This window comes from Arvicanthis niloticus, chromosome 23 (genome assembly GCF_011762505.2).
Source record: "Arvicanthis niloticus isolate mArvNil1 chromosome 23, mArvNil1.pat.X, whole genome shotgun sequence".
NCBI lineage: Eukaryota > Metazoa > Chordata > Mammalia > Rodentia > Muridae > Arvicanthis > Arvicanthis niloticus.
The window spans coordinates 9,161,429-9,293,978 of NC_133430.1; the positions used below are offsets into that span (position 1 = coordinate 9,161,429).

The window sequence follows — 132,550 nt, forward strand, 5'->3', positions numbered from 1 at the left end:
TGGAAGGTCAGAGAACCTTGCCATTGGGGGAAGGGAGGCACAAAGTATCAAGAGGACCAAGGGAACCACGGGATAAGGCTGATGTGCAAAGTCCCTGTTCAGAAAGCATTAGAGGACATGTCACTGCAATCTCTCGCCCTTGCTTTGGGAACTTCTTTCTCTAGGGGCAGAAAGGGCATCTATGGTCTTCAGATCTGCAGTGCTGAGCTAAGCACAGGGCACGCAGGCCACAGTGTAAGAAAAAAGGAAAAGCCAACTCCAAATGATGAAGCCAGACTCGTGAGAGTATCCTTGTTCTCCCAGACAGAGTGCCTCTCGCTTTCAGAGCGCCCAGAGAGTTAAGCATTCCATTTGTCTGCCTACAGCCCTAGACCCTGTAGCCAGCTTGATTCTGAACATCTCCGTCCAGTCTGGCTTTTCTCATCTCCTCAGGTCAGTGTCTCCTCTGCCTCTTTTTCTGGTCTTCTAGTGAGCCTTCTCTTCCCCCCAGGTATCCTCCTACCTTAAGAATCCACTCCTACCCATGGTCACTGGCTTGAGCTGTCCTTGTATGCAGATTCTTACCCTCTTTCGAGTCAACATGTGAATACACATGCCTAACTTAGGCCAAAGTGGCTGTCCCTGTGCTCTCATCTTTCAGCATACAATGGAGATGGATAAGAAATGGGAAAGATGGCATTCCCCATAGGACAAAAAAAATTAAAAATAAATACATAAAATCAGGAAGCATGCAAAGGCAGCACAGGATCTAGAAACGGGAAAGAGGCCCAGCCCCCACAGTAGGGCCAAGCCCATTCATGTCTCCCCAAAAGCAGGTCAGAGGGGTGAAGAAAGGCAAGTGGAGAAGCAGGGAGAGTCCCCAGAGGACCCCATCACTGAGAGAGATGATAGGGGGGTAGTGGATTACTAATCATTCCACACAGGAACCAGTCAGACTGACTACATTTTAAATCTAAGGGCAGGTATGCTTTTGAAGATGTCGAACTATAAGCCGACATAGACGCTGGAAGTTGGCTGAATGCTTTCCAAATCAGCAGAGAAAGGAAAATAAAAATGTGGTTCTGGCAGTATAATAATAAAAAAAAAAAAAAAAAAAAAACAGCAGAGGGAAATCGGGCAACAGGAACGAAGCATAATTAAAAAAAGAAAAAACAAACAAACCACCCTCGAACATGACAATCAAGGAAAAAAATGTAAATGGGTTATACACCCGCAAAGAGAAAGGATTTTTCAATTTGGGTCAAAAGCCTCAAATCCAAACTATATGTTGTCAATTTAAGATAGATTATAAATAAACTTTAAAGATTGCAAAGCCAAGAGATGGCCCAGAAAAACAGAAAATGCCTCAATTTTCCTGCATTCAGCTTTGAGGCAGCCCACACAGCATGCATCCCAAACACCACGCAATTTAGACAGCAGTTGACAGCCAGAAGCCACTCTCTTCCAAGGATGCCTTGGCTTGCCATACACAGCAATGGGTTCAATTTGCTTGTGCACTTGATAAAATACCTAATCACGGAGCTTTTCCAAAAAGGTTGAGGGATTAACTCCCATTACACTGAGAAGAGTGCCCAGTACCCAGCCCTCAGGGATGTGCCCACCTCCAACCAAAACACGGTAGCTTTAACTTGTGTCTTTTTCAGTTATTAAGCTGCTGGAATAACATCTGGTCCAAATAAGGAGTTTAGCAGCTCTTGTAAACTGTTACGTAATCATATTTTGCTTCTTGTTTTAATAAATAAGTAGGGATGGAAAAATAAACTGGTTGACAACTGCTGAGAACACCAGTCTTGTAATTTATATGAAATAGATGAGTACAGAGGTCATTGGGTGGATTCAAAGCCGGTCTTTCATTTGAGACAGTCAATTGTGTGTTTGAAGAAGATAATAAGGAAGCATCATGGACACCAGAAAGTGTGTTTTGGGGTTTGGGGAGAGCAAATCCCCAGTTCAAATAACAGGTGGGCTGCATTAGATGCTTCCAGAAGCAATTACAGAAAAAAGGTCATCTGACTTGGAGATGAAAAAGCCAAGTAAATGTGCTTCCACAATTCCATGTCAGGTGGAGACATGGTAAGGAGGACACCTGTGAAAGATGGAGGGGGAATCCGTGAGGGGAACATAGTATTTACGAACATCGCGCAAGGAAACATAAGACATCAAAACACGGAGAACGAAACAATAGGAACGGCGAGTTCATAGCTTCTCAGCATCAAATACGCAAAAAAAAAAAAAAAAAAAAGAACAAAAAGACCAAACAAATGGTAAACAGACCTCAAATCTAGAGTCAACGTCATATTTAACAGAAACTGAGAAATAGTGTTCATTTCATGAGTATTGGGTTTTCTGAATGCAAGCGCTACACAATATAGTAGAATATAGCAAACTCCTGAATTAAGACTAAAATGCTGGTCATTTATAAACTTTAAATATATTGTAAGAAAACCCAAAAGGAACAAATGAAAACTAAGAGATTTGATTTCTTTACACCAGAACCCGGGTCCTATATAAAGAAGTAGACATCTCACTGTAAAGGACCGCGATACAGTTACAAAATTGATTATATTATACTTTAGAAACTCATCGACAAATTCCCTGCCCCCAGAGAAGAATTTATGTGCACATTCTCTAGCCACAGTAAAATATAATTCCATTTGAACAGACGGCATCGAGGACAACAAACAACACAAATAAAGCAGAAGCTAGATTGAAAGTGAGTAATAATTTTCACATTTCATTGAGATAACCGTCTAAGAACAACAGCAGCAGCAACAAAAATCATAATTACAAACGTTCGCAATTACCAAGAAGACTACATATTGAATCATAGGATGTAAAGTCAAAGTTGCAACGAGAGGCAAATTCATACCATGACATACTTCAATCATGAAAGAAGAACAACAACAATTGGTGATACATAGACAGACTGAGCAAACGGGAGGGAGGCAGAAGGCAGGAACCATAAGGATAAAGTCAGGCATCAGTGAGCATGCTCACACAAAATGTTGAGTTGAGAAATTATTCCAAGAACTGAATTTTTGAAGGAAAAAAATGTACAGACTTTAGATCATGTATTAAAGAGATAAAGTATGCATATATAAAATAAAGAGAAGGTGATGTAATCACGGGAATATAACATTACTTATAAGTCTATACCAATAGTATTTTAAATCCCAGGCTGAAATATCCCTGAGGATTAGTAACACCAAAAGGGAATTAATGGGAAGTTACTGAGTTGGACACAGGATGATATACTTTATCTCTTTATCTTCTCAGTGGACCTTCATAGGTTCCCATTTTAACCACTAGGCAAATGAAGAAACTAAGCATAGGAAAGAGACAGTGTTTCCAAGAGTCCCATGAGAAAGGATTTAAGCTCAGTATATCTAAAGATTTAACTACTATGATATATTAGAAAAAGAGGCAGAATGTTTAAAGATACAGAAAATTAAAAGATTCCGATAAATACAAAAGACACAGAAGCATTGTGAAAGACTTCCCAGAAGGTAAATGTTAGCAACTTCAAGTTTTCTTGGAACTTTCCATTCAAATGCTATATATGGTACAGAATACAGAAAAAGATGAAATGATACCTAATTCAATTTTACAAAGCCAACATAACTTTGACACTGAAAGCTGACAACAAACACATTTGAAAAATCCTGAGTTAAACACTTGGAAAGCAAATCTTATTAAAGGACAACATACCACATCAAATAGAACTTGACCGCAAAACAATTCAAAGTTATGAAGCATTATTAGGATTCATTGTGCTGACAGAAACAACACAGATATCTCGCAGACATCAGAAAACTCTAAATCCATTCCTGAGCCATAAGTACTAGAAGTCCTATAATCTTATTAAAAATAATTTGTGAACAACAGTGAAACAGAAGGCAGATTTCTATTACTAACAATATGTTTTAGAATTTGTAGCCAATACAATAAGATAGGAAAAAGCAACTAGCAAGACAACATGAAAGAGATAAAACTTAGGGATATGAGAGACTATACCCAGAGATTCTAAATTATTCAATGAAAATCTTGAAGTATAAACAAATTCAATGAGACAGATTGACACGAGAAATATATAAAAGTTCTTCATACACCACACACATGGAGTTCAAAAAGGGGGGGGGCAGATTCACAACAGAGGTAACACTTAATTCTTGGGAATAATCTTAGTGACAAATTAAATATACCAAATTTGACAAGTAATTTATACATAAATTTATAACTGCAAAATAGCATGTAACAAGTCTTCTAGTTTTGTTGCTGTTCTTGTTTGTTTGTTTTGTTTGTGAGACAGTGTTTCCCTATGTTGCCAGTCTGGCCTTGAGCGCATAATCCTTCTGCCTCAGCCTCCCAAGTGCTGGGATTACAGGCATGCACCACCATGCCTGGCTTTGACTGATAACTTTATAAAAGCCCACAGACAATCTAGAAAGTTTTATCATTAAAAAAGTAGTATCATTAAAATCCACCTGAAAGAATAAACAATTCAGACAAAAACGGAAAACAAAATTAAAGAAAAAATAAAGGAAGACTATTGCCACTAAACAATGATTCAATGTAACATATTACATGAAAACGAAGTACAGCTGCCCTAAAAATTTAGTAAGCCAATAGAACAGAGGAAAGTCAACAGGAATCAAAATAGTATAGGTATATATGGGGGACTGGAGACATGGCTCGGTACTTAAGAGCATTAGCTGGTCTTGGTTACCACATGGTGGTTCACAGGCACCAGTAACTCTACTTTCATGGGGACTAATACCTCTTCAGTCACCATCAACATTGCACACACATAGTGCACAGACACACGCAGCCAAAACACTCCCATACATTTTAAAAAATGATACGTAATGCAATAAAGGTAGAAATTAGATATTTTATAATGAATTAATGGATTAAATATTAAAATGAGACATAAAAGTATAGAAGTCAAAAAATGACAATGAGATATTTAGGGAAATATATTTTCCTCCAACCAAAAAAAAAAAATGCACATGAAGAAATTATAAGGAAAAAGTGAATAATCTATTTCTGTAACCTGACAATTTTTAACTTTAAGAGATATTCTGATATTTACATGTGTGTGCGTGTGTGTGTAGGGGGGGAAAGGTGTTTGTGTGTATGTGTTCATGCACATACATGCACACACACATGCATGCATGAAGGTACAACCAAGTCCAGAAAACACCAACAGATCTCCTGTAGCTCAAGATAAAAGTGGTTGTAAGCCACCTAACATGTGTACTGGGAGCCAAACCCTGGTCCTCTTTAAGAGCAGTCCAAGACCTTTACTGGTAATTCATCTCACAACACTACAATTTTTGAGTAAAAGCCTCCAGGGAAAATAATTAATTGTGAAGTACAGAAAGAAAGAAAGAAAGAAAGAAAGAAAGAAAGAAAGAAAGAAAGAAAGAAAGAAAGAAAGAAAGAGAGAGAAAGAATAAAGAAGGAAAGGAAGAGAGAACACTGAGTAACACTATACAACCAGTCAAAGTGATCCCATATCCAATTGAGGTGCTGAGGGGAGGAAAGAAATCAAGTGAGAAATTAGCTTCAAGAATGGAAAGAGAAAGTTTCAGATCAAAAGAGAGAAAATGGATGAGCATATATCCAAATCAACACAGAAGCAATGAAATTCTCATACAATAAGAGAAAACAGGAAATCTACACATTCCCACAAGATGGAAGAAGGACAAGAGGTTACAGCTTTTTCCAAGAGTTTCTAACCAGTTTTTTTCCAAGTCTATGTATCTTTGAAAATCTGAGGAAAAAAACGCTGTAACTTTGAATTTTATACCTAGCTGATTTATCAATGTTGATGTGGACATTTTCCTATTCAAAGGATTACGATCTCCAAAATTTTACCATCTATCAACTTTTTCTCTTGAAATTATAGCAAAACAGGAATCCCCCCACCCCCACCAAAGGAATAACATCTAGGGGAAAGAAAACCAAAGGAACCTATCCTCAGGAAGAGATGGGAAGATCAAGATGGTGACAGCCTAAAAATGAGCTGGTGCATGAGTTGATTAGAAGCTGACTCCAGAAAGAAATTGCTTCAACATGGTATACATATGTCTTAAACACCTCTTTGTCTTTGTATATGTGGGAAGTCTGTGAGTTAGCCTGAGCTGCACAAAACAAAAGTGAACAACAACAACAACAACAACAACAACACACACACACACACACACACACACTTCAGAAGAAAAAAAATACTAGAGAGAAGATAAATACTCAAATACTGAGGTCCATGTTGTGATACTCAATGAGGGGTGTAACCTCTTAAGTATTGATCGAGCCAGCATCTCAAAATAATCTACCGGGAGGATAGTACAGGGGTTTGTGTGTGCGGGGTGAAGACAGGGGCACATGTAAAAGAGAGTTAAATGCTTGTCTTCAACAATAGAGCAATCAAAATGATGCCAAAGCTTTAAAAAAAAAAAAAAAGTATCACACACAAAGAAAGAAAATCAGGGAGCAGAAAAACAAGACTGTTACTTAGTGTTAGGATGTAAATGTCAAGAGAATCAGTTAAGGCAGTTACAGGTAACTGCATAATATTCGGGTGGGGCAGCCCCTCCATAATAGAGGGTGGAGGGGCTGACGCTTCCCTGACAATCTTGTAGAAGGATCTGGCTCTAAAATGATGTGTATGCATGAGTTTGACAAAAAAAAAAAAAAAAAAAAAAAAAAAGGAAAAGAAAAGAAAAAATAAAAAAAAAAAAAAAAAAAAAACGAAATAATGAAAAGTGCAAGGAGCCTGAGCTAGTGATTGAGATACAAATACCCCACAAAGAAGGTGCCTCCCTCCGAGATAAAAGCTGTGGGGAATGGAAATGGTGAAATGTCATGTCTTGACAAATAGGCAAAGGTTAAAAACTCTGATAATTCTCAGAGCAGCAGGCACATTCTCAAACTAATTCTGAAAATGTAATGGGCAAAAAAAGTTTTCAGAGTGAAAATTTGGCCTTGTGCTCCTGCCTCCTGACAGAGCCACACATGCTTATAAAAAGAACAGCAAGACACTAGACCAAATTGCAGAGGGGAGCATGCAGAAGGCCCTTAACAAATGCCACCCAGCTTTTGCACCTGTCTGCAGAAGGATACGCACAGACCAATTGTTAATTATAGACACTGGCTATACTCTTTTGTGACCATTTAAAAAAAAACAAAGATGATAAATTACTGAATGGCATGGGGTAGAGTTTAGGATACACAGGCAGATGAGAAAAAAATAGCAATGATAAGCTCAATTAAACACACACACACACACACACACAGACACACATACACACGTGCCCGCGCAATAGTACACTTTATAGAAATAAGCCAGAAACCAAAATTTATTAGCCCAACATTGGCAGTGGTCATCTTTGAGTGGTGTGACTACACTTCTCATGCTTTCCCATAGAACAGGAACTTCTCTTATGAATAAGGAAGCATTTTTTTTTTAAAGAATCACATGACAGGTGTGACTTTTGAACTTAGTATATTTTAGAGGACAGGGCTCCTGACCATTTGTAGTTTAAAAAAAAAAAAAATGCAACTGCCTGAAGACCAGGCTAGCTGACAACTTGCAATTCTCCTGCTTCAATCTCTCCAGTGATGGGGATCACAGGTACATACCATGACACCTGGCTTATTTGCATCACTTATACAAATACCACAAGCAGGGGAACAGAGGTTATCCCAAGCCCCAGCTCAGGCTGCCAGGAAGGATCCTGAATATCTGTGAATGATCCAAGATGTGGAAATGGGAGACTTGTCTGGCCATTCGTGCCCTCCACTCAGAAAAGCCACTGCCAGAGTAGCTAATGCTTCTCGCCAGAAGCCAGTGCCCCTGACCTCCCCACAGGCTGCACACACAGACACTACAGCTCAGTAGGAAAGTATATCTTTCAGTGCTTACAATCTAAGCATCCACCCGACTGTGTCTGCTCTTGTCCCAGACACAGCATTGAGAGTAACAGAAAAACAAAGAACTTACCCAGTAAGGCTGGCAATGTACCACTGCTATTTTCTTCATGGGAAGCCGCATCAGGTAACCAAGTCTCCGAAGGTTCTGTGTCACGGGACCTTCCAAAACAAAATGGACAAGTCACAAAACAAAATCCAGGAGAGCATGTTCCCAAACCTGCCTGCTCAGTAGACCCAGAGGAACCTTGCATATTGTAAGAAAAGGGACTTTAAGAATGGGGAGTTGGGTCAGGCCCAGGTCCAATCCTCTAGCAGTGTAAAAGAGGGCTTCAAGGTTAACTCAGGAAGAGAACACAGGAGCTACAAATGGGAATTCTGAGGCTTCCTGTGCTAAGGGATTGGAGCACAACCTGGTACCTGTCCCCACATAGCCAAGTTCTCAAGAAGAGGATGAAAGGAAGAAGAGACACAAGAGAAGCCAGAAAACCAGGTCTGAAAGGGCATCTAAGCAAGGGTTACAGGTGGGCCTGGGTGTTTGGGAAGGAAGACAGTATGCACCTTAATCATGGGCCAGGGGAAACAAATCTTATCCCGTCTAACACAAAAATGATGATGGAGAACACACGTTACCATGGTGACCCTTTCACATATGGAAAACTGAGGCTAGCCTAGGCAATTGCAAGCTTTAGATCAGGTATCAGATGGAGGTAAGAAAGAAATGCCCCGTTTATTAAGATCAAAGAAATAATTGGGAGGCAGATGGATGGAGGTGGACTAGAAAATTCAGCCTGTTACCCTCCATCTGGAGGTAGAGACTTCTTATATTGCCTTGAAGGCAAGTACCATGTCTATCTGGGAAAATGGGGGACTTACGTCTGCCTCCAGCAAGCCACCAGGCAGAGTATGCCCATGCAGAACAAGAAAAACCAATTTCTATCTTAGAGATGAGTTCTAGTGCTTTTCCAAGGACACACAAAGGGGACAAGGCTGAGGAAAGAAAACACTACCATATCTCCTGATCATTCCCACTTGTGGAACAGTGAGGCTATGTGGGGCACAGTTCACACTGCTCTCACCAGACACCCCACCCAGCCTGGGGCAGAACTCCATACCCACACATGCTCAAGCACTGCTCAGCGATTTCAAGACCGAACTCCTACTGGCCTGGGGAGGATTGAAGTTTTTTTGCCAAGATCTTGAAAACAGAACTAAGGGAGGAGACCAAACTCTTTCCAGTACCATCAGAAAAGCAAAACTAAACCACAAGGTCGGCCTTGTGAGTTGTCTATGGGCTCGGTGACAGGAGGACTTGTTTCCAGCCTTTCTCCATCTTCCTTGGGAGGGGATCACAGCACATACACTCTTAGCTCTGGATGGCGACCATGAGTTTCAAATTTTGAAAGAGAACTTCTGCAAAATAATTGGTTCCCAGCCCTGGTCTAATTGCCCACATCCTGTCCAAACTTCATAGGGAAGGAGATTTATTTAAGTAGGGAATAAAACTCATGCCAGGCAATTTCAAGGATTAGGGTTACACATCTCCTAATGAGGTACAGGCAAAAACAGGGTAGAGCTGGAAGAGGAGGGTAGGTCACCGCAGTGAATAGGAACCATCTCTTCTTGGGGGATAAAGGACCTGAGCCAGACACAAGCTCTGAACTTAGGATGGACATATGACTATGTGAGTTGGCACTTATTAATCTTTACCTTTCCCCAGAAATTTCCATGCTCAAATATCATACCAACTTCTGTCCTGAGCAGCAGAAATCAAGGGTCATAAAGTACAAGCATCCCATCCCTGGATCCCATCCATCCAGGGGCTGCATGGAATAATATAGGTCATGCAATCTCTGAAGGTGTGTCAAACTCAAGGCCAAGTAAAAACAAGAATATGGTTAATGCATCTTAGGACAAAAGGAGGGAAAGTCATGCTGCTCTTGACAGTGACCAGGTTAATGATGGCGGTGATATTATTTGCTGGTGATATTATTATGATATTATTTTTGCTGGTGACCATGTTTTGCTGCTATTGGTGGTGATGGTTGTGATTATGGCAGCCGGGATGATCGTGACGGCTGTATGGGTTGTCGCTGTTGACGGCGATCATGGTGGTAGGGGTAGTTGTATTAATGATGGTATTAACAGTGCTACCTAAGAGTGATGGCACTGATGGCCGTGAAGTTGGTGGTGACAATCATGCCCATGGAGGTGACTGTGGTAGTGATAATGGTGTTGGTGATGATGGTGGCAGTGGTGATAATGACAGAGTAGCAATGCCAGAGAAACTATGGCTTTGATGATGTTGAGTGCTATAAGAATGATTGCTTTGCATAGCAGAAAATTCTGGACAATGAGGGGGGACTTAACTCTCATCTCCTCTATGTATGTACCACCCTTAAAGCAAAGCTTTAGAGTCTCGCCAGCAGGTCTTGGTGCTTACCAAGTCTGAACACTCAAGAGCCACTGCCACGAACACAGTCTGAGCTCTTTTCCTACAGGTCTACATAGAGCATGCTCAGGCGGTGAACAATCAAATGCGACAAATCCAAACTTGAGAGTCAGGAAAGGGAGAAATTACCTGAGTTGGTATAAAGAGGGTGGACGGTGGGAACTGAGATGAATCCTCGGGGCTGAACCGTATCCTATATCATCACTCAGTCGGAAGGGAGTATGGAGAACAAGGAATGAGGGCTAGAGTCTGTGGTGAGGAACCACCGTGGAAAAGAAGGAAGAATACAACGTGTCAGCCATACCGTGCTGCTAGACATGTACGCCATGCGTAGGAGGGAGGAAGTGAAGACGGAAGAAAAAAAACATAGATGGTGGATCTCAGGCAAGTACCCCTCATAGAGCAAAGTGCTGGCAATGGACTCTCCTAGAAGGGCATGTTGTGCTTTTTCTGGATAGGCTCACCTCATGTGCTACCCTCTTAGAACTTGGTTGACCTTTCCAGTCGTCTAGGTATAACCATAGTTTCAGTAAAACACAACAGAAATGGCCAACTAAATATAACCATGTTGGGTGGGGAGGGGAAGAGAAGAGCTCATCTTAACATTTTTAAAGGTAGAGCCTCTCCCAGGTGTGATACACACAAGAAAACCACGAATATCCTACAATAAGCTCCTGCAGAACACGCAAAGCCTTCGGGAAGGTAGCATTGTCCTGTAGCCGAGGCATACTGCGGGCCAGTTCTTCTCATTAAACTCAAAGTCCCACAGTTAGAAGTGAGAGGAATTTGGTTTGCTTGGAAAGGCAAGGCATGCGCCCACTCAGCAGAGACATAAAAAAAAGCCTCGGTTATTTTTGATCTCCCATTTTGGCAGAAGCTAGGATAGCTTTCGGGAAGACCCAGGGCTTCCATTCCACCATGCCAAGCCAGAGTTACCCAAGGATGGGCCAGTGTCCCGAGCAGTAAGAACTGCCAGTATCCTGTCTCATTATCTGGCACAGGGAGCCTGGCCCTGGCAAGAAGCTGGTCCTGTAGGGAGGATGCCATGGACCATCTGACACATAGCACACTCCTCCAAAAAACAGCTACCAGGCCATACTGGTTCCACAAAAGCACATGTATTTTTAGTCATTTGCTCATTCATTCAGCAATAATTTACTGGGCGCCTACCAGGCTCAAGGCTGGGCTGGGCCTAGGGATAGAGAGAAGAATTTGACCCAGTTCCTGGCCCTCGGGGCTCTTTAGTTTAGTGCTGACATGTAAACAAACGCCCATGATACAGAAAGTAGGGAGTGTTGGCTCAAGTAGTTACAACTGGTGTGGAACTGGGCGTGGCCACTCTCCTTGGAACGGAGGAGTAGTTGTGAGTTCATTCACTCCCTCACGCCCAGACAGCTGAGTCACTCATTCATGCATCAACTCGTTCACTAGCTCAGCCATTCATTTGCCAGAACACAACTTACTCTTTAATTGCATACTTGCTGATGGATTTGCTACCTAATCAATGCTTTTATTCATTAATTATGCTATGCTTACTCATCTATCCCTTGGCCTTTGATTAACGTATTTACTTATCATTTCTTTCAGTTACATGTTTATTATGCAGTTGGGATAGTGATTTTCTTCCTCCAATTGATTCATTCATCCTTGAGTAGGTCATTCATTCATTCATTCATTTATTCATGCTTTTATTCATTTGGGCCAACAGTGACTCTTCTCATTAACAGACCCAAATGCTGACTCACTACTTCCTTCAATCCTTCATTAGAAATGAAGACCTACTTACCCGTCCATTCATAAACCCATTCAGGAATTCACAGAATGACCAATGCACTCGAGAGTGCACATTCACTTCTCCTAGGCTGACCCACTGGTTCGTTCATTCATTCATTCATTCATTCATTCAAAGCTTCATCTTTCATTGCTCACTTCTGCTGTGCAGGCCTGATAATTCATGTGTCCACTCAAAACTTTCCCTCCATTCATTTGCTTTGTAACTTAGTCACTGGTTAGTGCATTATTGACCTGTGCTTGGTATAGACCTCCATGTTTTCATGACTTCATTCCTTTATTTTTTTTTTTTCCTTCCTCAAGGGATCTTTAGTTTAGGCACTGTTCTATTTATTCCTTCTTTTAGTCATCGTTCATCCCCTGACTCACTCAACAAACATCACATGTGCTTCTGGCATTAAGTTGAAGTTGTGAAAGATCACACAGCACAGTAATGCCACCCCTCACGAAGCATCTAAAAAGTTAAGCAGAGAACGCCAACTCTTCTGGGCCACACATAAACTTGTCCTGTCACATTGTTGGTAATTGGTATTATCTAAAGCCATAGAGTTAAAGGGTCAGGCTCCTATGTGGACTCCATATTTGACACAAGGTCAGACAAGGATGAAATGCAATAGCTATTAACAAAAGTGGACACTCTTATATAACATATTTTACCATTCTCATACTGAATACAAGAAAATAAAACTCAGAGAATTGAGAATTTGAGCCTACTAATCAACCTGCAAACAAGTAAGAATTTGTGTTAGATATAGACTGAGAGGATATAAATACACTTTATTAGCACACAGAAAGAGGCCAGGAGCACCTGTTCTGTAAAAACAAAGACAGGGAGAACTAAGTCCCTTCCATAGACTTGAGTGGCTAAGATCTATAATCATACTACGTATTGCAAAACATTTAAGTTATCAAGATTGCTCTATTTCCAATTTACTTTTTAAAACATTTGTTTACTAAATAATAATAGCATCAATTTCATGAACTCATCAAAATACAAAATAATTTAAAGAGAATTTAATACGATTTTGCGGCCAGTTCCTTATACACAAACGCAACAGATTAAATCTTTTTGGTTAAATGGGTTATGAGGGAAAAAAAAAAGAGTCGATCATAAATCTTAATTTTCATGGCCAGTGTTCTCATGGGGATACTCTCCATTATTTCAAATTTCTGGGCATGGATTTTTTTTCCTGATTAATTTAGTCACTCATTTTCAAAAAAAATTAAATCAACAGAAAAGATTCTACAGCCAAATAGAACAGGGGGAATTGGTTTTCTACATTTTTCTATAGAGCCCTTTAGTGGAGCATGCTACATGACCCTATTTAAAACAAATCATCCTTTTATGGAACAATTCCAGGACGGGTGCAGTGTGGACCTTTTTTTTCTATTTCCCTTTCATAACAACAACATAGCCTTTTCCTTTTGCATGATCTCAATTCTAGAGTGTAGTCCAAACCTACTGTGAATAGGTCACATTTATGCAAACAGACAGACTGTGGCTTCCCAGGACCCCCTAAGAACTAGTCTATGTGGAGTTGTCTTTGACTGTATGTCACATAATGTCAATTTCATATAGACAGTGATCACCATAACAAAAAGAAGAAACAGGAAACTTACTCACTGAGATCTATACTGGCAGGCTATACAGTCAGTGTTGTGATCTTCATACTGAAGCATCCATGATGAGAGGAGCGGTGTGTATCCACGCTATTGAGTACAAAGTTATACAAAGAGAGACAAGTCAGCCTCAGCACCAATTCACATGCTGCACTCATTTGTTTGCTTAACCCTCACTGGTTTGCTTAACATTTTTCCATAATGAATTAAATACAAAGGAAGCCTTAGCATTTCTCCCGAAATAGACCAAGACATTTCAGAACTGAATTAATACTTCTTGCTTTAAAATTGGTTCATATACTGGGCTCATTTTCCTTCCTCACAAATATCTTTATTGACTGAGACATTTATTCAGTCTCTGAGCAAAATCAATATGCATGAGCTCTCATGAACTCCACAGGTAGTTTTTTTTTTTTTTTTTAAACTTTCCTGAAGTCACTGTCACCATTTATGCTCATTGTTTCTTTCATGCGACCTGTGACGGGCTTCAGTTGTTTAAAGTGATCATGGATTCCCTCCTCAGGTGCATTCTACTCTCATCATCACCCCATAGGCTTTTTGGTCCATGCCTTCACCATGAACAAGCACGGAGTCTGAATGCATGGCCACAAGCCTAACTCCCTAAGCAGCGTCTGTCACGGGTGTTCGATTGAATTGGTGAAACTTAAGGAAAAAATTGTGTTGTTCTTGTACTTCATTTGTATTAAATTGAATTAATTTGGGTTCAGAGACTATTAGCATCAACACAGACAATAGGGCTTGCTGATACCCAGTTATCTTCTGTGATGACCCAAAAGAAACCCTGAGCTAATGGCTCATACTGGAAACTTTATGCTTACATTCCATGATATTCTCGCTTTCCAGAGGGCAAAGGCTTTCATGATTAGTTCTGTTTGGGTGTGGTAAAGCTTCCTGCAGAAAAAAAAAGGAGGGGGGCATTTGCATATGGTAATGCCTAGGTATAGGGACAGATTGATGTAAATACAGTATAGATATATGAAAATAAAAATTTACGATGTACTGTTATCAGAAAATTTATTTTTAACTAAAAATTTAAGCTAGAATTTTAAACTAGAAGTTTAAAATGGAAAATGGATAAACCGTAACTTATTTAAAGAAATGCTATTACCTAGCCATATTTTTTTCTCATTAGTACTTATTTTTATCCTTTTTCATTAATTCTTTACCACAATAAACTCACTATTTTTAGAATGTAAGACACTGGCAAAGAAAATATAGCCATAGGCACATTGCTCATTGCCAAGGTGACAGAGACTCTGTCCCTTTGTGATGGTGTCTACTGAGCACTTAGGGGTCATTCACGATAATGATGGGGTATTTGCCATAGGATAAAATGAGTTCTGAACTCAAGACGAACCCAGAGTAATACTTCCACCGAGCCATCAGTAGCTATTGACCCCTTGAAACAGAGCAAAGCTTCTTGGTCCATTTATCATTCCTTTCACACGCTATCAGTGTTCTTCCAGTGAATCACTCAGAGATGGAGTGTGGCTTCCTCTGTCATATTTATCTCTTTCAATCTATGCATCGATTCTCAAGAACCCATTGCTAGTCAACACAAACACAGGATATATGGATAGTTCTCATGACCCTTCTACAGATTTTCTCCTCTGAAAGAGCAACTAGATTCCTATTGTGTTGGGAGTCCATGTTTCAGACACGATTTCTAGTCTGCAGCTCCAACATTACCAGCGCCACCATCGTGAGCGCAGGCTGATCCCTGTGTTCTTCATTCATTAATTCTTCATGGTTTTACGGACCATGTACCTGTTCTGATCATCTACAATAAACATCACATAAGAATCACAAAAACTTGTGGTCCTTGGATAGCTCTAATATCCTGTTCCATAATTACTTTCAGAATAACACCTTTCCTCTGAATTAACCTCAGTGTTCTATGCATGCACAGATCAATCTAATAATGGTTTATATTAGGCACATTTTTGCAGGTAGGTCACAGAGTCTTCTAAATGATGCTAAGTCGCACTTTAAAAATTAATTTTGTGCGAATGACTGCTAAAATCAACATCAAGACCACAATCTTAACTAACACTATTCAGAGGCCTCTCCAGACTTATAGTACACAGATCCACCCACAGATCTGACCAAAAAGAAATGGGTGAGAACGACTCTGTTCTTTGAGGAATACAAAGCAAAGCAGATCATTACCAAGAGTGAGACCTCATTTGCATTGGTCTCTCTCTGTATTTGATCTTTCATTAGTCAGTCATTTAAGCAATTTGGGATGTCTTTTATTTGATTTCTCTTGTATAAACAAACAGTATCAGTTGTACCACAGATACAGACTCTGTCACTGGTCCTCTACCTCATGCACAGCAGTGGTTTCAGTGCATAGAAATTTCTTCTTGCCCTGCAAAAATCCTTATAGTTGAATAAGGTTTGTTTCTATCCAGTAATAACTTTATATTTGGTTACTGGTTCTTTCCTCGAAATGATTGCAGTGTTAGCGTCAAAATGCATTTTAACAAAACAAAAGTGAAACCCTCTATCTTTCTGAACCCTGTCTACAAAATGACTTTATGGATGGTGGTGGTCCATTTTGTCTATGGTGGACCTAAGCTCCAGATGCATACAAATTCATTTTGAGGAACCCAGGATGAGCACTGGTCTCTTTTCATTACTATCCTGTTTTTAACTTTATAATTTACCGCAGTCAACTTTTAAATAGTATGGCTCACAGAAACCCAGCAGGAACCTTGGGTCTTTCATTGATAATTGCCTTTTCTCTTGCAATAATTGTGCCTCACCATCACGGGGCTCATCTTTCCATATATGTGCCTGCACATATATCAATATGAATGTTTCATGTCCATCACACGTTACAAACCAGCCTGCACATGGTCTTCTGCCATTACATAATGACATGGAATAATATCATGACATATTTGAATAAAGCTTTTAAAAACTACACAAATAAAGATAAGCAAATATTACTTACCTTGGCCTGCAGGTGTGAGTAAGGAACTCTCTCCTCCCTTTAGTCTACTCTAAGGGGCAAAGAAGAGAATGCATGACAAAGAACCCGCTCTTTTTCTTCTCCACTGGGTACTGCATGCACCTTTGATTAACAATCATTAATTGAGAAAGTACTTAACTCATATTTTATTAAAAGAAAAATGAAAACTTTGAAACTCCCTCGTAGCACAGGAGTAGAAAAGTTCAATAATTTGTACAGTGATAATTCAAAACCACACAAGTATCAATACATACTCATTTTAATATCTACTGATGGTATTTTTACTTTATCAAGAATTTTAATTTTGACATGGCCTAATTTATGTTTTTTTGTTTATTTGTTTACTACTTCTCACAATGGGCCAACTATAACAGTATAATAAAATGCATAAAACAAATTCTAAAATGTAATGTGTTTCAATCCCTGACCTTTATCAAGCGGGTCATATGAAACAAAGAATGCACTGGAATCATTGGAGTTGGATCACATGTGCATTCATTTGTGACCCCTACACCACCAGAGTCATCATTGATCAAAGTCTAGTGTGTATTTCTTTATTCATCTGTCTGTTGAGTAAGTTATCATCCACATTCCAATGTCAGCTCCACGAACTGCAAGAGACCTTATGCAGACTCTTAATTTGCATACAGAGCTGCTAGAGAATTGTTTTGTCTATCAATTATCTTGGATTTTTTTATGTATGCCTTATTAATAGACCACTTTGTATCACCTGCTTAACAGCCACTGGCAGAATGCTGCCCATTTGTTTGGCATATTACACATTTTGTAATGGTATAGTAATTCTCCTACGCAAACCCCACAAACCAAGATAAGAATATTGGCTTTAACTCACATCCAATATGGACTTCTTCTTCTTGGGAAAGTGCAGAGCCCTTGACCATGGCAGATTCTTCAGTCACATTGTTCCTTCACTCGGAGACAAACATCACCCAGAATATGAGAAAAGTATGACAAGCTCATGATTCATTTTACCTTTGCAACTTTTTGGCTCAGGAAATCACTAGTTGGAGTCTTTTATTTTATAAGATAAAAAAATTTCAAACTAGCTACTATAACAATTTGAACACCCTCTTAATAATATTGTCTATACATGATTAGCCACAGTGGTAAGAGGAGTGACTTTCTCTTTAGATTTTACTTTCACTGTAAATTTGAAATTCTCTTATCTCCTCATACACTTTTATAAAAGGACAATGCCTAACACTAGTCAATTGTTTTTGTTTATATGTTTATTTATTCTTACATTTACCAATCATGGAAATATATGAATATAAAACCAAAAAAAAAAGAGAGAGAGAGAGAGAGAGAGAGAGAGAGAACTATATTGTTCTTTTTGTACTACATTTCTGGTATCTGGGTATGTGATCATTTCAAACACCAACGATGGGCTACGCAATGCATGTAACGGACCACAGAGTATGTAAATATATCCATTGTACATACTCATATTCTATCAGCAATGGTCATTGATCCAAAGTTGACCGTGTATTTCACTGATTTATACGTTGGCTACTCAGAGGCACTGATATGGTAAAAATAAGTGTAAAGTCTTTTGATTTTACACAGAACACAGTTGATATTCCTAATTTATATTGAGATAGTTCTTATAGTGATTGTAATTGATTCAGATTTTCATAAATGTATAATCAATATCCATCTATGATTAATCAATGGGATACACTTTGTCCTCATTAATCATATACTTTATTTAAAAGCATTGAATATTCTGTTTTTCTGCTTTGACTTTTGTTTTTCAAAACAGGGTGTCTCTGTGTAGCTCTGGCTGTCATGGAATTTGTTTTGTAGCTCAGACTGCCCTTGAACTCACAGAACTCCCTCTAGAGGTCTCTTCCTGTATAAGGCTGCGACTATAGGCGTGTACCATGTGTCAGCATAGGGCACTGAGTATTCGTAAGCAAATCATTCAAAACAGAAATTTAAATCATTCTTTGAACTTCAACAAAACAATTCAAAACTGATTCAGAATCAGTGCAGCAGAAACAGAGGACACTGATCATGAACAATGCACCCATCACATAGTGTGTCCATTCTAGGGACTACTGAGCAGAAAAGTTAACAAAATAAACTTTCCCTGTAATGGCCTTCACCTTTCAACTACCACTGGCCATTGGGCCAACCATTTTTGGAGTGTATTTAATGTTCTTATTTCTTAAAGAGATGAAATTTTCAAATTTTCTCAGAATGTAGACATTGTAATTTACATTGTTAATGTCATCACTGGCAAAAAGAAGTTTTTGAGGTGGCAAAGGATTCTGTACATACTAATCTATGTCTGAGCACTCTTCATCTTTTTGACAATTGGACAATGCTTTACCCATTCCATTTTCACTGATTGCTTGATTCTCACACTGATACAATTATAAGAACTGAATAGAATTTATAACAGGGGAAAATGAACATTTTATATGGTCCTGTATTCTTTCTACCGGAAAACTATAAAGAAGAGAATGGATTATATTACTTCTTTAGTAGATCTCAAAGTTCCAGACATGTACTCATGTGTCGCCAGTGATCATTATCCATTATGTCTGTTTCTTTGTTTTTCCAATCACTCTTCATCTATTATTGATAATTAGCTCAATAATCAGCTAATAATAATTTGAGAACCTACTATTCAAACAACCCTGATCTGTGTGGAATTGTTATAGCCTTAATTAATCATTCTCAGTGTTTTACAAATAATTTGACAACTTGAATTCGTGTCTGTGGCTCTCAGTGTATGGAGCATTCATCCTTAATGCCATATTATATTTTTCTGTCACCCATTGAGTTCCGCAAAATAAACCACTATAACTTAAGAAAAGGTGCAAAGCATTACTCACAGTGGTCTCGCCATCACCACTTAGGACACCAGCAGAACTCCTAGCCAAGGAGTTATCCTCAAGTCAGCAAAGACCTAAGGAACACAAAGCAGAAACCATAAAGGCAAAATTAACACAACGCTATTGACCTCTGATGACGGTCTTCAGTTACGCAGCCCTAGGTAATCCTTTATACACAGAGAGTGTCTATTTAATTAGCTCTTAAATAAATAGTGGCCAGCTTAGCAATGATTCAGACATTCAAACAGCAATGCTTTATGGTGTGACTTAAGTCACTGGCTGAAGAGCAGATATGTATAATCCTATTTGACCTAAAAATTATTTCTTGTTCATCATGTATTTTTATAATTGGACCATTCTTAATCTTATATATCTTTGTAGATTTGTTGTTTCCTGACCTCATACAACTATAAACAGCAGGAAATGTGCACATACATATATACATACATACATCATGTCAGAGTCAACTCCCCCCTCTATCGTTGATACCTAGACTTTATGATGGACCAGAGTGAGTTAGTTACTATTTGTAGATCACATTCACCACTAATGGCCATCATAAATCAAAGAGTGGCCTTATTTTTCTCCACTCATTTCTATATTGTATATCCTTCAATCACTACCCTCCTTTTAACACATGAGCATAATCTAATAATTTTATACTAAGTACATATATGTATCTCCATATATATAATCTGTTACCCTTTGACCTATTGTGAATATATTTCACTTCTTATTAACACAGGGACTAACCTTCTACAAACCATCAAAACTATGAGAAGAAGTGTGGGCAGATCTCACATCCTCACAAGCAACTGATGGTCTGGAAGCCATTGAAGGTGAATAGATGCCATGGAAAAGTTTATTCTAAGAAACACAGAGCAAAACAGAGGACAAAACAATGACACCGTTGCTGTCAATCTACATGGAGCCATTTCTAGTGTCTGTTAATCTTGGTGTTTCAGACGTGTAGTCATCATGTATGAGTCAATTGCCACCGGTGGTCATCATGAACCAAGATCAGATCTCATCTTCTGTAATTAGATTTACTTTCCCCATTAGTTACGTAATTATGAACACTACGATTACAAACCCCCACCCCCACAAAGATTAAATCAAAGAGTCTAATAATTCCTAATCTGCACATGGCATTTTTATAATACGTTCATCATGGATCAGTTCACACTACTTCAGATAGTTGAACTGCAAAGACACAATTCATATAGTAGTCCCGTTCTCTATCACTGTTATCCAAAATGGTCATCACTAACTACACTATACACTAGTTAAACACTATATTAAAACTCTCAAACCAACACAAGGAGAATCCTGGAACTCACACTGGTCTTGTTCGCCTCCTTGACATGGTGCAAACGGAGCCCTTGACCCTTAGAGGATCTTCTACTCACAATGTTTACCTTGAGTACAGAGAAGAGAGAGAGGAAGAAAAGAGAGGAGAAAAAAAGAAGGGGAAGGGAGGGTAGAAGAGGGGATGGAAGGGAAAAGAAGAGAGAAGAAGATAATGAAATATTTTTAGAGAAGGCAGCAAAGGAGAGAGCATTGGAATTCATTTGTGCCAGGCTCTACACAGATGGATAAACACATCAGTACACATGAGAGCATCAGCTCAGAGGAAAGCGTATAAACAAAATTTTGCTTGACAAAAATTGCTTGCTTTCTCTTTGGTGATTATTTGTCATCTGAGTCATTCATGCAAAGTATCATAATTTAAAAATATTTATACTATTGTCTTCTAAAATGAATGTCTTCAAACTTCGTACAAAGCAAAACAATAGTATTTGATATTGATACTATTTCCTCCATATTCTCAGTGTACTAAGGGGATGGTTTTTTTTTTTTTTTTTTTTGCCTTGATACTCATGTTCATAAGTGAATAGAGATTTAGTCAATTATATTTATTGTTTTCTATATTTAGTGGCTACTTAAGAAATTAAAAGACTAGTATAAAATTGGTGAAGCCAGAGGGCAGATCGGCTGCAGGAGGGACTCAGAGACAGGAATATGGATACCGTCCAGGATTCATACAAACTACCTGTGCTCGTCATCAAGCCACCCTGGCTCTAATCACATTTATGTTGCCTCTTGATTGAATCATTAGTTCCTTAATAAATCATTAATTCCCTAATAAAAATAGAAAGTCTATTTATTCTCCCAGGCACTGAAAGAGACTCAAAACCAGTTTACCTTAACCTGTCAGCTTCAGTGAGGAGCCTGTGTTTATCAAACATGGCCAACTCAATTTCAAGTTAAGTCTGTAGCTGTCATTGGTTCTATTTGGCTATGGTAACCATAGTTAGAACTTATTTTCATTGAATGTATTCATTTGTGTTTATAAGCGTGCATGCCAAGGGTATGCGAATGAAGACAAAGACTTAATATATAGGAATCTGTTCCCCTATTCTGCTTCACCACCTCTCCATTAGGTACTTTTCAATAAGGAAGGAACCAACTTTTAACAGACCACATAAAAAAGCAGGGATAGTAACTAGTACTCACACTGCCCAAGGCTCAATGCAGACAAGTAACTGTTCCACTGGTGACCACGAATAAAGCAGAAATCACCCCACGAGCACACATTCTGAGGAGTAGAGAACAGAGTACAAAAGAAAAAAAAAATGCCATTTCCATTCAAAAATCTTTGCTAGGTCCAACCTATCTTTTGGGTTGGACCTCTGAGCTTCAGACACAAGTGTTATTCGTCATCTCTTTCATACCTTGGTAACTATCATCATTGGTCCAGAAATGGGTTGACCTTTCCTCATTCTCATAGACACTGTTTACTGCCTAAGCCAGTAATTCACTAGGAATGCTTGTGTTGCAAAGATTCAACAGAAGCGCAGCTTTCTGATGAAGTCAGATTGGTGCTCACAGCGATGTGAACACGTGTGGTATTGTTAACCATTCTCAGACATCGTGCTTATTCGGTACACAAGCCCATCTTCACCCCAGCTGACAATGTGGGAGTGAACCGATAGAATTCTAGTTCATGCTTTGCAAAAACAGAGCAATGCTAATCGAAATATGGACAAAATGTATGGCTTTTACCCATATTTACCTTGATGCAGTCATTAAACACAGGGAATTCTGTAATCAGCTCTCAGAGGTCCTGTGTGTGGAGCAAGGAACAAAACAGTTGATAAGTGACTTTGAAAAGCAGGTAAAATAGCAATGGTTTTCAACTTTGACTTACAGAGTGATATATATCTAATTCTTAACCAAATAATATGAGATATCTAATTCTTAACCAAATAATATGAGTAATTCCTTACTCTCCAGAACTGTACCCTAACATGAGTGCAGTAACGTGCAACTGTGGCTTGAAATTTAGAAGAACCTAATGGTTATTAATAGGAATTAGAATGTTAATACAAAATATAATATGCATATAAGTAGTGATATGCTAAACATGATTTTAACATAGATGACATAAATTTACTGGGCAAAAAAAAAGGAACCAAACATGGAGATGATAAGCTTAATTTGAAATAGAAGAGGAAATGGAACGCTGTGTGAAGGCTGGACTCTGCTTGGTTTTTAATTTTGAAGTGAAAGCTATTGCTATATTATTAATCTTACACACGCTACTGAGGAAGAACTAAGTTTTACCATCGTCCGCCTGAACCATGAAACTAAAGTGAACACCAGTTGTAGTGGTGCTGAAGTGACATCAGAGGAAGTCTTTATGACAGAAAACTTCTGTGATGACATCAGTCAATCAGCCACTGTAGAAAAGCAGGAAAAAAAAAAAAAAAAAAAAAAAAAAAAAAAAAAAAAAGGAAAGACATAATGAGAACTCACAAGCAGACTTTCAATCTGTGGAACGGGGTATACTGTGCCCTTGTAAAGAACTTAGTGCAAATGCTACACTCACTCTTATCAGTAACAGTCCATGTGCTGAAATATACTTTACTGATTTGGTTGCACCATGGATGTGTAAAATTTACACTTACTAACAAATTCCTGTCAAGACCTTGAACCAGGTTCCACACAAGACGGAGATGGTGACTTGGGACATGCAGGGAGCGGGTGGTGGTTCTCCATCGACCAGATCAGCCTTTCTGATGAATACAGGGCAGAGAAGAGAGAGACACTCTTGAGACCATGCTATGCTCATGTGAGGTAACCTAGACTCATGGGCTTGCCTAGGCTGCACCTGTACCTTTTCCTCCCAAAAGGGACTAATTTATTGCTATTTATAGGGAAAATAGCAGGACCCTGTCTACACTGTGGCACAATGCATGGGGGCAGCATCTCGGGACACCCATCTCTCAACATGACCGCCCCTTGGGGTTTCCAAGCTATGAGTTCCCCATGCAAGGTTGTGGTTCTACACGATTTAACCCAACTTCATCTAGATGCCAGCCATGTTTCCTTGCTAATGGAGATAGCAATGGAGAACAGCCCCGCTGAAGTTGCTCTGTATCTGACTTTAAATTTCTGTTCACATGGCTGTTATTAAGAACCACTCAGACGCCACCAGATCTCATTCTTCTGGGTTAATCTCTCTCGGGATTGGCTCGTTCCTTGGCAAGTGTGGCAACAAGATAGCACTCAAGATAACACTAAGTCAACTCTCTCTCTCTGTACTCTGCTTAACCACACACGCTTTGATTAGACCCTCCATACCTACAATCAGGTACCCACAGGAGGATCAGCGCTGGAGCTGTCAAGTCATCATGGGCTCTGTAATGTTGCCATCGCATTTCAGGAACTGTCCAGCACTACAAACTAGAGCCGCCTTCCTGGAGGGCAGAAAGGAGAGAAAAGAAAAGACATCTTGAGATTTAGTGCCTGGGATGGCCTAGGATTTCTGTATTTCAAGGGTGCTGTCTCATAGCTTATCTAAGAAAGAAAATGTGGACTTCCTTCATATTAAGGTAGATTTTCAAGCCCAGTCTAACCCAAGCAAGGGAAGACCTCAAGCTGCCCAAGCCTGTATTCTCAGTAACATGATCAAAGAGCACTCAAGCCCTCACCTCGCACCACAGGTCCACAAGGGACAGGCATATGCCTATGGGCCTCCATCCACAGCTTAGCTCTTAGCAAGGCATCGGGATTGACCTCAGATTTCTGGATGCTTGGCGTTCACAGAGTATCACTCAAACGCCACCAGATCTCATCATCGGTCCTGGATGGGGCCCCCTCTCTCCCTAGCCAACTGCACAGCTTGGTTTCTTACTGGGTGCTGAGGGCAGAGCTCTGATCACAGGATACTAAAATATTCTGTGTGGAGCCCCCTACAGAGCAGCCACTAGAAGAACCCAGAAATCAGGACTAACTATTGCAATACTGCTCTAACACTCTTGCTACTGCACTAATGCAGAAACACTCTCCTGCAACTACACGTACCTGTAAGCTGGTAGCGAAGGAAGATCAAGATGTCACCTCTCAAGTCAGCAGAGCTCTGGGATGTCACAGAGAGGACACAAGGTTGGTTCTAGATCTCAGCATGCTGGTATCATCAGTCAAGTCAGCTTTTCTGAAGGGTACATGGCAGAAAAGGGAAAGACAACTGTTCAAACCCTGAGGGTCAACACTCCATGTCCTCTAGAGTTACAGAGCCAATGGTCATAAGTTTTGCCAACTTTGCACCTGAAACTTATCTTCCCAGGACAGACTAATTACTTGCCAATGGCCAGGAAAAAGTGTTGGACAAAGACAAGGCTATGGTGTCATGGGTGGGGTCAGCACCTCATTTCCCCCACCTGCCTCTTAGGGAACAGCTAAGCTTAGAGGCTCCAACAAGACCTAGGTCATGGTCCTACCCGCTTACCCCAACTTTCCCTCTCTGGAAACTTATCAGGTTTAGAAGCAAATTTGACAAAAATAATTCTGCTTTTCCTGTTCTCAGGCCATTAGCTAGCACCACAAGGCTACCCAGCGGACGTAGCTCTGTGCCTGATCTCAGATATCTGTTCTCAGGGCTGTCATCGAGAAACAGTGAGATGCCACCAGATCTCATCATTGGTCCTGGGTTGGGCTGCTCTCTCTTAGCCCTCTGGGAATGGCTCACTCCTTGGCTACTGTGGTATACTCCGGAGATCACATGGTAGGAGACTACTCTCTGCTGTGCTGGGGCATCACACTGCTGGATCATTAAGGTAGCACTAAGTGAATTCCATAGTCTGCTTAACCCCCCCAGTTTATGATTAGACCCTCCATACCTATAAGCAGGCGCCCATAAGAGGCTCAGGAGCTGTCAAGCCATCGTGAACTCTGGACTTTTGCTATGGCATCCCAGGAACTGTCCAGCACTGTAAACCTCGGCAATCACTTGGCTCACCTCTCTGTATGATAGAAGGCAGAGAAAAGAATAGAAATATTGAAACTTGCTCCCAAGATTGGTCCAAGATTCCTACATTTCAAAGGTGCTGTCCTGTAAGCTTTCTGTCTAAGGAAGTGGGTGTGGCCTTCCCTCAAATATAAGTAGATTTTCAAGCCCAGTCTGACACAAGCAAGGGAAGACTTCAAGCTGCCCAAGCCTGTATTCTCAGTAACATGATCAAAGAGCACTCAAGCCCTCACCTCGCACCACAGGTCCACAAGGGACAGGCATATGCCTATGGGCCTCCATCCACAGCTTAGCTCTTAGCAAGGCATCGGGATTGACCTCAGATTTCTGGATGCTTGGCGTTCACAGAGTATCACTCAAACGCCACCAGATCTCATCATCGGTCCTGGATGGGGCCCCCTCTCTCCCTAGCCAACTGCACAGCTTGGTTTCTTACTGGGTGCTGAGGGCAGAGCTCTGATCACAGGATACTAGAATATTCTGTGTGGAGCCCCCTACAGAGCAGCCACTAGAAGAACCCAGAAATCAGGACTAACTATTGCAATACTGCTCTAACACTCTTGCTACTGCATTAATGCAGAAACACTCTCCTGCAACTACACGTACCTGTAAGCTGGTAGCGAAGGAAGATCAAGATGTCACCTCTCAAGTCAGCAGAGCTCTGGGATGACACAGGGAAGACTGAAGAAGGTTGTGGATCTGAGCACATTTGTACCATCAGTCAAGTCAGCTTTTCTGAGGAGTACAGGGTAGAGAAGGGAGAGATACCTTTGAGTCCCTGTGGGGTACCATTCCGTGCCCTCCACAGTTACAGAACCTAGGCTGATAAGCTGTGCCTGGGCTATAATTGTATCTTCTCTTCCCAGGGGAGACTAATTTCTTGCCATTTCCTTGAAAAAAATAGGCTTGCCTCTGTCTACAATACATCATCCTGCAATGGGGCCAGCACCTCATTGCTCCCATCACTCAACACACACCCTGGAGGATTTAAGGTGTTCCACTGTGCCTGCAAGCATAGGCCATAGTGCCCCCTCCCCTTATACCCTAACTTTGCCTATCTGTCAGCCATGTTTTCTTGCCTACTGAAAATAGGTCGCCATCAGGGCAATATTCAAAAGTATGTTACTTTTCTTATGCCATAGCCAAGCACAAAAATGTAGCACAGTTCTATTTGCTCTGTGTCTGACCTCAGATATCTGTTCTCATGGCTGTCATCGAGAAACACTCAGACGCCACCAGATCTCATCATAGGTCCTGGGTTGGGCTCCTTTCTTAAGCCTTCGGGAATGGCTCACTCCATGGCTAGTCTGGTACACTCGGGAGACCAAACTGTAGAAGACGACCCTGTGCTGGGGATACCTCACTGCCTAGTCTTCGAGCTAACACTGGATTAACTCTTTTTCTTCATGCTCTGCTTAACCACCCAAGTTTGGTGTTTTGATTAGACTCTCCATACCTATCAAGAGGTGTCAGCTGAAGGTTCAAAGCAGAAGCGGTCAAGTCACCATGAACTCTGAATTGTTGCCATGGCACCCGGGAACTGTCCTTCACTGCAAACCTTTGGGTCTTCTCTAGGGATGGTATAAGACAGAGAAGGAAATAGAAATATTGAGACTTGCTCTCAAGGCTGGCCCACAATTTCTACATTTGAAGGGGGCTAGACGATAGGTTGTCTCTCTAAGGGAGTGTGGTGTCTTCCTTCCTACTCAAGTAGATTATCAAGTATTCTAGGGCGACCCTATTTCAAGCCAGACTGTCTGCACTAGCCTTTATTGTGAATAGTATAATTACCAAAGGTCTTCACTAGCATTTGCTGCCATTCTTGATTACTTTTGGAACTTCATGTAGCTACCTAACTTCAATTCCGCCAACTCACACCTCTCAGTCCTCCTTGAGAACTTTATGTAAACTCACGTCGATGAACCAAAGATTCACAAGGTATAGCCTTGGGTTGTATCTACAACTTGGCAGTAAAGTCTTCAATGTCCTTGACCTCCATCATCTGTTTTTCTCATATTTGCCAATCATCACTCAAATGATATCATATAATTATATCATCTCTTTCTTTTTGGCACTTCTGTCTGTCATCTACATTCAGACTTTAATTATTCATGTGGTGAACTCATAGATCACCAATATATTAAAATGTATGTTAATTACCCTCCAATTTCCATATATATTTCATGAATCACAGATTCCAGGTCTTCACTATTGTAAGCATTTGCTTTTGACAATCATGTTTTACAACATGAACTACTTCAACCTAACCAAGAATAGAGACATTATCTATAATTTACAGTCTCTCATCTTCACACAAAATTATAAGATTCACATGGGCCCTGTTTCCCTGGGAGGATCCATCCCTCTTTTAAATATTTCTTTATTCTTTGATTGATATTCAGGGAATTCAAATATGAAACAGGTGACGATGGAGTGCAGTCCTGCTGCTGGGTGAACTTCTGAGAAAGGGAATGTGTGTCCTCTTGGACATGCAGCCCCTGTTCCCGATAGATCTGGTATGGCTCTGGTTCCCTGCAATCACTTTTCTACTGACTGATCATTGACTCACTTATTCACTGATAACAATGGAAATCTCTTATCATTTTTCCCAAACACTAAAATAAGCCAGAAGCTCCTCTGATTCAAAGAAAAAGGTCATGCAAATTCTCCTTCAGTGATGGATCTTGGTTTTATAGGCATGCCCAAGTCAATGGTCTGATTTAATTTGTTTCATTGGTCACATTTGGCCCAATACAATCGTATTTCACATTCATTTTCATGTTGCTTATTTCTCTGTGTTAAGGGAGGAAGTCACAGAAGCAATAAGACAACTTTAGGGAACTTTGTTTTTCCTGTGGTTCTAAGTATCGAACTAGGGTAATCAGGCCTCCCCTGTGAAGCCATCTGTCTGCCCCTTACTTCTCTCTGCTAAATAATGCAAAACACCTAATCACATCAACACTATCCGCGAGGACTCACACTGCCTCCAAGCTGGTAAGTAAGCTGGTGGCCATGCAAGATAGCTTGATTGTAGGAATGCCTGTTCTAGGGAGTGTGACAAAGCAGCGAGGCTGAAACATGAGATTGAAACATGACACACCCTTTCCTAACTCTGATTATCTACTTCTCTTTTGTGCTGGCCCTCCAGGTTTCAGACACCCGTTCCTTTCATTAGATCTGCACATGCAGTTAGCTGTCATCAGCCATTACAGGTAGAGTTGATGTCACTTATTTCAATTGATCTGATTGTTTTGTACTAGAGGAACGTAAGATTTTTTAATTTTGCATTAATTGATATTTAACTGGGAATTTATAAGTTGTCCAATGCAGGTTAAACACAGGCATATGAGGTATTGTAATGACAACATCATTCTAGATAGCCAGATTGTTTTGGCCAGAGCGTTTTGTGACATTTGTGGCTACCATGAAAGAAGTTCCTGGATTACTATAGTTTATTTGCTCCATATCTCTAACCAAGTGAGATTCATTGGCTCATGTGTGTGCTCCTCATTCATCTAAATAAGATATCAAAAGTCCCTGTGAACTAGTCATCATTAACATATTAGTGCTCTAAAATCTAGATTCAAATAATGCCATCATGAGTACAGCTGTGATATACACCCACAAGCACCACTAACACATATCTGCTAGAAACTACATTTCTCAATGACTTTCCTCAGTGCCGTGTATATGGAACAATTACTAATGTGCTTCCAACAAGTTGACATTAAAATCGGCAAGGTGGCAAGTGTGACTCTATATGCTACTTAATATGGGTTGTAGATATAACTAGTGGCTAGATTTTACACTATTTGCTAATGTAAAGAATAATCTTCACTTGCGATCAATACCATGAAAAATTTAGCTACTATTTATATTTGTCCCAAGATCAAGACATACATAATCCAGAGGTAACACTGATGAACTAGTAACTGTGAAATATGTAGACATCCCACTCCCTAGGAGTAGCAATTCTGGAGAGTAGAGAACAAAGCAGGGAATAAGAAATGACCCCCCTCCCCTTTCAGAGGTACTTGCTTCCACATTTATCTTTTCTGTTGGACCTCAGAGTTTCAGATAAATGTTATTTATTATCCGAGTTTCATATGCTGACAGTTCTGATCACTTATCCTGGGACAGTAAATCTCTCTTCATTCTTATTTACAGTGTTTGGTTACTAATCTATTAATCCACGAGTAATACTTTGGAAGGTAAAGATTGATTATATATATTAATGATAAATTATGTGCCTTGTAATGCATATTGTATCTATAATTTTGATAGTCTTGTTAAATAGATAAATAGATAGGATAGATATTGTAGCAAGTATGTAATATTTGGGATACAACCTTTAATTATACCAATTACTCAGTTAAAATAGTCATCATAGTCCCAAGATGAGTGCCCAAGAACTTCTATCACTGCATATTTTTAAAACAGACTTAAATTGTCTGAAAAAAACAAAACAAGATCTGTGCCTCGTACTTACACAGGTTCCAGTGAGAGGTGCACCACTCAGCCCCAAACACAGAGAATTCCAGCCCAGGCTCAGGTGGGAGAGCATTGGGAAGAGTACAGAAGAGAGCAGGTGAACACAAAGATAAAAATTGGGGAGTCTTTCTGCAAAACTTTGGTTCTCTATTGACTTATTCACTCATTAATTTAATAGTGGAAACTCTCAACTTAACAAAAGATATTGAAATGATTTAAATTAGAAACATAGCCCACACCCAGTTGATAAGGAAGGCTCCAATACCTGCTACCTATGGTAGCTGAAGATAAATGTATTGGACTTATGACCATTGCTCACTGTGCCTAATAACATATCAATGCACCCTGCTATATGTCATGTGTGTATTTGATTAATATAGCACTAATTGGTTGAATTATACTTCCAATGCTTAATTCTAATGACAGAATTAACATATATCAACACAGGTACCAGCCTCAAGGTCCATGGATATTCCTAAATATGTCTAGCACAGTGGTTCTCAAGTTTCCTGAAGCTGCAACACTATACACAATACAGTTCTTCGTATTGCGGTGACCCCCAACCATAATATTTTTGTTACAAATTCATAACTATAATTTTCCTACTGTTGGAAATATCTGATATGTGATTCCAGGAAAAGGGTCAAAGGTACACGAGCCTCATGTTGAGAACTGCGGGTCTTGATGATGCTTTCCACCAAGAAAATGAACAATAGTGTACTTTGATGGCTGTTAGAGTCCAGATAACTATTGAGCAATGCCTGAGACTCAACTGCCATTATCACTGGTCCAGGTTTTAGTCTCTTGCTTTTAAATCTGAATTTACTTTATTCTAAGTTACTAATTAACCAATAAAATAGTTCAGTTCACAAAACTCTGAAGAACGTGATGCTTGACAGGTTAACATCTGGCTGTAGAATCTTATTCCTCTTGAGACTTTATCTTTGCTTAATTGGCCTCAGTGTGGCAGTGATCCATCAGGAAGCACAACTGAAATCAATCTCTCATTAGGCTACAGTTAACGTTTATTTGGATGAGCAGTGTCCCAGGCATGCATGTATCTACCACACACGCTACCTCATAGCTACTCAATTCTGTCCAATCTCAGCCCCTTTAGATAGCACTGCAGAGAACAGAGAAGGGTAGATAGACATTTGAGACAAAGGCACCACCATTTTCTATACATGCAGGCCTACTAGAGGGTTGGTTGGATTATTATTAGACAATTCTGTTTGTTGAGGGCTTTATTTTGAGGACCCTCAATGCTGTCTTCTATAATGTTATATTAATTTATACTCCCATCAACAAAGGAAACTGATATCTACCCCACTGCTAGAAATTGCTACCACTAGTCTTTCTTGAAAACAGTCTTCCTTATTGGAGTGAGGGAGGGGTTATCTTGCTGTGATTTGGCTTTCCATTTTTCACACTGGTTATCTGTATGCTTCTTTTTATGAGACATGCATATTTATGTTGATTGGGCATAATTTGCTGTTTTAGGTTTGGGGTATTGAGTTTTGGGCTCCCTGGTTAGTCTAGATTGGTTCAGTGACTCACTACCTGTATGTTGTGACCCCCTTTGGGGGATCACATGACTCCCTCACAGGGGTCATCTAACAGTATCAGCAAACAGATATTAACATTATGATTTATCACAGTAGCAAAATTATGGTTTGTGAAGTGGCAATGAAAGTAATTTTCTGGCTGGGAGTTCACCACAATACAGGAAACTGTAGAAAAGAATAGCAGTATTAGGAAGGTTAAGAAAAACTGCTTCAGATAGAAGAAACATGTGAGGTGCTTTCAGCCATGAAGCAGAATGGTATTCTATAAGTTTTAGTGATCTGATGGCACTGGAGATGATCATATCGAAGGAAATAGGGCAAGCACAGAAAGACAAACACAATATGGTCTCACTCATGTGGGACACAAAAGAGTTCATTTACTGGGAGTTGACAGTGGAGTGATAGTTACCAGATGGTATAGTGAGAAGAGAGAAATGGGAGAAAAGTTGCTAAGTTACAGTTCAATGACCTTATTTTATGTATTGTACAGCAACTCTAGGTGATAGTTGCTTAATATCTTAAAGGACTAGGAAAGAGGATAGTGGAGTTTCAGGATAATGAGGAAATAATGAGGGAATAGACATGCTTAACTTGGCTGGAAACTCACACAAAGTAAGCATGTAACAAGACACGTGCAGGTATCACTGTGCTCAAGATCAATTCTGTTTGGTGTGAGGCAGAATGAGGGGAAGAAAAGATGGTACTTTCAAGTTGCTTCATGATGATTCTGCTCCCTAGCCCAACCCCACTGTTAAAGCTAACAGTATATGGTTTTAAAACATAATTAACACCAGGGACACCTTTAATCAATTAAACAAGGAAAATAAGATTGTTGGCTGTTACTCACAGTGCAAACACACAGCATGGCAGGGAGTATCGATCAAGGGAGCTTCCTGCTCGACTCAGCCCCTCCATCTAGGAGTACAAAGAGTAAGTTGGACATATTCTTTCTAGCGACTTCTGTTACTATGATGCCTTACAGTCACCTTATACACTTTCACTGCAAAAATATCTGTTCATCTTCTTAATGAGCTTCAAATTTATAATTGATATAGTTTAATGATTTACAATGACTTGTCTTTAGTCCAGAACAATTACTGTTGTAACATCCTTGGTGATGAATGAATAAAATTCCAGCACTTAACCAGCCTACACAGCAAGGCTGAGAATTTGAGGCCAGCCTGGACTATATAAGGAGACCTCATTAGAAAAAAACCCTGGGCTGGAGAGATGGCTCAGCGGTTAAGAGCACTGACTGCCCTTGCAGAGGCCCTGAGTTCAATTCCCAGCAACCACATGGTGGCTCACAGCCATCTGTAATGGGATCTTCTGGTGTGTCTCACACACATAAAGTAAATCTTTAAAAAAAATAAAATAAAGACATATACAAATATGTCCCTCTCAAACTTTAAAAAGAAAAAACCCTAATAACTATATCCTACTGATATATTTTAATAATGAATAAATTTGTACCTTTGTCACCTCTATATGTTTATTCAGATCACATTGATTTTTTATAATAATATTTAAACTAATAAATACAAAGATATTAAGTGAGATCCTTGAAATGGATACTTGAACTTAGGACCCAAGTTTAACTAAGGACCTGACCATTTCTTTTAGATCTAAGAATTCAAGAGATATGATGTTCAATATGTGTGTGTCACATGCCACAGACATCAGGGGGCATCAGATCCTGGATGGATCTCTGTTCACAATACATCCTAGTCTTGTGGGTTGTTTCATTAACAGAGAAAAATATATAAACTACTTAATAGAAGCCTATGACTGGAAAAACCCAACAAGAACATGGCTGATTGTAATCCAGAATGATTACTGGGTAAATATGTCTCCAGTTAATTATCTTTAGCTCTTCATACATAATAGTAATCAATGTAATTATTCATTTTCATTTTTCACATATTCTAAAATGTAAAAATGGCTTCAGTTTGTCTTACATGATTACACCATAAAAATTAAAAAAATATGGCGCATTCTCTCTGAAGAAACCACCCAAAGCAAATTGGGAATTAGAAATATTGCTTACATCATCCTGCAGGCTCCCAGATAGAGACAGACCGTAGCAAATTCTGCTGTGGAGAATTCAATCAGCTCACATAGGACCAGGGGGAAGCGGAGGAGAAAGAACACATGATTTAAAAAGTTTGTCTTTAACTTTATCTGCAGTTTAGGCAGTGGTTTCCTAATGCTGGGACCCTTTAATTCAGTTCCTCATGTTCTCGTGAACCCCCCCATCCCCCCACACACACCATAAAATTATTTTGTTGCTATTACTGTTAGGAATTGTAACTTAAACATCTGCTGTGCAACCTCTGTGTTAAGGCCATTCGATCCCTCCTTAAAGGGGTCGCAAGACACAGATAGAGAATCACTGACTTAAGTGACTCTTTTCTACATTCATTAAGTTAATAGTATACTGATTTATTTTCTCACGACAGTAAAGAGAATTTTACATTTTTCATATACTGAGAACATTGAAGTTACCATATAAAGTCTGTAGCATCTTTAGCCACAAAATGGAGAGTAATAAAAACAGCGGAAGTGGACCGCACTGGTTCCCTAACACATTCTAATGTTCCTGTCCATGTATTCTTGAAGTTAGACAATATTTTATTAATTGAATGATTGATATTCTCACTCATAGAATTTTGACATAAAGGCCAGGACCAAGATCTTTGGATATTGCCAAATCTTTCTTGAAGATACCTTCTCAGGAGGCAATGAACTGAATTTCTTTTGCATTTGACTCCAGAGCCCAGGCATATTTTATTCAAATTGACAGCAGCCACCATCACTGGTTCATGTTTGCCTTTTTAATTACAGCATTTCTATTTCTATTCTAGGCTATTAATTAAAGTATATCAATAAACATGATTCATAAGCTCAGGATGAGGCTTGCCACATCTGACCTCGCAGGCGTCCGAAGGGGCCCAGAGGCCACTTCGCATTCTAAATCAAAGTATTGCTTCTGTTTCTGATGAGTGGTGCATGAGTCTATTCCCACTGAAACTGATCTCAGGCAAGATGAGAGCTGAATGGTGGTTGCCAGGGAGACGCGAGGTGGGAGAGAGGGAGGCATAGGTGGTAAAGGTGGATCCATGGGTACTGAGTCACAGTTAGGTGGCTTAAGTGTAGTATACTTAATAAAGGGACAAAGAGTGGCCATCTTTCTCTACTGCACATTAGTTTGTTGCTTATTTCATAGTTCAAAAAAAATCATATATAAATATAATAAAAAGTAGACTCTTGAACAGCCACAAGGATGTTTCTATATAATTGCGTCCAGAGAGTCCAGATGTATTATATAACCCGAGCTCAGTGGTTCATGCAAAGGATTCAGTGCAATATATAATTCAAGTCTAATGTTTACCATAGGCACATTTCAGTCTCCTTAGTTAATTTTAATGCTTTTTCAAAGTTGAAACAGTCACAGTGGTTATTATTATGAAGCATTTCATGCTTCTGACACATGCACGTAACCATGGAGCTCAAGACCAAGGAAAGATGCGTCCCCTGGCATAGAGCATCTGGGTCCAGGACATCAAAGCAGAGCAGCTCATTAAAAGATGGGCTAATCTATTTTAGTTTTGCTTGTCATCCTTCCTTCGGTTGGCCATGTAAAAAGTCATTATTTCAAGGTCCTTTGTTGCTTTTGTCCATGACCCAGACATTGACTATTATCTATTAATTATACTGTCTACCTCATCTCTAACCAAAGAAGATATGAAAGTACAAAAGTTATTTCTATCCAGAGATCAATGCTTTCAAACTAACAGGATGGAAATAAATGAACTAAAAACAAATACATTCCATTTAACTGACAGAATCATTTCAAACATAAAAAACAGGGCGAGAAGCTGGACAAAGAGTACTAACGTTGCCTTATATGGCAACACTGATCATCAATGGCCCACAATTGAGTCCTCTTTGCTATAACATTTTTTTACTTTTCATATTGATCAACTAATTATAATTATAAGCCTAATGATCCCAAGTGGTGGGGGCTAATGATATTATAACTATTATGGCTAATCTGTTCATGGACTCTCTTGCTAACACTGACCTACCATTGTGTTAATTCGTGACAGTTTTCATATTTTTATTACGTGCCACTGGTATTCAGTTGGCCATCATTAGCTACCTTACAGACACGTGGCCAATGATATCCCAAGTCACCAAGATGAAACAAGAAGTCTTTAGTTCAAATGGGTATCACTGTCTGCCACATGGTGCAGAATTCCTGACCTCGGAGGATCCTCCACTCACACAGTATGGCTATTCTTGAGCATGGAGAGGACATTAGATAAGGAAGCTGGGACTTTCCTACCATGTATCCTCTCTTTTCAGCTTTCCCATATTATCATTTGGAGAACATTTCGCTCACTTTTATTAATATGAACAACTTTAAACTTTAGACTGGTATAGAATATTGTCTATCTACATGTGTGTGACATATGGGCCATCATTAACCATGTGGTCAAAAACTCATTCCATCAATCTCCCTTTGGATTAGCTCATTTTCAGTATGTATCAATATAATTTCAACGAATACATTGGACTTGAGGAAATCTCGCCCATTTTATCTACCTGATTTTTTCCGATTTGTCCTATGGTGAAAAAAGAATAAAAAAATTAGTATGCAACACTAAAGTAGTCCATGTTACAGGAGTCCTTCTACAGAAACACTTTAAAATGGAGGAAATAGAGCAGGTTTCCCCTTGTGGATCTCGGCTTCAGACAAGCATGCAGGATAGGCCAGCACTGATGATCATGGATCTAGAACTGGTCCTTTTAGTTTTAGAATGCTTCTATACTGTTTATTCATTGAGACACTAACTTGTTGATGCTAACCTCAAATTCATGAATCTAAAAAAAAAAAAAAGGGTTGCAATTCTCATTATGTTTCAAGAATCATCTCCCATCAATGTTTATGCTTAATTATCTTGTGCACACCCACCTAGGAACCTAATAACCCATTCTTTTCACTTAACTACAAATGGTAGCTCTCACCTCTGTGCTGAGACTGTGCAAGGCTATATTGAACGCCAGTCTCTTTGGCCATTGAATTTTTTTTTTTTTTTTTTTGGTAATAACAATCAAAATTCATGAAGCACAAAACTCCAAAGAACATGAGATTTGGGATAGCTGATGTCTCCACACGATTAGTCCCAACAAAGCTAGTACAACCCATCTCTCTCGGAACTAAACCAGATTTTCTGACATGAATTATTCATTACTCCTGGTACTCAGTCATAGTCATCGTTCTGAGTCAGGATTTCATCCCTTCCTCTCCTCTTTTATCTGTTACTTTTCCAAATGGTAAACACTAATAAATAGCTGCCACTAAATACAGGGGAAAATTTGCCTTATTGCTGATTTTCATCTCTGTCGGCACAGCACCTTGGTTTCAGGGCCCAACTTCAGTTAGCTTGGTGCATTTATTCTGAAGTACATGTAAAAGGATGCTAACAACATATTGAGAGACATCCAGTGTACTGGCCCTTACTTGCAGCACCCAGGTGGCAGAGGTAGGTGGATCTCTGTGAGGTCAAGACCAACTTCTTCGTCTGCATACTGAGTTAGTTCAGGGCCACCAGAACCACATGGGGAGACCCTCTCTGAAAGAAACAACAAGAAGTAAAACAAAGCAAGCAAGCAAGCAAGCAAGCAAATCCACCGTTTATTGAGAATCATTCCATTAAAACATGCCTTTCAAATGTCATTTTTGTTAGTCATTTCAGTATTTATTACCTTGCGATATGGTTTTGAACTCTTTATGGACCCTTACTATTCCATGTCAGTTATCAAGTCCCTTAGCCATACCCCAAATGGCAGCCCACCCCTCTTCACTGCATGCTTATTGAAAGCACATTAATAGTAACCCTCACTTCACAGTAGACTGCCAAGCTTGCCCAGACCTTGTGCCCTTCATTTTATACACTGGCTCATTTCTTTCATTTGATTTTTAATAACAAAATCAAACCTATGATGCAACAGAGACTGAGAAGATGAGCCTCGCATATTATCAAAATCTGTGTATTCATCCCCACAGAGACAAACATGCAAATCCCTGCTTGCCAGGAACCTCAGGTGGTCATGGAAACCTTGGTCATGAACACAGTTGGGTCCCTTGCCCTTCCCTGTGTGATCTGTGTTTTTCCTATTAACAGCAGGATGCAGCATATTTACAAGACATGTCAAATTTTTACACACAAGCACAAGCATGTGCACTCAAGACATGTAAATAAAGGGGGAAGTGAGTGGAAGAAGGCAGGCTTTGGGGGGGGGGATAAGAAATGGAATTGGGGCACAAATGTGGTCTATTGTTCAGACAAACTTGGTTTCCGGACATTGGCTCTATGTACAGTCGGTTGGAGATTTGAACTCATGCAGGAATGTACATGAAAACTAGGATGGAGTGTTGACTGTTCCCCTACCTCATCCAAGATCCATTCACTGTGCACAATATTGAAAGAAAAAAGTTTCAAAGATATTATAAAAATATATTCTATCCAGTATATTAGGCTTTTCTCCTATGAATAATTATTTAATGTCTTCTTTTTCATAATAAAACCAACAGCTTGAAATTCAGAACTGACACAGGATAAAGGACAGATTTCCTGATTATACCAGTGAGTTTTGCCCAAGATGAAGGCAGGGACCTTACAGGTCTGTGCGATGGTTTGTGTTATCCTTGGAACTAACTGGGACAACTTCTATCACATTGCCCACAGGGACTATTGAACAGAAGGTAAAATGCAAACATAACCACCTCATTGCTACCCACTATCACTGTTTAATTTGCTCTAGACACTGGTCTCTAACCATCACACTGTGCTTAGTTATGTGTCTATTATAAACTTTAAGTATCTGGGCCACAGACATGGAATAAATGTAGCAATTTAAACTGAAACAATGGACAGCAACAAAAATGAATGAGGAACCTTGATCTCTTTTTAACTTGGACTCTGCTGTAACGCATGGTATTAAATGTACTCACACTGGGTACATAGCTAGGTAAATTTCCTTTCTTTAATTTTTTTTTTTAAATGTGGATATTTACGTAACTTTCTCTAACTCACTAAAGGTCAAAAATCATATAAATTCACAAGTACCTTGGACAGAGACACAGAGTACTTCAGCAACTGTGTATAAGCTGGCTGCTGACGTCGGTCACAGGCTTCTATTTTTATCCACAGAGAGCAGTGGTAGAGACACAAAATAACAAACCCTGCTCCAGTAAACAAGCTCTTAACGAGGCTGCACTTTAGTCGGCTCATCTATCCTGATTCACAGCACTTGTGTTTATTGATTTGCTTATGACACATTAGTACTCAGCAACAAGCTATCAGGGCCCAAAACAAGTCTACCGAAGGCTCTTGTTATCTGACAATAGGTTCATTTCCAATAAAGGAAATAGAAAACGTTATATTGAGATTGTACATTCTATTATCATATATTAATAAACCAGAATAAAAACAATCCACGGAAAGTAAAGGAATTAGATTTTTATATACTTGATCATTTGCAAATGATCCCAGCAAGTATTTGCTGTTTCAAAAAACCCCACAGGTCTAGAAACACATAGTCAGACATCCTGTGTGACCTCTGATACCACCAATTGTAATCACTGGGCCAAGACATTGGGATGTCCTTTTTCTTTAAATAAAAATCTATAGTTGCTTACTAATTCATTTTTCACTTCTTTAACCTAACACAATAGCCTCTGAATCCTAAGTCTCAAGAGAGGCAAAGATCTATAGATATCCATAAAATTTTCTACAGGTTTTATTATGTTGTGCATCTCTGTTACCAGTCATTTTCTTTATAAAACCAATTAATCAACCTAATCATGTCATCAATACAATGTTTCATAACTGTCGATAATTTCATTGGCCACCGGTGACCTTCTTTGATTACAGTTGCTACTTACAAAACAGCAGTCATTGGTGGTCTTAAACAGAGGCACCCAAACAGCATTGCCTCTGTTCCTCACAAGGGTCCCACATATGGGAGATTGTAGCTTCTCATAGCAGTGAAAGGGTAGTCTTGTGAAGCACATAGCAGAGAGGCGAAATGAACGTGGAGAGGACCTATATGGACCTCATTGTTACGATTCAGACTGAACCAACAGTCACTATTGATCCATCTTTAAGAGTCTGCATTACATTTACTATTGCACTGCAATTGAACAAATGATTTGCTCACAGATCCGACTAAAATAAATACATGATTCATAAATCCCAAGGATAAAACATGCAAATCCCTCGTATTCGGTGATCCCAGCTCTGTTTTTTATCACGCTTCACAACATTTCAAATTCTACTGCTCTCTGGCCATAGGACTCTTCATATCATCAAGGTATTAGAAAAAGTATCCCAAATCAAACCAAAACCTTAGGTACTCACAGGAGTCTGTCATATGATCTCGGTATCAACCGATGGTTCAGTGATCGGTATATCCATTGAGAAGAGGGCAAAGTAGAGAAGAAAAAGAAAAAAAATAGTTTTTTATTTATCTTTTTTTCAGTCATAAACATGTAGGTATCTATTAACATGCAATATACTCATTTTTCTACCAACATGATTAATAAGCGTGCGCCTGACACAAATCATTAACTGAGACTGGTAACTAACTTCTAAAAACAAATTTGGTATTCATTAGAAGCGAGAATAACGTTCTTGTATGTCCCTGAAAGCTGTCATGCCTTATCATGCCTTACAGTCCCACACATGAATTATTCACCTTTACTGACTCACATGTGACCACTTTAAGAATGGTCCTATGGAATGCCTTCTCCTTCATGTGATCACTATTCAATTTACTAATTCATTAATGGCAATAAAACCAGCACAATGCTTAGAAAGAGAGGCAAGATACCTCAATGTGCTTATTATTTATATAGACAACACATGTTGTCCTCAATTCCTCTTTGACTACTCATCATGCTACATATAGGAAACAATTAATACTAAATGATGGGAGCCATCAAGTGGCCTCACACTTCCCTAGCATGGCCATTCCTTGTGAGGTGGGGAAACACAGGCTAATCATCTGCAATAAAAACCCAGCATAACTGAATTGTCTCGTGTGCCCTACTTAAAGAAAGGCAACCCTTGGATTATATATTTTTTCTAGTAAAATTCACGGTTTAATGTATATAAATGCACTTCAGCGTGTCAGACATAATACTCTTCACATCTCATTAGCCGTATGCTGCCCATATTGGTCCTGGCTGGGACTGCTTCCCTTCACACTCATTTACATGTGTTTATTAAACAAGTAATTTATTCAGCGGTCCTAATTTTAAAAACAATGGATCATGAAACCTAAGAGCAATGAATAATCTTCATGCCTTAAGCATCATCTATGATACTCATATCATGTTCCACAATTACCATCAATGAATTTATAAATAAAATGTTTCAGGCTAATTCCATATTCATCATTTTTCCCAGTCGGCCTTGTGGAGACAATGTTACACTTATGATAATTTAAGAAAAACTTGCAAGGACATAAACATTAATTTTACTCACCTTTGGCTCCGTGGCCTCCACCCATGAAGCAAACAGCATGGCAGGGTCCTCCCAAAGACGGGAGGACCTCCATCAATCCTCAAAGAAAAGACAAAGAAAGTTAGAAAGACCCTCACAAAACAGTCTTCTTTCCAACACTTCAGTCATTGTTCATTCGGATATTAAAAGTTTCATGTCATAAACACCTATATCAAAATGATCATGTCTCTGTGTGTCTGCATTTCTGGCTCTAACATAGGTTCCCAACATTAAGCATGATTTTTCAGTACACTGCATGTATTATTGGATCTTTGGCTCACATTTGGTGTAAACACACATAAGTATTCACAGTTTACATTAACGTTTCATGCTTCTTTGGATATATTCATGGTAGGGCAATGCTTTGGTTTATTTGCTACATTTGTATTGGTCTATGAATAACTTACACTGATAAAATTAAATATGTGCACACAAATAAAACAGGGTCCTGGGTGGCCTTAGTACAATCTCTGGGAACCAGATGCTGGAAGGAGAGAATGGGCTCCCAGAAGCTGTCCTCTGAACGCCCAAGCATATGCTATGGGGCAAAATGTCACACCACTTACAAGCCAAATAAGTAAATCTAATAAAACAAGATCATTTTATATTCTTAACCTTCCTCCACAGGATCAATAACAGAACAGGAATTGAGAAAAGTTCTGTCTAAGCCTCAGTCATCCAGAGCCACATTATGGATAACAAAAAAGCCCTATGACACTGAGACACTATCGCTGGTTGGGGTGTGGGACTATCTTCATTCTCATCCAACATTTTTATTGATTGGTTCATTGATTTACTAATAATAAATGAATTAATCACAAAAGCTCTACACTCCTGCCATTTGTCTTTGGAATTAGTCTCTAATTGAATAAGCCCCTCCCCATCAATGATCTTCATTGTTACCACTAACAGTGAATGGAGTTATTACATAAAAAACCTATTTATACCTTGGACCATGGTTTGTTTTTAAAAAATTCTATCTATGATTATTTTAAATGCTACAATGAGTAAACTTTTTAAAAATTTAAACTGTTTTACATTAGACAACTCGTTCCTACCATTAGGACCAGTGGTGGGGGCCAGAAACTAGCAGGACGCAGAAGGCAGATCACATGTTCATCCTAGGAAATGAAAAGCAAAACAGAGTTAAAAGGAGATTAAGGCACAGTCCATGTTCATTCATAAAGTTACTTACATGTGTATGAATTTGAAGAAATGTATTGTCGTGCCTTTCTGACTGCCCCACATGTTAAAGGCTTCACACATTTTCTGTATTTTTCTGTCTACTGTAGTAGTCACATTTATCTAATTAGATTACAAGATTATAGCTGCATTCCTAGCACCCATAGGTAAGAGCCTTCAAGTAGAAATGATACATTCTAACATGTCTTTACTAGACCTGACAACTTCATACAGTGTGCACACTGTGGGATTAATATGCCAACATCAGCAGCACTGGGTTGGGTACACTTCTGCTTATCCTCATCTAGTATGTAAATCAATTAGGTGATAAATCTCTAATAAGAATAACAATAACTATATATATATATATATATATATATATATATATATATATATGTTAAAAATTCAGTTAAAAAAACTGATGCCCTTTTCCATAGGCTTCTTGTCATTTGTCTAGTTTGAGCGCAAATTCATGTTAATTGTTCTTAATGCTGCACTCTATACATTAAGAATGGGCACAGACACAGTCCTTATTATTGTGTACATTGTCAGAAACTCATACAGCCCTGTGCAGCCTCAACCTTACCACACACTGGAGCAAACACTGAGACAATTGAGACATTTCATGGTTTGCCCCTGGAATCATTGTGTAATTTGGATGTATCTAATTTAGCTTAATGTATATTTCATAGTCTATTAAGAATAACAAGACAACATTGAACTTCCATTAACTAAATGCAAGAGTACCAGCCATCACTGTTAGCCACAAGAAACATTTGAACGTTTATCCCTAAACTAATTAACACTATTTATTAGCATTAACAGTGTTAATAATTAGTGTTCTCTCATTTTATTATCATTAGATGACATTATGTTCCCTTATCTCTACAAACTTATAATTGTACATGGACTCTTTATATTTTCAAATGACTCAGGAGAAAAGAAAAAAACATACCTCTTTAATGTGTCCAACAAAGTATTTTGATTGTACATTCTCTTATTGATTTCCTGACTGCAAAATAATCAAAACCTGTGAAAAGCAAACTGAGACAAGATCCTTACAAAATGCCAAGTCTATCTATCACATTTATTCTGGAGTGGGCGAAAGTAATAATTGTTTTTATCTGAGGCCTTCAGTGCTCCAGACCACCTGTGACTCACACCAGCAGCTGTATCGATCCAGAGTTCAGGGAAATTCATTTCTTATTATCCAGCCTTGTTTACCAATTAACTCACTAGCTCCCTGTGAATAATCCAAAGTCTACAGACTTAAAACAGGAATGAACCTTGGCTAGTTTTTCATGTCTAGGCCTTATCTGTTGCAAAATTGGTGTCACACTTATGACCCATAAGGTTTCGAAAATATTCACCATGGCTACTTTTCTTCAATTATATTTATTGATATTGATATGGTCATTGAAAGATATTATACTGTAAGTACTGGGGCTGGAAGCAGGGCCTTTGGATACACAGCAAGTGCTGCAGTGCATACCAAGCTTCATCTGCATGCGGCTAGAAACAAACCAAAAGCTAAAAGATATAACACTTGAACTATTTTCTTTATTTTGATAGTAAAACAATTAGTGCTACATTTCTTTGCAAATTGGTTATTAAACATTCACACATGCACATAACGTGTTTGGGTCAAATCCACCCCATCCCACGCTGTCTTCTCTATTCTCAATATCTTTTATCTCACAAGCACCCACTCACCCACCTATTGATTTATATTTTCCATTGATCCTTCCGCTCTCTTTCAATAATTCTACTTCACAATTTTTTTGGTCATAGAGGAAATACTTTTTTATTCAAATGTATTTTATACAATATATTTACATTATAGATTTCCCTCCCAACACCTCCCATGCTCCCCATTTCCCCACCCACCCAAATCCACACCAATTCACTCATTCTTACATGAGAGTAAAAACAGACATCTAAAATAAGGAGGAGGAGAAGGAGATACAAACAAGGAAAGTTGACAGGAGCCTGATATAGCTTTTTCTGTGAGGCCTGACTAATACAGAGAGGATGCTCCAAGTCAATCAAAGGACTGAAAACAGGAAACACGATGGAGGAGTTCTTGAAAGGACTGAAGGAGCTGAAGGGGTTTCCAACCCCATAGGATGAACAAGGGTTTACCCTCCCCCAACCCAGAGACCCCAAAGACTAAACTATCAAACAAAGAGTATACATGGAGAAAACCATGGCTCTAGCCGCATATGTAGCAGAGGACTGCCCTGTCAGGCATCAATGGGAGGAGAGGCCCTTGGTCCTGTGAAGGCTCGATGCCCCCATCTAGGGGAAAACTAGGGCAGTGGGGCAGGAGTGGGTTGGTGGGTGGGTGAGCACCATTAGAGAGAGAATCAGGGGTAAAGAGAATTGGATAGGGGGTTTCTGGAGGGTAAACTTGGGAAAGGGCATAACATTTGAAATGTAAATAAATAAAATAACCAATTAAGAAAAAACAAGCAAAGCAGAATAGGAAAAAAATATAGCTAAAGAAAAATTACATACAGATACTGAGACATATATTTAGACGTGGAGAAAATTTAAAAAATACAATCAGAAACCATAATATATAGTGTAAAAAAAAAGTACCCAGACAATGCATCGTGAGTCACAAAACCCTCCAAAAATGCCATTGAGTTCATCATGTGTTGGCCATCTGGGCCATGGAGCCCCTGTTCTTAAGGGTGGTTTATATGTCCAGCGAGACTCCATTGGAGAAAACTGGTTTTTCCTTTGACAGAGTTTATCAACTGGAGAAAGCTTCTGGGTTATGAATATAGAATTGTGTCCAGTTCTCCTCTCAGTGCTGTCAGCCCATGTGGCTTAGACCTGTGCAGGTCCTGTGCCTGCTGCCTCAGTCTCTGTGAGTTCATATGTACATCGGTCCTCTTGTGTCCAGAAGGCCTAGTTTCCTCCATGTCTTCCATTGCAATTGGCTGTCTTACACTGCTTCCACCTCCTCTTCCATAGGGTTCCCTGAGCCCTGAAGGGAGGGATTTGATGGAGACATCTCAGTTAGGTCTGAGTGTTCCAAGGTTACAGGGAATACTCTTAGAAATTGGCTATTCAGGCAAATGAGTCAGTTACTAATCTAATTAGTTTCAAGGTGCCAAACATAGAAGCAGCCACCACCATCTTTGGCATTGATAAGAGACCAAAGAGAAAAGGAGGTTTGAAAATATGATATAGCACTCTCACCGGTCTCACCTCAACTTTCTCCATTGTTCAGGTGTATATTAGGTTTCCAAACCAAAATAAACACTGTATCTCTGCTGATAGTGATTGAATAACCAAATATTCATATATTGGTATTCATAATCAGTAATTCAAGTACTACCTTTTTAAATCACTAGCCAAAAAACTAGCATTCGTAGATACTACTTTATTTCTTTAACTTTGTGTTATGGAGGATAGAAACCAGGGCCTCACACATCCAAGTCAAGGGCTTTTCCACTGAATTATCAACTGCTCTTGTCCAAGTTACTCTGAATTGGTTTCAATATTTTTAATTTTTCTTGATAGGTTGTCTTCCTTTGTAACATTTACATAATTGAATAACGATTAACTGTTGATATTTACATTTGTTCATTGACTCTAATTTTAATATATAGACTTGTAACAATAAAAGCAAAGCCTGTCAAGACCAAACTCAATGTCACAAATGCTTGTATCTTATCACCAATTCGGTACAGGACTATCACGAACAGAGGCAGTCATTCAAGTTCCCTTTGCTTTGGATATCCAAGACATCTGGTATTTATTGTGTATAAATTATAGGTAGTGGTAACTAGGTTAGTGCCAACAGTGTTATCCTGAGCACATCAAATCTGTACGTGGAATAGCCTCAAAAATTTATACTGTAATTATTACTCACGGTTGTAGCTGTGACGCAAGCAACCTTAGAGCTTAGGATGGGACAGGATCCCCCATTGACATTAAGTTGGTCTTTCTGAAAGGGACAGAAGAGACAAGAAAAAAATGAGATGCTGTTCACTGCTCCTTTTACCTACAAATTATTTAGTCATATTTACTTTCTCTTCAGAAAGAGAATAGCACTGAATTTTTTACTAAGTCAAGATAAAATCATTGATCATTAAGTCCATAGGCCATGTCATCAGACAAAGGGAAAATATTGGAACTACAATATTTCCAATGTGTAGCAGTAATTTCCTCCGTACTTATTCTATACTTTTAATAGCAGCATAATTCTTCATTATTTATGTGGGGGTTTTTTTGTGAATATATTAACATTAACCACAAGGATATGATGTGGCTTCTGTTCTCACATCTGTGTGGAGGACCACTTCTATGGGACAGGGTGGACTTCAGATGTCCAGAACTGTAAACATGCTGGTTTGCATTGATACAAGACAGTCTATTTCCATTCGTTTCTACATTTGTTGATTAATTAATCTGCCATTTTCCTAATGACATTTAGGTAACTATGAATCACAGAGTTAAGAAAGAGGTCTTTAAGTGATCCACAGCACCTTTCACTACTTAGGTAAAATCTCTGGTTTTTTTTTTTTTTCTTTGTTGTTCTAATTTTGCAAGCATTAATTAGTGAGAATAATGATGGATGGTCATGGTTATTTCTCAGTCAGCCATAGTTGGTTTTGATCGATTCTATGTGATACTTTTACCAATTGATTAAGCCTTTAAAACCTCCCAAATTAAGTCAAGGGATTTGACTATACTCACATCAGTCTCTGTGTTCTCAGGAACCAGAATATGAATATCTCCAGGAAAGCATCTATGCTGACAGTACAAAGAAGAAAAATTATATTACAGCCATTTATTCTTTCATTCCCCCTTCTATTTTATTACTTACTTGGCCAGGAACTAAATTCTCTTAGTTTAGTTTATTTGAGAAAACAATAATAAATACTCAAGCCCTGAACAAGCAAGGACTGGTCCTTACTTTCAATAACTGCATTATCTTTAGCTAGTAATACCATTGAGGAATTCATTTCTCTTGTTGTTATTGTTTGTTTAATATTATTGTATATTTTTTGCCTATTTATTTGTAAACACACAGGCTTATTACCATCTCTCAATTCTCATGCTGAACTTTGCTGACCTACTGTATCTTGATTTATATATTTGTATAACGATGCTTCCACTGACTGATTCACAAGGCAAAATTGAAAATTCAAAAACTTGAAACGTAACATACTTGAGCACACCTCAGAGGAATGTCTAGAATCAGAGCTTGCACACTAGAAGCCTTGAAGGTATGGAACTCAGACTTCCAGACCTGTTGTCATGATCCACGGCTCACACCCAACGAGATGTCATCACTGATCCAACCTCGGCCTCTAGTTTCTCTGATGAACTTTTATTATTATTTATTAGCTGATTATTCATTCACTAATGAAAATTACATAATTATGAATCATGAAAATCATATCCTTTGCCTGAGGTTATGATGTCTGCCTAAATTAATCTTAATTTTAATAATGTTAATTAGCCAACGAAGCATTTCATGGCCACATGACACTTCTCACTGAACTTTGGATCATATGCAATGCCTTTATAAAACAGAGGAAAGTAGTAAAACTAAGAACTTTGACTCACGTTGGTGACTATATGCTCCTGACACATACGAGGGACCATGAACCTGATGACCAGTGAGGAAGGCATCTGTTCTGAGAGTACAAAACAGCACAGGTTATGAAGAGGTGCTAATAGGACCTCTCATTTTATTAGTCATTCAAGAAAGGCCAACTCCCTAAGAGCTCAGTGGTAAATTTGGAAGCGTTAGCCTCATGCTATGTCTGGACATTTTCTTTAACATTATTTGTGTATTACACACACACACACACACACACACACACACATTATGATTTCTAATTTTCTGTTTTATGGGTTTTCTGTATCTGTATTTGTATCTCTGTATGGATGTGCTTCGGGTACTTAATATTTCTTTTTCTGTGTGTGTTCATTTTGTTCTATTTTAGTTTGTTTTGTTGTTGTTTGCTTCTTAGTTTTCTAAAGAGACAGAGAAAGAAGGGATGACATTAGGTGAGTGTGAAGGACGGGAGGATCTGAGAGATGAAGGAGGAGAAACCTTGATCAGGCTATATTGTATGAATACGGTATAATTGCAATTTTAAAAAGAAAGGATCCAAGGTCAAAGGTAAAAATAGAAAAGGTAACTGGTTTGTGATCTGAATGTATTACACCACTATGGATTCTTTTTTTTCCCCCAGAAAAAGCCAGGTCATGAATACAATTCTACTAAGAACACTGAATATAATTTTAATTTAGTGGAGGCATTCTCACATCTCATGTTGGGAGGTCTATTGTGTTGGCGATATATATAATATATAATATATATATATATATTATATATATCACCATATATATATATCACTCTTTCTGTATATTATGATCATAAAACTCCCTCCAATATATATTTATTGTTATTTTATCAAATTGTAGAAGTTGACTACTCTTAGCAACTGCTTCCTCAATTTCTTGATGTGTACTAATCAGCTGTGATACTGAAATAATTATGAATCACAAAAATACAAAATAAGATTTTTAGTTTAATTTGGGGAACTACACGTCATTAGCCCTGTGGTAAATTTCATTCCTTACACCATATTAAAACAAAAATTTCTTAAAAATTTTCCTGCACCCAGATGCCATGATCGGGGAAAGAAAGCTGTTTCAGATGACAAGAAAACTCTCCACAATACTATAAACAAGCAAGGCAGACAAAACAAAACAAGAACAACAACAACAAAACAAGACTATACTCACTCCGTGCTCACCCGAAGAATACAGAATGGGGAAAATCCATTCTGAGAGTTAAATGTGGAAGAGAATATTGGCATTCTGTTAATTTATCCATATATTTTCAGGCTTAAAATTACCCCTCTTCTCATCACTCAGCTAAGTATATAATAACCTAGGCTGAGTCTTTTTTTCAGAAAGCAAATAGTGAAGGCTCCAACCTTACCAAAAACATTGCCTGCAATTTGAGCTCATGTGTCATGGCATCCAGAGTCATCAAGTGTGAAGGTGCTACGGCTTGGGAGGTATTTTTAGTATGTAGTATGTCTTGATTAGATAAAGACTTACAAATTTATTGATTGATATTTTATCTAATTGTAAAAGTAGAGTGCTCTTAGCATTTGCCACTAAGAGGGTGGGCACATTCAAGATATTTTAAGATGTGGACCTCAGACTTCCGGATGTGATCATGATTCAAGACTCAGACAGCATCAGATGTCATCATAGATCCAACATCAGCCCACCTCTTCTCTATTAATTTCTGCATCTGTATTGAGCATTGGTCACTACTACTATTGAAACAATTAAGAGTCACAGAAATGTAATAAGGATATTGCCATGTTGGTTACCTATTTTGTTATTAACTCTGAATTTGACAAAATACTATTAAACACTATTTGGCAGTGACTGCTCATCTTAAATGATAAGCCGTCTTTATCAACACAGGACCAGCATGTTTATTTGTTTGTTTGTTTGTTTGTTTGTTTTTTGAGACAGGGTTTCTCTTTGTAGTCCTGGCTGCCATGGAACTCACTCTGTAGACCAGGCTGGCCTCGAACTCAGAAATCCGCCTGCCTCTGCCTCCCAAGTGCTGGGATTAAAGGCGTGCGCCACCACTGCCCGGCAGGACCAGCATTTTTGAGCACCCCAAATCAACACAAGGACACTGACTATACTCACACTGTGTATACATAATAAGCCTGAAGTGCTGGTGACAGCACAGGAGCAATGGAGAGTGTGCAAATCCCATAGAGGGCATCCATCCTGAGAGTACAAAGCAGACGAGATTATAAGGGTTGGAATTATGTTTACTCATCAATAAGTTCTGTCTACTTCTCTAGATTCTTTCTTCCTAGCCCTCAACTAAGTCTGTTTGATACTTCTACATGTTCTTGGCGAAAATTATGGCCATGCTTCTGATACACAAAGAACATTATAGCTTATAAGACATGCTGAATAATGCTATCAGAATACATTTGACTTTCGTTTGGTATATATTAGCATTACTCTTTCTATGAAGTTAGTCCTTAATTAATAAAAGCTTTGCCAAATTCACTTTTATTTATATTTTTATTAAATTGTAGAAGGAGACTATAATACATGTCTGCTGTCTGGGTCATGAGTATAAGCTACATATTATGTGGCAAACTCAGACTTCTACCAATAGTAGTCATAATAAATAAAAAATCAGACCTCTCCCTCTCTATTAATTACTAAATATTTATTGAGGAATAGATTTCCAGTACTATTTAAATAATTAAGATTAATCAAAAAATGCATGAATAGAATTCTTAGATTAGTTCAGACCTTTACATAATCTTCTGCCTTTTTTTAGTATTTCTTTAATTATAGGTTTTTAATTTGGCTAAATGCTGTTAAATAGTTTATTTCACCCAAATGCCGTATTTACTCTTTGGACAAAGTTGATCTTCCAGATTAAAAAGCCAGGTTTTATTAATAAGATAAAAGGTCCTTAGAAGTAACCCAAAACGATATTGGCTTGGATATTGGCTATATTAAGAAGATGTCTATCTTAGTCAGAAAACTCCCAACCAACAACGCATGAATTGGGTTGGGAGTACATTCTAGGAGAACAAATCAGAAGAGGCCACAAAAGATGGACGTGCTTTCTCCCTGTTTACCTTTTCTTATCTATCACTCATCTAAGTATACGATACACTATTATGCCTCATCTTTGAGAAAATAAATGGCCATTCTCAAACCATGACAAGACTGTCACCATTGATTTTAGTTGATGTGCCATCCAATGTCAGCGAGTACGAATGTGACACTCTGTTTGGTCTGTATTAGTATGACTGTTGCTGTAGAAGGATGTCTTGATTGGAAAGCAACTTAACTATTTACTTTGTTAATATTTTATCTTTTTGTAAAACTAGACTGTTCCTAACATCTGTCACTAAGGTCATGAGGATATTAGATCTTTTATGATGTGAATCTCAGACTTCCAGACATGTACTCATGATCCACGACTCATACGCCACCCATTGTCATCACAGATCCAACATCAGACCTCTTTGTCTCTATTACTATCTTTATATTGTTATGAAGTGAACGATCAAACATACTATTAACATGATCATGAATCACGAAAATATCTAAGGAAAATATAACTGACTATATGACCAAGAGCTATAGCATCTTTTATCCTGCAGTATTTACTTATATGTTGCATATATGGCAAAAATGTTGTTAGACATTCTATTTCACACAGATGCTTTACTTACCACTCGGATAAGGTGGTACTTCAACAGTAGTGTGTGTAGTCTTTCAAAGTACCCACAACCAAGGTGTGAACACTGACTACACAACTACGTCTATCTTAGGACTACAACGACCAGAGCTGGAATCTCGCAACCAAGGAAGAGAATATATACATCAGCTTAGGGGTATCCGTTCTAAGTACAAACAAAAGAGAACATAAATATTCACTTTGTAAATTACCTCTCTCCTTAATACTTCTCTCTGGATACAATACTCTACTCTTCACTGACCCAAATTCATCTCTATCCTTCTCTATTGAATTATGAATGCTTGCTGATCTCACTAGTGTCTCTACAATGATACTGAATGGCAAGACCTAAGGACACGGTCCTTGAGTGTACTCTGAAGGCCGTTGGGATCATTTGCCAGGATGGGAATATCTGCGCTCTACGTGCCTGGTCTGGGAAATATTGCTAAACACTGGGTTTCATCCAACTGCTATATTAATCCTTGGAGCATGGTTGCTCTTCTCAGATACTAAGTGGACTTTATTTTATATGCACAGACATTAAAAAAAAAAAACAACATGAAGCAACAAAATAATATTGGATACACTCACCTGCTATCTACAAAGAATCTAGAGTTGACCATGACAATTATGACCAAGAGAGAATTTCTAAATCAACTTGGAGGGAATCCATCCTGAGAGTGTAAAGCAGAAGAGATAATAAAAAGATTTTTACTCTGATCACTCACTCATCCATGACTTCTAACTGCCTGTCTTGAAACATACTAATATGGGTTCATTTTGAGAAAACAAATAAATACCCCTAGCTCTGAGCATAAACATTGTTCTTAACTAGGGTTCATCTGGCACCCTCAGTCATACTTTGGTGTATATCTTAATGCCTTTCCTATGAAGTACTATTGTAATTAAAGTATATGCTACAAATTCATATTTGGGTTTTAAACTAATTATAAAAATAGACTAGCATTCCTGACTGCTACTACGGTTTGAGGTATTATGCTAACTATTAAGATGTGGAACTCAGACTCCCAGGACTATAGTCATGATCCATGAATCATACGGCTACCACTGGTCATCATTGATCCAACATCAGCCCTCCTCTTTTCTATAAATTTCTATGTGTTTTTTTTTTTTTGAGTAATTACACACACTACTGAGATGATTACGAAACACAAAACTCTTAACAGCAAGATCTTTGCGTGTAATTTAGATCTCTAAAGTGTCTTTCATCCCACTGCGTATTTCTTATTTATATACACTTAGTTTGGCAAAAGTAACTTGTTAAATATTGTAGTTAAAATACTGGCCACATTTACCATTTTGCCAAGATTGCTCTACCATATTATAGTGACATAAAACAAGGCACAAACACTGATAATACTCACACAGTGTCTATGCACGAACACAAAGGCTAGATCACGAGGTTGATTTTCAGGTGAGACTTTATGAAGTCAGCTTGCAGGATGGCCATTCTTAAAGTAGAGACAAAAGAGGTTACATTCTGATATCTCCTCCATGCATTCTACCTTCTTTTCTTCATTTCATCTTATCGATTACCTACATGGCCAACATTTTGTCACGTTTTCTTCTTGAGAAAACAAGTGGCCATTGCTACTATAATGTTTATCATATGTATATGTATATGCATATGCATATGTATAGTCTTCTTGTGGACTACATTTTGCTTGGAAAATGACTTACTGATACATTTTTTTTTACATTTATCTAATTACAAAAGTAGACTATTCCTTATATATGTCACTAAGATCATAGTATTCACTAGATATTTTATGATGTGGACCTCAGACTCAGATTTCTCGTCACCGTCCATGACTCAAAAACCATTCCTTGTTTAGTCATCATGAATCCAACATCATCTCTCCTCTTCTCTACTAATTTATGTAAATTTATTGAGTAATTGATCACTTTTACTTTTACTTTTACTAACAACTGAGATCCTTGAGTGTATGTTAAAAGTCTACAGGATCTTTTGCAGTGAGGACTATCTCTCATTGTACGCTCTTAATTTGGTAAAATTTAATTAAACATTGTTTAATATACCTGCTATATTAACCCTTGGGCTACATCTGCTCTTGCAAAAAAAAATCAATCAATAAATAAAAATCTAACAAAAAACACAAAACTATTACTCACACTATGCCAATCCTGCAGACACAAACAGGGAATCTCAAACTTCAAGACTAAGGAAGAATATGTCAATCAGCTTGGAGTATACATTCTGAGAGTAAAAAGCAAAAAAAAAAAAAATATATGAAAAGATAAAGATTCTGTTTACTTGTCGATGCATTCTGCCTGCCTCTCTGGCTCATTCTTCGTCTTCTTCCTAACTTAGCCGTCATTACTCTATGACCTGCTCTTCATTACAGATAAAATGGCCATGGCTCTCATGTGAGCAAGAACATTCCTCACTCATGGGGAATCCTCAGTCATCATATCTGAATGAAATACTAATTAGTATATATGTTTAACATCATTTATATGGAATTATGTCTTATTAGAATTTATCTGTATTTTATCTACGTGTGATAGTATGCACTACATATATTACGATATATTACGATGTGAACCTCAGACTCCCAGACTTGTAGTCATAATCCATGACTCATACAGCACCCACAGTCATCATTGATCCAACATCAGCCCTCTTCTTGTCTACATTTTTTTGTGCAACTGATGCTAAGTACTACTGAGATAACTGTGACTCACACACAAAAGAAAACTAAGGACAAGATACTTCAATATGCTTCAGAGTTCCTCAGTTTCTTTTTCAATTATAAAGCCTTTGCAATATTTATCCTTAATTTGACACAATTTTACGGTGGTTCAAAGACATGTCACACACAGCATTTGCATGGCTGCTCTTCCTGCTCTTCCTGTTGTTCCTGCCTGCATCAATATAGTAAATGTCAACACGAAGCAACAACAGAAGATGGCCTGTACTTACACTGTGTCTATATTACAATCTGAAACAGTTTATTATGGGGCTCATGATCAAACGATAGCGTGAACATCATCTTGGTGGCAGAATGCATTCTGAGAATATAAAAGCAGAAGAGAAAAGAAAATGAACACTTTCTGCCTTTATTCACACACTCTGTGTGCTTGCCTCACTATCTCTTTTTATCAAATATCTATGTGCATATGACACTATTAAAAGTTCTAATAAAAATAAAAACACAGGGTTAGGGGAAAAATAAAAACACTAGACACAGTTCTGATGATACACAGAAGGTTCTTAAAATTTTACTTCATGTGGACTCCTCGGGAATCTTATCTTCATGAACTACTGTGTTTTTTAATATATTGATAGTAATTACTGGGGAGTTCTTTTCTCAAACATTTACTTTATTTTGATTTCACCTGTTTGAGTATTGGTATCTGCATGTATGTATTGTGACATTGTTATGTGGTTCCTTCAAAGAACAGATGGTGGTTACAGGCAACAGTAAGCTGCCATATTGACAAACCTTAGGTAGTTACCCACCTTGGGTCTTACACAAGAACAGAATGTTCTTCTATTTACTGTGCTATATCTCTAGCCTCTGGAATTATTTAGTTAGAAAGTACCTTACCAATTTACTTCTGTTAATGTTTTTGTTTAATTATAGATTAGATATTTTATACCATGGACCTTAGATATGCAGACCATAACTCACATGCCACCCATTGTAAACACTGATCAAATATCAGCTCTCATCTACTCTATTAATTTCAACATATATACATATATTTTGGAATGTATCAATGACATAAAAATTAATCTTTATGTTCTGGACACATAGAACTTGAAACCATAAAATCACGCAAACAACCTTTTGGAAATGTCCCTTTGTAGATATATTGTGGAATATTTGGATATATTTTGGAGTGCATCTAGGAGATAAGTGCTTGCTAGGATCTGGTGTGTGTTCAGAGTTCTTAGAAGAAGTTAAAGGGCTAGAGAGATGGATCAGCAGATAAGAGCACTGTCTGCTCTTCCAGAGGTCCTGAGTTCAATTCCCAGCAACCACATGGTGGCTCATAGCCATCTGTAATGGGATCAGATGGCCTCTTCTGGTGTGTCTGAAGACAGCAACAGTATACTCATGAACATAAAATGAATATATAAATATTTTTTTTAAAAAAAGCTAAGAAAATTATGAAGAACAAGCAGGGTTCTTCCAAGGTCTCTGCTTCAGTAGCTACCTCCAGGTTTATCAGTTGAATTATCAGTTTATTGGTTGAATTGTTCCCTGACTTTATTTAATGATGGATAGGCTATAAGATTTGAAATAGTTGTTTTTCTAAACTAGCAGTTGGACATGATACCAATCAAAGCAATAAATACTCTACGTATTTTGTGCATATATGTAGAAGTTGTCATATATTTATTTTCCTGTCAACAAATAAGAACACTGAACTTACTTTGGGGTCATTTGTGCAATGACTCCTTCAGGTACAAAAATATAGTACAATAGATTAACACAAACATTTATCTAGCACCTGTAGCTAGAACCCCAAGCACAAACCCAAGGCTTTAAGACATAAACCTCATAAGAACACACCTTGACTCATATGCAACAGAAATTATCTATCCATCATAAGCCCTACAAATTTAACTTAATCTTTATATTTATTTATTGAAGTTCTTATTATTTTGTACTAATTAGAAAAACATGATTTTTTTATAAAAGCATATAACTGCTACTCTTAAATAGGCTTTAGAGCTATCTAAAGCCTATTTATGAGTATTTAAATACTCATAAATATTTAAATATGAGTATTTGCTCATTCCATGTACCATCATATCCATCCTAATTTTACAAATATTAATAAAATCTGTCACATGCTACACCTGCCATTAAACGCGGGTGTCATTTTTGAGTTATGTGGAATTCATTTGACAATAAGGAGAAGTGTTCATAGTAAGACAAGCACATGTACTGTATTTATACAGCCTACTGTGGTCTCAAGAAAGGAGGCTAGTCATGTATCACATGACTAGGAAATAAAGGTAACTCAGCTTGAGAATAACACATACAGAAGACAAACATTAGGCACATAATTATATTCTTTTCAATGACAATTATATTGTCCTTTTGTATGTTTTTCAATCTCATTTATGTGAAAGCATGGTACTTTCCTCTGTGGAAAATAAATACGAGAACTGGACTGCCAATGTAAGAATTTGATGACCATTTTTAAACTACACACAGATCTGGTCTACTTATTTAAAATGGACTTCTAAATTTTGATGTGTGTATTGTTAATATATGCCATGAAATTATTTTTGCAAGTTGAGATTGCTATGCCCTATTTTATTTCTTGTAATTTAGCCTAGTTATAAAAACAAAATGAAATATGAAGCTCAAGATAACATAATAGGCCACTGCTGATCTCTAGCCCACAGCTGCAGACTACAGGTGTTCTGGTGTGGACATAAGTCTCCCAAACTTATAGTCATGATCAATGAATCATACAACATCACTAGTTATCACTGACACAACACTGTTCCTCTCCTCCCATAATTTCTGTATTTGTCTTGTACAACTTGGAATAGTTACATAAATCTTCATCACAAAATCCTAATTATTGAAGGTATCCAACAGATCTCATGCCATCCTGCCTCTCTTTCTTTCTTAATTTTGAAAATCCAGAAGAGTGTTCCTGGTCATGTTGATTGACCACATGGTCTCAATAGGTCTGATAGGAGCCTATGCATGACTTTATAAATACAGGAGTGTCTTATCAAAGCTACTCAAAACAAGAGCATATATTTGGCTTTCACTTACATCACTTGTTGAGCTCCATCCACGTGGTGACAGGTCAACCATGGACCTCCCAGGCAGGAAATCATGTGTCAGCACTCATCCAGGGAGTACAAAACAGCAGAGATAATAAAAAGATTGATACCTGTCCATTTATTGTTTACATTTCACCTTTCACTGTTTAAGAGTCAAATTGTTGTGATAGATTTCTTAAGAAATCAAGTTAAAAAAAAAAAAAAGAAAGAAAAGAAATTTGATAATTTTGAAAATCAAGGCCTTGACCGTCAAAAAGACTTAGGCCATGAATTTTAAATGATTTATGTGCATGTAGATTTATGTCTTGATTCAATGATCCACTCTGAAATGATGAGAGTGAATCGCTAATGTTTAATGTGTGCTGCAACACGCCTGACTAGCAACCACTCCATGAGAGGGTCACATGTGGCATGTTACGCTGTGGACCTCAGATCTCTGCAACTTCAGTCATCGTCTGTGACTTATAATCCCGAAACCTTGTCATCATTGGCCCGTGTTATACTATATTCTAGTCCAATAATGAATGCATCCAATTGTCAACAAAATGACAAAGTATGGTTGCATTTTCTTGGACAGAATGACTGGCATCCTTGTCTCAGTACATTGTATACTCTATAATAACATAGAGCATACCACTGATCAAAAGAAGACAGTATAATTTGGAATATTACTCACGTAGGACTTGTGAGCACAGACCCATGTTTAAAGCAGACTGGAGCCATTGGTTCTGTGGGATGAATACAGAGGATCATAACTACCTCATGGCCTTGCATGACTAAGCTTTGTGTACCTATTAATGTAGATACATATGAAACATGAAACTATGATAATAGCAATGTATTTCGTATTATCAAAATTAAGTCTTTGGATCTGCTTCATCTCACTGTGTGGTGCTTTTACCCCCGATTTTATAATAAAGCTTCAAAAGCCAACAATTTCAACATTAAACTACAACTGATCAATATTGATAGTTGTTTATTTTCCCTATATCTAATGACCTATTATTGACCTCAGAGGGATAGGTAAAACATGATCAATCCATAAGGTATTTATGGACTGAAATAATAAATTATGTAAACAACTAAGGTGTCTTGCTGTACAATATACATTGACATTGGCCAACCCCCTTTTCATTTATTTACATATTTAATTACTGACTAACTGATCAATGCCTCACAGCAATTCAAGTCCATTTACGCAAAATCAAGTCACAAATATCTTATTATTAGAAATGAGATTTCAAAAACTGACAAACCTCAGTCTAGTTGTCCTGTGTCCCCATTAGAAACTCTTCGAACCTGTACCATTGGATACTGAGTGAGTCCCTTCTGGGGGAAAAAAAAACAGGTTATGAGAATGCAACTACTGTCTAGAGACATTTAAGTCTTACTAAATACACAGAGACATTAGGCTGAACTTGTATATTGGACAGGTCTTACGAAGATGGTGGAAGATAAAACAACCATCACTTAAAAATTATTTATGTTGCATACTTCACAATAAAAACCTTTGCAAATTCAACTTAAATGTGAGTGTGTCTGTATGTGTGTACATGTGTATGTGTGTGTATCTGGGTGTAGATTCAAGTTCATTTGCATCTGTCTGCATGGAGGCCAGATATCAACTTCATGTTTTTATCAGGAGCCATCAACCTTGTGTTTTTGAAAGTCTTTCAGCTTGTTACGTAAACTAAGATGACTGACCACCATGTCCCAAGGACCCACCTGTCTGACATAGCACACATAGGTCTAAGCAGGTGCCAGTGAAAATAGAAATTAGTATATGGAACTGTCTGGTTACATATGGGATTATTTGTCCCTGCAATTTGAATTAATAAATAAATGTAGCCACCATTGCACAAAACGTGAGGGGTTTTGTTTATTGGCCTTCTCTGGAGAGTTATGTTGGACTTCATTAGCCATCCACTTGTCTCATAGGAAAAGGTGCTTAGTGGACTGCACTCTGCCTTCATTAACTGAAATGATAATGTGCTTTTTCTATATTTATGGAAAGTGCCATTACTACTATCAATTCACAGATATTGTACAATATTAATAACAGATTATATCATACATATAAAAGCTAACCGATTATGCTACTAAATATGTTTGAGAGCTGTCCAAGGGAACATTGGTGACTCAGTGTGTTATCAGATTAATTTTCTTCTTAAGGATATTAATGAAGCATGTCCAGGACATGTTGTATCTGTCATTAATCGTGGGTGTAACTCTTGAGTAATTCATAATTCATTTATCAATAAGCAGAAACAGTAAGAACACAAGAACATGAACTACACTTACATAGCCTACTGCACACGCAAGACCCTAGGTTAGACATGGACTCCGTGATCCAAACACATAGGTGACGCAGCTTGGAAAGACACAGAGATGAAAGAACACAGTATAACTATAATAAGGTTCTATGCAATTATGCCCCTTGTACTACTCCTTTTTTATTTTACCCATCTAGTTATATGAAACTGTGATTATATTCTTCTCAACAAAATAAACAGGAGACCTGGTTCTCATTCTAACAAGAATATGGGCCGCCATTTTAAAGCGCATACAAAATCCTCAGATAACGGATTACAGCTCTGGACATTTATTATTAGTAAATTTCTGAACTTTGGTATTTATACTGTTAGTATTATAACTTAACATTATTTCCATAATTAGAGAATGCTTTGCCCCCTTTCATTTAGAGAATAAATAAAATAAAGGCATGTGAACCTAAGAATTGTAACACACTGTGCTACACTCAATATTTATATCTCGACTCTACACTACACGAGTTTGGGTGTGGACCTCAGACTCCCAGACCTGTAGTCACGATCCCCGGATCATACATCATGAGTGGTCATCATTGATCCAACACTGTCCTTTTCTTTCTCTCACACTTTCTACTTTTATTAACAACTATATGTGTCACTTAAAATATTTACATAACTCTGTATCATAACTCTTACCACACGATCACAGTGTATTAAAGTTATTCAACAGATCGTAGGTCACTCTTACTCTCTGTCTTATCTCTTAATTTTGGAAATCCTCAACAGGGCATTCATGGTCATGTAGAGTTGACCACTCAGATCGTGTTGAGTTAACCTGATTGGAGCCTATGCCTGCCTTTGATAAGACAGGAGCATCTGAGGATGACCACCCAACCCAAGACTAGACCGTTGACTCCACTTACATCAGTTTACAAGCTTGTTACACATGGGGATAGGGCAGCAGGGACTTCCCAGCCAGGAAACAATGTTAGGCAGCATCCAGGGAGAATGAAACAGCAAAAAAATAAAAAGATTACTATTTTAACAATTATTTCTACATTTCTCCTTTCATTATTTGTTATTTAAAATTCAAATTGTTATGAAAGTTTCTTAAGAAATCAAATAAAATTTCAGATGAAGGCCTGGACCCTCACTAGAGCTTAACCCATTAATTACATCAGATGAGGCAACTCGCATAAAGGTTATATTCATCTTTATACCAATGATTTCTTAAGAGACTTTCAGATTTTCTGCATGGATCAGTAGCATTTGTGGTCAAATATTTATTTTCATAATTAATCGATGCCTCTATTGATTTATCTGCAGGTGCATTTGTGTTTATATCGTGATTCATTGATCACGATCTAAGAGTGCCTGAATCGAGTGCACACTGCATGTGTCTAACTGTTATCCTCTTTTCAAGAGAGGCACTTGAGACATCTTATGGTATGAACCTCAGAATCAAGGGTGTTGTCATCGTCCATGACTTATAATATAGACAAGGTCATCATTGGTCCATATTTGCCTTTTTCTTCTATCATAATATATGCATGTGAAATATCTATGAAGAAGATCAGCCTAAGAACAATTTTATCTTGTTCTTCAGGATAATGCAATCCCTTGCTGGGATGCAATCAATGAGCAAACGATCAAAATAATTTTGAATATTACTCACATGTCTTTGGGTGCCATGTAAATACTGGGCGTAACTGTAGAGCTTGCAAGCAAGGCCCGATGTTTAAAGAAAACTGGCACCACTGGTTCTGAGGGATGAGCACACCAAATGAAAATTTGATGACGTTACTTGTACATGATTTATAAAACTTTTTGTGAAGATGTTTGTAATTCTGTGGTAATAGCTCTATATTGTCATTTAATAAAATTTATGTCTTTGGGTCTGGTTTATTTGAGTGTGTGATGATTTATTAGAAAAACTTTGCAAAACAAGTTTAAGAAATTAAGAATGTCTTCTTTTCTCCCTGCTGATATTAGAAGAGAGACACCCACAGTGAACTGGGAAGTCACCAGTTGTGAACACAGACTCCAGCATTGAGGACTCAGAAAGATAAACATCCATTCTTTCATGACCTGAGAACAATGGGCACTTGTAGATGCATTCTGAGGACAGACCATTATAAAAATAAAAATTAATACTTTAGTGTACAGATGGACATATAGGAGTCTCAGTCTAAACTCAGCTTTTTATAGCCAAAAAAAAAAAAAAATCTCACATTATTATAGGTTAACAAAACTTGATGGGTGTAAACAATAAGCTCACGGTTAAAGCCACTGACTCACTGACACTCCAATAAGTAGTCACGTTCCTACAACAGCAGACAAGACGAAAGTTCATGGGTCTGTCTAGCTAAACAATCCCAGCTTGCCAGAAAAGAACAAAATATTCTGATTACACCTAGGCAGAAGGAAGTAGAGCCAAGCCAAGTATACACAGGTGCCTGTGCAATAGAAATATATTTGGGGGTGTCTGGTTGCATGGGGGATTCTTTGACCCTGAAAAGTCAAGGAAAAGGAACAAAAACTTTATAATATTATAGTGTGTCTAAATAAATAGTCACCATTTTAAAAAAAAAAAAAATGTGAGGGGCTCAGTATATTAGCTTTCTCTAATTTAGGTGGTACTGTAACTATTCACTTGTCTCATAACAAAAGGTCCTGCAGGATGGCTTCATTAATTGAGATAGTAATGTCCTTTTTCTATATGAGATAATGCCATTACAGCTGTTTATCCACAGAAATAGGACAATATATTAATGCCAGATTAACTTATATGTTCAGTCATGGAAAGATTAACACACGTTTCTAACTATTTAAATTAAAGTGAGGGTTAGAACTGAAATACAGTGGGAAGTAGAAGAGAAATCCTAATTGTTCATCTGGGGCATGCTGTCAGCCTAGATTCATGGGTGAGTCCTATTCTCTACAGATTTTATTTAGTTAATAATCATCTTAAATAAATATTTTGTACTTCCCTTAACACACACACACACAGTATATGTCAAAACAACAAACATTTATCCAAATGCTCCTTGCCCTGCAGCATCAGTCTTGATCAATACATTGCTAGAATGTCAAGCTTTATAAATACATTAGTAATGATTCTCATTGCATTAAATACTCAGGTATTTGAAAGAGAAATGACCTATTTTGTTAGTGGTCGCTTACAGGGTTCTTGGTTGATTTATACACTGGTTTAGTGCACAGAAGCCCAAGATTACAGCCCGTGTTATTTCTGATTGGCAGATTAAGCTTATATCCCAAAGAGATAAGAAATGGGATTCCCCCATCCCCACCCCCCCACCCCCCCCCTCCGAAATGGACCTCCGTGAGACAGAGCTTAGTCAAAGTCCTCCATTGAGACACCCCAGGGTTCTCATCATTGATCCACACAAGCAACCTTTGACCTCTTTCTTTTTCTTTCAGAGACAGTTTTGTTTATTGACCCATTCATAGCCTCACTGGGGGCAATAAAATAAATATTCATGAACTGAAAAAAAAAACTAGCCAAGAACAATGCTTTTGGGGCCGAGGTCTCCTTACAGGTTCTTTCTTTTCTCATTGCTTAGCTCTCTCCCAGCTTCTTTTTGCAGGGGGCTTCAGTGAACCATGGATGGATCAATTCACATGCCTGCCTCACAGCCATCACATCTGTTTCTCTTTCCTCTTCCTGTGTGCAGCCTGTTCTGTGAAGAGCTGTCCAACTGCACTTTGCAGGATAATGCAAACCTGATACTAACTGCATCTCTAACACAGTTCCCCAAAGGCTCAGGTAGCTACTGAGTATACGCAATGTGGCCACTGCAACAGAGAAATTGAATTTTACATTTCACTTCACTGTAATTACTTTCTATATAAGCAGCCATGAGTGCACGGTGGCAGCCATATTGGATGTGCGGCCTCAGATTCTTCACTAGATAACTTTTAAGTAAACTTCAGTGCACAAGTAAAATGTTCTGTGAGTAAAATATGCCAAATAGATTCATAACAATTGTTTCATAATTCATTTGTATCATTGTTTTGTAGATGAGCAGATTTAAATAATTCAAGGAACATTACAAGGAAATCAGCCCTCACTGACAGGATTCTTTGATTATTATGGAGTCATAAAGCCTCTTGCCCACAATGGCAATAGCAAACTCCTCATCTCAGAGAGTAATTCAGTCTTCATTCTGTGGTGTCAAATACCAAGTTTTAAAACAATGAGCCATTTAGATTTAGATCAATTTAAACGATATTAGTTTGATTCTAAAATATTCATGAAGTCCACTGCCATTTTCTCATTGACCCAAGAATAGGCCAATGTTTTATTTGTCTAACTATTCATTTGAAAAGATAAAATAAATCAAGTTCAATTCATCACTTAGAGACATGAGTGATCAAGATTATGCCTGCCTATGTATGGGTCTCACCAGGGTGGTAGAAGAATCGCTTTTCCAATTGACTATTTTTGAAAAGAAAAAGAATGCATTTACAGTATACGCCTCAAGAATGGGCAATTGGCACACAAAAAATAAATAAATAATGAATTTTTTAAAAATGAAACCTGAACTTAAAAACAAAATATTCCAGGTGTTTGGTTTTGCTTTTAGTGTGAGGAGGGCCGGGGACCAAGTGTAGTGACTTTGGCCCTGAACTTGGGATCCTACTGCTAACTACACACACCCTCAGTGGGATTCATGATGGCCTGCACCTAGTGCTTTCCATATTGATCAATTTGTATATCTCATACCTTAACAATTTCTCATTAAAAAAAAATTAGTCTCTATGCATGAAATGTGAACATCCCTTGTCCAAATACAAGTTCTAGGTCTCTTTCTTTCTTGGACACAAGAGGCCACTTTTAAAACAGACCTCAGACTCAGACATTCTTCATAGAGTCAGTCATACTAGCCTTGACTTATTCATTGATTCACTAATAATGTAATCAATATCAAGGAATTAAGGAAAGAAGGGTACTTGGAAATACAAATACAGCTTGACAGTGCATATCCCACAGAGCTAAAGCCTGCCCTTTCGTCTGTGAGCTCGACATGGGAAATCTGAATGAATCCAGTTCTGTGCATCCTATCAATTGCTTTCATTCAGACAGCTTCTCTCCCTTAATATCTGTACAAAGATGGCACAATGATGAGAAGATACACTGTTTCATTCATTATATTCTCCCATCAGTGAGAGGACTGTGAAGGCAATCGATTGAGAAGTATCCAAATCTATTAGGAACCAAATCACCTTAAAACATTCTGGAAATGGTTGAAACACACTCCTGAGGAATTTGGTGGGGCTGATGTGGATTCATACTGATTATTAACTCACAAAATATTCTCATCACTATTCAGCTCATGGCTACTAGTGTTTCTCAAGAACCACTCTATAGGCACGACGGTTCCCCTCCCTCAGCAAGGACATAAAGTGTGAACCCCACTTACATCGGCATCTTCCTTCCTTCTCTGGCAGTTAACAGGCAAGATCTTCCCCAGAATGCAATCATGAAGCAACACAGACACACTCATTCTGGGGAGTAAAAGGCAAACATTCAAATGAATTGGTATCATTTAGTTTTAGGGAGGAAACATCAGTTGGGGGTGATCAATTAGCCATAAGCTTTGGTTTGCGTTCCGGTCCGAACACTTGGGAAAGCAGTAACTCCTTACTGTTTATTACCTTATGGGATTTAAGTGAGAATAGCACTTTATATTTATGAGCCTGCATACATTTTACTTTAAATAATGTAATGAACACCACTGAACCCAGCAGTAAGAAGAAGAAAAATAACCCTAATTATTAGGAACATCTGGTGTGTTTGTTACCAACATAGATTAAGAGCTAGGTTGTCTTTTAGGTGGGACTTTGTGCAAAAGAGAAGGTGAGAGATTTACCATATGGTATAATCTCTGTTATGGCCCAAGTTTAACTTTCCTGGGCAGATGCACATGCATGTGGGTTTGTGAGGACAGCCTTTGGTGTCAGTCTTCAGAAGTTAAGTTTCTCACTGTTCTGGAGCTATCCCACCAGCAATCCCTAGACATGCACCCGCCTCTACCCCCCAGCGCCCCAGTACATACCATCACACTCAACTGGCTTGTGTGTTTTTTAAATTTACATGGGCCTCTAGATTTCAAGGTAAGTACCTGACTGACTGAGCGATCTCCTCAGCCCCTGTCAAACTCACTTGCTCACTGATAAGCTTAATTTCTCATAGGGCAATTTTTCTAGCAGAATTTTAAGGTTTACAGCCAGCAAACCAAGCATGGCACACGAATAAGGTGAATCCCTAAATGCACCACGGGAAAGGTCCAGAACATCTCTGCTGTCCTGTGCATTTCAGGAGTGGACAGTTCTAGCGTCCAGTTCTAATGCTCAGTTCATAGACTTCAGGAGATTTGAGTCCCCCATTCTGGGTAAGTCCCATAAGTGCTGCTGTTATACTTGCTACACCATGGCTCAAGAGTAGCAAACTTATTTGCATCTATTTGAATAAAATCACCTAGAATTTATCAATCACATGGTGGAGTATGTGGAAGTCTCCCTGTTGCTCTGTCTGTAAGTGCCCTCCACTCAACCACTAATTACCGAAATGTATCTCCTATCCCTTGACACTTGCCTCAACTTGCCTCCCCTTTCAATGACCACACAGCTAGGCACCTCGATTAGGAATGTCAAAATTATTAACAACCCACACTACATTAAATGCTTTAAAAGTACATGTATACAATAAAGTTTTTCTTTCTCTTTGTTTTATTATAATTTGTTCATTTATATCACGTGCGCATGTACGTGTGTGTGTGTGTGTGTGCGTGCGCGCGCTCGTTCATGTGTGTGTGTGTGTGTATGTGTGTGTGTGCGCGCGTGTGCGCGCTCATGTGTGTGTGTGTATGTGTGTGTGTGTGCGCGCGCGTTCGTGTGTGTGTGTGTGTTTGTGTGTGCGAGTTCGTGTGTGTGTGTGTGTGCGCGCGTTCGTGTGTGTGTGTGTGTGTGTGTGCGCGTTCGTGTGTGTGTGTGTGTGTGTGTGTGCGCGCGTTCGTGTGTGTGTGTGTGTGTGTGTGTGTGTGTGTGTGTGTGTGTATGTGTGTGTAGGGTTAGAGGACAACATGTTCCTCTCTATGGGATTTCAGAGGTGGAAGTTGGATCACCAGGCTTGCTCACAAGAGCCTTTCCAAATGGACCCATCTCATCTGCCCTATTTTGAGGGGTTTGTTTGTTTTGTTGCTTTATTTTGTTTTCATTTGTCTCTTTTGAGGCTGACCATCTTTGCCAATTGTATCTTTTTAAGTTTTTATTCATCAATACATTCTCTATTCTAATTTTATTAAAGGAATGTGGGTTGTGCCAAGAATCCACAAAGATCGGGCTTTGGGGACTCGTCTCTACAGGATGCAGACACCAGTTTGCAATAGTCCTCAGATTTCATAAGGGTTTAATCACTGTCCTCGGTCAGAAACCCCATGCTCCTCATCATTGGCCTATGCTGGGTGTTCGCGTCATTCATTGACTGAATGATTCACAATTAAACAACACACGGTCTCCAAAACAAGATCTTTGGGGCAGGGTTGTCTCTTTACATCGGGATATTCAGACCACATTGCTTTAATCAGGGTACATGCTCAGAGGCACAGTGTGAAGCTAATGCTTCTGTTTTGGATCAAATCCATCAAGTTTTTGTGTGGTTCTCTTTTATTTAATTTATCTATATGTCAAATATGGCTCCATGGACTGTAATGAAGCTCTGCTGTCCAATCGTCCACCTCGGAAATACAGGCGCATGAGCTAGCATCCATATGGGGGCCTTTTCAAAGAATTACTGTTGGGGGAGCTGAGCTCAACCATAATGCAATGAGTTAACACTAAAGTTCTAGGGGCAAGTTAAATAACTACTTTCTTCTCTTAAAATCATTTCTGCTGTGCTACTTTGGATTAAACATGATTTTGTGAGCTAATTGTTTTAGCTAGGTGATGATTACTAATTTTGAAGTTGATCAGCTAGCTGCCGTCAACGAAAGACTCCAGACAGAGACTAAGGGTCTTACCTTTCTCCTCATCTATGCTCCTGACTCAGGACAATGGTTCCATGTTAAATAATTAAATCAGGGGCCCTACATTCACCGCAAGAGGGAAGAGAAGATTTAGAATTTAGTGTGTCAAGCAGGACTATGTATAATAAACTTTAGATATAATATCAAAGTTCTGATTTTCACTGTGGTAAACATGTATGCCTACTACCTCTCCCTAGAGTAAGTTCTATAGTGTGGACAACAATCTGTAAATCAGGTGGATATTTAATAAATTGCTAGCTGATACAGCTTGCTTTTATTAATGACCAATGAACACCCAAGCAACTTTATTACCTTCAGCTACTAATATACTCAATATGAAAGATGGTTACAGACTCTATCCTATGTTAATACGGGTTAACAAGTGCCCTTGCTTTTTAGTAGGCAGTAGCATGGCTTATACTACCTGCTGCAAAAATAGGTGTGCCTTCCTTATTTTATGTATCTACTTGCTACTTATGTATTAATTCTCTTGAAATAACAAATTTCACATCACTGGGCCACAAACTCTCAGGTGCAAGCTGGCTAAACTTTTCCAACTTCGGCTCAAAGATAATTTCTACACAAAATAGCATCAATCTCACACTGAGTAAATGACCTCAGGCTTTTACCCAAGCTTTGTCAATGGTGTTGACTTAGACACCTTCACTGATAGGGATCATAGGCACAGTCATGGCTGCCTTTTCTTCAATAACACTGTCTTGAGTTGATGAGGCTTTTCATGGATCTGTAAGTACTGATTATTTCATCAGCAGTTCTTTTCTTGTGGAAAGAATGGCCTGTATTGTTTATCTCAGAGGGACTCTAGTTAGAGACGTAGATTAATCAACACACTGGCTTCTTGTCAAGCCCTGTCTCATGATGGGTCTGTGGAAGCCTAGTGGAAGGCCTACAGAGTAGGCTTGACAAGACTGCACACGCCTGACAGAATTGACACCTGCTGTCCCCTAGAGTACATGAGGAGTCCACATGTGAGTGAGCTGTTGGATAGTGATGGGCTCTGTGAAACAAACATGGCTGAAGGATGACAGGGCAGCTAAATGTGTGGAATGCTCACATCTACTTATTAATGGTCTTTAATCGGGTTGAATTGAACTAGAACTAGAAACAACTATCTGAGACCAGTAACCAACATAGGACAAAAACTTACACTTAAATGACTATGCAGCCCTAAACAAAATGCTCTCATTATACGCCATTGTAATAATTGACCATTTTGTTCTCTTTTGTTATTCAAACTTTTTGATAATTTCATAATAAAATTAATCCCAAAGATGAGAATGAATGTAGCTTATTGGGCTCCACCCTGCGGCACCCCCAGTGCTGGTATAGCAATAATGGAGCAACCCCCAAAAAGCACACTCTCAAAAATCAAAGGACACAGACCCATGACTATGCCCTAAAGAAGGGATAGTTATAAAAGACCTGAGAGTCATATACAGGTTTAATCACAATATCCTGGTTCAGATACACCATGGTACTCCTGACCTGTCCAGACAAGCCTTCCTTTCTCTACGTCTCCTCTCTTTTTAATTCATTAGTCCATATGACACAACACAATATTTCAATATCTCCCTTTACTGAAAGTATAAATCTCCCTTAACCATGGAACTCAGGGGAGGGACACCTTCACCATCATCTTGGTCTCATCTCAGTCTGCTGAGTGAACCTGCCCCCAGAGTAAAGACCAGCATCTTCTGCCACTTGTGACACCCTCCTTATCAGCCAGGGCCACACTGATAGGCAAATCTTTAAATCAATGAGGTAGGAAATTAAAAACAACAATATGAGCAGTTCTCACAATATCCTGATTCAGATACCCCATGGTACTCATCACTGGTCCAGACAAGCCTTCCTTCCTCCACATCTCCCTTCTCCGATCAATTCATTAGTTCATATGACACAACACAATGTTCCAGGGGGCAAAATTTCCTTTACAGGATATTGCCATTTAAAAAAAAAAAATTACTGCCACCACACCATATTAGATTATTGGGGGTGGGGGGGAGGGGGAAGTCCAAGACCTTCCCATCACAAGTCCATTCTTAGAGATCTTAATTTAGTTTTTTAAACTTGTATCCCTTTGAGCTACTACTGAACATACACGAACAAAGCATTCCAAGCAAGGCCACGAACCTGATGTCTCACCTACATTATTCTCTCTGTTCCTTACATGGAGAGAGCTACCTGTCCACGATTTTTTTTTCCTTAGCAAAACTCAGTAAGTCAGCTGTCTGTGAGCACTCTGTGGAAGAAAAATAGACTTAGCCAGATTTTGAAATGTAAACAGAGCCTACCTACGTTGCTTTGAATTAACCAGTACTTTTCAGAGACAATGTAAAAGATACTGTTAGCTCTAGAACCCCATAAAACCTGTCACTATTAAAAATATAGCTATACAAAAATCCCCCCTCATCCAGGTTCATGTACGCTATGACTCTCTTTTATTGGGCTGTCTTCAGACAGTATTAGATAAATGGCCATCGGTATTCCATAGTGTATTCTAATTATGCAATCTCTGACGTACAATAAAATTCTAATGTACATCTTAAGAAACTCAATGGCAGTTACAAGTAGCTTGGGTAGACAGGAGAAGAAATGAGAAGTTTCTTGATCAAAGAGAAGAAAGTTTCAGACAAGAGAAGTGTTGGTACCTAGGAGGAAACTAGACAAAGAAAAGCAAATGAGATCAAAAGAAAAAACAAAGGAAGAAAATAACAGAAATTAGAGCAAAAAAAAAAAAATCAATAAATTGAAAATATAAAGCCATCTCCAGCCAGCAATACAGGTGAGCTAACTGCAAGCTTTCACCTCCCCCTCCTCTCCCTTCTCCCCCCCATCCCTGGCCTCTGCTTCCTCCCCTCCTCCTCTGCTCTCTGCCCCCTTCTCTAAATGATCACAGAAAATCCCCTCCTCCAACTTCCCTTCCCCCACTCCTCCCAGAAGCCAATTGTGACAGGCTTTCCTTGGGAACCCACAGTCTACACTAGCCAGGGAGGCTGACAAGCTGACTGCAGACCTTCCCCTCCCCCTCCTCGCTACCAAATCCATTTCATAACTGATCTACCCATGGCACTCCTTGATTTTTTTTCATGCACTTACAGATTTTATTCCTTTATTCGTGTATTGACTTATGTAGAAAAATATAATTTGAACTAAAACATCTCAATAGATGAGGGGAAAAAAAAGGGGGGGGCTACTCCTTCCCCATTCACTTCCCATAACAATGATGGTTGTTTATCCTCACAGTGGAACTCAGGACTTCGGACTTGCTGACCTGTCCCCAGATCACCAGCCTAGGTCTGAAATATTTTTTTTTCAACCATCATTCATTCACTCACAAACAACAATGAAACCAACAGACAATCACAACCTCAACAATAACAAACACGATATTCTGAACAGTAAAACTATAGCTGCTTCCATCCAGTGACTGTCGGTATCCCAGGGGTGAACCCTAGCATACCTCTACCCCCTAGATCAATGCTGATTCCCTTTTACTAAACTTTTTTGATATTTTACTAACAATAAAAAAAAAAAAAAATTACCACTATCTCCTTGGTAATGAAAATTAATGTCATCAGTTTCTTGGGACTCAGTTTCCTGTGCAAATGGCTATCAATTGGATTTAATAAATGTATGTTAGAATTGACTACTTCAAATGTATCTACAAAAGTGTAATCACATAAGGAGGCCACACAAGGCTATCTTTTTGTCCATGATCATTTAAATGTTTACATATGTAAATATTTGCCTAGTTGTATTCGCTTACTTACAGGGAAACAACACAGACTAATGGACCTAAGAAGCTTAAGAAAAAAAATTTTTAAACTTTCTAATTTCCAATAACATTTAATAAGAGTGTGTTAATGAAGTCTATTCTTTTTACATATTTGCTTTGAGTGTTTGTGTGTGTTTAGGTGTGTGTGTGTGTGTGTGTGTGTGTGTCTGTATGTGTCCCACATGCTATATAGCACACGTGGGAATCAGAAGACAACTGTGGAAGTCAGTTCTCTTCTTCCAAGTGGGTCCAGGAGATTGAAATCAGGTAGTCGGGCTTGTCAACAAGTGCCTTAAGGCACTGATCCATCTCACTGGCCTCTTATAATGGACCTCAGAGCTATAGGGTTAATCAAAATCAATGATTCAGACACCCCAGAATTCTCATCATTGGTCAGAGCTTGGATGTCTTTGGTTTAGTTAGTCCTAACTTTGTATCAGGTCATTTATTGACTACTAATAGAGTCAATAAACATGAAATATGAATCTGAAAGCAAGCTCCTTCCACTGTACTGAGATGCATCTGATGGTTGACTTTGGGGAGAACTCTTACAAGAGTTCTGAGCACATGTGATAGCTCAGCTTCTTCACTTCAAGGAATTTCTAATTAAGTGTGTCTGAATCTTAAGGATAGCCCATGAGGTAGTTGGCCTCCAAGATGCTGCAAGTAGGGGCCACACCTTGTGGCACACACAACCCTGTGTTAAGGCTACGCACCTTGGATCATGCCTGACCATGTGAGCAAGAGAGCCCTGAGGAAGTTTGTGTCTAAGGGAGATGGTTTGTGTGTTATACAAAGGAGCTACCTAACTCTGCCCTGCATTGATCTCTCTAGGGAAATTAACTTCCATGTCCCAAGGACTCTCACAGAAGAAAGCTCTTGTGGCAAGTTTGTGGTCCCCATCAGCAGCCAGCCATGAACATGAACCTTGCAGGCAGATCTCCCATGCATAGCCAAACAACCACATGACATGACATCTCACCAGCAAACTGACAAGAGATCTCACACAGAAACTTATGAATTCTGGCTTTGTGTAAACAATGCGACAAGAACATCAACCATGACATCACTGGGTCACTACGACACAGCTAGAGGTCACCAACAGTCACAGCTGATCCTGCTTCTCACATGCTTGACTTGGTAAATGTTTCAAATTTGTTTTGTTTTGTTTTGTTTTACCCAACTTTTGTGTATAGTATTTTATTAAGCACAATGAATTATCTTAAAAGTAGGTTCCAGGAAGAAACAAAGTTCATCCCCTTGTCACCTTGTACATGTGAGCAGAAAACTTTTTTTACATTATTTCAGTGTACCTGCATTTTGACTATAACCCATCCCCCACATGCACAGATTCTCAGATTTAAGAACATTTCTGACTTTCCAGATTAGGGGAGATAAACCTGTAAAAAGCACAAACCACCCTCCAGTCCCAGCAAGGACATTACCAGTGCCTTCTCCCTCAGACTGCATGCATCCACTTCAATGAGTTCATGGGCCACGTATTTACCATTGATGAAATGTGTAAATTGCTAATGATATCAAACAAGTCCAAATACTGAAAAACCCAGAGAACAAATAAAAGCCCTCCATGATTAGCAGATTTCAGCTCTGCAGAATCATAATAACCACAAAGTCTGTGCTGGTCTGACAAGCATTCTTTTCTTTTATTCATATCCAGGCATCTATCCCCTTGGTGTAATTTAGGAACAAATAAGCTACCTACAGAATAAAGATAATGAGACAGTCAGCTAATGTGTGAATTAGGGGACCTGGGATCACTGTTGCAAGGTAGACCCTCAGCAATGCACAGCGAGGTCCCTTGAAAAAGACAAATGAGATGAGGGTGTCTGTGGGTAGCAGCACAGACAGTCTTAATGGCTGCATTTATTTCTCTTGTGTGGGGTGGTGGATGTTAGTTTCTGTTGTATTAAAAATTAAAGAGTACATAAGTCATTACATAAGAAAGAGAGTTATTTTGGATTCAATAATGGGAACGTAATAGCAACCAACTTAGGATTAGTCACCCAATCTCTCATGATTCAGCCTATTAAAGGATTTAAGCCTGTGGGTTCCATTCTTCGCGGAGTGTGTGTTGTACTTCACAGAGCAAAACCACTTTGTATTCTTCATAGAGAGTGTTGTATTTCACAGAGTGAGAATACTATGGTTGATGTAATTGTTCAGTAAAGATGAAAATGCTGGTTTCTACCTGCGTGGTTAAGGGCCTTAAAGGACTTTTGTACTTCTAAAGTTCCTATCTTAGGTGTAAGTGGTTTATCACTAACTTATGTCAAAGGCATGAATAACCTAGATATGAAGAAAATGAGAAGATATGCGGTAGGACCAGGCATAGAAATGAACCAAAATTTCCGGTGAACACAATTCTTAAGGCAGTTAAAGATGGTGGGCTTTTATTGATCGTTAATGAGTCTAAATTAATCAGATCTCTGGGCTGGCAAGGTGACTCAGTAGTTAAAGGCACTGAGAGATGCACAAGAAGGAAGTTCTACCTACTATTATATTAACACCATGGTAAGGAGAGGAAAACTTCCAAAAAAATAGTCTGTAGACTGCCACACATGCAAGGTAGCATAAGCACACTCACGCGCAATAATAACAAAAGGGAATTTTCCAATGAACATTTCTGTGTCATAAAACTTGCTTCTAACTGCCCCCGGATCTGTATCCCTATAAGAAATTAACTAAGAGACGAGCTCATTCTTTCATTCATCTTTAGGGTTACATCAAAAAAAAACCTGAAATTCTAGACTAAAATATTAGCTACATGCATAGACCTGGGGATCACAAATACAATTGACAAAGTCCTTTTTAAAGAGAATATTGTCTTTGGTGGACAGAATTAGATTGATAATGCTTATTACCGTGTGCACAAAAGTCATCCATGCTTGGCCTTCTTCCAATTAGACAATTATTCAAACAATCATTTTCATATAAATAATTTGTCTCTTGTCTAAATACAACCAGCCAGCAACTGCCCAACACAATTCAAACAGTAACACCGTGGTTCATGACCCAGGACATGTCCTTCAGGAGAATGGTCAAAAAGGCTTGATCCCTGTGGAGTATGGGGCTTCGTGTGTCAGAAAGTAACAGCAGTGAATAATACTAGTTTATTTTCATTCCTTTTCTTTTTAAAAATTGGCCATCTTTATTCATTCTGGCATCCATCCCATTATAATCACAGATGGGGAGAGTTAAGAACAAAGGTCTTTCACTAAATTCACCTGAGTATGAAGCACAGCTTAAAACAGTAACAAGATGGCTTCTTGTTCTGTCATCCCTCCAAGTTATTTAGTCCAAACTCTTTGATTCACACATCTTAGAAAACTTGTAGCTCTGTGTACCTATTGATATACTTTCTCCTGGGGCTTGCTGCTTTATTCATTGATGTGTTGTTATGTGTATATGATAAATTAATAAATCAAAAGGCTAAGCGCAACATCACTAAATAATACATCTATGTATCTATCAAGTGTCCATTCCCAACAGAATTAATACATCTGGTCATTTTTTTTCCCCAATATCCGTGTACGTTTTCCACATTTAAATCAATCAGAGTTTGCATCACCTCTGTAGTCACTGTTGGTCAATCTTTGCCTTCTTTTGGCCTTAAAGATGGTGCCATGGATAAGCAAAGAGTCATGATCTACACAACTAGAAAATTACCCTGTACCCTTTCTCATCAAGAAATTAATAACCTCTGAGTGTTATCAGTGAAAAGGTACACACACAAAAAAAAAAACCACAGCATACATATAAAAATATTAAGCAACTCTGAAAATGAATGAGAAACCACTTCTTTTGTTGGATTTTTAGTAGTGTTAAATCATACAACTGTCAGTCCCAAGTCTGACCATATCCGCATCACTGCCGAGCACTGGCATTTGAAAGTTTTACTTGTGAATTATATCCATTTGCTACTTTAGAAAAATCCAAGCAACGCCCACCCATGAGTCAACCTCCCCAACCAAGAACATGAAACTGAAGCCATTACTCACACAGACCTCTGCTTCCCTTACCCACACAGGTGATAGCCACCACCTTTGGCATGTCAGGGTGAGTCAGTTGGTAAGGCAGCATCCACAGGATGAAATCAAGCACAAACTCTTAGAAGAAAAAAAAAAAAGACTACAGTTAGATGGAGCAGCACATACTCATCTCACTAACAGTGGGGCTCAAAGGACTGTTTCATACATGAATATCAAGTACTCTAAGGACAGTCTGTCCCCATTATTCCACCCCCCTTCACCCCCCACACCTCTGCTGGTCCCTTCTGGTTTTTTTTCTTTTCCTCACATATGAGAGAAAAAGCATGTCCTGCATCATTACAGACAACATTCCTATTCCATCACAGACTTATAAAACTGTTCATTTATGTAATTTGTTCTCTCTTCTTAGGACAAGCAACAGCTAGCTATTTCCTACCATGCCGACAATGTCCATGAGGGATATCTTAATGCACTTATGTGTGTCTGTATGTCTACTGGTCTTACATGCCCCGGAGGTGCAGCAGATTTTATTGGTATAGCTTAGGGGGAACGCAGAATTTAAAAAAAAAAAAAAAATGACTAATGACTATTGCTTCACATTTTGATGTCCTAACTGACCCATACGTAATAACCTCCATATTCCTCACACAATCCTGCAACCTAGCTAGACTCAAGAGCCACGGGGGCCCACAAGCCAGAGGCCACAACGGCCTGCATTTCCACCAGCAAGAACTGCCAATTATGTGTATCTCTAATAGACTTCAGTTTACCGTTTAATCAAAAGTATTGATGCGTAAGCCCCAGAACCTCTCATTACGAATCCACGCTCAATGCATTTCCCTCATTTATTTATCTGTATGTTACTGACTGTTTCTGCATAATTTATTGATTTTTTTTTCCCTTCATTCAGGGTCTCTCTGATTAAAAATCTTAGTGCCCATGAATCACAGAAATCAAAACAACAAAATCTTTCACTATTTTCATGCTCGGGTGCCCAGTGCAGGTAAATGAGATGTGTATTAATTGGACCTAAGAACTGGACATATAAATTAACTACTCACACTGCCTGCTGCCTCCTTAAGAAAGACAATGGGGCGAGAGAGTACAACTGCAGACTCCACAGCTGGAGACCCACAGAACCACACTCAGAACCTCCCTAAGGTCTCCCTGCAAAACATTAGATCTCTACTGATGGGCCAGCAGAACACAAAAACAGAATAGCACTTTAGGAGGCTGTATGCATGAATGTGACAGCCCTCAGCCTTATCTTTAAAGGACCTGGGTTATGCTAAAACCAGTTACTCTCAAAGGCACTAACAGCTGACACCTGGCAGGTTTATTCATTTTTTTTTCTTGTTTTGCTTTTATAATTGAAAGATAAAATTGTGCACATTAAGTGTGCACATGATGTGTTCAAGGACTTAAACACCACAAAATGACTAATTTCTAGCTAGCTAATATCAGGACTATGTGATTGTCACATCTGTGCTAAAAACACTTCACATCCCCCAGTCATGGCATCCTTTTTGTGTGGGTTTTGGTTTTTGTTTTGCCTTATTTGCTTTTGTGTGGCTATTTGGTTTTGGTTTGGGAACTGGTTTTTTTTTGTTTGTTTTTGCTTGTTTGTTTTTTGTTTGTTTGTTTGTTTGTTTTAAAAAGACAAGATCCCAATGTGTATCCCAGGATAGCTCTAAACTCATAGAAATCCTCTGGCCTCGGTTTCCCAGTTGCTAGAATACGAAGAGTGACCCATCATGCCTGGAAAACCTTTTCTTTTATGCCTGTTGGCAGATGTCATTCATACTTTTGAGGAAGACTCAACACAAGAAAACCACAAACATCGGGCTTACCTGAGTCCTTTCCTTTCTGGCCCAAAGAGCCTCAGTCTCAGACAGGAACCATCCACTAGGTACATGGAATTGAATCTGTGGGGTAAAAAATTTTAGTAACTGGCAATAATCTTTATCCAAAGAGTGACAAACACTTTAATAATAATTAACATGATTGATATAAATTTTGAATTTTTTAAAAAATACAGGTTTTAGGAAATTGAGGAGCAAGACAGCCTTAAGCCCTCATCCTGATACCTTAGACTCTAAATATCAAATCTGGCAAAACCACAGCTTTTACATGTGCACATAATTAGCCGAAGAGTGGTTCATGTCTTATTTATTGGCTTCTTCCAGTAGTAACTTATATAGTATAATTTATAACTCCCTTATATGAAAATCCTATACTATAACATATATACAGTATATGTAAGCATTATATATAATGTTATATGTAATATGTGTAAATGGGCATAGTTTAATATGAAGAAAGGAGGAAAAGACTGAATAGTAAAAAAGATGAAGCACATACTGATGAGTTCATGTAAGTAATTTGAATAGTCTCAATACATTGCAAAGCTTCAATTCAAAATAAGTCCTGAAAGGGGCAGTATCCACATAGAATTCCATGAGGGGCTGTTACCTTCCTGGAAGATTTGAATAGGAAATTAACTTACATTGTTTGGATATTCTTGTAAGCTGTAGTTCTTTGTAACTACAAGAACATTTAATGTGCATTATTCTTTAAACATGCATTTTAGATGTATGTTTAAAATAATCATAATTTCAAAATTGCAGAGAATTTTGATTCATTGTCCTGAATCTCAAAGAATAACAAGCTAGGAATTTGAAAACAAAGAAAACAGCTTACTTTTTTTTTTTTTTTTTTAACTCTGTCACAATTCTAAAATGTATCCTTGTGGTGGAGTAAATGATGCAATAAAGTAAATAAATCTCATCAATCTACACACTTAAGAACTGATAGCAATGATGGGAACTTTAGATGTAGATTACATTTCAGTTAAAATACTGACACTTCAACTGTTTAGTGTGGCAGTAATCACAGTATTGAACAGTGTGTGCCTATGGGCTAACTTCCCAAAGAAATTTTTACATAATCGTCCCCCTCTCCTGAACTCCCACCTCCACTTCTTCCCCCCCCATTCTCTCTTATAGTCTCTCTCATATTCTCTTTCTCTCTCATATTCAAATAGATTGTCTCTCTTACTCTATGTCTCTCCCTCATTCCTTCCTTCCCTCTCTCCCTCCCTCCCCAGGCACTACTTTTTAGTTTATGCTAACCCTTCTTTCCACTTTAGCTTCCTTCCTGGTATTCCTAGTATATACCACTATACTAATATTCTTTTTGTTTCTTTGGTCATGTCTCTCTTTTATCTGTTTCTTTCTTTTGGGGAGCGGGGCATAGAGAATCTCTCTCTATTTGTAGCCTAGGATAACCTTAAAGCTGTTAGGATCCTGCCTCAGCCTCAAAAGCCCTAGGATTACAGGCATGAGCCCATGCTAAGCTCACAGTCTTGATGCTAGAGGCACCCCACGCTCAGGACTAACTTATCTTCATCCCTCATTCCCTTCATTGATTCGAAGTTGATGTCACAAGATATTCTGAACATTTTCACTGGATTAAGTCAACAGTAGTTTCAAGGTATTGTGAATGACTTAATGCTAACCAAAAAAGTGGCCTTGCTATGTGTTACTGGAGTTGGGTCGTGTTGAAGTGAACTGATGTCTTTCATGTCTGGATTACATTTTGTTAATCTGAATTAATGAGGAATTATCATATTATCATCATCGTGCTACAGGTAGACTAGAGTATTTCATTGTGTGGGATTAGGGAAGAAATCTAGGACCTCATGATTTTTAGACAAATATTCTCTCAGTGAACTATATTCAGAGCCTATTAGAATTCACTACTCATTTGTTGAGGCCATTTGATGACATAAAGAATACGCTCATATGACAATTAACATGCCACCAACAAGTTTGACAATACCTTTTTCATCCTTGCCCATTAAGATACATAAATCTTCAATATTAGAGACAAGTTCACATAGACTATGGGGTATGAAATCAAGGAAATATTGAAAAGTTAAAAATAAATACATGAATTAGACACAAATTACAGCTGTGTAGAACTATATTAATTATAATTCTTTGTAGCAATTCAAGCATTAGCTTACAATTAATAATCATCCATTTAGATTATGTATTTATTTATTCATATTTAGTATTTCTAAAGCTCCCATGAGACAATTACCTAATACAACTAGTGAAAAGCCATTAGCCATATAGGGTTATTTAAATTTAAATTAATAAAAAAAATTAAGCAAAAGAAAATTTTCCTTCCTTCCATCAAGTGTTCAATAGTTCTATGAAGCTAAATTCTACCACTTGAGAATGTCAATCACAGACATTCTCCTCTCTGTACAAAGATGCAAGAGACAGAAGTAGGATCTGCTCTTTGTCCCTGTAATGGCACAGTACTTTTCTTAATGAGCTTAGCTGGACTAGTCTTGGGCTTGAGACACAACACCATCGTCTGAAGCTCACACTGCACCTCTTCCATTTGATTTGATCATTTCTCTGTTTTAAAAGACTCATTTTGTCTTTATTATCTGTGCATGTGCATGTATGCGTGAATGCTTGTGGTTCCCTTGGAGACCAAAAAAGGGATCTTGGCCCCTGGAACTGGAATTACAGGTAATTGTGAGCTGACTACCACGGGGGGGGGGTGGGTGGGGGGGGGGGGCTGGGATCTGTAACACTGACCACTGAGAGATCTCTCTCTAGCCCTGAGATTTCATTGTCTCTAATGAAATGAAATGTTAGCAAGTAAGGTCTACCATTGCAAGTAGCATCAGAGACATCTTACTTGCCTGATGCCTTTCATCTCCTTCTTCCTCACACCTCACTCAAAAACTAAACAGCCTAGGACTTCAGTTATGGTCAAAAGTTTAAACAAATCATGCAACATACACAATACAACCAAGAATGTTTTGTTGTCTTTACTTTAATGCTGGGTTTTTTTTTTTTTTTTTTTTTTTTTTTGGTTCATTTGCTTACTTGTTTATGAATTGTCTTGAACTCTCTAGCTAAAGATTGTGAAATATGAAGACAGGGGCTACAGAGGTGCCCCAGGGTTAAGAGCACTTGTTGCTCTTACAGAAGACCTGGATTCAGTTCCCAGCACCCAGGCAGAGGTTCACAAATATCAGTAACTCCATTTTAGGGACCAAACACTCTCTTACTGACTTCCATGGGAACCAGTCATCATGTGACACAAATACATAGATTCTGGCAAAACATTCAATGTGCATGTAATAATTTTTAAAATTATTTATAAACATGAGTACATCAACTCTAACTTATACTTTATGTACCATTTGTTTCCAAACAAGTCATAATCCTCCAGAATATTATATGACTAATTAAATTGCAATGTATGCACTCTATGTGATTAATTAGTAAGCTTAATCATTGCATAATATTAACCTCATTGGCCTATGGTTGGACCATTCAGCTTGTGTTTTTACATTTAGGAACTACCAATTGTGTCCTTGAATATACAAAGCTGTACCATAACTGGAATGGCATGTTTCATACACAAGCACACGTCTAGATTAGATCAGGTATGGCATCATTAGCCCATTCATTTTGTTTTATAAATGTATCCATTTTTTAATATACCATAACAATACATGAATACCCTATTCTGAGAAAGATAAAAGAATATGTGTCATGCAACATATCACACACATATGGCATACGGGTGTATGTACATAAGAATATAAATACTTCTCTTGGCATGTGTGTTCATTCTGTGCAGGTGCACATGTGCATCATGGTAAGGCCAGAGAACACACGTGACAACTGTGCCCTAGGCACTATTGGTGACATAGGGTCTCCTGACTGGCCAGGGAAACTCAAAGGTCTTCCTGTCTCTGCCTCCCAAGGACTAAGACCATAAGAATGCCTTCATGACCAGTTTCTTATATATGGCACCAGATCAACTGCCCTCATGTTTCTAAGGTTAGCACGTGACCAACTGAGCTATCATCCAAGCATGAGAAAGTCCCTTTTTCTTTGCTATTTTCACCATAAGAAACAGCCTGCTAGATTACTTCTAATTCAGTAATTATTATGCCTAATTGGATTAATTACCCTTGGTTCATGACGGTCTCCTCACTGACTAGTGCTTTGGCCATCTTTGATTTTATTTACAAACTCAATCATGTTTAATAATGCAATAAACACCCATCAGCCAACCACCCAAGTTCAGAATAACAAAACTAGCCATTACTTACATTGTTGGCCCACGGCTCATTGCCCATGGCGGTCACTGCCAAGGTCTCTACCAGCAGGCTAGCCTCCATTCACGTTAGGCGCTCCATTCTGTGGAACACAAGGCAGATATTAAAAAGGGACAAAACAAAGTAGGAATACTTTCTTCATAGCCAATAGTGGGCAGGGCAGATAATATTAATCTCAGATCATGGTACTGACCCAAGCACATATTCATTCATTCATTCATTCATTCATCATCGTTCTAACGAATATGAACGAATTCACTATCCAAAAAAAAAAAAAAACCACAAAATAAAAATTTTTTTAAAACATTGACCCTACACTTCATGTCCACAAAGGAAACAACAGACCCAAGTAAGGAGTAGAAGACACGGCCATCTTTGATTCCTGGTAGACTCCCATCATCATCGACCATTTGGTCTTCCCATTATTTTCATTATTTTAAATACAAATACACAGAGATGAGCCGAGTTCAACTCTCGACACATCTCACTACATCCATATAGAACTTTTTAGAAAAGCTACAATTACACTCAATGAATGAAAATTAACCTTTTGGTCAGAAAACATTGTTAGTGTCCCACTCCTGGGCTTGTGTCACCTGGTCATTATCTACTACCTCATTTAATTCCTTTTTTTAACTGCAGACCAGATACAGTTGATGTCGCCAAGCAGTGCGGGACCACTGCACACGTGGGGGCTGTCTTACGGCCATGATTGATCTCTTAATAACTTCACACAAACTCAGATTGGAAGGGCAGTTAGTAAAGGTCGGTGGGCGTGACGCACAGGAGTGGGTCAGAGAATGTGAGCATATTTGTAAGAACATTAAGTTCTCAGTGGGAAACGTATGTACAGAGCAACAACTCTAGTTAACGGTGACATATATTTAGAATTAATGCAAAATGTCCAAGGTATTCTCCTCCCACATAAAAAAGCAGTACAGTGTGTAGTACTGGACACAAAACATCAGAGTTTAAGTACATACAATTTTTATTTGTCAATTAAACCAACAGGACAGAAAAAAAAAAAAAAACAAAGCTTCATCGCCAATCTACCTAGGATGCTCTTTAATTTTATGCACAATTAATTTAAATCATGCATAATTTATTTTATAGATCACTTTATTCCATTCCTATAACTTCCTGAGGAGAGACCCACCAGGCCTGCTACCTGTCTAAAGTGGCCACGTCAGGGCACAGAAAGGCAGAAAATGGCTGCTGGACCCTTTTGCTCATAAATGACAGGATAGCAGACCAGGGTCCATCTTGGTACTTTATTTGAAGATCTTATAGCTGATGGATCCAAAGAATGAGGACATTCTTTTTTGTTCTTTTCTAATTTTTAATAATAAAATGAACAGCTGGATCCTACTCTGAGCTCTCTTTACATGTTCCCCACTTGTATCACGTTAACCCAGCCCATGGTCCACAGCCCACACTTGTCCTCAGGCCTTATCCATGTCCCATGATCCCACCCACTTGTCCCTACTGTCCTGCTGGCCACACAAACATTTTTAACAATGGCCCATTCCCTCTTCCTTTTATACACATAGCATTGAAACATGCGTGGGTTCTTGAAATAGGTTTTTCAAAAGCCCATGGTCTGCTGAAGATGTAGAGCTTGATATTAAAACATGTCCATCCTAATTTGGTGACAGGACTCGAACCCAGATCCTCACACACATGTGCTGCTTCTACCTATGGTCACAGTCAAGAGGAAAGAGTAACCTATAAAAATATCCCACACTAAGATACCCTTCTAACTAGCTGGGTGACTTCTATATCATTGAGAAGCCTTGCTGTGCTAAGTTCCCACCCACAAAACATCCACAGCTCTGGTACCTTAGCAAAGTTAATCCATTCTATTCAAAGCCAGGCAGAAGCCCTCCCACAGCATCTCTGAGCCCCTTGCACAAATCTTTGCTCCCCCAGCAGCAGCAGCAGCAACAGCAGCAGCGCCCAAGCGATGGTGACAGACAGACAGACAAACCAGGTTCCACCCCAGCAGGCACTCATGAGCTGTGTAACTGCAGAGACGTGACCTGGTCTCTCTGTCGTAGGCCCCGCACTTGTAGCATTTGCAGACTGAGAACAGCAGCACCTTCCTGAGTCCAACAGGGTGAAGGGTTACTGACTGACCAATGGACCAGGCAGACTGAAGCATGGACTGACAGACCTATCCTCAAAGCAATAACCACCCTGTGCATACCCTGCCAGACAGCCCCACCCCACACACCTATCTGCTCAACCAATCTCCTAAAAATTAAGACAGTCAAACTCGCTCTATGCTCAGACTTAGGCACGGGTTTCACGGAAAAAAGGACCTTGGCCCAGACATCACTGGGAGCTGTTCCTTTGTGGTCAAAATATCATAGTTTTTTAAAAAAAGGAATCCACCCATAGGGATTCACTTCTGAAAACGCGAGCCACATTGTAGGAAGTCTATGCTGTCGGCTGCTTTATTTTTTGGTCTCTTAAATAAAACTCAGGCTGGCCTGAGGATGCTTTTGAACTCATGATTCTCCTGCTCCCACCTCTTGAGTGCAAGGTTTTGAGCACAACTATTATGTAGTACTGGGGGTTTCAAACTGAACGCTTGCTGCATGCTAAACAAGCACTCTAACACCGGGCTACACTCCCTCCAGCCCCATACTGCCAAGAAATTCTGCAGGTTCTTATTTCTCCCCTCAAAGCCGAAGAAGGCTCCCAGGAACCAAGTGAAGCCAGTTCTACACCCTGCTCTCAGCACGGGGGGAGGGGGGGCCCAGGTGTCATGCGAGCCCCCTGTGGGGCCCCAGCATTGTTTGTCCTGCACCCTGAGCAGAGCGCTCACAGAACACTTTACCATACATTATTTCTCGTTTCTTTCACACACAGTCCTGTAAATTAGTCATAATTAGCCAATAGTTACTGAATGCAGACACTGTACCCGAGCACTGTGCAGCCCGCTGTGCACGCAGAGACATTCCTCCGGTGTGGATACGACAGGGCAGCAGACATCCTCCCTCCCATTCTGATCCAGGCGATAGGTCTAGATGCCGAGAACAAGGGAAAATCTTGTGAGAAGGATCAGCCAGCCCTGTGGGGGAAAGCCAGGAAAAAGGAACACTCAGACTGAATAAGCACAAGGTATGGGCTGACATTGTAACAAGATCCAGTGGGGGTGGGGGTAGGGGGCCTGGGGAGGAGCAGCTATCTGGGGAGAAAGCCCCACTCAGGTGGTGAGATTTGTATGAAGATACCAGAGGTCCTAATTTATGCTTTGGCAAACTGCTACTCAGAGATGTTAGGTGACTTGCTGTAGTCACACAGCAGGGAATAGGCAGAACTAGGCAGTAAATATACCATGTGGGTGAGGATTCTTAGCAAAGATATTAAGCCCTATCTCAGTAGTTATAATGATTATATGAAAACTAAAATTATTTTTTTAAAGCACCTTTTGGGGGCAGAAGCATTTCCTGTATACCAAGCTGGCTTTGAATTTGCTACATGGTCAGAGGTGAACTTGAACATCTGTCCTTCCTGCTTCCACCTCCTGAGTGTGGAGATCACAGTCCTGTCATGCCATCCTGCCCAGTTTTACATGGTCCTGGGAGGTCAAACTCAGAGCTTGATGCATTTGAGGCAACCATTCCACAAACTGAACTATATCCTGGGACCCTTTTATGTATTTTATGGGTTCAGTTCACCTATTTTATTTTCATTGTTTTCAACTGCATATATGTGGGTTTGCAGTGACCTAACAATACAGAAGAGGCTGTGGAATATAAATATACCTGATGTGAGTTTTTGGAACTGAACTTGGGTCCACGGGAAAAGCAGGAAACACTCTTAACTGTTCCATTCTCCCAGTCTCTCAAGTCACTTCAAATGCTTCACTGTTAATGTGGCTAGGCACTGTGATTTATGTCTTTCATCCTAAGACTAGGAAGTAGAGGCAGGTGGAACTCTGGGCTATACAGTAAGACCCTCTTAAAAGAAAAAAAAATTTTTTTTATTGCAAAACAGGTGCTTTTGGCATTTCAATATTAAAACTGGATCAACTGAGGCACTCAGGTTAATGTGCATACAGAATTCTCATTGACAGAACCTGACAGCTGCTGGCCAGTTCCACATGTAGCTTTTCAAACCCTAGCCTGCCAAACCGAAGCCAGTTCTACAGAGGGGCCGTTCTCAGAATTTCTCTGCTCCTTGTATTGAATCCCCTCTGGTTGAGGAGCCTTTTTTTTTTTTTAATACCTGCTCCATTAGCATTCAGTCAGAATGGAAAATGCAGAAAAACTCACTTGCTCAATTCTCCCTTGGGATGCCAGAGAACGTGTGGCCCCTGCTTGTGTAATAATTACAGATAGAATGCACTTGAGAAGGTGCTGCTTAGAAAATAAACCAAAATCTGATTGAAAAAGAAGTTTAGCCTCAAAGGGTGCCCCTGATATATGGGAATATTAAGAAATGCAGATTTTTTTAGGTGTGGCCATAGAGGAAAGAAAATCTGTCAGAAGTGTGGGTTTAGAAGGAAAAAAGGAGGCTGGTTCTGCATCAGCCACGTATATGATGTTGGGGACCAGTCTTTTTCATCTCTAAGCCTCAGTTCCGGCCCCTTTTTGATTGACAGTGGAAAATGCCATCATGGAGGGTGGCTGCAATGATCTAGCATAATAAAAGAACACGAAGTTCAAGAGGAGGGCTGAGCGTGAGGCCAGCGCTCTGGGCTTAGTCATCCAGGAGAGCTGTGGAGAGGCAGCAGTCTGCTGTTGCTCAGCACACACACGTGAGAGCGGCAGGAGCTGAGAGCTGCCAGTGAGCTGCTCCAGAGCCAGAGCTGGGACTGGGTCGTACTGATCGGGTCCCCTGGACACCTGTTATCTCAGAAACACCTGAGATAACGATACAGTCGGAAAGTCAGCAGAAGGCAAGTATTTTCCTAGCAAAAAACTAGAAAAAAGGGGTCCTAGAAGAGCCAGGGAGCCTCTAATCTTGGTGAGAAACTGTCTATTTATTTTATTTCATCCATCTATCTATCTCCCATCCACAGGGAAGCTTGCTGACCTGTGCTTATCCATGCACCATCTCTCTAGCATTTATCATCCATACAGTTGCCTCCCTGTACAGCTCATGCATCCTTATCCAGGAACCTATCCATCAGAACGGCCCTCCATCCTTCCCCGGCCCTCCATCCTTCCCCCGTCTCTATTTTGCAAATGGATTAGACAAACCTGGGCTGCAGCCCCGGGTTCTGCTTACTAGCCGATCTTGAGAAAATGCCTGGCCCCTTCTCATCCCCTTGTCTGTAAAATAATAAGCAATCAGATGTAGCTGGGCTGAGAATTAAAAGGGGGTGGGCAATCTAGTGTTTTGGTCTCAGAAAATTGTTGTGAAGTGTTCGCTGTCTGCGTTTCTGCTGCTGGGCTGGGATGAATGCGCGGAGAAAAGCCGCTGTGCTTTGCACAACATGTGAAGATGATGCTTTAGAATTACCTGGGATGGGCTATTTCGGCTGTGGCCGGAGCTCACTGGGGAGTGGTCTTTCCTAGTCATGGACATAGAGCAGAGAGTGCCATCTAGTGGACCAGCACCCGGCGGGGGTCCCGGACCTGGCCCCCGGGACTGCAGGCGACCCTTGTTGAGAGGTGGCTAATCACTCAGGGGCAGTGGCCTGCCAGGCGCCTTTTGTTTTGTGGACCATGGCCAGCTCTCTCTCGTCTATCCAGTCCAACTCCTTTAGAGGTTTCCGGGAAAAACAGATAATTCAAGTAACAGCTGTTGGAAGCCGCGTCTATTTTCCGTTTGAAATGAGGCTGGGGGATATGTGTGTACCTGTCTCTAATTTGCCTGGTGGTCCTGGGAGGCTCTCAGAATTGGCTCTCTTTTTAGCGAGAAAAACGGAGGCTCACTGAGGTTGGATTTGGTCTAAAGCTCTGCACTTCAGGCTGCACTTACCTTTGAGAACCCCACAGTCCCCTTGAAAGTGCAGGAAGTACTTTGGACAGAGATCTGAATAAGCCAATCATAAAAGAAATTTATGAGTTCATCAGGAAGATTTGGACACTGCGTAGAAGTTAGATGGCAGAAAGAACAAAAGCTGTTAACTTTTTAATTGTGGTAATGGTGTCACATATATTTTTATTTTACAAATTGTGAATGGCTATCTTTATATTTTTATGAAGGAAAACGGCTCTGCTTAGAGACAAATAGTCTAAGATGCACAGAAAAGATCTTTAGAATTAACTTCAAAACAGTCCAAAAAAAAAAAAAAAAAAAATGAGGGCTTGGGCAGTGGGAATGGAGCGGCGAGGGGTGGGGAGGGGAGTGTCCAGGTCTCAGATGAAGCAGAGGGGTGGGTGAATTTGCTGGACATTACATCTAAATGATGAAAAATACAGGTTAAAACTGTGCTGTTTAAGAACACATCTTTTTCTCTGTTTGTGGTATCTGAAAAAAAAAAAAACCCATACTAAACTCTGACTTTCTTTTTAATCAACAAGTGAAAATGAAGTAGTGAGGTGCGGAAAGCGTCTAGGGAGACATTTAACAGCTCGGAGGGGGCTTTGGGTTCAAGGTAAATGAAGCACAGTGTCCTGAGGCTGGTTTACAACGATCTGAAACGGCACGGGGGGACTGAAGAAGCACTCCCTGCGAATTGGGGGGGGACTGAAGGGAAAGTGTTGGGGGCCCCTCCAGCACCAGACACCCACCAGATGCACACCATCTACTCCCTGATGCCCTTCCAGCCCCGACAGACCCTCCCCCGCAGCTGTAAATACCCCACAGCATCTCTCCTTAAAGAACCAGCAGCCTGTGCATCTTCCTGCTGGGACACTGTGCCAATTTAGTTAAGATAACAACACTGTCACCTGTCACATATATCGAGTAACCAGCTCAGCCACACTGTCTAGTTTTCGTTTTGTTTTGTTTTTTATTTTATTTTTAATTAAGCCTTGCTGGAAAGGTAAAAATTGATGCTTCCCCCCAACCCCCAAAGCTGTTTGCAGCCGCCTCGGCTGCTTTCAGCCCCCCTCGCTTTACTCTTAGTCATAGGACGGCAAACTGACTCACCTTGAGACCCCAAAGACCTCCTGGTCCACTAACCCCTTATGACTCTCCATCGTTCCCAGAGCCCACACTTTTCTGGCCCTCCTGCAAAAGCCACAGGCTCTGGCCTCATCTTCACTCTTCCCTTGGGTTTCCTGGGCGCCTGGCCACTTCGCACTGCCTGCAAGCCCTCTCCTGCATCTTTCACTCCTCACTCTGGGAAGCAGACACCGGACAGCTCCGACCCTCAGCCGCTCGCGCGCCGCAGCTCCTGCTGCATTGCAGCACAGTCTCTGTGGGAGAGGTGCAGCCTGAAGCCACCCCGGGACACTGTCGCCCCCCGCCCGCCTGCCCGCCCGCCCGCCCGCCCGCCTGCGACCTCCGCATCTGCTGCAATTAAAAGCGCTGCTGCAGAAAGCCAAAGCGTAGGTCCCTCTTCATGTCTCCCCCCTCCTCATTTGGGAATGCAAAAAAACTGTAGCCCAGGCAGCCCCCTTGTGGCACTTGGGGGCGCCACAGACTCTTGGCTGCCATTTGAAGACTTCAGACCATCTCCACCGCACCGTGAGTTGGCACAAATCTTAAGTTGCCCAACTCCTATCCGATGCAGAACTCTGCTTTCTGCTTCTTTCTGAGAGTCCCCTCTCCCCTCCTCTCTCCCCCTCCACATCTCCCTCTGAAGGAAGGGAAGCTGCCTGAGTTCTCCTGTTGAATACAGCTCTGACAAGCAGACAGGTGTCTGGCAGCCATAGCAATGGCCAGGAAAGTTTGTGGGAGTGGGATGTCTCTTTGAATGATGTTTGGCTCCCCTCTCTTTATCACACAGGAATAGAATTGTCTCTCAGAAGGTTTGCTTTCCATTTCTCTCTCACAGATGGCAACTTGAGATGAGAGGAAGCCCAGGGTCTAAGTTTTTGTCTAAGGAGGGGGTGAGGGGCTCCCCCACCATAAAGTGGTCAATACTAGACACATCCCTAGTGTGAGAGGGCTGCCTTAGGAGGTCTCTGTTCCCAGGTTCAAGCCCCAGCCACTCAGACCTGACACTTTTCATCGGGAAGCTCACCAGATACCTGGAAAGTTCTGAGCTCTCTAGCTTACTGTCAACACAGAGAAGCCGTAGCCCCCCACTCTCCCTATTTATAATTTGACTGCAGATGAACAGGGCCCTCTCTGCATCAGGTTAATAATGTCGTTTTCATAAGCCTCCGCTAATTGGTGCCTACCCCTAATTGTGACCCTGCCCTTCAAAGGGATTGGGCCACAAAATGGCTGAGATCTCAAGGACTGCTGGGAGGTGCTTATAAATAGTCAATCCATTCTTTGCCCACCTACACCATTCAGCACAGCCTTGCTAGGCAGTCTTCAGCAGCAGGGTGTGGTGGGGAGCCTCGGAGAGCCTTGGGTTCCATCCTGGCCCAGCCTCACACCAGCTGAGAGACGGTGAGTATAGGACTTCTTTGCCTTTCTGTGCCATGGTGTCTTTACCAATCCAATGTAGATCATGAGACTCCTCCTCTTTGTGAAATTTCCCATGTGAGTTCTGGAGAGACAGCAGCCCACCCAGCTCAGGGCTTCGTCTAGGGTGACATAAATCCCAACTGCCATTGCCCACCCATGATTGCATTGGTGTGTGGCAAAGTCTTTCCTGTTTGTTATCTCATAAAAATGATTGCAGTTTGAAGACAGGAAGCCGACTGACCGACCGACCGATCGACCGACCGACTGACTGACAGACCGAGCGATCGGCCGACCGGCCAACTGACATCATCACTTAACCCTAACCTCACCCTAGTGACCTAGGAGGTAAGAGTGTTGCAGTGTCTGGTGGTGTGAATGAGTGGAGAGTCAGCCTTTTCCCACAGGCAATGCCAAGCCCTATGCATGCTTGCCTTCCCTTCCAAAACCTCCCTATCTGAGCTGTCACTTCAAGGGAGTGACAAGGAGGGAATGTGTCTCTCTGTGTGTTTTTCTGCTTTCCCCCAAATGCTGTTATAAACCATGCAAATGCTAGTAAATTCAGAGGTGGGCTCTGCAGGGCTTTCTGCTGCCTGCTGCATCTCCCGTGAGTTCCCCAGGCTAAGAGCTGCCTCCGGGCTGGCTTGATTTGTGTGATTAAGCCTGCAGAGGGGCCTCTGCCAGGAGATATTGTAGCGGTGTATGCAGCATGGGGTTTGAAAGGCCAGCCTGCTTTCTCTCTTATGACACTTGTTACATGTCGCCCTCCTCCTGGATCCCACTGTGGACTACACAAGCGTTTATGAAGTGTCTGGTGGAGGCTAAGCTACTCTCATCTGCTTCAGTCCTCACTTCAAGCTGGGGAGAGAAAAACTCTCATCTCCATTTCACAGGGAAAGCCTGAGACTCTGAAAACTAAAGGGAATTGTGTGGCCTCCCGACTACAGAGGGAGAGTCAAGCTTAGCTGTGCAGCTTGAGAGCCCCCTGGCTCTGCTGCAGCTGCTCCTGCAGCTCCCTCTTCTACAGGTCAAACGGAGCTGGCCAGGCAGCCACTGCTCAGTCAGGAAGAAAAAAAAAAAAAAAAAAAAGCAGGGGGCTTTGCATTCAGACGCTTCTCCCTAGCAACTGGTGAAGGGGCAGAGAGAGAGAGAGAGAGAGAGAGAGAGAGAGAGAGAGAGAGAGAGAGTCTCAGAGCTGATGAACAGCTAGAGACAGAGCAGCTGGCCCCCCCTCTCCTGAGGGGAGCACCACGCCCTCCCCTGGGCTGCTGTAAGAACAGCAAGGCAAAAGGCTCAGTAGCCAAGTGTACAGGAGCAAAGGAAAAGCACCCCCAGACAGGTGTAGAGGCCCCAAATTTGTTCTCAGGGTGGGAGGGGGTTTTGCTATTCATGACAGCACAGAGAGGACCCTGAAGAGAGAGAGGGAGCTTGCCTCCTATAAAAGACCTGAGGGCCGAGACATAAGCAGGCTGCTGTGGAGCTGCGGAGGCTGATTCAGAAGACAGGGGAGGGCTGAGAGGAGCGTCTCAGTGCGTGAGCCCCCAAGCAGGCTGCTGGGGAGAGGGAGCTCACTCCTACTGGAGGCACCCGAGCAGAGAGGCAGGCCGGTACGTGATGGGGAGGCTGCAGCAGGTTTCTCTAGCTGGCTGGCAGCCCAAAGGGATAGGCTTTTAGTAAGAAGCTCCCACGGAGCCCGGTCCAGAGCAAACAAGTGGGGCTGGCTGGAGAGGACCTGGCTGGGGTCAGGACAAGGGTGGGTGACCTTTGGTGTGACCTCAACAGGGGATAAATGGCAATGGCACCCTGATTGGTGGCGCAGGTACCACTGAGGCACTGAGGGAGAAGCACTGTGATTGGGGGGGAAGGCTTAGGGAAAGTGGGGGTTGGTGGGAGCTATGCAAATCATTCTTAAGGGAGGGCCACCTGGAGTGGCCAAGAGTCTTCTCGGGCTGATTTTAGGTCCAGGAGTACCGGCCTGAGTCATCTCTAAGGTAAACAGTCTGGTAAAGTGGGTGGGGGGCAAAGAAAGAGGGGTCTGGCTGGCTGAGCTAGTAGCTGGTCATAGGAAAAGCAGACCACTTTTCTGGAGGCTAGACCCTAGCCACAGAGTCAGATGGCTGCTGCACCATGACCTGAATAGGCTGGGGGGTGGTGGTGGGGGGCAGCTTGAAAAACCACATTACTCAGTGGTAGAACTAAGGAGCCTGCACACTGGTGTCTGTAGCCAGTGATGCTAGTCTATTAGAGAGGGTTTCACCAGGGGCTTTTAGCAGATGTACCTCTCAGCCAGACACACCTGTGCTATTTAGTTTCTATGGGAGACTCGTGTCGTTGTTCTGGTGCTTGTACCCAGTGTATGTGTATTATGTGTGAGTGTGTACATTCATGGGATAGTTGTAAGGGTGGCTGATGTTTCCTGGCTGTGAAATAATCAAGATGGCCTTACCTGACTAAACCTTGGGGGAGGGGGCGAGGGGGGGGGACACATCTCAACAGAGAAAAATATTTTAAAAACAACAGGTAAAGAAATGCAAAATGACAGAATTGTTTGAGAAAAGTTCCCCGGGTTTCTGCTGACTGACTGTCCAGTTCCTGACAAGCTGATCTGGGGGCCTCAAGGTCGTTCAGCTACTGTGACCCGCCAAACGGGGGCAGCATCGTGTTGCAGGTTAGAGAGCCAGCGTCCACTTAGACTGCCTGGCTGCTTCTCTGTAAAGGTTGTAAGACGGGGGAGACAGTCTGCACCCCGAGAGCCTTGGCGTTGGATTGTTTTATTGGTGGCATTGTTATGGTATTGTTTCATGATTAAAGGATTTGTTGAGAGTTCTGGATGTGGACATTTGACATTTGGTAATGTGACATTCACTGCCCTTGGTGTTTTATGTGGGGAGAGGGCCCTGGGGGCCCAGCTTGCTTGTGTCTATGCGTGCATACAGGCAGAAGTGCATTGACACAAACTCTCACAAGTTTGTGAATAAATATTTCTGGTTAGAGGTGACTAAAGACCCTGACAGGGCTCAGATGTGATTACCTGTGAATTTGAAAAGTCACCCAAAGTCCAGCCCAGGAGCTGGGGTCACAGGGCAATAAGCCCTTTAGCCCCTGCTGGGTAGGGAGGGAACACTCCACCACTGATAACTCCTGTTGCTCAAGGCACTGGGATGAAACACAGGCTTGAGGAGGTTGAGAAATGGGTTTATGTGGGAAACAGGGTCGCACATGGAGGAAGCATCTGCCTGACCAGTGAAGAAAGAAAATACTGAAGAGAGAGGCGCCTTTGTGCAGGCAACCAAGGAGGGTCCCTTCTGTGTAAGGGGCGACAGGCAAGTCGCAGTTCCCCTTAACTGCTCAGCACACAGAAGGCTCAGTGAGTCAGGGGCCAGGCTTTTCTGTGCCACTGAGAAGCTAAGCTTTGTGGGGGGGGGGGGGGGGGGGAGATCATCTGGAGACCACCCCCACTATTTCTCGGGAATCATTCTTGCTGAAGGCAGTGAAATAAGAGCCTCCAAACGCTGCCTGTGAGCAATCTGATTTCTTTTATTTATTTATTTGAAAATAAGATTCACTCCCTACCAAACTACAGGAGACCCCAATTAAAAGCAGTAGGGCAGCTGGGCTGACCCCAGGTGTTTGAGAAAGAACAGGGGTCCCCTGGGAGGGTCTATAAGGGGTCAGAAGCTTGGGTAGGGAAGGCGGGGGGGGGGGGGCTTTATATATTCTAGAGGCTTTTGGCTTTGCGTCTGTCTGTCAGTCATCTTCTCTGAAAAGGGAAAGCTGCCTTGAAGAGGGAGGGTATGGGAGGTGCCTGGCTGGGCCGGGCTGGGCTGGACTGGCCTGGGCTGGGCTAGGATGGTCTGGGGAAGGATTTTACTGTGTACCCTGCATGTGTCTCTATGCCAAATGATTTATATAAATTATTTTTCTCAGTGACATCTCAATGGGCCTCTGTGAGAGAGATTATGGATTTTTACGAAAAAAAAAAAAATGAAAGGAAGAAACCAAAGCACAGAGACACTCCTGGGCTAGCCAAAGACACACAGCATGAGTCCATTCTGTATCTGAATAGGAGTTAAAATGGCTACTTATGATTGACAAGCCTACTCCCACACTGAGAAAGAAAGGGTACATACAGCATCACACCCTCCACACACAGGCCTTTGACCCTAGAGGCAAGGCTGACTCAAAGACACAAATGTCCACTCTCAGCCCTGTATATTTTATAGCTTATCTGTCCCTGAAGCCATCTTTCCCCATTCTACATCCTGGGACTAGAGGGCAAGGAGCAGGGTGATAGATTATAGCCACAATGTAAAATTCATCAGGAGTATGAGGTGTATGTGTGTACATGTGTGTGCACAGGAGTGTGGCAATCCTTGTGCGGTATTGCGGCGATATGCAGACTCACCAGCACCACGCAGCAGGCGACATGGCCCTCTGCCTAGAGGGGGGGGGTCTCTGAAGCCAGTCTCAGGAAACACAAAAGGGTCTTCTGGAAGGGGCCAAAGAACATGGTGATTAACCTCCGACCCATTTTGTTAATTGCAGAGGGGAAAAAGCCTTAGAATAAGAAATCCTATCGGCAAGGCATCACAATTTCAGACTATAGTCTGGGAAATTTTGGACACAGGGTGGGGCACACATCTAACCATAGGGACACTAGCCGAGATGGGTGTCAAGCCTATTCATCAGCATAAACACAATGTCTCCTGAGGGGGAAAGGGGTGGATGAGGGAGCATCAGGAGGGTATAAACCGTTAAGCCAGATGCTCAAAGGACTTCTGTATTGGGCTTTTCCCTTTCCCCTTTTCCTCTCCCGTGGAACTATATCCTGGAAGCTCTGGGAAGTCAGCTAAAGGACTGACTGGAAGGCTGATGGTAACAAAATGTTATGTTAGAAAGATGGCTCAATGAAAATAAATCCGTAGGAAGCATTTACTAAGCAATCCCACCGTTAAGGGGCTGGGGCAAACACAGTCAGGGATGCCTTCACCAGCTTAGCTGCCAGAATGTTCTCCGTGGTGCTGTCAGCAATGGCATAAAATGAAAACAGCTCAGGCCCTTTTAATCGGCCATCAGTTGAGCTGTATCACAGTAATTAAAATATGGGTGTGTGCCATGCCCTCCTCGCTGATCCTTGTAGATAACACTTTATTGATGTATTCATGGCTCTATTTTTTAAATACCATAATGAACAAACAGGAACCCATGACCTGCCCTGATGACCAGGATTCTATCTGCACGCACACTCCGGGAAGGGAACAGGACAGCTGGCATTTTCAATAACAGAACAGGGCGTTGCATACGTACACCGGAATATTAAACAGCTCTTAAAAAGAGGGAAACGCGTAAACCTATTGTCTTTTAATGGACATCTGGATTTTACAATGGATCAGATTAATCATGATCTTTTGTTCCAAGACAGTTTCCCATCTTTGGTCCGAGGCACACTGCCTTTTACTCCGCTAATGTATGCATTCATATATTCATTTGTAATAATGTCGTAAGGACTCGTGAGCTGTCTCCCCAGACCCAAAGCACTCAGCAATTACTTACACCTGCCAGAATAAAGGACCCCAGATTTCAGGGTGGCAGTAAGATGGTTAAATCAACTCCGGTGTGTATGGAATCCGAGGTGCTGGGTGTCATCAGAAAGGCTATGGATCTTTGTTATTGTCAAGCACATTCTGGAGGGGAGGAAAACAAGGAGATACAAAACGCTGAAGGGACAGCACTAGCTCTGAAATAGCCTCTGTACAAAAGAAACAAAGTCGTAGACTCTGCAAATGTGTGTTTAGACAGAATGTACAGAAAAATGCAAAAGCCCAGAAGGACCACAGCAGCTAAATTGAGGAGGGGGCTAGGAATGAGGGAGGGGCCAAGAACTGCAAGCGATTTTTAGCAAACAGCAAATTAATTAGCAGTTCATTTGCTGTACAATTGCAATAAATATTTTGCATGGTGAGGTTTTTTTTTTTTTTTTGGTGGATTTTTTTTTCTTGTTTATTCTTTTGGATGTTTTTACTGGCAAAACAAAAAAGAAAAAAAAATCAAAAATCAAATGCGAGGAGCAATTTAGCCGACAAAATCTGAGTAAGCTATGGGTGCCCAAAGCAAGTTCTGAACACAAAGGGACTCAAGGTTTATCTTTTTCTCTTCCTTTTTTTTTTTTTTTTCTTTTAAAATTTTTTTTTTTCCTGTGCTTCTGCACTGAAGCCCCAGCCTGGTGCAGCCTGTCAGTGACATGTAGCCAGCAGGTGTGAGCCTAAGGCAATGACTTCACTATCAATTCTACCCTCAGAGGCTGCAATGTACCCATGGGGGAACATTTTCCTCTTTGGTCCTTAAGAGGCCCAGAAAGCTAACGCGCTGGCCCGTGTTCGAGGGGATTAGCTGTATGGAATGGGAACTCCAGGGGAATGTGACTTGAGATAGATGCTGGCAAAAGGGACACGGTTCTCTAGAGAAATACAGCAGCCGCATGTGTCTCAACTGTGGAGCCTGCTTGCTGGCAAAGAGCCGGGGCCTTGCTACGTGCCCTGACAGTTTGACTCTTAAGCAATCCACATTACCATGTACCTTCGGAGTCTAACGCAGAGGGTCCTGCCATCAGCATCACTAAATCATCGAGGTAGTGCACAGCACGCTGAATTCCTCAGAAGACCCCATCTCTCCTAGGTACCCCGAGTCTCGCTCATATACTGAGCTTCACACCTAGCTAGTGAGGCTCTCTGCAGCTGTCAAGGGCTGTCAGGATCTCAGAGTGTGCATAGGGCTGAGTGTGTGACAAACATAATATGATTACACCCACATCTTCAGAGAAGCACTTGGTGCTCAGAGACCCCCGGAACAACAACAACAACAAAAAAACTTAACCCTTTCTAAACTGAGCAGTCGGAAGGCTCATCCACCTTTGTCTGCCCTTGCAAACCCGCTGTTTCATTTACTGCCTAGTCTGAGGAAATGCAGACCAGTCTCCTGCCATGACTTTAGGCAGGGAAAAATAAAATCTGAGATGCATTAAGTAGTAATCTGCCTTTATAGCTGGTCTGTAATCACTTGAGGTTCAGCTATTTTGTCCATACAATTTGTGGAGTGGGCTCTGTACCTGTGAATACCTTGTAATTAATAGGCAATGATTTTACATATGCAAAATATTTTTATGACATATATAATTTATATGATTTATATAATTTATATAATTTTTAAAAGATTAAAAAACAATATTCAGATGGAGACTCCCTAAGCTTGCCCTGCAGTTCAGGGTTACTTCCATGGGGAAACAGCCTGAGGACAACACCAGTAAAAGCTAAAGTTGCCTCCAGGAAAACACCACCCACCCTGGGGGGGGGGGGTGGCAGGGAGGGGGCGACTTTCCCAACACCGCTTTCCTGTTTGGCCCTTTTCCTTTGTTTTACACTGAATTCCAAAATAACGAGAAGGGCTTATAAATGGGTTGAGAGCATGAAGCCCCTCTACCAGTCACCTTTGCAAGGGGCAAGGACTCTTCAACTCTACCAGGTATTTTCTCTTTTACTCTATTTCAGATACATCTGAACATTGCTTCCCTGATCTTTCAGAGGGTGTTAGTAGCTACAGTCAGGGTTCTAAAATCTTCTACCTCCTAAAAGGGCTTTCCCTGGGGCTCTAGCCCCCATGAGGGGCATAAAAATGGCCAGCAGCCTCTCTGCAGGTAACTAAGCCTCCCTTAGAGACAAGGATACCGGCTTGTTGGAGATGTGGGACCTGCACTCCTCTAGGAAGCTCCCTCCCCTCAAAAGAACCAAGTACAAGAGAGATGCGCTTACCAGACTGGCAGGGCACAGAATCTGGGCTGCTGATTCTCCATGGTCATTTAGGATAACTCACCCTGAAAGGGACCAGGGCTCCCTCAGGAATCACGAGCCCCCTGCCCCCTAAGGGGCAGTGAGCCGTGGCTGCAAAATGAAGGGTTCCAGTTAGTTCCATTCTGGAAAAAAAAAATCTACAAATTTTGCAAGTTCTCTAAATTAATATTTTAGAAGGTAAGAGAACATGCCACAGACCTTTTTCTGTGATCCTGGGCCAGGCATCTGCTCCTTTTCTGGGAGAAAGCAGCCATCTTCTCACAGGGCTACCTAGAAGGAGAAGAGAAACCACTCACTCACTAAGAATGAGAGTCAGGAGACCCCTGCCTCCCTGAGCCATTGACCCAAGCCTCGCTGCTACCAGTAGACCTGCTGTGTGCTGGAAACAAAGGAGGCTAAGGCGACAATTGCTGATCAATCCCGTGATCTAAGAGGTCACTGTGGACTGTTTTTTAGCAAGAAGAGGGGATAGTCCTAGAAATAGCTCAACAGTTGCCCCCTGGCATGAAAGGTCATAGGGAAAAGAGACTGAGGTGCCAAACTCACATCAAACCTGCATCTATTAGCTGGAGAACTAGAGGGATCCTCCATGAACAGAGGGCTTGCTGAGTGCCCACATTAAGGCAAAAATCTTTTTCTTGGTCTTCAATAGGACTGTCAAGCCCACACCAGGTAATGGCATGTCCCCAAGCCTCATGTTCCTGTGTGGGAATTTTAAAAAGTGACGACTACACAGATCATCCTAAGGATTGAAAGAAAACCTCAAGTGTATGTTTTCTCACCATTCATGCCTGGCATAAGGGAAATACATAGAATGGCAGAGATGTCTCAAAACAGTAATCCTGTTTTGGGGACTAGGCTGGGGGTGGGGGAGACTGGGGTGTTATAACTGCATAATCCTTCCATAACTAAGACAAAATATTTATCCAACAGCTTTCAGCGAGAAGCGAGACTCCAACAGGACCACCGGAGATCCACTTGGACACTTGCAGCCAAGGTAGGCAGGGGTAGAGGTCCCATGCTGGCCTCTGCCCAGTATAGAGGTCAGTGGAGAGGGTATGGCCATGCTCGGGACTAAAGGTTAAAGGTTAATTTGGGCATGTACTGGGGTACTCAATACCACCACTGTTCAAATACTAGAGCAGTTATAATTAGTGGAGTCCTGGCCAGCTGTCTTATCCCATCCTGTCCGTCTGTTGACACCATATAAGCCAAAATGAATTGAGAATGACAGCAGGAGCCTTTTGGGGCAATGGAAGCAGACACTAGGGCCCCCACCTCTATGTCTGGCTGCCTGTCAGACTGACTGCATCAACAGCATGGAATGAAGACATCCTTTGGCCACAAGGCCCTCCAGGTCCCCAAATGGCAAATGCCTGATCCTTCTTTGGGTACCTGTTTCTGCCTATGTCATCTACCAGGGGGGCAGAAACCTGATTCAGAGCTCTGACACCCCCCCCCCACCTCAGCCTTACTGGGTGCTGGGAGTTAGCACCAAAGCCCACGAATGTCAGTTTAATTCTGCAAAGTGGTAAGGAAACCCTCCAACCATGACATTAGAGGCTAAGAAATCAGAAGCTGGGCAGATTTCATTATGATTGGAAAATTCTAGTTAGCCCTGTTTGGGGCATAGAGGCTCCAGATGTGACTGGATGCCTTAGGTCTTCTGCATGGCCCTACCCTGTCCTTTACAGCACAGTCATGAGCACTGTATGTAGTGGGTAAGGTTGTTGTCACAACAGGGAGGCTGTGAGCTTGCTGCTGATGAATGGGGTCCTGGAGAACAGGTCCACCCTCTGATTCTAGTGGCGTGTCTTTCAGTTGGGAGCTTGTTCCCCTCATGGGGGTAATGGGAACACTAAAGTTGATACCACATGTGCAATCCTGTCTAAATCTCCACCCCTGCAATTAGAATGCATGATCTAAAATCAATGATCAATCAGATAACACCTAATAACAAGAACAGGCCAGACTCCTACATTGTTTTTTCACAGTTGACAAAGGGAATGCATCCTTCCCATTCTGAATGGGCAAAGAGGGGGTTATAGCTGTACCTCTCACGACCTTTAGGGTGAGTTCTTTCTGCCTTGAAGTCACCACCTCTTAGATCCAACATACTGTCAGCCCTATACCTGCAGTCATTAAGGTGCAAAACCATACCAGGCACAGTGAAGAGCTTGCCAGAGCCAGGCAGGAGCTGTAGATTCAAGGCAGGTGGAAGGAGAAGCCAACCTAGAAATTTTCAATCATTAATTAGATTAGAGGACTTTGACATAAATAAAAGCAGGACCCTGATTTCTAAGAGCAGCTATTAGACCCAAGCAAGAACAGGGGTCCCTGAGCCCCACCTGCTCCCTGAGGCTATGCCTTTCCCCGCCCCCATGGTCTGGGCAGCCTCGAGCGCCACTCAGACACTCCAGAAGAAAGTAAGAAAGCCAAGGGGAAACTGAGGGGCAGAAAAAGAAGGTCATGTGCAAAGTCAAGGCTCCAGTGGGGCTAGCAGCTGCGCAGACGCTATCTCGATCCAAGGCTCATCTCTGCCCACATGCCTTGAAAGGCAAGTTTAGGCTCAGGAGCAGCTGATTGGCTCTGCAACTGGGCAGCCCAAAGAAGAAGGGTGTGCTCCTGCAGAGCCCCGCAGCCCCTCCCGGAGTGGCACACTCACCCCCCTCCACAGTTATTCTGGGAGGGTGATCCAGCTGCCCCCCAAGCTGCCAGTTGAACATGGATGGGCCAGGACACAAGGCTTCTGGGTCAAGGGTGCAGCTCTCAGGCTGAGGGTCTGCTGCTAGAGCCTTCTTACCCTGGTAGGAAGCCCAAGATTACAAGAGCCCTCCATGTACTTACTTGGATTCACTCTCTATCCTGAGTCATTATACCCCCCCCCCATCAAAAAAAAACTTAGTTGCCCCATCCTAGGGGAGCAAGGCATGATGATTGAAGATTTCTTCAATCAGAGTGAGGAAAACAAGTTGGCTGATTCCCTGAAGAGAAAATTGAAGGCTCTCTTCTCTGAGATGCCCAAGCCAGGGTGGAGTGGGTAGACTAGTGGGTAGCCCTGCAGACCACAGTGCCACTGGGACCTTGGCATTTGACAGGAGGTCTTTATTTGGACTTTTAGGAAGCCCTGCTAAGAGTATGGCTTTGTCCACGCAGCAAGCTGAGTAAGAAGAGACCAAAAACTCTCTTCTCCAGCAGGAAAACCAACAAGGATCCCAGGGCTCCCCTCGCCAAGGGCACATCTTGACCCTGGCATTTGTGAAAAACAAAATAAGTAAATAACATGATTTGTGTCCCTTATTGTCCTGCCACACCCACCCCTGTTCTAGTGCTCCATATCCATCCATGCCATCAAGAGGACAGGGCAGCGGAGTAATGACAGAAAAGTCTTTATTCTGAAAAGACTTAGTCCTTAAGGCCTGAAGGCTTAAGTGCCACTTAGGTGCCACTGAGTGACTCATATAAGAAATCCTAAGTAACAGGGGTCCTCATCCTGAAGCCAAGACCCCAGCTTTGGCAAAAGAACGTCTTTGAGAGCCATGGCTGCCCCTAGGTTCTCTACGTGACTTCACTGTCCTCCTGAGCTCTTGGAGGCCCCCGCCCTCCTCCTCTGTCCTCACCTTTCCCCTAATTCCTCCACCCTCCCCCCCCTCGCCACACACCCCCCAGCCCATGCTGAACATTCAACTCTGCTCCTAAATATCTTCTCATCTCCTCTTCCAAGCTCTATTTTTAAAACCAGATTTCCTTTACTGTACAGGGAAAGGTATTCGCTGAGGGATTTGCCCCCCCCACCCCCCCTCTCACTGAACCCTTCATAGATGCTCCGTGACAGCCCTGACCCCATGGGCCACTTGCTCAGAGGCAAGCAAGGAGCTGAACTGACCAAGTCTCGCTCGGGGCACTAACAGTGGTGAGACTGGGGTGTCTGTCTTGAATGTTATGGGGCAGAGGGTCTGACAAAGACGCAAAGGGTACCTTTCCTGCCCTAAGTGCTAGGTCTAGATTGTGATAGGAATTTTCAATCAAAGGTAAGGTTTGAGAACATACATTGAGACGCATCTGGAAGATGGAGAAGTGTTCCGTCTGTGTTACATAGAGGCAGGCAGGGTGGGCTGGTGGAGAGCAGGAGCCAGGTGAAGCAGGTGATTGTCAGAAGACAGTAGAGAGCAAGGACAACATTCCCACACGCCCCAAGTGCACTCCTTGAGAAACAGATCCTTGAGCTGGGCCACCTGGTGTAGCAGTTCCCTTCTTTTGTTCTTCCTCAGCGGAGCCTTGATATCCATGGCGCAGTGTTCGCCTCCCGGCTGCTGGTGGGCTACATGGTGGTACCGTCTCAGGTTCTTTGGGGGTCCAAGCAGGATTCCTAAGCCAAAAAAAAAAAAAAAGAGAAAAAAAGAAAAAAGACTGTTGGGTGAACTGAAGACTAAAAAAAATACAAAATACAAAAAAAACCCTTTTTCATTGTAATACAACACAATCAATATTGGCTTAGAAAAGGGGACACAAAATTCAATCTTTCAGAAAGAATGCCTGTGGAGAAATGAGTTAAGAAGCTATACACAGTTAAAATTCATATTTTATGCAAAACAATTTAAGCTCTCAATCCCCCAAAACAGGGAAGCACCTATATGTTTTCAACAGGAGATATACTTGCTTCAGGCTCCATTTTGTGCTAAAGCACTTAGGTTTATGTCAGGGGCAGGAAGTTTGAAAGGGTGGAGAATGGAGAGGTGAAAGGAGGGTGTCCCTCAAAGACAGTAGGATGTTTTAGTGTTACTGGAAATGCATGAAAAGATTTTAAGTGGGAGTTTTGTGAATCAATTTGAGTTTCTGGGATAGAAATCTGGAGCTTATTTGAGAAATCAAAATTTTCTATGTCACTAAGGGCTTTGGGCTTCTGCCAAAAGGCAAAAGGGGGGAAAAGAAAAAAGAAAAAAAAAACTTTAATGGTGAGATTGCTTGCTTGTTGGAGATAGGCTTGTAGAATGCATGATAAAACGTATTTTATGGTTAACAGCTTCAGACTTTATTATTACAAGCAACAAGAAACATCGAGAAATCATAACTAGGAAAGCTAACAGGCACACATTTAAGATGGTGCCCAAACAGTCTGACTTTATATGTTGAGAGAATGCCAAAGTTTGACTCTCGGGGCATGCCAAGGAGATATGATTAATGCTGACAACAAGGCAAGGTTTTAATTAGAGGAGTTACATGGCCGAGTTGGGGACTATGCAGAGAAGTTTGGAATTTATTTAGAGGCTCAGACGTGACGAGGCTTTTGCATATGCTTAAAAGTTTGATTTATCCAACTCTAACAGAGTGACATGGTGAGTTTTCTGTGTTTGATATAACATAGCTCAGTTATGAAATCAAATTCTTGCTGTATGCCAAGAATCTAGACTTTTTATGTCCTGCACAATTAAAAGACATTGCCGAGTTTTTAAGGTGGGGTTACAAGCTCAAATTTAATGAACTGTGGTAAGATGTGCGAATTTTATTCTAAGGGATGACGTATCAGATCATAATATCACTTGAATAAGTTTGGACTTGAGCCAGCAAGCAGCTTCAAAGTGTGATGGGGAAAGATTTGTTGGTTGGCTTTTTTTTTTTTGTTTTTTTTTTGGTTTTTTTTTTTTTTTTTTTTTTTTTTTTTTTTTTTTTTTGGTACGTGACATGATAAGATACTGTCTGTTGAGAATTTAAAGCTTTATGCTCCATAGAAACTTTGCAACGTTTTAAATCTGGGAGTAACGCCTTACAGCTTGTGAATTCAGCAGAGAAGGGAGTGGACCCTGTAATATATTTAGGAGATTTGACCCATGTGCACATTGAAGGCACTATTGAATCCTGAGTGAGGGGTGAGATATTAATTTTGATACTTTTGCATGGGGGGCTGCGGGGAGCTTGGAGTTCGGCCAAGGAAGGATTTTAAAGAGTGAAATGGTGAAAAGTTTTGTCTCCAATGGAATTTGATGATTTTAAAGTGTGCTTTATGTTAAGGTGTGTGGATGTTAACTATTTAAAGCATGGGTGGCTGCCCACTGGCTCCTCAGTACAAGGGCATCCAGTGAGGTTTCTGTGTTGAGAGGTGGGATCACCTACAGATGGGGCTGAGAAGTTGTATGTCATTTATATACCATGTCAAGTTTGACACGGTTTGAGGAATTCGAGGAGTCCGCTGTCATGCCATGCTAAGGAATTTGGATGCCAGCCAGGGTGAGATTTTAGGAGAGTGATATCATGAACTTTGCATGTTGGACAGGCTCAGTCGGCTGAGAAATGTATGGCTTTATGATCACATTTTAAGACTTGGTCTCATAGGTAAGGCACAGAGTTTGTGAGCTGGTGAGCAGATCACTGGGCAAATGCATGCATGCATGTTACAAGAAGCGTGACTTTTGCTACCATAAAAGGGCTTTGGAATGAAGACTGTCAGAAATTTATCAAGTGGCCTGTGAAAGTGTGGATGTTGTATTGATTATGTTGATTGAATCACATGGTTAAAAATAATTTATGCTAAGCAACTGGAACTTCATAGTACAGAAAAGAAATGTGTGTGTCTGTGTGTGTGTGTGTGTTTGCGCGCGCACGCGCACGCGTGGGCGTGCACGCACACACAGGAGTTAAATAGGGAAATTATAAGATAAAAGTTGTTTATCTCACTAGAATTTATTTTGATATCCGGGAATATTAAAATTTTTAGGACAAGAGATTTTTGGTTGAGGGCTGGAAAGCAGAAATATTTAATCCCCTACATGATCAAATTTGTTAGTAAAATTTTAAGTATAGGCATTTTATTAGAATGGGTATCATTTAGCTTTAAAATTGGATTGCTACAAATTTAAAATTGAAACCATGAGCAAATTTTAGGTGGAGACCTGCTGAGATTTTTATGTCCAAGGAATGAACTTGTGGATGAATTAGTCAAATTTCACATTTCAATAATAGCAGACTTTTCCTGAAGAGGAAATGAGGTGATTTATGCACTATGTTATGCTTGTTTCTGAGATGAATGTCTGTACAGCCGGCTTAGGAACTGGGATATCTAACTTGAGGAATGACAAGCAGGGCTTGTGCATTACGCTAAGGCCTTTCCATTTCATGCAGAGAAGGTTGGTTTTTTTTTTTGTTTTGTTTTGTTTTGTTTTGTTTTGTTTTTTTTTTTGGTAAGTATACATGTCTGACATGTTTATATAAAAGGTTTGGATTTAATATTACACAGAGTAAATAAACAGTGAGAGGCTTTAATCACAGGGATTGCATGATCAAATTGACGTGTCATGCTAACAAGGGTACATCTAATTCTGAGAAACTCCAGACCCAATCGTAATCCTGCCGGCCAATGGGAGTTTTACATGAATGAGAACATGGAGATTTTTGTTTATTTGGTTGTGTGTGTGTGTGTGTGTGTGTGTGTGTAAGGTGTTGAATTCATAAAGACAATAGCTATATGGCTGAGCTATTGAATAACTAGCTTAATTTGTTTTGCAAACCAATACATCCCTTTAAATTCAATTTCCGCGCACTAAACCCTCCATGGCTAGATTTTCAAAAGTACAGAACAATCAGATTTCAAAAGTCCCAGGCCCCCCCTTTATCCAACTTCATACCTCTGTTAGATATACCCCTGTACCACACAAAATCAACAGTGACAGAGAAAGGGGGGCACTTTCAAGAATGAAAACCCTGGCCCTCCCTGAGCAGAGGAGAAACTTGGAAAGATAGCAACCGTGAGACGTGAAAAAATGTTTGTATGAGCAGAATTGAGGCCAGATGTCTGAAGCTCCAGGAGCACCGCAGACCAGGGCAGTCCTGGGAGAATACTTTTTTGAAAGGCTGGGAAAGGAGTATAGAAAGCTCCAGCTCAGCTCAGAGAAGCTCAGAGAAGTGGCTTTGGACAGAGACCAAACCGAGTAAGAGAAATGAACACCCTCCCTGCAATCCTGCATGTGCACAAAGTGTGACCCAGGATGAAGCAGTGAAAGTGCCAAGTTTTCAGCACACAGTAGGCATTTTATAAACATTTATGGGGAGCAATATAAAAACCAAAAGCCCTTGCTCTCTCCCACTTATTTCGGCTTGGAGCCTAGGAGGAAATAAGAGCTATTTTTGGCTGTTGACCCAACTGGCAGGATAGTGGCCAAGTGCCCGATTTCTCCTCTTTCCCCAGAGTTTGTGAAACATCAAGCATCTCCCTGCAGATTCCTGCCTTTAACCAAGCACACTGGGCTGGCTCTAGACTACCAAGCCTGCCAGCTGAGAATTTGAGTGGCATTGAGATGTGACCCTTATGACTTTTGGGTGACTAGAGATGGGAAGGGAAACTGACGAGGCATGGGTGCCAGGACAAAATGGGCCAGAAGTGTGCCCTGCCAGGTGCTTGCTTGCCACAGAAGATGCTCTGGGCCAGTTGCTCCACAAAATTTATGGGCTGTGAATTTTTCGTTCCACTGGGGAAGTAGGCAGGCAGGGCAGTCAGACTCCGCCTGGAAGGCAGGTCAGGGGTTGACAGTCGTTCCCCTGGAGGTGTCCCAAGTGAACGTAAGAGGAGATTGCATTGATTGCAGGAAGGAGTTCCGTTTTCTCTCTGATTCTAATAACTTGGGCTTCTGCTTTGTCCTTGAGAATCTGACTCTGACATCTTCAGACCCTAAATTGCTGCTTTTTTCTCCTGCTCTTTTACCCCTTGGTCTCTAGGTTCTGGTCTCCACGGTCACGGTCTTTGACCACACACATCACAATCTTACCAGTCTTCAGAGCACACTCCTTTCCAACCGACGACATGATGGAACCCTCTGAAGACTCATTTGAGACGATGATGGAGCTTAAGAATCCATCATCAAAACAAATGGAGTCCTCCGAGGGCTCATCCAACACCGTTGAAGAAGCACCAGGCAGCAGCGGGGCACAGGCGGAGGCACAGGTGGGCTCAGACAGTGGTCTGGCCCAGGAAGAAAAGGAGCCACCCAGTGGCCCCCTCCAGGAAATGCAAGAGCTGCCCACTAACCTAATCGAAGGCATCGAGGAGCCATCCAGTGGCCCCCTCCAGGAAATGCAAGAGCTGCCCACTAACCTAATCGAAGGCATCGAGGAGCCATCCACTGGCCCCCTCCAGGAAATGCAAGAGCTGCCCACCAATCTAATCCAAGACATCGAGGAGCCATCCACTGGCCCCCTCCAGGAAATGCAAGAGTTGCCCACTAATCTAATCCAAGACATCGAGGAGCCATCCACTGGCCCCCTCCAGGAAATGCAAGAGCTGCCCACCAATCTAATCCAAGACATCGAGGAGCCATCCACTGGCCCCCTCCAAGAAATGCAAGAGCTGCCCACTAATCTACTCCAAGACTCGGAGGAACCGTCGGAGGAGCCGTCGGAAGAGCCATCCAGTGACCCCTGTGAGGAAAGAGACGACCAACCCAATGATCTACCCCAAGACATGGAGGAATCAAGTGATGGTGGTACGAACCAGGAGTCGAGTGATGGTTCAAACCACGAATTAAGTAATGGTTCAAACCATGAGTCGAGCTTTGGTTCTAACCAAGAGTCAAGCGACGTTTCCAACCAGGAGTCAAGCGGTGATTTGAACCGGGTGTCCAGCGATGAATCGAACAAGGAGTCGAGCTATAGCTTGAACCAAGAGTCAAGCGATAGTTCAAACCTCGTATCAAGCGACGGTTCAAACCATGGCTTAAGCGTTGGTCCAAACCAGGGGTCAGGCAACAGTACAAACCAAGAGTCAAGTTACAACTCAAACCAGGAAGGGTCGGAGCCACTCAGTGAGGCATCCGATTACAGCATGGATGAAACAACCAATTCATCCGAGACCCAGTCAGATCAAGATGATACTGACCTTGGAGATGAAGAGGAGGAGGAAAATGAAGATTCTGAAGAGCATGTTCAGCCCAGGAGCGACCCAGAAGAAGTCATAGTCTCGATGGGGTCCATCATCTCGATGTTCTTCAGGATGCAGGACCTCAGAGAACAACAGAGAGTGGCAGAAATAATTATGATGCAAGCCATCGACGAAGGGCGCCTCCCCCCTCTCAGGCCCTTCTCTGGAGACCGCAGAGACTACCAGGAGTTCATCGTGCTCTGCCAGATGACCATGCAGAACTACCCAAGGATGCTACACAACGATCAGCTGCGGGTGGAATTCGTCATCCGCCACCTGACTGACCTAGCCTTAGAATGGGCCAACAACCTGGTAGAACAGAACAGCCCCCTGATAAACAACTTCTCAGCCTTCCTTGAGGCCATGTCAGAAATGTTCGAGTACCGACACACGCTGCGTGTGGCTGAAGATGCCATGTTCAACATCAGGCAGGGCAGCCGCTGTGTTGCTGACTACATCAATGAGTTCCGGGGTCTGATACCCACCTTAGGCTGGCCAGACGAAGTCCTGCAGGCCCATCTATGCCAGGGGCTCAATGAAGAAATCAGGCGTTATCTGTTCCGGATCCCTCAGCCGGATTCCCTGGACAACCTGATTGTGCTTGTCCTGCAACTCGAAGAGAAGCTGGCAGAGAGAAGGGCATTACTCAGGCTGCCCCCTGAGTCCCGCCCAAGAAGCATAGCTTGGATGGATGCACCTGCCCCGGAGAAGTGGCGGGTAAGCAGCTGGCTGCCCCGTGAGTTCCACCCAGACATTCATCGCAACCATCTCTTCCTGCTGCTCTTGGTGAGAGTGAACCCCTACCACAGTGTCGCAGTGAAGGCCCTGCTGGACTCAGGAGCAGAGGGAATCTACATGGATGAAAGGTTTGCCCAGGAACACTATGTGGAACTCTATGAGAAGCCTCGTCCACAGAGAATCCACGGTATGGAAGGCGCCCTGATCCGCAATGAACCTGTCTGGCTGTACACTGCGCCCCTGGTGTGTGTCCAACAGAAGCACTATGAGTACATTGAATTTGACATCCTACCTGCGCCCAAATTCTCCATCATCTTAGGCATGAAGTGGCTCCGAATCCATGCACCTGAAGTTGACTGGGGCAGAGGTCGTTGTACCTTCCACTCTCCCTACTGTCTGAAGAACTGCTTCACCCCACCTCCACCATGCATCGCACTAGAGAAATACAGCATGAGCCTGCTCCCCGGATTGCCACACACATACTCTGACCTGGCCGACGTGTTTAACCCGAAGGAGGCAGATGATGAGACTTCCGACCAGCCAAGCTCAGACGGATCCGATGATCTTTCTGAATCAGAGCCCTCTGAGCTTCAGCAGGCTGGAGACAGTGATCAAAACGGCGTCCTTCTCGAGGGTAGGACTAGAGCGACTGTGGAATCTGAGAAGGCGAAGATGCAAGAAAAAGCCAGGCAGCAAGAGGAATACTGGATACTATATGACATGCTGACCGACAGACAAGACTTCACACAGATGGTACCAGAACTGTTTGACCAGTTACATGGAGCTGCATGGTTCACAAAACTGGAGCTGCTTGAGATTCCCAAAAGCGAGATGAGGTGTAGCGTCACACACACAGAAGACACATGGAGGGCATCGTTTGGTTTTGGCATTCACCAGATGAGATGCTACAGGCCCTACACAATAAACTCATACTCTGATGAAGGTAATGGCATTGTTCACATTATCCTAAAAGACGTCATAGGTTACTTTGTGATTTGCCATGGCAGAGAGGTCCTGATCTACTCAATGAGCAGGGAGGAACACTCCCAGCATGTTCGCCAAGTCCTGGTCCGCTTTCGGTATCACAACATCTACTGCTCACTGGACAAGACTCAGTTCCACCGTCAGACAGCAGAAATCTTGGGCTTCTCCATATCCTCCAAAGGGGTGAAACTGAGCAAGAACCTCATGAACCTCATTGTGGGGTGCCCTGTCCCTGAGAGCAGGAGGTGTCTCCAAAGTGTGATCGAGCTTGTCTATCCTTATAGACACTTCGTGGAGAACTTCTCTGTCATCGCACAGCCCCTGGTGAGACAGCTGCTGAGTTCAGAGCCCTACTGCTGGGGAGAAGAGGAGCAGGAGGCCTTCGAATCCCTAAAGAGGGCTTTCTGCAAGTCACCTGTTCTCCATCACCCTAAGCCTCAGAACCCATTCTACTTGGAAACAGGCATCACTGGCTCATTCCTACATGCCTCCCTGGTCCAAACTGACTACGAAACCGGCAAAAAAGCTACCTGTGCTTTCTACTCAAGACCCCTGTCCACGATGGAGGTGGAGTACCCTCAAGTGGAGATGAGGATCCTTCCAATCCGGGCTGCCTTGATGGTGTGGTGTCGCTACCTGGAGAACACCGAGGAGCCCATCATGATCCTTCTCAACACAGAGGATCTAGCCTCTCTGAATAATGACAGGCTCACCGTACTTCTCCCCGGGCATTGGGTCTTCTTCTTTTCACACTTCAATTTCAGCGTCATGGAGATGCCTGATCCAGATGATGTCTACGCCCTGTACCGCAGATGTTGGAACCAGAGAGGCTTCAGGGCAAGGTTTCTAAGGCCATTGCTGCTTATGGCCATGAGGGCAATTCAGAGGAACTCAGAGGAGGAGTTCGAGTCCCAGGGCTTGTCTGGGGGCGTGTCTGATGGCATGTCTGGGGGCGTGTCTGATGGCGAGTTCGAGGAGGAGTCTGAGGGGGAGTCTGAGGGGGAGTCGGAGGGGGAATCGGAGGGGGAGTCGGAGGGCGATTCGGAAGGCGATTCGGAGGGCGATTCGGAAGGCGATTCGGAGGGCGATTCGGAAGGCGATTCGGAGGGCCAGTCGGAGGGCCAGTCGGAGGGCCAGTCGGAGGGCCAGTCGGAGGGCCAGTCTGAGGGCGAGTCTGAGGGGGAGTCCGAGGGCGAGTCCGAGGGCGAGTCCGAGGGGGAGTCCGAGGGGGAGTCCGAGGGGGAGTCTGAGGGCGAGTCTGAGAGCGTGTCTGAGATCGAGTTCCATTTCGAGTTTGAGTTCGAGGACAGTGAAGAAGAGCAGGAGCTGAATCAGCAGAACGTGGTGCAGGAACTGCTGGCTGCCATCCCGATGGACCAGATCTACCATGGCTTCCTGGTCAACTTCAGCATGACCCAGATCCGGCATATCGTCCTAAATTTCTTCCGTGGCATGTTCTATTGGAAGAGTGTCCTGGGTGTGGCAGCCCTCCTGGTGATGTTGAGAGCGAGGCAGCCCCTCACCCCACTGCCTGCCCCCTCTTTGGAAGTGGCCAGGCCTCAGCACCGGCACACACTTCGACTTATCCTGGACTCGACCCTCATTGCGACTAGTGGCATGGCCACGGCCATCATTCAGTTGTTCAACCAGATGCCCCCTCTAGTGGGTGCCAACATCCTCCCAGCTCGAGAGCTGGCTGAGCTGTTCCTGGGCCCGAGGTGCTGGCGGCGGAATGCTCTGCACGCCCAACATGGACGGGGGTTGCAATTCACCCCTGGGTTCTGGTTGACCTTGTGTGAGTTCTTCGGGATCAGAGTCAACCCTGAGGACGATGTCTTCCCTGAGCCATACCAGCAGCGGTACTTGGAACTGCACGTCGTTGGAGATGAAGATGTCGTCTTGCGAGAAGCCCTGCAAGACGACCTGCAACGTTACCGTCAGTGTGGCCTGCATGACGGCCTGCAAGACACCTCGCAGGACGCGCAGGACAACGACGTGCAAGAGGACCTGCTTGGTGACCAAGAAGCGGTCACCCTCCGCCCACGAAATCTGTTGGACCCAGAGGTCCTAGATTTCCTCAACAACCGGCTACTCTACACCCTTGGCGCCGATGGCCGCCTTACTCTGCTTAGCAGAGATCAGGTGGCCCGGGCCCTCACACGATTCCTGACCATGGCCTACAGAATGTCAGCAATGCCTTTCCCAGCCATAGAAATGGCAAGGCTAGAAGAGATATCTGACTCGGATGACGACGAACTTGACTGAAAACACACTGAGTCCCTGCCATTCTCCCTTGTGCCTCAGTCAGCTTCAGCTTCGCTCAAATCCAGTGCCACTTCTTGCTACTCCTAACCCAAGGGGAACCCACTTGTGAAGGACCACAATGCATCAACCAGCAACATCATCTGTGCTAAAGGACTAGCCAACTACCAGCGTCCCAGAGCCAGCAAAGACTGTGTAACACTAACTGTCTTAACTGTCTGGGCCCCAGGCCCACAAACAGGAGTGAGACCAATGAGGAAAGAGCAGTGATGAGCAACAGTGACCCCGTCACCCCAGGCCAGATGCAGAGCACACACAGCAGGAACAGCCAAGCAAGCAGATGCCAGGGACCCCCCCCCCACCACCACCCAAGTGACATGCGGCCACCTGTGCATCCTGGGACACTGACCTTGGGTGCTCCACGGACTTCTACCTCCAGACAGGTGCTCCGACTCCCCTGGGCCCTGCCCCACCCCCTCCCAGCCTCCCGAGATGCTGTGGTATCATGCTTTCCACAACCCCAGCCCACCCGACAAGCAAGCCCGCCCCTCCCCACTACAGGTCTGGTCCAGCTCCACTGACACCTCAACTGTCCCTGAACTCTGAACTTACCTGGGCAGAACTGCTCCAAGGAGCATTCAACACATCAGTGTGACTTACCAGATGGACTTGAAGGTCCCTGAGACTCAGGGGACCCAAGAAAGGGTGGTAGCACTGTGTGGGGCTTTCTTTTTCCTCCCCAAACTGACATATGGACAGTGCAGGGGCCAAGAGACCTTATATGAAGGGAGCCCCAAAGAGACACTGGTGAAGCCCCAGATAAAAAGCCTACTGTGCCAAGGAGCCAAGAGTGCTCTGACTAGACCCACTACTCACTGCCACAGGAAGGGGAGCTTTCCCATGCTTTCTCAACCCACACCTGCTTTTGCCCCATAAATAAACAGAATAAAAGATTATCTGACTTTGTGGTTTGTTCTAAAAGGGACAGGGTGGATAGCAGGAGACAGGTCTGGAGGACACGAAGCATAGGGTAAGAAAAGATGGAGGGTCAAGAGAGGGTTGGGGTGGGCAAGGGTAAGGGTGGGAGGGGGAGGGGAAGGAGGGCTTGACTCTCCTGACACAGCTCATGAAGACAGAGCAACAGGCCTCCTGTCTTCTCCCAAAGGGAGGGAAGTCACTATGCTCCCCAGCTCCTACAGAAAATGGACTCAGGGGTTCATGGGACAAAGGGAGGATACCCAGAAATCCCAGTCCTCATCTGGTTCCAGCCTTCTAGTCACACAAGAAATGAGGAAGGACCAGACTGTGCTCAATGCAGGGTCTTTGAGCTTGGGTGGAGAATAACACTACTTAGAACCCTACATACATCCCTCCGTGCCCTCTCCAGCCCACACTGGGATCCCTGTGCCCTTATGGGTCCTAAGGGGCAAACGGTTACTGCCTAGCCTCATAACAAGGACTCTACCCCTGACAGTAGCACCAGAAGATCATGGGTAGGATCCCAGGTTCAAAGTCAGGGGCTCAGCCTCACTCAGCACTTCCTCCTGTTCTTAAGGAAGGTCCAGTGCCCCCCCCCCCCCCCAGGAACCGTTCCCACCATTGGCTGCAGTGGAGAGGGTATGAATCACTGCCCTACATATTACCCTGAGAAATACTCTGGGAAGGGGAAGGAGCTCCTGGGGGAATAGGGAACTAGGAAAAATAGTCCCTTACTCACACATTCTATACCCCTTACCCAGGAAATCTGCACACAAGCTAGGAATATAAAATCAAAGACTCCCTTAGTGTAACCTCAAAGATAGTAGGGTGGTGCAATGAGTGGAGCCCTCATACCCAAGGGATCCTTACTACCTATGCCTTTTACATTCTGCCTGGAAATCAGCCTCTGAGTTAACTGTAAGAGACAGACCCTCCTCTGACCTGAGAATGTGCCAAGCCCCTGGATACCCAGCCTGACATCCCCCTACCCACCTGTTCTCAGCTCTTTGATCCCATCTTCAGCAGGGTCTTTGAGCTTGGGTGGAGAATAACACTACTTAGAACCCAAGTCTATTCATCCCTCCGTGCCCTCTCCAGCCCACACTGGGACCACTGTGCCCTTATGGGTCCTAAGGGGCAAATGGCTACCACCTAGCCTCATAACAAGGACTCTACCCCTGACGGTAGCACCAGAAGATCATGGGTAGGATCCCAGGTTCAAAGTCAGGGGCTCAGCCTCACTCAGCACTTCCTCCTGTTCTTAAGGCCCAGAGCCTCCCACAGGCTCCTGAATACAAGACAACCCACCCTACTGTTTCCCTGTCTCTCTTGTAGAGCTATGTCAGCGGACAGGGGCTTCTGTAAAATCTCAAAGGGATCACAAATATAAAGTATTGAGAGCAATCAACACAGAGTCTCTACTCTCTATCCCTTCTAAGGGATTCCCGGTATCATGTATGCAGAAAATCATGGTCCAGGGATGACTGCAGAGAGCTATAGTCACAGACAGACCTGGGGAGCCTTTCTCATGGCTCTGATCCTCTCACCTTAACCACGCAACCTATCGTCTCAGAACCCAATGCCTGACCCCACACACAGCTGATATTACAGTCCCAGAGATAGAGGATGCTATGCTGTCTATTCATCTACAAAAGCCCCAAATGACTTATTGTGGGACAAGGCACAAGGCTCCACTGTAAGAATTCCAGTATCCCCTTAGGAAAGTGCTCACAGAGGTCCCTGGCTCAAAGGGGCAGGGTGACTATTTTCCCACTAACATAAGAAAATATAACACAAGGGCATCATCAGGGTCCTTGGTTCCTGAAGTACTCACTGCCCCACATAACACTCTGCTAGGAATTCCTAAGGGGAGTCCATAACCTTGAGGTGGGACTGGGATCCTAATGGGGGGAGAACAAATGTTACCAGCCCTGTACCCTCACTTAGTTTACCTGGGCACCTCCACCAAAGGTGGACCAAAAAAAAAAAAGTTTCTGTCCCAGGTTGGTGAGAACTTCTCCGGTACAATGGATGAACGAATGACTGTTATAACCCTGCTACTGCCAGGGGACCCAAAGCCCTTCTTGGCAAGTGGGACTCACTCATCAATGACCCAGCAGCCTGGCAAGAGGCTGCCAATGATGGTGACTGCAGAGGTGGGCACATTTACCCTCAGCCCACATATACACAGACCATAAAGGACCAGTAAAGGCCTGCTGGCCTGCCAATCTACCCAGCAGGAACGTTGTCCCCATTAACAGGAGAAGGAGGAGGTCCAGCTATGACGTGCTAAAACGGTAGGTTATCAGGTTATCGGCGGAGCCACTTATAGAAATTGAAAAGCACAACACAAACCTTTTTTTTTTCTCCTGTGGAAGAAACAAGAAAAGAAAGAAATTGGTGTGAAAGTCCCTGCTAGGTGATGGTGATATCACCTCCCACCCCTGTAAAGGTGAAAACCAGACTCCACCCACTGAGGAGCTACCCCCACTTCCTGGTTTCAAGCCCCACCAGAGAGCTCTGACAGCATCCAGGAACAAAGAGGAGCATAGGCCCTCCCTTGTCCACCCTCCCTGAACCCTCCCTTGCCTGCCCTTATAAGATGCCCCTGTAGGCACCAGGCCAGGACATCAGCTCCAGAGCCAGTGACAGCACAGACACAGAGTTTTACTAGCCTAACCAGGTATGCCTGGGTAACCTGGGTTGGCCCCATAGTAAGAAAAGGAAGAGAAAATATCATCTATCCTCCAACTGCCCCATACACCTTGAGCCCCGGTGCTGGACCCAGGGGACCACATCATTAGACACAATCTGAGACCTGAGCAGCAAACCTCATCTGGACCTCTACCCACCTGTGTGATCTCAGAGACCAGCAAGGCCATCCTGAAGCCATGACCGATGCAAGATGCACAGGTAAGAAGGAGGTGGGGTGGGGAGGAAGGGAACAAGGACAGGAGAGATGGGGTGAAAAGGAGTGGGGAGGGGACGGGTAGGGCCTGGTCCTCCCTGCCCTGCTCAAAAACCCTCTCACACTTTCAAGGCTTTCCATTCAGGGTACTCCTGTGTGCCGGGGCTGGCTGCCATAGCTGGTTAATGCAGTTAATAGTGGGGGTATTGTGGGGATGGAGATGAGCCCCTTATGCATGCAATGACCTATTTTGGGGTGTACAGAACACAGAACTCTATGCCAGCTTCTCTTCGTGCTACTGAAGTATCTATGGGCACCCAGCCTTGGAAGAGGATGAACAGGGATCTTCTGTAGTCCTTAGGGGATCCTGAGTTTGAACTGAATGAGGTGAGACGTCTCCAGAAGGGCTCAAGGAGAGAGTAAGAGGCCGCCTGTAAGGGACCTCAGCCTCCTGGTCATAAAAAAATAATCCTGGATAGAGGCAGAGGCCCCTCAAGGAGACCCTGTTCTGGGAGCACAGGTAACGCTCAGCCCTGCCCTGTCTCAGCCCTGCCCTCTGACCTAGAAACAAAGACACCGTCTCTCGAGAATCCACGCCTTTCTTCTATGAGCTTGGTCCCCTCAGAGGACTTCCAGGAGAGAACAGCTCCTGGAATCCCAGTGGGAAAAGCCCCAGAGTAGGCCCAGGATCGACCTCTGACCTGTCTACCCTTGGCCACAGAGTCAGAGGGTGACCCTTGGCCCAGCCCCAGGGAATGTCCCACCAGGGGTATAGCTCCCACTCCAAGGAATGATCTCAGATATGGCCCAGCCCCAGGTATTCCCCTCCAGGAACTGTGGAGAATGGAGAGAAAGCATGCCAGGAAAGAGCAAGCAAGAAGACGCGTCCCTAAGCAGCCCAAGGTGCAGAGGAGGGTCTGGAGGCCACACGCGGTTGAAGGGGGTGAAGAAAGGCATCATATAGGAGCTGAATGGCTGTGCAATCAACTCCTGCATGACGCCGTTCCCACCCCCCAACTTCTCACGACACTGGGACCCTCCTCTCCTGAAGAAGCAATGCAAGAAGCACAGACGGCAGGTAGGACAGACTCCCATGGCTAGTGGTTAGAGGAAGAACAGCAAACAGCCAGCCCTAGGGCACCTGCAGCACAGTGGGACTATCTACCCTCCTTGCCCAACCTGACTTCTTCAAAACTCATTTAGAGACTGGAGCCAATCCAGGTGATGAGGAGACGGGAGGGGGGCATGGAGGGAGGAGAGAGGGAAGGAAGGATGACGGTGGTCACAGCAGTGTCCTGCTAAGGTCCATTCTGCTCAGGCACAGCCCTTTGGAGACGAGCATCCAGTGGACTCCTCTGGAGACCTAGAAAGGATTCCTGGGTACCAGCAGGAGCTTATACAGCCCCAGATGGATCCCCAAAAGACAATGTATGGGTTAAAATCTGCTTAGGGGGATGAGGGGACAAAGCAGATACAGCTAACAACAGCTCCCCAGATTCTTTGAGGGTGAGAGAAATGTTCTCAGATTGGCTATAATTACACTCCTCCATGAAGAACTAAAAACACAAACTGCTTTTGCTTGCTTGCCTGTTTGTTTGTTTGTTTGTTTGTTTTTTAAAAAAACAGGATCTGTGTAATCCAGAGTGATCTTGACTTTTCTATCTTCCTGCCTCGGGCTTCCAAGTGTTGCTATGACTGACAGGCCCGTGTCACCACGCCCAGCTTGAATGACACATGTGCATCACCTTACATATGAATATAGTAAAAAAAAAAAAAAATTCCTTCCTGATCTTGTGCTTTCTTGACTACGACACCCACCATCCCAGTTGCCAGCAAACACTTGTTCCATTATGGTTTAGGAGAGCGGGGGTAATCAACAAAAATTTCTGAATAATGATATAAAGGGGTAGTATGTAGAAGAAGAATGGGAGGCCAGAAGACAGGTCAACACATATGGGGAAGGGAGGAAAAGACCTGCGCATGACACGGGAATGATAAAGGGTTAAGGCAGCTTGACGCTGAGGTAAGATGCTGCAGATGTCAGGGGGCTGAGTGAAACGTGTGGAACACAAGCTGCATGACATAAGGGAGGGAAGAGAGTCACCAAGGGACACATGGATGTATGGGGGAGCACATATATATGGCTCATGGGAGGCAGGAGGGTCTCAGGGTGATGTATTTAGAAAAAGGGTTCAGTGGCACAAAGGAGAGATGAAGGATTTGATATCCCAGACAATGAGGGGGGTCTTCATGTCATATGGGAGAGAACAGAGAGCACAGGAGAGTGTCAATAACACAGTGGAGAGATGAAAGGATTTAATATAACAGATGGGATGTGGTCCAAGGCCGTACATGGGGGAGAGAATCCATGAGACAGGAGAGAAAAAATGTAAATGTGATGTGTAGGGGAGGGGCCACGTGATATAAAAAAAAGAGGAGAGGCTCAGTATGACTCTTGTGCTGGAGGGGTCCTATATCACCTGGGAAAGAGAAAGGGCTGCGTGTGGTACATATGAAGAAGTGGCTTTTTGATAGAGGAAACAGGGGCTTGGTAAGACATCTGTAAAGGAAAGTATCTATGACACGTGGGAGAGAAAAGGACTAAATGTGACACACACATATGAGTTAAGTTAACTTTGTGACGTGGAGGACACGAATGTCACAGTGTGGTACATGTAGAGACAGGGCTCCATGTCACACGGTAGGGGATGAACGTCTCAATGTACTGCATGCATTGAGGTGGGACTTCACAACATGAGGAGAGAAGTTCTGTGTGTCACATCTGGAGCACGAGCAGCGTTTGTGGTGACTAAAAGCAGTGAGGGCTATGCGACCCATGGTTTAGAGGTACAAACATGATGGAGGAGCTCAACCAAGCACCAGTCAAGGAGGGGCCTATGGTGAATGGGGAGTGAGTGGGGTGAAAGCATGGGTGTGAGGGGTCCCACGTGACACAGAAGAGGGACTTCTCTTGACTTAATACTAGAAGAATTGTGTGACTGAATGTGACACACACTGAGAAGAAACCCACTGTGGCATGCGTGAGGACCCAGTGAGACAGATGTCAGCACTGCATAGTGAAAGGATGCTCCCTGGAGTTTGACGCCTGAGTGAGGGAAAAGAGAATGATGCACAGGGTGTCACATAGGCAGAAGATGAGCTCTCCACCACCCCACGGTGAAGCTCACTGTGACATCTGAGCGAGCTCAAAGTGGAAGCAGGACACAAATGAGGCTCCAGAGGATGTACACATGAGGCAAAGCTAAGCATGACACAGAAGTGCTGCAAATGACACATGAGTAGAGCTAGGCTAAGCATGACACAGGATCAGGGAGGGCCTCTGCAGGACACAAGCATGAGAGTAGGTTAAAAATGACACATATGAGGAGAGGTGTTGTATGAGAAATATGGGTGGGGCTAGCTAGGCTCACTGTGATACATGTTGGAGAAAGGTACCCTATTAGATACATGGGAGGGGCTGGGCTAAGCCTGATATTTGTTGGGGAGAGGTATTCTCTCTATAGGACACCTGGGTGGGGCTAGATTAAATATGACACTTGTTGGGGACAGGTGCTCTCTCTATAGGACACATGGGTGGGGCTAGGCTAAGCATGACACATGTTGGGGAGAGGTATTCTCTCTATAGGACACCTGGGTGGGGCTAGGCTAAGCATGACACATGTTGGGGAGAGGTGCTCTCTCTATAGGACACATGGGTGGGGCTAGGCTAAGCATGACACATGTTGGGGAGAGGTATTCTCTCTATAGGACACATGGGTGGGGCTAGGCTAAGCATAACACATGTTGGGGAGAGGTGCTCTCTCTATAGGACACCTGGGTGGGGCTAGGCTAAGCATGACACATGTTGGGGAGAGGTGCTCTCTCTATAGGACACCTGGGTGGGGCTAGGCTAAGCATGACACATGTTGGGGAGAGGTGCTCTCTCTATAGGACACATGGGTGGGGCTAGGCTAAATATGACACTTGTTGGGGACAGGTGCTCTCTCTATAGGACACATGGGTGGGGCTAGGCTAAGCATGACACATGTTGGGGAGAGGTATTCTCTCTATAGGACACCTGGGTGGGGCTAGGCTAAGCATGACACATGTTGGGGAGAGGTGCTCTCTCTATAGGACACCTGGGTGGGGCTAGGCTAAGCATGACACATGTTGGGGAGAGGTGCTCTCTCTATAGGACACCTGGGTGGGGCTAGGCTAAATATGACACATGTTGGGGAGAGGTGCTCTCTCTATAGGACACATGGGTGGGGCTAGGCTAAGCATAACACATGTTGGGGAGAGGTGCTCTCTCTATAGGACACATGGGTGGGGCTAGGCTAAGCATGACACATGTTGGGGAGAGGTGCTCTCTCTATAGGACACATGGGTGGGGCTAGGCTAAGCATGACACACGTTGGGGAGAGGTGCTCTCTCTATAGGACACATGGGTGGGGCTAGGCTAAGCATGACACATGCTGGGGAGAGGTGCTCTCTCTATAGGACACCTGGGTGGGGCTAGGCTAAGCATGACACATGTTGGGGAGAGGTGCTCTCTCTATAGGACACCTGGGTGGGGCTAGGCTAAGCATGACACATGTTGGGGAGAGGTATTCTCTCTATAGGACACCTGCGAGGGGCTAGGCTAAGCATGACACATGCTGGAGAGAGGTATTCTCTCTATAGGACACCTGGGTGGGGCTAGGCTAAGCATGACACATGTTGGGGAGAGGTATTCTCTCTATAGGACACATGGGTGGGGCTAGGCTAAGCATGACACATGTTGAGGAATGGTGCTCTACAGGAGACATGGGTGGAGCTAGGCTAAACATGGCCAATCATGGAATTTTCTCTCTAAGACACATGGCTGACAATAGCTTAACTTTAACACATGATGGCAAGAGGAGAGAATTCAGTGTGACACCAGCATAAGATATAAGAAGATATGTTAATACACGAACACAGAGGATCTTGGGAGTGCAGCCTGGTGGGAGGAGTCTATCTGAAAGGAAGTGGACAGGTGTAGTGGGAAGCTTCATATAAAAATATGGAAGAGAAACGTACTTTGACCCAAGAATAGGGGTGGGGCTGAATGTGATACCTAACCTAAGAAGAGACACAGTGTGACTCAGGACCCTTGTGACTCATAGGTGGTAGGAGGGACTCTGTGACATAGGTGTAGAAAGTTTTGACATGTAATGGGGTCTAGATGAGAAACACTGTTGGAAAAGAGATACAGATGTCTTGTGGGAGGGGAAAGAGCTCATAGCTCTGAGTGTCACTGTTAAAAAGGGACTTAGCATGGCACAAAGGAGGAAGGAGGAACTGTGGGACACATGACCAAGGAAAGACTTAAGATGACACAGAGATGATCAGTTTGATACCTAGGTGCCATGGTCCCATGTGATACACAGAACAGGAAAGGCTCTGTGTGTAAAGTGAGCAGGTAAGAGCGGGGTTTTGTGCAACACAGGAGAGCAGCGGGAGGTCCAAGTGTAACACAAAAGTAGAAGAGAGTTTCCTTGTGACACACGGTAAATATAGAGCTACCTGTGGCATATGTGGACAGAAGTGACACATTAGCAGAAAATGGATTTAGTGATACATGGAGGATTGAGTACAGGTCAGTGTGACAGGTGACCAAGGGGAGTCTGTGTGACTCAAGGGAGAGGAAAAGAGTTCAGTATGTCACAGGGGAAGGGTGTGTCATGTGATACAGGTGTGGAGAGACATGAGGAAGCAAGACATCATGTGTCAGGAGAAGGGTGGGGTGGTAGTGGTTAACAGCATGGAGTCTTTTCTGTTTGAGGTACACAGACTGGAGCACAGTATGAGAAATGGGAATATGAGGGGTTCAAAGGGACACAGGGTTAAGGAGCTCTCTCTACAGAACACACAGGAAGGTGGTGCTTCATATGACACATGGATGCAAAAGAGGCTTGGCATGACACGTGTGTGGGTGTGACACCTAGTGGCAGTGGGGGAATTGGTGTGAAACACCAAATGGGGGGGGGGGCAGACTATGCAATTCACACGCATGAGGTCAGCATGACCCATGAACATGGGAGGACCTCAAGATAGCAAGAGGGCTGTGCAACTCAGGAGAGGGAGAGTTCTGTGTGCCTGAAAAAAACAAAGGAGAAGCTCAGGATGACCACTGAGGAGGGTTCAGGGTCACAGGGGAGGGTAAAGGACTTGATGTAGCACAGAAATTGAAAAGCAGCTTCATATAACATTAGAGTCCAAGACACAGTGTAAGTGACAAGAGACTCCAGGTGACGAGGGTGGAGGCAGGATTCAGTATCACTTAGATGTGGGGGCTTTGGAATGATACATCACAGAAGTGGGCGTTTGGTGTGACACACAGGGGCTTGTGTGACACATGAATGAAGGAACTTTGTGTGACACATGTTTCTTGCTGACAGGGAGGTGGGAGAAATTCTGCACATGGCCTGGCAGGTTTGCATTGGCAGCGCAGAGAGGAGGGGCTACCTGTAACATGGGAAAGGGTGGCGTGGGTGAAAGAAAAGGTGTGTGTGCCCTGAATGCAAGGACAGCAAGAGACTGGGGGGGGGGTGACGTGAGATGAGACAGGGCAGAGCTCAGATAAGGGAGGGCTGCATGAGCCTAGGTGGGACACTAAGGAGGGAAGTGGGCTTGGCATGACATTAGTGGACTTAGCCTGAAGAACTGAAACAGATGCTACAGAAGACACAGCTTGTACTGAGCCACTTGCGTGGTCACTGTGGGGAGAGCTTTGTGTGCCCTCTGGATGCAGGAAGATCTCTACAGTCAAGTGGGGAGCAACCTGGGGAGACATGGGGGTAGGAGAGAGACTAAGGGGGTGGCGAAGGAGTTCATCGTGATACCAGGAGAGGAGGTGGGTCCATGTATAGCATGCACAGGTTTGGTGAAGTGCCCGATACTGTGTCTCAGGTGAAGGAAGAAGACACAGTAGCCAGGAGGGTGGTCTGAGAAGAGTGAGAAGCTAAAGAGGTTCAGTTGACACATGAAGGGGGCTTGAATGAGACACAGGGGGATTCAGTGTGCTGAAAGGGTAGGGAGGGATCACTGTGGTAGGAGGAAGCCTGTGACATGTGACCAGCCTAGTATAACACAGAGGTGACAGAGGCTAAATGTGACACAGAGGGTCTGAACATCACACGTGAGAGGCAGAAAGGACTACACATGATCTGTGAGTGCAGAGGCCTGTCAGGCCGACAGAACCTTCCCGTGACTCATGTGGGAGACTTAAGCAGGTGAGAAGGTAAGACACATGGATGTGACATGAGAGGTGGTGGTAGTGGGGGACCCAGGGTGACATCACTGGTCAGGTTTGGTATAACTTGTGAGCTGAGGAGGGGGTTCTCCTTTATAAGCATCTAGAGACTGATGTCCCCAGAGAAACTAGTGTCCTGGGTTGAAGGGAGGCCCCAAGGCATCACCATATCCAAGCCTATTCCAGTTCTGAATCTAAGAAAACATTCAAGGGAACATCCTGCAATGTATACAGATTCCCCCCCAACAGTTCATTTCTGAGAAACCTGGAACAGCCCTGAGGACCACCACAGTACCCCAATGTCAAGTACAAGTACATGCCAAACCTTAAGGGAACCTTTAAGTCCCATGACCCACCCTCCCAAGAAAACCAAAAGGTTTCTCAGACCTGGGAACTTCCAACATAGATGTTTAACAGCATATGATCAAGGAAAAATTGATTAATAACAAGAGAGAGAGAGAGAGAGAGAGAGAGAGAGAGAGAGAGAGAGAGAGATCCCATCACCACCAACCCCCCAGGAGCGTAAAGTGCACAGAAAATTAGCCCAGGGACCAATCCCCAACCAAGCAGACACCTAGGGGTGCTGACCCAGAGACTTGGGTGCAGGTTATAAGTAAACAAGGCTGCTAGTGGACAGGAATCTGGGAGCGAGCCATCTGGGATGGTTTTAGCTCTAATGGACTGAGGACTTGGTACCACTTCTGGGACAGGCCACCCATAGGGTACAAAGAAAGCATCTAAGGCCTCTCCTTGCAGATTCTTTTGGCAATACTGGGCCAGAGGCTTCATCTACACCCCCTTCCTACATCCATGTCCTGAGCAGCCGTGACACAGGCTCTCTTGCCATCCAGCAGCTTGCATGTGTCTCCCCGAGGTGTGGACTCTCAAGGGCAATGTCCATCTACACGATGCCTGGCACAGGGCCTGGCACACAGTAGACCTTCACCGAATGTGCAAACAATGAATGAAAGCCTACCATGTACAAGGCCCTGGCGGCCAGAATGAGCCCAGAAGCGAGGATGATGGAGGTGAAGAAGGTGATGGACTGGCCAGAGGTGAGATGCTGTGCCCAAGAAGATGACAGAAGCCAGGTAGAGGTGATGAAAGTCATGATGATGACGTCCGTGGTGACAGACATGCATGAGATGGACCCACCCAGAACAGAACAGGACAGAACAAAACAGGAGGAAAAAGCCAAGACCCAAGGCTAAGCCTGGAAAGGCCACTCCCTCTCTCTGAAGAGCAGTATGGGTCACCTGTCTAGCATGATCCCCCACCTTGACCATTCAACATGACAGATCATTATCCTAGCATGATGTTCGGAGAATTTCTGAGCCTGGGCGACCTACCAGATAGGTACAGCAGATGTCTTGAAAAAAGGCCCCATATTCAGATTCTGTTTACAGATACCCATATAGAATTCTGGAGAGCCATCTCTCCTCTCCAAGTCCATCTTAAAAATCACACTTATCATTGTGTTGCGGAAGCGTGAGTATACACTGTAGCCTTCTCTCTCCTACAGCAGGTTCTGGGGATTGAACTCAGGTCTTCAGGCTTGCACAGCAAACCTTTTAACCTGCTGAAACTTCTCGTTGATGTCACAAATCTCATTTACTTTTCTTTAAATTTTTCCAATTTTTAAAAAGGCCACCAAACTTCCATGGCAAGTTGGAAGGTTAACAAGCAATAAAGTGGCCTCCAGATTATTGTCCAATAGATTTGTGACTGGTTTGCCAGAACTTTCCAGCTATGCCTGAGTTTGTCTACGTCAATCCTCACTGGTAGACCACCCAGCAAAGTGCTTTCTCAGAAAAACTCCGATGGCATCAGTGACCTTCAGTTCAAATTATGGTGGTCAGAGTCATCAGGCAAACAAATGTGTTGCTCATGGTTTCTGAATCTCTTTGCCTGCACAGTGAAGTGTTCAGGGCACTTACCTGGAAGCCAGTGGATGATGTCATTTCTTGGTGGTCCCTCAGGGCAAGGGTGCAGGTGTCTCTCTCGAAGCTGGGGTGCAGCGGTGTAATCTGGAAAGCTCATCCAGTCTGGGGGTACCCAGGCCAGCACCAAAGGGTGGCAGGTACCCCAGGGAGTGGCTGGGGAGGTTGGTCTAAGGAGGTAGACCAATTCTTGCCCAGCCAGCTATCCCAGAAACTGGAGAGTGGGGTGCGGGGCTGGGGTCTGGGGAACTGATTAGACCCCCAAACAAGGGGGCAGGAGCTGGAGGGTAGAAAGGTTGTCCCATTCAACATAGGAAAGAAAAGCCCATATAGGGAAGAGAAGGGGCTGTTGGCAGCTGATGGGGGAGGGGGAGTACCCCATTCATGCATGCAGTTAGGGTCTGTCTCAGTCATGTGGCCAGGAAAAAGGAGGAGTTGGGGAATGGGAACACAAAGGTGGTAGGGTCTGACCACCAACTCTTAACCCAGTAGTGGCAGTAGCCACACAGATTGGGCAAATCGAGGAAGTTGGGTGCAGGACAATGGGGCAAAAGTGTATGTAGAGTCCACACCTGGGGCATCTGGGGTTCAGGAGAGATTGACTGAATCTCTTCTTGCTCCCAAGCTCTTACCATTATCCATCACAACCACATTCACACACACCATACAAACACATACTTAGGCAGGCACATAAGCTAACATGCACACACACACCACACACACACCACACACTTTCACAACTCACACAGACTAGGGCTCTTGCATGATAAGACTTCTGATGGGAGTCTAGTGGCCCCCTGAACCCTAACAGATGGACCAGTGGACATGGGGGCTTATTTATGCCCTGCCAATCAGGCACAACCCATTGTTGTGGCCGCCCATAGAACTGGGTAAAGGGGTGGTAGGGATAGCCTCCATCTTAGGCTCCCAAGAAATAGCAAAACCCTCTAGAAGAGGTACTTTTTATAAGCTACATGAGGACAGGGCTGTGTGAGCCATGAAGCCCTGCTTTTTGGAGGGTTCATGCCCTCTCAGAGCCCAGTGGCTGCCTATGATACACACACACACACACACACACACACACACACACACACACACACCTTCACTCATACTTCATACCATCAGCCAACACCATGCAAACAATAAAGTGCTTTGTAAAGTGCAGGTATATAGACAATGATCTGGAATACCACCAACGCCTCCCCCCTCCCACCAGCCCCCCTTCCATGTCCAGCCCCCCTCCCACCAACCTTTCTGACTATTTCCTACCTAGTGGACCCACCTTACTACCTAGCCACCCTCCAGAATGTCACCTGTACACAGACCCTATACACAGTAGATGTTAATACCTGCCAGGTTGAACTAATCTAATATCAAATTCCAATCCCCTTGCCCAATATGATTTGGGTTTGGGTCGAGAGAGAGTGTCAGCTGTGAAACTTGTTAGTGTCTGGGACACTAACACTAGCCGGTGATCCTAAGTACTTTCTCCATAGGGAAATCAGGGGCCTCCTCTTTTTTTTAATCCAACCTGTCTTCTGCTGACTGTCCTCTCCATCCACCTGACCACTAATAGTTCCAGACTCGTTAAGGGGATTTTTAGACGTCTATATCAGACTTCATCATCACCAAATAGGGCACTGTCTGAGAGAGATGGGGTGTGGAATCCAGAGCTGGGTCCAACGTGTCCTGTGAGAATGGGAGGAGGGTCAGTTAGCAGCATCTACTATGAAAATAGGCATGTGGAAACTGACGAGTGTTGGGGGGAATGTGGTGGGGGTGGGGGAGCTCCTCACTGCCTGCCTGCACACCCTGGCACACTCCGGCTCAGCCTCCCTAATGGCAGCTGCCAGAAGACAAGAGGAAAATTATAGTCATCTGGAGAAAACTGTGGCCCAAGCATCACCAAGCCACGAGCCCTCCACGCTGAGCTGGGAGGATCAGGGAAGCTCGGACCCAACTCAGCTCATCCTAAGAAGGACAAAGACTTATGATTTTCCTCTCCAGAGTCATTATCCACCTCCCTGCCTCTGGGCTCTTTTGTCCAGTGGCTATCATTCAAGAAGCTAACCATCCCTTGGAGTTAATCGTCCTGACCACACCATTTGACTCTGAATGCTATGGGATGTAGAATCAGAAGGATGGAGAGGACACAGACAGGTGACCCTGCAGCACCCTGGAAAAGAACAAACTGAGTAATGAGAAACTGAGGCTGGAGGGAGGGGAGTCAGGGAGCAACTGGGCCAGGGCAAATATCGAGGGGTATCTTGACAGGGAGAAAGAGTACTACTCTGTTATACATTTCTCTCCAACCCTCTCCCCCTCATTTGGTGGGGGGTCAGAACTGGTGATAGAACTCAGACCCTCACACATGCTAGGCAAACTTCCCATCACTAAAGCTACACCCCAGCTATCGCCTCTACCTCAAGTCCGAAGCTGTGACTGATGATCTTGAAGTCTATGCTGTGCTGGACCCTGCCACATTCTGCTGGAGTCCTGTGCGTGCAGCTGAGAAGTGATGTCTCTGAAGATGTGCGCATTCTTCATCTCACCAGTAGGCTTCACCAGTCTTTTGTTGGGCCTCAAAGTCTGTTGTAGAGATGTCTAGGAACTCAGCAATCACCAGTTCTTGGAAATCCTCTAAAATATCTTGGCCAGATGAGAGAAGGGATGAGATGAGACAGTCCTCGACGATGGTCTTGCTCTTTTGTTCCATTCCGGGTTGAAAATTCCAGTTATTCATCAAAGAAGTTCTTCTGTACACAGTCCAAATTCAACTGAATGTCCAGGCAATGTCATCAAAATGATGGCACCATCGGAGTGTTTCTTGGGAACTCTTGCTAGCTGCTTCCTTTCCTCCACAGTCCAGCTAAATAAAGAGTCACTCTGGGAGATGGAACCATGTCACAACAGAATAACTAATGAGATCAAGTCCTCAGAAGCCCCCAGTATATAGGCTGTACAGTTGGCTGGTCCAGAATGACATTCAAGGCTCTCTCCTTGAAGTGGTTGCATTCTTTGTCACAGACTAAAGCCCTCTATGATGCTCTTACAGTTTCTGAATAAGTCACTATTTTTTTTTCTTATTTCTTTAATTTTCATCTCTCAAGCTCGGTGAATAGTATGGGGTCAACCATGTCCCAAGAGGGCAAAAGATGCTACCAAGAAGCACAGAACAAGCTTTCACCTCCAAACATAGCCCCATCTGGTATGTCAGTGTCCATGCCTCCAATTATTTGGAGGGTCTCCTTTGTGGCTGCTTCAGTCTTAATAGTTATCACAACGGTCTTGACCTGTCCCTAGCCTCAAATTCAGTGAAGTTCTTCTATTGCTGGAAGGAGGCAGCACTTTCTTACTAGCCCCGAAGCTGCAGCTTGACACCAGGTTTGTGAGTGGGCGGTTAGCACCCTTGCACTGGGAGAGGAGCTAAGCCGCAGAAGCTAGGTTGGGTTACATTTAAGCCAACTTGACATTCCTGTGGAGTCAAGGCTCGTTGGTGTATGTCCAGCCATGAGCCCAGCACAAGTAAAAAGCATAAAATGGTGCTTTGATGTTAGCATTACATTCTGTTGGGCAGGTATCATTGAAAGTTCCTTCATGGATCTGCAATCCATGACATCAGATGTCATGTTCTTATAACACTTAGTACCACTACCAGGAGTCTCTTTTCCACATGTCTTCTGAAAACTTGGAACTCTCTCTCTCATGTTAGAGTCACTGAATACCACGGGCCAAAGAAAAGCACTGCCATTTTTCCCCTCCAGTCTCAGGTCAAATTTTGGATATACTCAGCCCTGTCCCAGGAAAGTCCGTAGTCTCTATTTTTTTTTTTTTTTTTAAATCAATTCCAGATATCTGAGTTGTCAAAAATTGGAGTTTGGCTTTTAGCTCTAGAACACCAAAGAGGTCACTTCTGGACAGATCATCCAAATTAAAACATCACAAAGGTCTCTCTTTCTGAATATTTGAACTGCATCCGAGGCTAAAAATGGGAACTCCACTCTAGAAAAAACATCAGTCTCTCTTGCTGAACCTATCTGAAATTCACTATCTTCAGGACAATATTGAAACAAAATTCTAGATCTAGAAAATGAAGTAAAGTCTGTACTTCTAAACATCTGAGCTTTACGGAAAATGGCCTGGACTCTTGGCATTAGCACTTGGAAAAAAAATCCGTATTTCTGGACCTCTGATCATAACTGGAGACTTGTAGAATGCAGACTTGTAGAACACTAAAGAGGTCTCTTTCTAGGTGTTTAACCTAGAACTGGGATTCTAGCTCAAGAATGTTAAGGAGGACCCTCTTTCAAGACTTCTGTGCTTCTGGCATCTGTCCATCAACAAATAAAAGTACAGTCTTTGTTCTAGAGCATCATAAAGTCCCTTCTTTCTGGATAACTGGACATCAAAGATTAAAGGTAGAGCCAGGCTTCTGAATAGAGTGGAGGTCCCCTTTCTGGACATCTGGACATCAAAGGGTGGAGATGGATTCCTGGTTCTAGTACATTGTGGATGTTCTTCTTTATGGACAGCTGAATATCATCAATGACTAGAGATAATCCTAGTTCTATAACATCATTGACAATGCTCTTTTCTGGACACCTAAGCTTCACTGGAGACATGGAAGCATAAAAGCCTGGAAGTAAAGTCTTTGTCCTAGGAATTATGGAAGACCCTCTTTCTGGAGATCTGGACACCACCAAAGGCTAGAGGTGGAGTTCTGGTTCGAGAACATCATGGAAGACCCCCGCTTGATGAACATCTGAGCTTTACCAAAGGCTGGAGGTAGAGTCTTAGGCCTGGGATATCAGAGAGGCCCATTTTTCTAGATATCTGAGCTTTATCAAAGGCAGGAGGGAGGGTCTTAGGTCTGGAACATCAGAGATATCCCTCTTTCTGGACATCTGAGCTTCATCAAAGGCTGGAGGGAGGGTCCTAGGTCTGGAACATCAGAGAGGCCCTTCTTTCTGGACATCTGAGCTTCATCATAGGTTGGAGGGAGGGTCCTAGATCTGGAACATCAGAGAGGTCCCTCTTTCTGGACATCTGAGCTTCATCAAAGGCAGGAGGGAAGGTCCTAGGTCTGGAACATCAGAGAGATCCCTCTTTCTGGACATCTGAGGCTGGAGGTACAGTTCTCAAGAGCTTTTGTGAACATCTGAGCATTACTAAAGACTGGAACCAGAGTCTTAGCTTGAGAGTGACAAAAGAGTCAGTCTTTCTGGATATCTACAGTTCATCAGAGGAGAGAGATGGAGTCTTAACTCTAGAAAATCAACAAGTTCCCTCTTTTTACACATGTAAACTTCACTGGAGACAAACAAGGCAGAGTCCTAGATCAAGACTATAACGGTGATCTCTTTTTCTGTGCTGCTTCAAAAATGATCATTGAGTTATGGCTTTATATTGTCAATTTCTCTCGGACATTTGGGCTTCATGAGAGACTGGAGGTGGATTACTGGCTCTAGAAAATTGAATAGTTTCCAGATGTTTATGCTTCTCTGGTGACTGGTTTAGACTATGAAAGACTTTCTTTAGACATCTGAGTTCTCTTAGAAGCTATAGCTGGAACTTGGCACTAGAATTTCAAAAAACTGCCTCTTTCTGGGCTTCTTGGCTTGAATGAACGTAAGAGCTAGAATTAGAGTCTCATCTCTAGAACATCAAGGAAGTCCCTCCTTCTTGGTCCCTAAGGTCCATCAAAGGCTGAAGCTGGGCTCTACACTCTGACATACCAAAAGAAAAACTTATTCTGGATGTCCAATGTCTGTCAGAGACTGGAGTTGATGTCCTGGCCCAAGGACATGAGCAGGCTCCTTAAGCTGGGTATCTTAACTTCATCAGAGGCTGGGCTTGGGACTCGGGGCTGGACTATAAACACAAGACTCCACTTTAGAGACACTGACAACACATGAGGCTTGTTTGAAAACTGGAGATGATGTATGTTCTCAAAATATCAAGAAAGTTTTTTTTCTGGACATTTGGGCTCCATGAGAGGCTGATGTGGAGGACTTTTCAGTAAAGCAGCATTAAAGCATTCACTCTGGAAGCCTGAGTTTCATATGAAGCTTCTGCTTTCTATAGAAAGGGTTTTGTTGAACTCTTGGACTCTCTTGACTGGGCACAACTTCTGGAGGCATGTCTTCTCACTGTTGTCTGCATTGTGACTCAACTACACATGTCAGAGTCCCCACCATGGCTGGTGTTAGGTCTTCCAGGCTGGGTCATGTCTGGTTCTTCAAGATGGTGCTTTCAGATGAGAGAACATGGTCGGTCCTGTGAACTTGCAGTTGCATTTGCCGGGTGCTTCTCTGTGAGAATGAGGAAGTGGGGGAAGAAGGAAAGACAAAAGGCGAGAGAGAGAGAGAGAGAGAGAGAGAGAGAGAGAGAGAGAGAGAGAGAGAAGAAAGAGGAGGAAAAATGAAGGGAGAGAAGAAAGGGGAAGATGAAGAATCAAAAGAAAAAGGAAAGATGTATAGGGAACAGGCAGAGGAAGAAGAGAAGTTGAAAGAGGAAGGAGAGGAAGAAAACAGATGAAAAGAAGGAAGGAGGAAGAGAAGGGGAGGTAGGGGTGATGGTGGCAGCAGCAAAGGCAGCAGTGATCTTAGTAGATGCTGGTTGTTGTGTAGCAACTATGGTGGTGATAGCCAAGTGGCAGCTGTGGTGGTTATGGCCATCTTCTTCTTTGTTGGGATGATGTTCATGTCATCTGCTCTAGAAGAGCCAGGATCTACCAAAACTCAGCTCTATTTTCCCTCCCCCTTGCTCCCAACTCCCTCCTCTCAGCTGCTCGGGCAGCCTGACTGTCCCCCCCCACCAGCGCCCTCAGAAGTCATGAGGGTGGGGCTCACCTCCCCAAGCTCCACCAGCATACCTGATGCCAGGCATCATGAGTGTCTGAGCAGTCACTCAGACCCACTCAGGAACCACTTTTGTAGAAGCTGTGTTGGCCCAAGTCCAAGTCGGACCAAACCATCTGGGTCATGATGACTCCTCAGCTAGGGCCCTGGCATAGCCCCGGGGAATGTGGAGGGCAAGGGGGGTGCACAGAACTCAGCCCCGGAGCAACATTTTCTCTG

General features: G+C 42.3%; 1 protein-coding gene, 1 long non-coding RNA gene and 17 other non-coding genes across 56 annotated transcripts; 1 reads left to right on the top strand and 18 right to left on the bottom strand.

Moving 5' to 3' along the window:
• Nucleotides 1-20,603: 20,603 nt before the first annotated feature.
• On the bottom strand, nt 20,604-20,675 carry LOC143437215 (small nucleolar RNA SNORD113/SNORD114 family). The gene has a single exon (XR_013106827.1). It is a non-coding gene; the product is annotated as a small nucleolar RNA SNORD113/SNORD114 family (small nucleolar RNA).
• A 4,058-nt stretch (nt 20,676-24,733) lies between these two features.
• Nucleotides 24,734-24,808, bottom strand: LOC143437209 (small nucleolar RNA SNORD113/SNORD114 family). The gene has a single exon (XR_013106821.1). It is a non-coding gene; the product is annotated as a small nucleolar RNA SNORD113/SNORD114 family (small nucleolar RNA).
• Nucleotides 24,809-25,575: 767 nt separating this feature from the next.
• On the bottom strand, nt 25,576-25,650 carry LOC143437223 (small nucleolar RNA SNORD113/SNORD114 family). Its single transcript, XR_013106835.1, has one exon. It is a non-coding gene; the product is annotated as a small nucleolar RNA SNORD113/SNORD114 family (small nucleolar RNA).
• A 632-nt stretch (nt 25,651-26,282) lies between these two features.
• On the bottom strand, nt 26,283-26,357 carry LOC143437210 (small nucleolar RNA SNORD113/SNORD114 family). Its single transcript, XR_013106822.1, has one exon. It is a non-coding gene; the product is annotated as a small nucleolar RNA SNORD113/SNORD114 family (small nucleolar RNA).
• Nucleotides 26,358-27,151: 794 nt separating this feature from the next.
• LOC143437213 (small nucleolar RNA SNORD113/SNORD114 family) lies at nt 27,152-27,226 on the bottom strand. Its single transcript, XR_013106825.1, has one exon. It is a non-coding gene; the product is annotated as a small nucleolar RNA SNORD113/SNORD114 family (small nucleolar RNA).
• A 2,802-nt stretch (nt 27,227-30,028) lies between these two features.
• Nucleotides 30,029-30,103, bottom strand: LOC143437214 (small nucleolar RNA SNORD113/SNORD114 family). The gene has a single exon (XR_013106826.1). It is a non-coding gene; the product is annotated as a small nucleolar RNA SNORD113/SNORD114 family (small nucleolar RNA).
• A 14,220-nt stretch (nt 30,104-44,323) lies between these two features.
• On the bottom strand, nt 44,324-98,639 carry LOC143436776 (uncharacterized). 38 transcript variants are annotated; one of them, XR_013106583.1, is made up of 28 exons: nt 98,443-98,630; nt 96,191-96,321; nt 95,043-95,126; nt 90,511-90,722; nt 89,207-89,475; nt 88,091-88,144; nt 87,367-87,438; nt 85,080-85,181; nt 82,148-82,235; nt 77,847-77,921; nt 76,027-76,113; nt 68,182-68,247; nt 65,584-65,668; nt 61,815-61,902; nt 61,063-61,106; nt 60,171-60,240; nt 59,126-59,198; nt 57,859-58,597; nt 55,032-55,120; nt 54,221-54,305; nt 53,452-53,538; nt 52,658-52,740; nt 52,062-52,232; nt 50,497-50,580; nt 48,373-48,443; nt 47,497-47,553; nt 46,670-46,744; nt 44,324-45,778 (listed from the first exon to the last, which is right to left on the bottom strand). It is a non-coding gene; the product is annotated as an uncharacterized LOC143436776 (long non-coding RNA). The 38 variants fall into 38 exon arrangements; XR_013106582.1 differs by lacking the exon at nt 90,511-90,722; XR_013106601.1 differs by lacking the exon at nt 90,511-90,722 and adding exons at nt 70,354-70,450; nt 70,777-70,870 and having other exon boundaries at nt 85,080-85,229; nt 87,367-89,475; nt 98,443-98,603.
• On the bottom strand, nt 48,032-48,103 carry LOC143437212 (small nucleolar RNA SNORD113/SNORD114 family). The gene has a single exon (XR_013106824.1). It is a non-coding gene; the product is annotated as a small nucleolar RNA SNORD113/SNORD114 family (small nucleolar RNA).
• Nucleotides 49,979-50,048, bottom strand: LOC143437208 (small nucleolar RNA SNORD113/SNORD114 family). The gene has a single exon (XR_013106820.1). It is a non-coding gene; the product is annotated as a small nucleolar RNA SNORD113/SNORD114 family (small nucleolar RNA).
• LOC143437205 (small nucleolar RNA SNORD113/SNORD114 family) lies at nt 51,767-51,838 on the bottom strand. The gene has a single exon (XR_013106817.1). It is a non-coding gene; the product is annotated as a small nucleolar RNA SNORD113/SNORD114 family (small nucleolar RNA).
• On the bottom strand, nt 53,080-53,152 carry LOC143437206 (small nucleolar RNA SNORD113/SNORD114 family). Its single transcript, XR_013106818.1, has one exon. It is a non-coding gene; the product is annotated as a small nucleolar RNA SNORD113/SNORD114 family (small nucleolar RNA).
• LOC143437219 (small nucleolar RNA SNORD113/SNORD114 family) lies at nt 53,862-53,936 on the bottom strand. The gene has a single exon (XR_013106830.1). It is a non-coding gene; the product is annotated as a small nucleolar RNA SNORD113/SNORD114 family (small nucleolar RNA).
• On the bottom strand, nt 54,649-54,720 carry LOC143437207 (small nucleolar RNA SNORD113/SNORD114 family). Its single transcript, XR_013106819.1, has one exon. It is a non-coding gene; the product is annotated as a small nucleolar RNA SNORD113/SNORD114 family (small nucleolar RNA).
• LOC143437220 (small nucleolar RNA SNORD113/SNORD114 family) lies at nt 57,500-57,571 on the bottom strand. Its single transcript, XR_013106831.1, has one exon. It is a non-coding gene; the product is annotated as a small nucleolar RNA SNORD113/SNORD114 family (small nucleolar RNA).
• LOC143437222 (small nucleolar RNA SNORD113/SNORD114 family) lies at nt 58,291-58,364 on the bottom strand. Its single transcript, XR_013106833.1, has one exon. It is a non-coding gene; the product is annotated as a small nucleolar RNA SNORD113/SNORD114 family (small nucleolar RNA).
• On the bottom strand, nt 60,669-60,740 carry LOC143437211 (small nucleolar RNA SNORD113/SNORD114 family). The gene has a single exon (XR_013106823.1). It is a non-coding gene; the product is annotated as a small nucleolar RNA SNORD113/SNORD114 family (small nucleolar RNA).
• On the bottom strand, nt 61,588-61,657 carry LOC143437221 (small nucleolar RNA SNORD113/SNORD114 family). The gene has a single exon (XR_013106832.1). It is a non-coding gene; the product is annotated as a small nucleolar RNA SNORD113/SNORD114 family (small nucleolar RNA).
• On the bottom strand, nt 72,313-72,383 carry LOC143437216 (small nucleolar RNA SNORD113/SNORD114 family). The gene has a single exon (XR_013106828.1). It is a non-coding gene; the product is annotated as a small nucleolar RNA SNORD113/SNORD114 family (small nucleolar RNA).
• Nucleotides 98,640-99,418: 779 nt separating the features above from the next.
• On the top strand, nt 99,419-113,944 carry Rtl1 (retrotransposon Gag like 1). The gene is made up of 3 exons (XM_076921171.1): nt 99,419-99,478; nt 107,188-111,037; nt 111,407-113,944. The coding sequence occupies exons 2-3, from the start codon at nt 107,273-107,275 to the stop codon at nt 112,370-112,372; spliced, it is 4,731 nt and encodes a 1,576-aa protein (XP_076777286.1). The 5' UTR covers nt 99,419-99,478; nt 107,188-107,272; the 3' UTR covers nt 112,373-113,944.
• The last annotated feature ends 18,606 nt before the right edge of the window (nt 113,945-132,550 follow it).

Bases quoted from the DNA above. Each gene is read 5' to 3' on its own strand.
- Rtl1 (XM_076921171.1), top strand. From the start codon at position 107,273: ATGATGGAACCCTCTGAAGACTCATTTGAGACGATGATGGAGCTTAAG. The intron at 111,038-111,406 runs GTGTCTGATGGC...TTCGAGTTTGAG, and splicing joins CCCAGGGCTTGTCTGGGGGC to TTCGAGGACAGTGAAGAAGA.